Source organism: Podarcis erhardii (genome assembly GCF_964252035.2).
Source record: "Podarcis erhardii genome assembly, chromosome: 3".
Classification (NCBI taxonomy): domain Eukaryota; kingdom Metazoa; phylum Chordata; class Lepidosauria; order Squamata; family Lacertidae; genus Podarcis; species Podarcis erhardii.
This window is the reverse complement of record NC_138507.1, coordinates 28,120,096-28,264,274: the sequence shown is the minus strand read 5'-3', so window position 1 is coordinate 28,264,274 and position 144,179 is coordinate 28,120,096. Positions and strand designations below refer to the sequence as shown.

Here is a 144,179-nt window from a genome sequence, read left to right as displayed (position 1 = left end):
AGCTGCATATTCCTGCATTACAGAGGATTGGACTAGATTATCCTCAGGGATTTTCCAACTGTACAATTCTATGATTCTGTGAATCATAATGTGATACTTTTCAGCAGAACATTTTCTAGAACTGAGCTGAATTTGGGGGTAGAAAGGATCCACATATTGCCATAGTGCCAGGCTGCAGGCACTACAAAGGGGGTTCTCCAGGGGTTGTTGGACTTCCATTCCCATCATCCCTGACCATTGGCCATGCTAGCTGGGGCTGATGGGAACTGGAGTCCCCAGACTCCCCATTCCTGTGCTAAGGGACATGGATTGGCAATGATCACAATGGAGCTCACTTTTTTTGAGCATGTAGGAAGGGGAAGGATTAAAACTGCAATTCATAGTGCGGATGATTACCCACCAAACTATTGGTCTGGGGGCCCAAATTCTAAAGAGAGGTGTTTCTGTATCTTCGTTTTGTAGTTTCTATTACCTGCCAGAGGTGGATTTAGGGGAGTGTGGCTGGTTTGGTCGCACTGGGGGTACAGAGCCTTGAGGGTGCTGCAGGGAGCAACACAACTATGATTTAAAATTGAGTGTGAGAGATGAGGGAGCACCAAATTTTGGCATCACTCAGGGCACTGCTGAAAATTGAGACCCCCCCCCCACAGTCTACCACTGCGCCTGCTGAATATGTACTTCTTTACCTTGGCATTTGACAGCTGAGATTTTTAGGATCTCATCTTTTTTAGGGCCTGCCTCTACTCATCAGACTGTTTGTTTTAAACTGGTTTGAACACTTTGTTTTAAATTGCTGCAACCCTCCACAGGATCTTGTGGTAAGAGATAAAAATATTCATAATGTACTATGAATATTCACTGTACTATGGTACTGTAGTACCTTGGGCTACAGACGCTTCAGGTTACAGATGCTTCAGGTTACAGACTCCACTAATCCAGAAATAGTACCTCGGGTTAAGACCTTTGCTTCAGGATGAGAACAGAAATCGCTCGGCGACGGCGCAGCAGCAGCAGGAGGCCCCAATTAGCTAAAGTGGTACCTCAGGTTAAGAACAGTTTCAGGTTAAGAACGGACCTCCAGAATGAATTAAGTTCTTAACCCGAGTTACCACTGTAATGTGGCACCAAGGAACAGCAACTTTTGTTACAGTAGGCATTAAGGGAGGGATAACACAGATATTTTATGTCAGGCCAATGTGCCTGATTTTGCAAAGTATGGAATGCACAGACAAATGTACCAGGGCTTACTTGTCTGAGCAGAAACAGATGTGCTTGCTAAATTACCAGTCAGATTTGGGTATAACAATAGCTTAAGAAAGATGGACTGCCTTTCTAAAGTTTGGACAGTTTCTCTGAACCTTTTCTGCCATTCATTTTGAAATTATACACCTAACTATGACGACATAAGGTTTGAAGTTGATTTGGTTTGGTCTTTCGCAATACACTCTGCCATACATGGATCCAAGCTCTATGTCAGCTACATCAAGGTTAGAATAGATGATTTTGGAATCTCTTCTTCAGTGACATCTCTGCTTATATCTGACTCTCTTCCCCATCCTTAATCAAAGGGCACACCTGTTAAGGTATCAGCCTTAGCTTCCAGTTTCTCAGCTTTGTGGAGCTTGAGCCAACACGAGAAAGCTTTAACTCTGGCCTTAAACCAGAGTGGCTTTTGCTAAAGGAGCTTCTGCAGCAGCAAAGCCCACTGAAATCAAGAAGAACATTTCCACGTATTCCCCTGATCAAAGGCTCCAAGACCAGATGAATTCTCCAAACACCAATCCTTTAGCTGTGGGTGAGAAGGTCACACACTGTCATGACTAGGTCACAAACAGTCGCATTACATCTTCTGAATTTTGCGACTTTCGCTGGAATGCCATTGCTCAGTGAAAAAGTTTTCAAGTTGCCTTAACGGATGTGCCATTCTGATGGTTATTAACATTTTAGTAGAGAGTTCTTATTAAGAAGAAGGCACCCTGGAGTGCTACTGTAGTGAAAGGACAAAGGATAGTTAATTAAATCATGTTAACGCCTTGCCAGATGGCTTCAGTGTCATGACTATGTCATGCCAAAAGCCAAATTTGTTGTGGTGGTGGATTCTCTCTCTCTCCCCCCCCCCCATTTTCTTTTTCAAATGCTCTTCATACTAGCTTGGATCTAACATGAGTCAAATGCATATGGAGGAAAACAGAGTATTGAACTCCACTCTAATGTCACCTTTCCTGGTTACAAATAAAATACCTGACAAATCAACCCAACATGTTGAGTCCCAAAACTGGGGTGCGCATTTTCCTGACATACTCTCTGTAGACAATGCCAGGATAGGTGGATCAATGGTCTGACTCTGTATAGAACAGATTATTATATTCCTGTCTGGGGCAGTCAATCAAATTAAATCACTTAATCCAATCAAATTAAACTACTTAATCCAGCACAGATGTTTAAAGATGTTTAAATCTACATATTTCATTGGTACTAAACTGGATTAAGTGGAGCTATGCTAATTTGGGGATAGCAGCCTTGATTCATTCAAGGGGGGGGGGAGAGAACTTTCCTCTTCTTATTCTTTTATAATTGTTATTTAATTAGAATCAATAATAATAATTATTTATTATGATTATGCATTCCATTTATTCACCATTTTCCACAAGCATCTCCAACAGATTTACAAATCTCAAGAAAGGAATATGACAAGGCAACATGTGAGGACATTAAAATAAATATAATGAGTCCTCCTTTCTTTTCTACGATTGAAAACTTCTGTCTGCATCACTCCTAGCAAGAATTGGTTCCTGTTGGAAGTATTGATGATGGTAAGAGGTTTTGTTTGTTTGTTTTTGCACCAAAGGAAACAACATTATGGGGAAATATGTGTTTTTATCCTATTAGGTGCAATAGGAATAGTTGTACCAATTAGTGTTAAAATACGTTCTACTGGCAAAATTCCACACAATGTTTTTCATCCTTGAACTGCCCTGGTTTCCAGGTATGCACACTGTGAGGTGCACCCTATTCCAATTGAGTGCCTACGTTCAAAAGGAATTGGGACCATGACCAAGCTGTTTTTGCAAAGAAAAGTGGGCAAAGAACATACAGTAGCTATCCATTATAACAAGCTGCCCATAGTAAGCATAATGCCATATCTGCAAAGTGCCCTCAATTACCGTGTGTTTCCAGGGTGTTGTGCCCCATTTTGAGATGAAACAGGAAGTTCCACCCTGCGCCAGCCGTGCCACACCACCCCTGCTGAAGCATTCCTTACCTGGGTTGTATGGTGGCACAAAGCAGCAGCAGGTTCCAGCAAGATCTTGGGGTTTTTTTGGCAAGAGCTCTCAAGAGTTTGGGACGTGGGTGGCGCTGTGGGTTAAACCACAGAGCCTAGGACTTGCCAATCAGAAGGTCGGTGGTTCAAATCCCCGTGACAGGGTGAGCTCCCGTTGCTCGGTCCCTACTTCTGCCAAGCTAGCAGTTCGAAAGCATGTCAAAGTGCAAGTAGATAAATAGGTACCACTCCGGTGGGAAGGTAAACAGTGTTTCTGTGCGCTGCTCTGGTTTGCCAGATGCATCTTAGTCATGCTGGCCACATGACCCGAAGCGGTATGCCGGCTCCCTTGGCCAGTAAAGCGAGATGAGCACCACAACCCCAGAGTCGTCCGCGACTGGACCTAATGGTCAGGGGTCCCTTTACCTTTACCTCAAGAGCTCACCGGAAATTGGTGCCAATGCTGGCTCTGCCTCTCTGGCAGAGGGTTGCCCAAAGTAGCTGCTTCAACCTGCTTCCTAGGAGGGCTGGCCCTGATGTGTTTATAGCCCAGTAACCCCATATTATTTTCCCATACAGTTCAATGTGTTACATAGCAAAACCTTATTTTCCTATGCAGGAATCTTGCAGAACCAAACACTCTTAGCACCTGACATTAATCTTAAATGGTGGACAACCTTTTCTTGAAAAGGCAGAAGGTTTTCGTTTAAAATTTGACAGAGCGTTAACACATTCTAGGCATCTCATACAGTAAAACACAGACCATCTTTGCATTCAGGTGCTCCAGCAATATTTGATATTCAAAACACATTAAAAAGAGAACAACAGCATGGAAAAGGCAGCTGTCCAAACCGAAGAGGAAGTGAGCAAGTATAACAAAAAATACACAATGCATTTGGTTCAAAGCATGCTAAAGTTAACAGCGGCACAGCTATAATAAAGCTACCAAGGTAAAAGGTAAAGGACCCCTGGACAGTAAATTCCAGTCAAAGGTGACTATGGTGTGCAGCTTTCATCTTGCTTTCAGGCCGAGGGAGCCGGCATTTGTCCACAGACAGCTTTCTGGGTCATGTGGCCAGCATGACTAAACCGCTTCTAGTGCAATGGGACACCATGATGGAAGCCAGAGAGCAAGGAAACGCCGTTTACCTTCACGCCAGAGAGGTACCTATTTATCTACTTGCACTGGCATGCTTTCAAACTGCTAGGCTGACAGGAGCTGGGGCAGAGCTTCGGGAGCTCACCCCATTGCAGAGATTCGAATCGCCGACCTTCTGATCAGCAAGCCCAAGAGGCTCATTGGTTTAGACCACAGCGCCACCTGCTCCTATAAACCCACCAATGCGTTACTGAATCACGTTGCTTTTAGGCAGGAGTTAGCAACTTGGGATCAAGCAAAGTCCAATCCAACAGTCTGCCAGGGCTTGACACCCATCGCCCCCTTAATATTGTAGTACGAGGCAGGGAAGCACAGCCACATTTATGTGCATACTCCGTCTAGCAAGAGACAGGGTCACATTTCAAGGGCAAAAGCACCTGTGCACCAAGCATTGGTGGTAGAGATGGGATCCACTACACATAAATTGGGGAAATGTTTAAATAACTTGAAAAAAACAACAACACCAGAAGCTGTTTTTATTAGGAATTACAGGTACCGACATTCCAAAATAGCAGAAAATACTTTTTATGTATGGAACAACAGCTGTGTGGATGTTATTGGCCCAGAGTTGGAAAGATGACAAAGTCCCTACCAGAGAAGAATGGCAAACCAAGTTGATGGACTATGCCGAGATGGCAAATCTGATGGGAAAACTCAGAAACCAAGAGGATAAAAAGCTTTATAAAAGAATGGGAAAGAATTATAAGTTATCTAGGAGCTCACTGTAAGCAGATGGAAACAAGAGCAGGATTTTGACTCGCTTGAAGTGTAAAAAAAAAACATTATGGACAATATGGTTTGATATAAAAACTGGAGTACAGACTAACATGCAGTTGTAGATGTTTAAAATAAGATTCCATGGACGGGATGGGGGGAAGTTGCAAGATTCGGAGAATCTCCACATACAGTATGACTTTACTGATGTGTGCTTATTTGTACTTTTCATTTGTAAAACTAATAAAATGTCGGGGGGGGGGGATAAAGTATGCCATGCCAACATTCAGCTTCCTTGTAGAAAAGTAAAGACTTCCTAGTATTTGAAAGGTTAGATTTATTCAATCGTGTCAAAAATGAAATGACGGCAATCTGACTCACCGTTTCATGAAAACGTTTGGAAGGGCTTGCGTAAGGGGAGGTGTGCGAGAGAGCAGCCGTTTAAAACAAAAATACCAAAAAATAAATAAATGACCCTGCTGCTTCCCATAGCATGTAAGGAAATTCCGACCTGCTAGTATATATAAAATATGAGCATCCCTAATAAACAGCAGCTGTACAATATGGCAAGCTGGATCCTTGTACGGAATATCTTCTAAGGTGTTTTTGGCACAATGCTTGGGACTGCCTTGACCGACACTTTCCCAGATGTGTTGGATTATAGGCTCTATCTGTTGGAGCCTCTCAAGATAGTGCTTTAGATTCACAACCACACCTGGTTTGAATATTGCAATCAGCTCCGTTTTATTTTTCTCTCGTACCCTTTCCCTACCTCGTTCGTTTTAATTTCTCCATCCGCCCTCAATCCCTCCTATTCTCACCCCTTCCCCAAACACACACACACAGTCCCCGCTTTTATCACTTAATACGTTTTCCTCATTATTGGCATCTGGGCTGCGTGCTCCATCACAAACACCAAAAGACCAAATCAAGATTAAAAACAACAACAAAAAAGAGCAAAAAATATTCCCATTTCAGATGGAAGAGCAGATGGCGTTTTTGGCACTTCGGAGGGTTTAAACTGACCCTCTGCACCAAGCCTGGGAAAGACAGACTGTCACCACTGACTGGGAAACACTAAAGGGACCTTATTTTCCCATGTAATGTACAGTAGCATTTTCTAGCTTCTTCTGTTCTAAATTGTTCGCCGCAATGAAAAATAAGGAGGTGTTTCCTTAAAAAATTGTTATCAAACCACATCTTGCAGTCTTGCAGCTTACCAATATTGCTTTTCTGCCTTCGCTTATTAAATAGGCAAGCGGCATTTTGAATCCTTGGCCTGGCTGCCACCAGAATGCTTTCTCAAAAGCCTTTAAATAAGGATTTGGCACATATATATTGCAATCACCTCCCACCCCCCACCCCCCGCCCCCAGTCCAAGGCATTGTGTTTTTAGCATTAACAACACACAGGACAGAGCTTTACAGCTTTTGCTGTGAAATTCGAAAAGACAGATCCTTGGACAGGAACTCCAGTGGAATTACGCAAAACTTTGTTGGACTCAAGACTGAGTTGGAAGATTTTTAAATCAACCCTAACTCACGTAAAATCTTAGAAACCCAAACAGTCAGTTGAGAAGTTTTCAAAAGCAGTACTGCACTTGCTCTCTGTTGCATTCTAGACATGTTAGTATCTCTGTTACAAATACTTCCTTCGCAGTGTAAGCATTGGCTTGGATCTGGGTTTCGTTGGCCACATGATCCACTAGATTCCCAAGATGGAGTGGTGTTGTATCCACAGAAGCAAAAGTGGATAGAAATTGTTGTTGTTGTTGTTGACCTCTTTTGTACCCTTCTCGCAACATGGCTAACTTTCTTCACTAGTGCAAGGTGTGTTGATGATCTTTACATGCTGCACAAGCAACACAGAAAAGTTTCTTTTTTCCCATTATCAACTTCCCTGTGGTTGGGTAATATTTAATTGACTCAGCTGTGTGGGACGAGAGTGGTTGAGAACTTTACAGAGGGCAGCCCTCTGTTTGCAGTGCCATCTACCAAATACAGCGGTACTTCAGGTTACATACGCTTCAGGTTACATATGCTTCAGGTTACAGACTCCGCTAACCCAGAAATAGTGCTTCAGGTTAAGAACTTTGCTTCAGGATGAGAACAGAAATCGTGCTCCGGTGGCGCGGCGGCAGCAGGAGGCCCCATTAGCTAAAGTGGCGCTTCAGGTTAAGAACAGTTTCAGGTTAAGAACGGACCTCCGGAACGAATAAAGTACTTAACCCGAGGTACCACTGTAAAATCTATTGAAGTCTGGGCATCTAGAAGTTGCCCATTGGCCACAAAGTTTTGGGTCAGCAGAATGAGAAGGCACATAGGTCATCTGCCTCTCTGTTCGCTACTGTGGTGGGATATATTATCTTTCTATTTAAATCACAGTAAGCACTTTTAAATTGTTTATCTATAGGTATGAATGAGCATTGGCAAATCTTTGGCAAATCTGCGTCCTCTTTCTGATGTCCACCCTATGTGGAGTTCTGTTTCTGTGAGTCCCAAACATAGAATCAATACCCTGTCAAGAGTTGGGCTGCTGATTTTGTGGGAATGAACCAACTGACTGGCTCTCATAAGACTGGATCGCTTAAAAGTTACTCACACACCCAGGAGACACTGATAGAGAAGTGGGTACCACACAACTCCGATATGTACATATGAAGGACGCCAAAGACAGGCTTTTCAAAAGAATAGGCTAATTTAAAGAGGATAGACCTTTCAGTAGTTACTAACCATGAGAGATAAGTAGAACCTCCTGCTTTACAGGTCCTACCAGATGCCAGAAACAAATGTTGTTATCTTCATGTCCTCAGAGGCATGTGATTGGCTATTTTTGCAAACAGAATCCCTAATCCTAGTCTGGATTGAATTTTGGTCTGATCCTTCAAGGTGCTTCATACGGTTAAAAAATAGGCTAGTGGGTTTCTGAGGGGGCACTTTTCACGTAATACATAAATCATAACATGCTACACTCATAAGTCTTGGTACTTGCAAAGCAGCCTCAATCAGCTCTGTACAGTATCAGTGTATGTCAATTCCATTCTTATTTTATTCCTTTGCAATCTTCCCATAGTAGGAGGTATGCCAGTGTGTGTGTGTGTGTGTGAGTGAGTGAGTGAGAGAGAGAGAGAGAGAGAGAGAGAGAGAGTATCACCCCTTTTAAGAAAATACAGAAACATTATAAACTCCACTTGCACTCAGGCATATTTTAGCTTTACTTTTATGCCATGTTTTGGCACAGAGATATTTTGGCACTCATAAGGAGTGCTGTTCCCTAAAACGGTAACAAATAAGAATACTTTTTCTGTTTATTTGTGTCTTCTAAGCTCTCCCTGATGGCTGGAATCTTCTTCTTCTTCCTGTTGTTGTTGTTGTTGTTGTTGTTCTTCTTCTTCTTCTTCTTCTTCTTCTTCTTCTTCTTCTTCTTCTTCTTCTTCTTCTTCTTCTTCTTCCTGCTCTTCGTCCTTTCCTCTCCCTCTCCCTCTCCCTCTCCCTCTTTCCCTCCCTTTCTCTCTCTCTGCCTATTGCCAGTCACACCAGCTGCTATAAAGCTGCTATAAAAATACTCCCAGTACAGATCTTGACCGTAGATCACTGCACCTAGACCCAGCTGCAGATGGATGGAGCAGCTGGTCCAAAGAGGTGCTGTTTCTGTCTTCCACACACATGTGCTGGCTTGTGATGCATGAAGCAGCACAGTTGCTCCCCAGCTCCAATTCCTGTTCAGGCTCAGATTTATGAAGTAATGAGCCACCTACCAGAAGGGGAGATGAGAACGACCAAAAGAAAGGGGATGGGTGGCGGAGGGAGTGAAGAGAAGAGAAAACACTCTCTGGCATACTTTCAATAAACATACATGAATATTCCTGTGCAGAACTGTTGTTAAGACTTCAAAAGTGTAGCTAACACCTCTTGCAAAGAATAAAGCTGACCAGCCAGTATTGTTAACTGGCAAGACTGCCCGTGAAAGGGAGGATAATGTGTCCTGTTTTCTTTCTCTCTCTTACACACACATTCACACAGTGAATTATATCGGTTTGGCAGCAGGAATTGGTCAAGCTTGGCAGCACCAGAGACAAGAAGCTCCAAATGCAGCATAGTTGCTAGAGAAAGGACCCAAGAGAGGCCTTGGATATTTTGGCATGTAAGGAAAAAGTGGGTCCTAGTCAGTGCTGTTTTTTCCTAGGAAAAGAGGTACCAGAACTCACTATGAGCATCACCCTCGTCCTCGTTGAATGGCAGTGGCACTCCCTGAGAGGTGCCAGAAATGAGTTCCAGTGAGTTCTGGCTGAAAAAAATAGCTTCCTAGTGTTCTCAGGACCTGCAGCCCTTCTTAAGACCTGAAGAAGAGCCTGCTGGGTCAGGCCAGTAGCTCATCTTGTGTTCAGCATCCTATTCTCAACAACAGCCAACCAGATACCCATGGAAGGCCCACAAGCAGGTTCTGAGCTCTCTCCCTTCCTGCAGTTTCCAGAAACTGGTATTCAGAAACATCCCACCTCTGACTCTGGAGATGTAACGTATCCTTCAGGGTTATCCTTCATTTACTCCTTGCTCTGCTGCCATGTTTTTCACAATGCTTCTGGAAGAGTTTGGATTTGATATCCTGCTTTATCACTACCCGAAGGAGTCTCAAAGTGGCTAACATTCTCCTTTCCCTTCCTCCCCCACAACAAACACTCTGTGCGGTGAGTGGGGCTGAGAGACTTCAAAGAAGTGTGACTAGCCCAAGGTCACCCAGCAGCTGCATGTGGAGAAGCGGAGAAGCAAACCCGGTTCACCATATTACGAGACTACCACTCTTAACCGCTACACCACACTGGCTGTCTTCTGGAAGGCCTCTAAGTCCGTGATGTAGCATCAGCTCAGAGGAGGAGAGGAAGCTGCCTTAGCCAGACCATTGGACCATATAGCCTTATACAAACATGGCATTTGTCAAACACCAACAGTCCCACACTTCCTGCTATTTCTCTGGCTCCATTGCTATGACAATCTGTGCTGATTTGCATTACCATAAATGTTTGTGTATGACATTTATGTCCTACCTTTCCACCAATGAGCTCAGGGCTCCTCCGCCTTCCTCACTCAAACAAGCCAGCGAGGTAGTCATGAGAAGGGGGGAAATGGAAGGTGGCAGAAATGCTTCCAAATGCCAGTTGCTGGAAACTACAGTGGTCCTGTAGTTGGGCTTCCTTCAGGCATCTGGTTGGCCAAAGTGAGAACAGGATGTTGGCCTAGATGGGCTATTGGCCTGATGTAGCAGGTTCTTCTATGTTCTTATAAAGGGTAGTTCACTGTACCTGGTGGTGGTTTTCCACTACATGAACGTTTGCACTCATACAATGTGGGTGACTGGGTCCGAAAACTGAAATCGCTGTGCATAGCTCTAGTTATTTGTTTCTCCTGTCCCTCTCCACTACAGAACCAAGGGTGGTGTCAATAGGTCAGGGAAGTTATGGTTACATTACAACAAACAAACAAATGACCCAGCATTGTCAAAGGTGTGAAGTCCTCTCAACAAGAGAATTTGATTTAGCAAGCAATAGGAAATGGGATCATTTATTTAATTCTGTTGACAGCCTACTCTCCAATCAATTTAAGAGAGAGAGAGAGAGAGAGAGAGCAATAAAAGGAGTACAGTCTGAATGGAGAAAGTCTCAGGGGTCAAAGGCTGTTGAGGTTGGAGCAGTTGGGATGTTTGCCTGCAGCATCTCTTAACCAGCTATTGCAGCATCCTGGAACTTTCTGCAACATGCAGGACTACTAACAACTGCTTAGCAAGGCAAACCTATTTAGTAAAGCAAATCCTTATAAAATCATTAACTAACCAATGGCTACTAAGAAGAAACCTTCACACTCAAACACACATACACACATACACACACACACACACACACACACACACACCTTGGATGTCATTTCAGGGGTGAGGGAACAGAAACAAGAACAGCGGCCATCAGCGAACAGACTGCTGAGGAGGGTAACATCTCAACAAAAAGAAAGTGGGGCAGCTGGGGGGAAAAAGGCAGCCTACCCACAATGCAACAGTGTGATTGTCACCTAAAGGCATGTGAAGAAAAGTGTGCAGCTAGGAAAGCACTTGAAAAGAAAAATGTCACAATTTTAGCAGTTTCGGAGGAAGGCGACAGCAAAGGAGATTCCCCCCCCCTTCGTATTTTTTTAAAAGCGCGAAATAACTATGTGTACATTTATGTTAGAAGCAACTCTTGATCTTACTGTCTGTTCTGATAGGCAGCAGGTCTCCTTGTCTAAGGCAGAGGTCCTTACCTCTCCCCAGCCCAGATACTTGAGATCCTTTACCTGACACTAACTGTTCAATGGACTGGGGGCATTCAATGTGGGAAGTATAAGTTCTATTGCTAAGCTATGAGCCTTCCGCAAGGAGGTGTTTTCAACTTTGGAGTTAATCCCTTCCAGGAGCCCAGGAATGGGGAACTAGGGACCCTCCATCAGCAAGGCTACCCATCCCTGAAATAGTCGGATCAATTAAAAGTCATTCACTGCCATGTTCTTAGAACACAAGGAAACTTGTTCATGCTATTGGTGCATACTCAGCAACAATGCCACCACAATAATACTAATGGGGAAAATGATATCAAGCATATTCCTTCTGTCCAGAGGCAGTCAATGTGCTGCCATCCAGCTGTCTTTGGGGTACAGGTGCCTTCATCCCTGATCACTGACCATGTTGCCTAGGGCTAATGGGAGTTGTAGCCCATCAGAATCCAGAGAGCACCACCACAATGTCTTCCCTTGCTTTGCACATGGCCACTTTGGGTCACATGGAGCTGCCTTGTACTGACTCAAAACCACAGGCCCATTTCTATCTAGCATGGCCTACTCTGACCGGCAGCATCTCACCAAGATTAAGGCAGAGGTCATTTCTAGCTTTGCTGTCTGAGATATTTTTTAAAACTGGAAATAGTGAGGGTTGCACCTGAGCCCACCCACACAAAAAAAGCATGCAACCTGCTACCAGTAAGCTCTGGACTCACTCTAAGTTATGCTGATTATAAGAAAGCATTGGGAAGCTGGAATATTTGCATCCAGTGGTTTCCTTTATCCTTGGCCAAGCTGCAGATCATTTTGCCCAATGTCTCCCTAGGCTGGGCATCATGGATCCTGATCAGGCAACAGATACTGAAGCAGCCATTGGCATAGTGTGGGTTGCCAGAACCCGGGGCCATGCAGAGGGGTGGAGCAGAGCAGGGGCCATGCAGAGGGAGGGAGGGAGGGAAACTGACAGAGTGTGCTTGCACATTCAACTGCTTAATAGTGTCCATGTGACCCAAGACACCACAGCCACAGAGATAAGAAAAGAAGAGTCCTTCTGTTGTCTGGAGTGGTCACTTCCTGGTTTGCATGCAGAAGCCATTTTCAACAGAGCCCAGCAACGGAAGCATGGAGCTATATTTAGGCAGCACCACAGTCAGGGGTACCTTTACCTTTATCCAGGTGTTGAAATTTTATACTCCTTAACAATTTTGCACCTGGGGTAACTGCCCCAGCTCCCCCATGCTATGCCACTGGCAGCAGCTGCCCCACCCTTACCCCTGCTGAAGCCAGAAGGTGTCCTTCTTGAGCAGAAGAATGGCTGGCCCTGTGGCCAATCCCTCAGCACTGTGGTCACAGGTTGATTCCCCTGACAGCTGCTATTAACTTTAAAATATATGGGAAGATCCAGAATGCAGATGTCCTAATTTCTACCCTTCACAGTTTCCCTTACACATCCCTGACCTCTAAATAAATTTAAATTTAAATGTGTGATTACACATCCCTGACCTCTAAATAAATTTAAAAATCATGACCCAAACTTTTCACCCCAAAAAAGGGGTGTCTTTGGGGAACTAATAACAGTGGGTTTTTAGGAACTTGGCAGATGTGAACAGAGTATATAGAAACTAAGAACCTCTCCCACTCACACACAAAAATGTTTCTTGCTGTCTTCTGTTCCCTGTTTACCCATAAGTAAAGCCTGCCCTGCCTACCTGCTGGAGACAACTCAACTATTTTACTTCACAGTTAGGAGTCACATCCCTGGGCCAAGCATGAAAAACACTGGAATACAGAAAATGAGAAGCACTATTTTAGGTAGCGTGGGTGGCGCTGTGGATTAAATCACAGAGCCTAGGGCTTGCTGATCAGAACGTCGGCAGTTCGAATCCCTGCAACAGGGTGAGCTCCCGTTGCTTGGTCCCTGCTCCTGCCAACCTGGCAGTTCAAAAGCACGTCAAAGTGCAAGTAGATAAATAGGTACTGCTCTGGCGGGAAGGTGAACAGCGTTTCTGTGCCCTGCTCTGGTTTGCCAGACGCAGCTTAATCATGCTGGCCACATGACCTGGAAGTTGTACACCGGCTCCCTCAGCCAATAAAGTGAGATGAGCGCCGCAACCCCAGATTTGGCCACGACTGGACCTAATGGTCAGGGGTCCCTTTACCTTCACCTTTTATTCTAGGTAGCATAAAAGATTCCTTTGCAGCCAACTCTCTCTCTTTGCAGCCACTTCAGTGATCCCCTTTTAGCTGGAATGAACCTCTTGGACCTTTAAGGTTGATCTACCTGTGAGCCACCAATTTTAACAACAGTTTAACTCGAAAACAACCAAGGGATGTTTTCCCTGGCATTGTTATCCCCATTATACAGAAAAAGATTATCCTCAGCATATCAAGCTGCTCTTAAAAACAGGGTCAGGGGGCGGAGAGAGAAACAAGCACAGAGCAAAAGTTCAGTCTTCTGAAATCATCCCTTTCCTGCAAGGAAAAATTCTGGACCTCCAAATCCCACTTCGTAGGAACTAGGCAGATTTTCCCTCCCAGTACTGGCTGATTTGATTCCATCAATGGTGTCTCTGAAAAATTATACACATCACTTGGGAAGACAGGCGAACTAATGCAGTGTACTGGAAGAAGCAACGATCACCAGTGTTGAAGCAATGATTCTTCAACATCAGCTTCGTTGGACTGGTCATGTTGTACGGATGCCTGATGATCATCTTCCAAAGCAACTACTCTATTCCGAGCTTAAAAATGGAAAGTGTAATGCTGGTGGTCAACAAAAGAGGTTTAAAGACTCTCTCAAGGCAAATCTTTAAAAAGTAGTATAAACACTGACAATTGGGAAACACTGGCCTGTGAGCGTTCCAATTGGGGAACAGCCTTTACCAAAGGTGTCATGGGCTTTGAAGACGCTCAAACTCAGGACAAAAGGGAGAAACGTGCTAATAGGAAGACACCCTTGGTAAACCCTCACCATGAGCAGTGCCTACCTGGAAGCCTATGTCCCCACTGTGGAAGGATATGTGCATACAGAACTGGCCTCCACAGTCACTTACAGACTCACTGTTAAAACCATGTTTATGGAAGACAATCTTACTCGGCTATGAGTGATCGCCAAAGAAGAAGAAGACGGACTGATTTCACACAGAACACATGACCCATGTTGTCCCTGGAAATCCTTGTTCTTCTTTTTATTAGAACATGTATACCCTACCTTTCCTCCGTGGGGGTAAGGTAGCACCTGTGGTTCTCCCTTTGTCCCTTTCAACTTCACAACAACCCTTTAAAGTCTGTTAGGCTGAGAGATGGTGACAGGCCCACTCAATGAGGCTGAATGGGGAGTTGAGACCTGGTCTCTCACCCCAACACCACACTGGCTGTCACCAGACTTGCATTCAGTACCTTCATTTATCATTGACCTTGAGCTTTGAGGGAGTTGCAGATCATTTCGCTATGTTTACATAGACTTAATTTACTATAACCAAGGCTCAGGGCACCTCTGTGTACATATAAGCATGTGCTCATCACATTATGTTCCCTTTCCTTACACTGGACCAAAATAAAAAAAAATCAGGTGCATTTAAATACTAATTTCTGTTCAGACTAGACTAGTTCTGTTTATCTGAACAGGAAGCATAAAGGGATGTGCTGCAGCAAAAGGTAAATGTAGATCTGATTGGTACACTGATAGTAAATGTTTCATTTACTTGTTTTGTTTATACCTGGTCTTCCTTCCAAGTAGCTCAGATTGGTTAATCCCTCCCCACACTCCAATTTTATCCTCCCAACAACCCTGTGATGTAGGCTAGGCTGAGAGAGAGAATGACTGGCTCAAAGTTACACAGTGAGCTTCAGCTGTGGTGGACTTGGGGCTTTAAAAATTTCAGCAGCACCCTGGGCAATGCCAAAATTCAGCACCTGCTCTCGTCTTCCATTGTTGCTGCCTTATAGTGAGCTAGACCCACTGGCGGAGGAAGAGGAGTGCGGGGGGAGCGCACCACCTCCAGCAGCGCAATCCCGGTGGGGTGCCATTGCGATGTGACACGCCCCCGGGACGCTCACCAGCCCCGCCCCCACCTGCTCTCCACCCCCCCGGTGTCGGAGCATGAAGCTCTGCCACTGGATAGACCATTGTCACTCTATAGTTATGGTTTCCATATTTTAAGAAGTAAAATTCCTGACATCCACAATATGACATCCTGACATCGAAATTGCTGAGCTTTTGGGGGGAAACCTAACCCCAAAATAGTGATTTTCAGCTTTCGGAGCTGTTTCAGCTGCTTTTTTCCATCGTGTTGCCATACATTCGGGTTTTCCCTGACATTTTGCTAATTCGGCAACATTCCCTCCAACGCCATTTTTACACCCGAAAACCAAGACATGTCAGGAATTTCACTGACGTGTGGCAAGCCTACTCTATAGTATAGTGTACACAGTGCTGATTGTTCAGGTTTGCAAAACTCTGTGCTTGGAAGATGGATTTGCACAGGCATGCAACCCCACTTTTGATCCAGCCATGTCTTTCTAAGCTTTACCTGGAGATGTCGATGTTTCAGCCTGAAGACTCTTGCATGCACAGCTTGCATTCTAATGCCGAGTGATGTCCCTTTCTTAAAGGACAGAATTTGTGATCTCTAAATGCTTACCCATTTAAATTTTCTTGATGTCTCTCTCCCTCTCTCTCTCTTTCACACACACACACACTTTCCCAAACTGAATACACAACATGAAACATGAAGCAGATTGTGCAATATATTCAGTTAGGAGACTGTCTGAAGTAGAAAATAGAAATGACAACCTTATTCCGAAGTGGTCCTGTTTCATTTTGAATCTGAAAGTTTGCTATTAGAGGAAATAATTTTGGTCTTTAGGAGTTCTCTTCTCCCTGCACACTTGAATCAAGTAGCCAAGATTTCCAGTCACAGTCAGAAACATTAATCTATGCTTGTAGAATTCAAGCTCAATTTACTCGGCTGTGTGACCTACCCACAATGCATTCACCCACCCATGTATGTAGTGTAGCATTGCTCTGCACTTGCCAGCTTGAGTGCTTAAAAACAAAAACTTTTTTTAAAAAAAATCAAAGTTTAAGGGGAATTCAGAGAATGTACAGGAAAGTAAGCAGCATGGACCATCACTGCAGTCTTAACAGGCTAGTTCCAATTTCCAAGGAAACGCAAGAAAGTGCTGTGACTCCATCTTCTGGCAAATATGCACCATTGCAGGAACACAATTACATCATTGACAAAACCACAAATGTTTGTACTGTATGTAGGTTGCAATTTTAGATGTGGATGCTTCTATTTTAAGATCCAAATTAGAGACGCTTGTCTGAGGCAGTGATCCTTTGTGAGTGCAGAGCTCTGATGCTGTGAAAGTGGAAGGGATTCCCAGTTCACTCCAGTTACAGGTAGGTAGCCGTGTTGGTCTGCCGTAGTTGAAACAACAACAACAAAGAATTCCTTCCAGTAGCACCTTAGAGACCAACTAAGTTTTTTATTGGTATGAGCTTTCGTGTGCATGCATACAGGTATCTGAAGAAGTGTGCATGCACACGAAAGCTCAGACCAATAACAAACTTAGTTGGTCTCCAAGGTGCTACTGGAAGGAATTTTTGTTTGTTTGTTTGTTTGTTTCCAGTTCACTCCAGGTGAAGTTCCCATCACTGATGGGGAAGTTCTGGAAAAAGAGGAGATGCTTCTCCCCTAGAAAGCATAAATCTCCATCAGACAAATTCTACCCTTCTCAAACCCACCTAATTTCTCTAAACACCTTCCTTATCCCATTGCTTGTCCAGCCTCATTGACATGCTGAATATCTACATAATTTTATTACATTTTGCAAGCTCACTAAATAAAAGAACACAAAATACCAACCAACTTGATAGAAATCACATAACACACTGACAAATGTCTTCCTCTCAGCTCCAGAACATCAGTAGCTGAATCCTACTGTGACGTGATTGAATCAGTGCCAAAGCAAGATGAAACCTGATTGACTCTCTAAACCAGAGTTCAGCAAACTTTTTCAGCAGGGGGCCAGTCCACTGTCCCGCAGACCTTGTGGGGGGCCAGACTATATATATATTTTGGGGGGGAATTAACGAATTCCTGTGCCCCACAAATAATCCAGAGATGCATTTTAAATAAAAGCACACATTCCACTCATGTAAAAACACCAGGCAGGCCCCACAAATAACCCAGAGATCCAGACTTCCGGGTTAGCGCGATCGGTTAATGGCGGATTCCCTCCGAGCTCCGGAGGGAATCGGCTCTGCTGAAGACGGGTCTTACCGCGCCGGCGACGCGGGGACCCTTAGAAACCGCAGGCGCGGAAGCCTGCGGACTTGGTGACTCGGCGGGCACCTTTAAGCGCCTTCCCAGACCCACGAAGAGCCTTTTTAAAGGCTACGGAGAGGGTACGGAGAGCGGCGTGGTGCTGTGAGTAGACCGCTACTTCAGTGGAGCGAAGCCGCAAGCCATGGCCGGAGAGCGCTGACTTTTTTCCCAAAATTTGGACTGGAAAACAAACAACCTGTGAGTAGAATGGAATTTGGACTTTAAAATTTTTACCTTTGAATTCGGCACGACCGGGGGATGTGCTAAAGGGAAGTCCACACCCCCCCTACCTACAAACGATCTAAAGCAAGGATTGGAGAACTAAGGTGGAGAGATTACTGTCTTTTTGGTGCTAGATAAAAGATATTTCCATGAATTTGACAGAAGTCTTTGTGCTGGAGAGAAAGGGAGGAATTTTGGAAGTTTTTGTGTAACCCCTCCCCCCGAACCCGGGAGCGTCCTGTGCGTGTGCCGGAGGAAAAAGAATAAGGAGTTTGACAGCTGTCAAAGGAGCTGTCAAACAGGCGGTTAAAGTCAAGAACTTTGCTATTTAATAACTCTCTGAACTAAAGGTGTTACATTTGAATTGAGGTGGTTGGAAACAAAGTAGTAATAAACAACAAAGTAACGGATTGTTGGAAAAGGACTATTAAGCAATTGGAATCCCCCTAGGGGGAACTAGAGACATTACAATGGCTGCAGAGGGAAAATTACTGGCAGAGATAGAAAAAATGTTTTTTCTCGTGGGAATCTTGCAAGAGCAGAGTACGGCTATGAACAAAGAACTTATGACCTTGAATTCTAAAACAAACAACTCTGCTGAATGCATAAAGGATTCGACTGATAAAAAATCTGCAGCTGAACCAGAAGAGACATCTTTGGAATTGGCGGAGAGGAAAGAAGGAGTGGAGAAAGTACAGGTGGAAAATACCAACCAGAAACCTATATCGTCAGAAAATAAAGAAGAAGATCTTTGGATTACAAATCTGCGAAAGATGAGAAAGATGAGGAAGGAAGTCCCTGGAGTACTTGGAATACTGGAATTTAAAAGAATAAAGAAACATGATCGGGACTTCCTCTTTGAGTATGGGAGAGCAGCTGACCTTTTGCAGCAATTGCTTTTAAACATTTTGGCTGGAAGAAAATTTGATGTGACTGTGACAGAACTCCTTCGAGACCTGAGGACCAACAAAAAGGATTACCAACAAAATCGGCAGAGAGAGACTGACAGAGAATTGAAGGCCTTGGATGTGAGGAATCTGGGCTAGGAACTGTTTTTGTGGACATTTGCTTGGGAAGGGATGGAAACCGGGATAGGGAGGGAGGGGAGAATAGAATTTCAAAATTTTATGATTTTTGTATTTGGCCATTGTGACCTATAATTAATATAATAAAGGGAGAAATTCGTGGAAGGGAAGTTAGGTCGACCTTAGAAAAAGGATTTAATGTTTATAAGAGAATTGGATAAATTAAATGTGGACAAGTAAAAAGAGCTAAGTTTTAAAAATAATAATAATATGTTTAAGATTATAGATAAGAACTTGCTGAACTAATTATCGGAATTGGGATGTATGAAGAGGGGGTGGGGGGAAGTCAGGGAAAGAGGGTAAAGAAGGTAAGGGTATGAAATTGTATATGTGTTGTCTTTGTCTTTTTGTGTGTGTGTGTCTTTATAAAATGTAAAAGCCCAATAAAAATTTTATTTAAAAAAAAAAAAAACAGAGATCCATTTTAAACAAAAGGGCACATTCTACTCATGTAAAAACATGCTGATTCCCAGACTGTCCGTAGCCCAGATTTAGAAGGTGATTGTGCTGGATCCGGCCCCTGAGCCTTAGTTTGCCTACTATGCTCTAAACACTCATGAACATTGGCTACATTCAAATTAAGGAAAGCTACTGCATATCAATCTAAGCAAGTTGTGCTTCCTTTTTCTGGTTAGTTGGCTATAAGCTTTGATAGAATACAGATAACTGAGCAAACTTTGTTGCATTACATTCTTCATTAAATTATCTTTCCATTGATATATAATTTTATGGTATTACTCCAAAAGAAAAGTAGTGTTATGAGCCACCTCGGAAATACACTTTCCCCAAAAGGTTTCCACAATTTTGGCCACTAGTGTAGGTTTTCAATTGAGTTGTGGAGTGGGGAATCTAGCTGGAATATGTATTGTTGATGAGGGGAAAGGTGGTTTCTCCCTCCATCCCAGCCATTTCTTTAAGCTGCATATCTAGGCCAGTAATGGGGAACCTGCAGGACACATGGGAACTAAAATTAATGCAGCCCACAACAGGGAGTAAAAAATGAAAGAGAGACTGAATTTCCAGACTGCCCTTCATCACACATAACAATCTCAATTTTCTAACATATTATTTAAAAAATCTTAAAACACATTTAGCATTTGTAATAAATAAAAATATTTTTTTAGTAAACATTTTTTTTTTTTAATCAGCAGCACCTAGGGCCCTCACCACCAAATCCATTTCCTCCAAAGGAAGAAAATATGCAAGTTTTAACTGGGAACAGAACCTCCAAGCTGTAATTGTCATCTCTTCCTATGGGGGGGGGGAGAATTCCACAGACCGGGAGCCACTACAGAGAAGGCCCTGCCTTGTGTTACCAAACCCATCGCTGGGACAACAAAGAGCCCCACCTCTCAACAATCCCAAGAACAAGACTAGGGAAGAAGCACTCTGACAAACATTTCTCTGAAAGGTCTCATTTTAAGTGGCTCTCTTAATCCTACGCAAAACAAACGAAAGCCTTCCCTTCTAAATATATATTCTTGCAAAAGAAATGAACTCAAAGAATATTTCACATGCACAAGGAGATTCCATATTGCTAGCCTGTAAATAATGTCATGAGAAGCCAGAAAACACCTGGGAAGGAGAACAAAGCCTCACCGTGCTGAAATTGCAACATAACCATGACTAATTGCAATGCACATGTCTGTACAGTTGTAGATTGTGCTTTAGATGATTCTCTGTCAAATTCCAGTGCAAGGAATTTTTGAACCTCTGCACGTTTTATATATCAAAACCACCTGGATAGATGTTCCTTTAACTGTTGCCATTACCTCATGACAACCGAAATTGCATCCTGTAAATCTCTCTAATACCCATCATGAAGGTAATGAATTATTGTCTGAATGCACATAGTACTGAAGTGCAAGATACAGAAGGTAGAAAGTGTCCTTTTGGATTTACAGTTGCATGGCACTTAGCCACATAACTCCCCGTCTTTCGAGGTAGAGGCCTGGGTTTCGCAATGATTTGTAGTTTACATGCCTGGCTGTTTTAATAATTCAATCTTAAAATTATTATGCTTCATCTGTCGCTCATACCTCTGTTTTCACAGCTTTAATACCTTGCAAAAACTATATGAATATGGACGGCTGCCCGTGCACAACGGATTATCTGTATGCATAGTTTGCCACCAGAGAAATGCGCGTGGATAAGGACCAAGCACATTTGCAAAGGCCGGATCATCCTGACCGAAGCGTGAGCCAAACAAGAAATTGCTATGAGATTTGACATCTATGCAGGACTGGTGCCATTTTGCAGCCGCTTCTTATTACGTCATGCATCCCTGAAAATATCTTGGGAGTCTTCTCCAACATACTTTGGAAGACTCTGTAATAAGTTCCAATGTTAATTGTAATATATGGTTCTTGGGCCATCTTACAAGCAATTATAAGCTAGGAAATGGAGCCATTAGCACATGCATCGCTGTGGACTAAGGATGTCAGCAAATTCCAGTGGAAATGAAAAGGAGGGTGGAAATAGCCAATGTTTGCTTATTTGTACCATGTCTGAACTGGAAATCCACCCAGTGAATATGATCAATAGACATGGTTGCTGTTGTTCTCAGTCTGCAAATATATGACTTTCCCTGCATTTTCAATGTGTTTCATTTGCATTGAAATCTATGATGTTGAATACTGTCAGGGAACTGCCATCGGAAAGACAGGTGGTGGAGAGGCTCTCAGAAGCTAGGAGAGACTCAGCAGCGGGGGAAGGCACCAGTAGGGGGAGTGTGGGAGATCAGAGAGAGAGTGAGGCACCAGACTGGCTCAAGGAATCTTCCAGCGAAAACAGTGGAGAAGTCTCAGGACCTCCTATAGGTACACCCACTCCTCGCCGGAAACTGTCGCGCCGAGAGTCCAGACGACGCGTTTCCGTTAAGGAGCTTCTATGCTGGAGTCATTTCCGTAAACGCCCACTGTCGGATTCTGCCAGCGATTAAGGGAGTCATGCTTAAGGGGCTCCACTGTACACAGAGTCTTGAGAAACATGCCCAAGATCTGAGGGACTGAACTTTTACGCACAAGTAGCTCATAATCCCATCACAAATACCTTACAAGCTTACACATTATATGTCATTTCCTTCGATACCTGAGAGTGGGGTTTTGTTTTATTTTAGGATTCACTCAGTTCTTTTTATTTTAAATTATAGAATCATAGAATTGTAAAGTTGGAAGGGACCATGAGGGCTATCTAGTCCAACCCCCTGAAATGCAGGAATCTTTGCCCAACATGTGACTCGAACCAAAACCCTCTGATTAAGAGTCTCATGCTCTACCAACTGAGCTATATACCCACAATAATGTAATTAGTTACACAACTGATTCTGTAAAAATTCTGCCACAGTGGACATCAAGATGAAAAACATAGGTTTTTGTTCTCATTTTGGGGGAAACTGAACTGCAGCAAAAGCACTGGATGCAATGGACATAGGAATTGGTGCCTTCTTAGATCCATGCTATGGTCACAGGAGAAGGCAAAATATCAAGGGGTGGAATACTTAATTTGCATTTCTTAGTGCAGAAAGTATTGATCTGATGTGTAGAGATCTTTCCTATTCTATTTAATTCAAGAGGGTTCTGGAAGCTTCTCTGTGTGAAAGAAACAAGCAGGAGGTTCATGAAGTTTGGGTTATTCCTTCAGAGAAGCTGAGTACAGCTGGCTTAAGCTGGTTTTCTTATCTCTTTCTGTAGGACCAGAAGGAGCCTAGCTTTCACTTTCTCTTTCTATCTCTCTTTCTTCCTGGTGTGGTGTTCTGTAGGTTTAGACTTATATATAAGTTATTGTAAGTTTAAGTTAAGTCCGCTGCAACTGGATTTCTTATGGACGGTGCCAATCCAGAATGTATTGAATTTGTGACCATTATGCTCATTTGCCTTCAGTAGCGGTGAGTAAAGGTCTGCTGGATGAAATATTAATTGCCTCTGGTCTATTTTTGGGGAATCCTGCAACACATTTAAGTTTTTACTCTGCTAAGTATACGTTGGGATTCTACTCTGGATCAATACTGAGTAAAATTCCATGACATACTTGTAGCAGGGCATTCTGGGACTTGAACCAAAGAAACCCAGGTGAATATTCCACACTCAGAAAGCTCACCGAGTAATGTTGAGTTAGTCGTTATCTCCTATTAATTTTTCTGCTGTTGATGGCATGGAAACTTTTTGTCAGGGAAAGCGGTGGAATGAGAATTGGGCGAATCATGTGCATCATCTTGAGAATCTTGGAGAAAGAGTAGAATAAAAATGCAGTACAGTGGTACCTCAGGTTACATACGCTTCAGGTTACAGAACCTGAGGTACCACTGTATTTGTTGACAGCAAAAAGTGGGAAGGCTTCATGCAAGCTGGCCCATTCCTATTGGAACCCTATGTGCATTATCAAGCAACAAAGTCCAGGAGGAGAGCAACGCTTTGCACCAGAAGATCCCAGGTTCAGACCCTAGCATCTCCAGGTAGAGCTAGGAGAGAACCTTCTTTGAAGCCCTGAAGACTGGTAGCCAATCAGTGGGGACAATACTGAGCTAGCTGGACCAATGGTGTGACTCAGTATAAGGCAGCTTCCTTTGTTCCTATAAAAGTGAGCTCTGCTTCGCAAGGATAGTTCTATACACATGTGGGTCAGGCTTCCTACCACCCGACCCCCAGCACATGTGAAACTGTGGGACCACATGGGAACCAGACTTCAGTATCTCAAACATCTAACATTTCAAGAATTTTGCCTATTGTACAGTTTTCTGTGTAATGCAGAAAACCACCACTGCAACCCCGTTTTCTGCTGGGAATGGAATCTTTGCCTGTGTCTCTAACTACAATAAAGAAAAGAAAAGCGATGAATTATGCAGACATCAGATTTATTATTTAACATAAGCCGTATTCACTCGAGATCATAATAAATTCAGTTTATGGGTTCTTTAGTCCAGAAAAATCTTCTCTTTCTCCCAGTCATGTGCTGTTGTAGAACAGACAATGGCAATTTAGCGATCACTCGAATGCTGATAGGCAAGCTGCGTCCAACAGATATCTGACTCCCTTGAGGATTCACCAGCCTGTTGCTTTTCCGTGGCCTTATTTTAATGAGGAAAGCCTTCGTAATGGTATTTGAAGTAACAGGTGCTTGCAGTTTACATGACATTATAGGGGCGGGTGGGTTCAAATCATTAAATGTAGTCTCCTTCCTGTAGATAACTGGGATGGAGGGAGGGAATGCATTCCTACAAAATTGCAGCCATTCCAAAAAAAGAAGAAAAGAAAAAAGCTCAGCATGATAATAACCAGCAGATATTACAGCTGTTTTGCAGTTTCCATGGAAAATCCACCGCTCAACTCCATGGAAATAAAGTTCCATGTGTGTTCCAATAATTCACTTCTCAGTGCTATCTATCAGCTTGCCCCAGATGGTATCACACAAGTTTGTTTTCCTGTCAGTTGCAAAGCATAATGGATTTTATAGTCTTCATCAATACCATTTTCTTCTGATGTGTAATATTGCATCTTTAAACTGTGCAACTTTCATTTATTCGCCAATGTATCTGGCCTTGGCTTGAAAGAGTTTTGCATGAGCCCTAATGGGAGAGATACATAGTTTGAAAGGAAAGAGTGGGCATTTGAGCAAACAGAAAAATTAAAGTTCTCCTTGTCTGGGATGAACATATAAGAGATTCGCTGAGGACAAGGTGGATATTAGTATGACCTACCCAAATGTTGAGAGTGGAACCTGACTTGAAAGGCAATTTTTTTCTTGAATTCTGATTTTATATTTGCCATAAATGTTGGTGCCAGGTCTGTACTAGAGTTATCTGCGAGAACTTATTTGAAGCAGTTGTTCAGTTTCTCAGGATGAAAGTGACTCACAATGATCAGAGTAATGGGATTATTTGAAAAGATGAATCTTTATTCTAAATAGCCGACTCTTGAAGTTTTAAAAACACCAGTTCTGGGCAAGCAGTCCTTGACAGTGAAACGGCAAGAAAGGAACAACGCTTGTACAATATACTTATTCACAAGCCTCTGACATCTGGATATATAGGTTCAAATCAGGTCACAGATGGACTGAATGAATAGGAAGTATTCAGGGTCTGTTTTCTGCTCTCATATACTTTCAGGATAGCACTAGTGATCTAAAAGGATTTGCATTTCCGACTCATTCACATCCTTCATTTTAAGGGGTACCTAACAGTTACTAGCTCTTTGTCTGCAGAAAGCGTGGTCACAAGCAAAGCTAAAATTTATATATATATATATATATATATATATATATATATATATATATATATATATATTTGCACCCTGATTTAAGCTTTTAACAGTGATTTAATTCCCACAGTCACATTTGAAATTATGATTTTGATATAAAAGTGGCATTTTAACACAAATTGTGCTTCTTTTGGTAAATAAGCAGAAGGGGCAACATGAAACTAACAAATAGGAGAGAGAGAATTACAATTGCAGATTCAACACAATGAAAAAAATGCAAGTGTTAAAAACTGTTTATTTATTCAAAATGTTCATAAATCCCATTGTGTTTCAAAGAGGGCCATCTCAGCAGTGGTACCCACCCTGTGGAACGCCCTCCCATCAGATGTCAAGGAGATAAATAACTATACCACTTTCAGAAGACATCTGAAGGCAGCCCTGTATTGGGAGGTTTTTTAATGTTTGATGTTTCGTTATGTTTTTTATATGTGTTGGAACCCGCCCAGAGTTGGAACCCAGCCAGAAGTGCAGGGAATAAATAATAAAATTATTATAAAATTATTATAAGTTCACAAATGAATGTATAGAATAACTCTTATAACATTACAAAACTGCCTATAGTTTAATACAATTAAGATAAATATCACAGCATGATAAATGATATACCATTTAACTATAGAATCTTTAAAAAATACACTAGGAATGTGTATTTCAAACTATATCCACAAACTCTGTATAGTCACAAATACAAAACGACACATATGTCTTACAACTGTGAAATTTTAAAAGTTTCACCATCCAAGTTGGGTTTGATATAGGGATAAGTCACATCAGCTTCCAATACAGAGGTACCTTGGTACTTGAATGACTGGGCTCCCAAACAAATAGGCTTCCGAACACCGCAAACCTGGAAGTAAGTGTTCCGGTTTCTGAACATTTTTTGGAAGCCGAACATCCAACACGGCTTCCGCTTGAGTGCAGGAAGCTCCTGCAGCCAATCGGAAGCTGCGCCTTGGTTTTCGAATGGTTTCGGGAGTCAAACGGGCTTCCGGAACAGATTAAGTTTGAGGACCAAGGTACCACAGTAGTTGTTGTTGTTTAGTCGTTTAGTCGTGTCCGACTTTTCGTGACCCCATGGACCAGAGCATGCCAGGCACTCCTGTCTTCCACTGCCTCCCGCAGTTTGGTCAAACTCATGCTGGTAGCTTCGAGAACACTGTCCAACCATCTCGTCCTCTGTCGTCCCCTTCTCCTTGTGCCCTCTATCTTTCCCAACACCAGGGTCTTTTCCAGGGAGTCTTCTCTTCTCATGAGGTGGCCAAAGTATTGGAGCCTCAGCTTCAGGATCTGTCCTTCCAGTGAGCACTCAGGGCTGATTTCCTTCAGAATGGATAGGTTTGATCTACTTGCAGTCCATGGGACCCTCAAGAGTCTCCTCCAGCACCATAATTGAAAAGCATCAATTCTTCGGCGATCAGCCTTCTTTATGGTCCAGCTCTCACTTCCATACATCACTACTGGGAAAACCATAGTAGTTAGGATTGCTCTATTAGGCAGCTGTCATTGGTCCTCCTAGATCAGCATTACATACACAAGGAGTAGGGGACCTTTTCCAGGCAGTAGGCTGGATTCTGTTGGCTTTCCTACCCCCATGGGCCACTTGGACACTTTGAATTCAAGCAGGGTTGGTGGTTCCTCATACCTGATCTACACTGATGGGTAGCACTTCTCCATAGATTCAGCCGAGGATCCTTCTCCAAGGATTTCCTAGCCCTACCTGGAGATGCCAAAAAATTGAACGTGGAGCTTTGTGTGTGCAAAACTCTGCTTGCAGACCCTCCAGTGCCCCTATTTGCCATATACAGTCCTGGATTTAAAGAAGCCGTTTCTGATTTGATCCCGAAATGTCCCACTTTTCCTCAGAATGTCCTTATTTTCATCGGAGAAATGTTGGAGGGTGTGGAGTTATGCGACCCACCCCCTAGCTAAGGAGATAAGTAACTATAGAAGTTTTAGAAGACACCTGAAGACAGCCTTGTACAGGGATTTTAAAAAAATATTTAATGTTTTAGTATGTTTTTATATATGTTGGAAGCTGCCCAGAGTGGCTGGGGCAACCAAGTCAGACAGTCGGGGTATAATTGATAAAATTAGTATTTTTATTTTTTTTTTTATTTAAATAGAACGTGCCTATTTTCTTCAGATAAATGTTGGAGGGTATGTACTTGCAGCCATTTCCTAGCACTGAATCTGAGAAGGAACCATTGCCACTGAGTTATACAGATTTCTGCCATATAGATTTCCAATGGATGAGCGTATATCACTGTCCCTATCAAGAAAAACTTAAGAAGCATAGCAGCTACCATCCATGACGTAAGATGCCACAAATAGGAAATCAGTCTGTAATGATGCAGAAGCATCGTGAAGAGAATGAAGCACAGATAACCCGCACAGAACCACCTTACGGAAGGAAAGAAATTGAAGAAATTATCTGGAGCAAAAGGCTTGGCAAAATCACATTTTTATGCACTCAACAGAAAAAACATTGCAATACGTTCCAATGCCTGGGCGAGGAAGGGAGCGGGGGGGAGCGACTGGAGGGGTTGAGGGAGAGAAGATAGATAATGTTCTCATGAACGACACTTTCCGTGTTTGTTGTGCAGCTGGACAGCACCTGCCTAACATTTACACCGGATAGCTTTTATTCATTTCATGGGATAGTCATCAAAAACATGGTTGAGAGATGGAGAAAATTCCAAGTATGTGTCATCACTTTCCTGGCTTGTGCAGCTGTTTCCTAAGGCACACAATGATGTTGTGTCATTAAGGAAATACACTGTTACTGTGCTGGACAAATAACACATTTGGTTTTATTGAGCCGCTCAACAATAATGAAGGGAAATAATAGGCCTAAATATACTGTTTATTCAGTGGCAATGAGCTCTAACTTCAGCATCTCAAAAAGCAAACAACAAAAGGTAATAATCCCAAATCACTTTCCTACTGTTAGTCTCTTCTGTGCAGCCTGTTGGCTAAGGCTGTTCTCAAATATTTGAGGATGATTATTCCAAGATCTGCAGCTGACTCCGGCAGCAGAATTCCACAAAGGTGCCAGTGTCTCTCTTAATAGATTCGGATGTGGGGCTGAGGCTGGGCCTGCTGCTAGAACTGTAATCGTTGCATTTAGACTGTGATCCAGACTTGCTGGTTTATGTGGGAATCGGTAGGTCTTCTCCAAAGTCCTGTTAATTTCAGTGGGGCTTATTCCCAGATAGGTTCATATAGGATTAAACCCACCTGATTAGCCTGTCATACAACCAGCTCGGCAGTAACTGCATAACTGCAAGCTGTGATATCTTGCTTACGATTTTCAGTAACTTTGCAGTAATTTCCTTTATCAAGATATATGTCTGTAATAGTCCAGAATAAGCATGGCTATTAAGCATGTGCACCACTGTGCTCTTCACACACAGTTTCCCACAGCTCTTGAAGACTGTTGCCATCCATAATGTCATCCAACTGCACCCATGAAAGACATCCTGGCTGTAGACTCCAAAATCACGATTCTAGGTGCTACAGAACCCATGAAATGGTCACATTCCATTTTCATAGAATGGTCACCACTTTTCCAAAATGGCGGCAGTTGCTAAAGTGGGATTTCTTGGGATTTTTAGTATGTTGTTCAGGAAGTCAAACTGCAGTAATGTACTTCAGCTTTTTTGGAATTCCTTCTATATCTACTACATTTTGTGGGGTTATTGTTCCTGGACTACGGTGGTGTCGGCTTTGTTTAATTTGTTGTTGTTGTTGTTGTTGTTGTTGTTGTTGTTGTTGTTGTTGTTGTTGTTTTAATGTTTAAAATTTTTATTTTGTACCAACAATCAAAACACAAACAGTGAACCCCCCCAGACGGCTGATACATTGGGTATACATAATCAATAATAACATATTCAAATCAACCATATGTACAATTTTATCGATGTTAACACTCCTCCATCCACAAGGTTTATTTAACTTTTAACATTTTAATTGCCCCAAATTGTTCAAACCTACCCAAATAATTCAATATCCTCTCATTGTTTAATTTAACTAAGCACGAGGATGTTTTGTTTCTTCCTGCTGTCCACTGGACAGTGGTGTGATAGGTACCCCAACATTGAAGGCAGTGCTATTTTTCTAGAAAAAGAGGTGCCAGAACTCACCATGAACATCTCGCTCGCTCTCTTAGAATGGCAATGGCTCCCACCTGAGAGGCGCCGGAACGGAGTTCAGTTGAGTTCTGGCTGAAAAAAAAAGATTCAGAGATAACCTTGCCTTTTCCAACAGGAGTGTGAGCCATCCTGAAAGCTGGGTTGCTGACTCTTAAAACTAAAATTAAATTAAATTTAAAAATGCTGGTACCTGGGCAACATGTAGGGACCAATTCTACTGTAGGTAAGTTACCCAGGAGGAGCTGGCAACAACTTCTAGCAATTTCTGCTCAGTCTGGAAGTGAAAGGCCCCTTCAGACCTGAGTTTTAGCGCCAGCTTTTTCTGCAATGTGTTCTTGACACAATAATAGTGCATGAGTGGTGGATTTCTTCTGCTTTATCAGTTGTTCTGCGATGCTTCCCAATGATACTACATTACTGTAGTAAGGAGGGGCTATCATGCAACAAAAGAAGGGCAAAAAATAAACCAGGTAGCTGCCATTTTGTACCACACAATGCAGTGCCAGAAGCTGGGGGAAATGGTGTAAGTACCACAAGGGGGAGACGTGGCAAGAGATAGTTCATATGGAGAGGGAACATTGAAAACACTATGCCAAACACTTGTCCAGGTCTGGAGCCAGCCCTGGACTCTTCTTCTTCTTTGGCCATCACTCATAGCCAAGTAAAATTGTCTTCCATAAACACGGTTTTAACAATGAGTCCGTAAATGACTATGGAGGCCAATTCTGGATCCACACGTCCTTCCACAGTGGGGACATTGGTTCCTGGCTGGGAGTTGATCACGGTGTGGATTTGCCAAGTGTGCCTTCCTCTTAGCACGTTTCTCCTTTGTGTTCTGAGTTCGAGTGTCTTCAAAGACCATGACACCTTTGGTAAAGACTGTTCTCCAACTGGAGCACTCGCAGGCCAGTGTTTCCCAATGTTTATACTACACTTTTTAAAGATTTGCCTTGAGACAGTCTTTAAACCTCTTTTGTTAGGAAAGAAGGAGTTGGCAACAGCAAACAGAATGGAGCCCTGGACTAACACCCAGGTAAGTGAGGAAAGGTGAGGCAACACAGTCCAAAGGGAGGTTTGCTAGCGATACTTCTTGCAACTAGCTGGGACTGATCCCTCACTCCCACAACTCCTCTGAAATTGTGTTAGCATTCCTGCTTGTTACATTTCTCATTAGGATTCCCCATTAGAAGAGATTGCTTTAAAGGCAAGTACCCTCGTCTCGCCTTCCCTCCCTCCCACACACTCGCTGCCATTCCACAAAACACGTTTTCTTTTTAATATTGAAAATGGTTTGCAATTGTCTGTTCTGAAACAAATCCCTGTTAGAAAAAAAGCGGGGGCACCTCAACTTCTGTGGGAAATGGAGACATATAAAGAAGAGGCTGTGCTCATCACAGACCATAATGGACCTTTGTGGCAAAGCGGGGAAGGAAAGCCAGATGTCCATAGTCTTGGATTTCCTGTACATCAACGAACACACTGAGGTTTAAAAATAAGGCGAAAGCTGCCATCTCTGGCTCCTTAGGGGAACAGTGAAGTAGGCTTTAATATATTGGATGTTTATGGACAGAAGAGCTATCCCTGTTGTAAACCTGCCTGTCATACATATTGTATGTGGATCATTTCAGGGGAATGAGGGAAGGAGCAGGGGCACACAACAATAAATAAAAATCACTTAAATTCACTTCAGTTTACAGGAGAATTCTGGACACCACAATTACAAGCTGCATACAGTGGTACCTCGGGTTACATACGCTTCAGGTTACAGACTCCACTAACCCAGAAATATTACCTCGGGTTAAGAACTTTGCTTCAGGATGAGAACAGAAACTGTGCTCTGGCAGCACGGCGGCAGCAGGAGGCCCCATTAGCTAAAGTGGTGCTTCAGGTTAAGAACAGTTTCAGGTTAAGTACGGACCTCCGGAACGAATTAAGTACTTAACCTGAGGTACTGTAATCCCATATCTATATCTATATCTACATCTACATCTACATCTACATCTACATCTACATCTACATCTACATCTACATCTACATCTACATCTACATCTACATCTACATCTCTATCTCTATCTCTATCTCTATCTCTATCTCTATCTCTATCTCTATCTCTATCTCTATCTCTATCTCTATCTCTATCTCTATCTATCATCTATCTATCTATCTATCATCTATCATCTATCTATCATCTATCTATCTATCATCTATCTATCTATCTATCTATCTATCTATCTATCTATCTATCATCTATCATCTATCTATCTATCTATCTATCTATCTATCTATCGTGTGTGGGGGGGAGGATGTTGTTATGGAGACTGCAGGGGCACTTGTCCTTCAGAAAACATTCAGGAGTCACAGTACTGTCACCATAGGAACTTGGAAGCTGCCTTATACTGGGTCAAGTCATTGATCCATCTAGATCAGTATTGTCTACACTTGCAGGCAACAGCTCTCCATAGTTTCAGGTGGAAGTCCTTCTCAGCCCTGCCTGGAGATGACAGAGATTGGTGCATGCTTTTTTAAAACAAATCTGAGCACCAAAGGTGGTACTACATGGAGTCATAGGGTTGGAAGGCACCACAAAAGACATCTAGTCCAGTCTTCTTCAACCTGGCACCCTCCAGTTTTCAACTGCAAATCCCATCACCCCTGACCATTGGCCAGGCTGGCTGGGTCTGATGGGACTCGTAGTCCAAAACATCCAGAGGGCAGCAGATTGGGAAAGGCTGATCTTGTCTAACCCTGATTGTTGCTGGCATCTCGAGACACAATGGAGTGCACCTCTGGGTAGTGAAGTCAAACAACTGTGTTAGCAGACCAAAGGGACCTCCCAGGGGCACAAGCCTGGGCAGAGCATATGGAGGTCCTAGGCTGCACAGACAACAGGACCCCCTCTCAGCCTCGCTGATGTGGTCCAAAGAAAAGCAGCGCAATATTCTTGACACCATCTTGGCAGCAGGAGCTGCTGGAAAGAGGCGTATAAGGCGCCATCCAAGCAGGACTCCACTCCAGATTTGTGTAGCCTTTTGTTTTCCCAAAGATATCCCAGAAAGCAGCAGAAGTTTAGGATCAGAGTTTTCCTTCTTCTAGATGGGCTACCTTCCCAGGATGATGAGCCCCATCAGCCCCTCGCTTCTCTCCACAAAGCATGCAGAACGACCTTCTTGACCATTAGACCCACTATTGGTCTCGTCGGCTCAATTCTCCGGAGCCTGTCTTCACACACAGGGGAAGTCCCTAACTCACCGAGGGTTTGAGAGCTACCCTCACCTGGTTTAGCCAGTCAATCAAAGCTATTTCCTGGGGTATATCTCTGTCACTTACTAACAGCTTCTGTGAGCCACAAGTGAGAGCTGAGTGCAGGATTGGGATCAAAGGTGGACAACCTACCCCAGAAGGACCACAACGTGTCCCCCACCAGAAGTACTACCTCTCCCCCAAAACCCCTAACACGCCAACCCTGGTGATGCAGGAAATTCGATACTATAGCATTCCCGATCATGGCCATCTAGCCTCTACTTAAAAAAAAAAAAACCCGTAACAATGTTTTATTCGTTGTATAATGCAATGAGATGCTGGTGAATGACAGCATGGCTTCACTCTGATCCTCTGTCTTGCTCTACTTTTGCTGAGGAAAATGGAGGGACAGACTTGTAGTAAACACTGAAAAGTGGGGCGCATGTTGCAGGATGAGGTTAAACGTGGGTCTGGTCTGAGATGATGGAAGGCTACTAGTATATGTCATCGACAACAGTCAGAGTTTATCAACAGATGGTTAAGGTACCATTTGTCACGCTGTAGGTCAGGACTGCATTTTTACAGTAGTAGCACCAGTACAAAACTACAATACTTAAATGGATGTTTTAGCCGAAATTTTTTGTTAGCATTACTCTGTGTATATACCCAGAGAGAGGGGGAAAGAGAGATACAGACATCCACTAAAGTTGTTGTTGTTTTGCAAAATATTTAGTTTTCACATTCAGATCATTGAAATGCTATAATTTGGATCAAAATTCTATCTTTCCAAAGTATATATTTTAAAGTATAAATAGTTCAATCCACCTAAAATCCATTACTGTTTCTAATTTTCTTTGGGGCACAATTTAAGAATAATAATTTGCACACCTAAACAAACTTCTTATTACACCTTTTGAAAAATAATGGAAGCTTTATTTAATGAGTGAATGTTATGCTGGTTTTACATATTACATGTCATACTACTGTATTTATGCAAGTTTCGAAGTTGTTTTAAACTGAAGATGTACTGTCATATGCTGATATACAAAAATGTTTTATTTAGAGGCAGGAATTTAAAATAACTTAACAATGCCCACAAACCATTCATTTAAAATTATTGGGTTTGTTTCTTCTGTAAGGTGTCCTTTTGTCTCTCCTCTGTTACGGTAATTCTGCTAGCGACTTTCTCTCCTTCTTTCTTTTTAAAGAAGAGCGCATTGAAAATTAAAACGCAGCTGACACTCCCTTTTGGAACCTCAGATTTAAATTAGCAGGGTCCTGTTTCCTTCCTTTGTAAGGAAAACTTTAGGTCCAGCTGGTTCATGAAGCCAGTGCAGCAGGAGTGTGATCAGAGTGGATAAGATTTGCATAAGCATTGTTGCCCTTGGCTACTGGTCCTCAAGAGTCTTCATTGTTCTGTTGTATAATTATCTAGCTCACAGGCAGCTCCAAGGAACCAGAAGAGAATAGAACACACACCTGGAAAATAGTGGCTTGCCAATATACCCATATGGATGCCATCTTCGCTTTGATCTTGTCCCTACTATAAGCAGGGAACGCAATTCATGCTCAGATGAGATTGTCTCAAAGCATCATAGTGTGGCATGATTTTTGAGACTCAACCCCCACTCGCTTTCCCGAGATGACAAGCAGAATAAAAATCTCCTCCTGCCACAAAATCAGTCAAGTGTTTGACATGCTGATGTTTCCATTCCTGTAACAGAAAAAAATATGCCTTAAATCTGGTATCTCAGAAGGCAGCGATTTTTTATGAGCTTACCAGGTTAATATACCTGTGCTCAATTCAATTCAAATGAGTTTGTGTCAAATCTAGCATGCCATGCTGCCTCTTGCAATATGGCACTGCAAGGGCACAGTTGGTTTGTTTTATTTCAAATACTGCTGCCTTTCAGTGAAAAATCCCAGGATGTCAACTCAATAAAATAATAATCCTTGATTATTGTTGTATGTTGCTTTGGAAAATAGCAGACAGATGGAAATGCGCATATAGATATGTAATATGCATAATGGAAATATGCATATCTTTGGTCAAAGATTATGTACTTTCGTTATGCATGTTACATATCAATATACACATTTCCATTTGTGTGCTATTTTCCAAAGCAACATACAACAATAATCGAGGATTGTTGTTGTTTAGTCGTTTAGTCGTGTCCGACTCTTCGTGACCCCATGGACCAGAGCACACCAGGCACTTCTGTCTTCCACTGCCTCCCGCAGTTTGGTCAGACTGTTTGTAGCTTCGAGAACACTGTCCAACCATCTCGTCCTCTGTCGTCTCCTTCTCCTTGTGCCCTCCATCTTTCCCAACATCAGGGTCTTTTCCAGGGAGTCTTCTCTTCTCATGAGGTGACCAAAGTATTGGAGCCTCAGCTTCACGATCTGTCCTTCCAGTGAGCACTCAGGGCTGATTTCCTTCAGAATGGATTCGTTTGATCTTCTTGCAGTCCATGGGACTCTCAAGAGTCTCCTCCAGCACCATAATTCAAAAGCATCAATTCTTCTGCGATCAGCCTTCTTTATGGTCCAGCTCTCACTTCCATACATCACTACTGGGAAAACCATGGCTTTAACTATATGGACCTTTGTTGGTAAGGTGATGTCTCTGCTTTTTAAGATGCTGTCGAGGTTTGCCATCGCCATTCCCCCAAGGAGCAGGCGTCTTTTAATTTCATGACTGCTGTCACCATCTGCAGTGATCATGGAGCCCAAGAAAATAAAATCTCTGACTGCCTCCATTTCTTCCTCTTCTATATGCCAGGAGGTGATGGGAGCAGTGGCCATGATCTTCGTTTTTTTGATGTTGAGCTTCAGACCATATTTTGCGCTCTCCTCTTTCACCCTCATTAAAAGGTTCTTTAATTCCTCCTCACTTTCTGCCATCAAGGTTGTGTCATCTGCATATCTGAGGTTGTTGATATTTCTTCCGGCAATCTTAATTCCGGCTTGGGATTCATCCAGTCCAGCCTTTCGCATGATGAATTCTGCATATAAGTTAAATAAGCAGGGGGACAATATACAGCCTTGCCATACTCCTTTCCCAATTTTGAACCAATCAGTTGTTCCATATCCAGTTCTAACTGTAGCTTCTTGTCCCACATAGAGATTTCTCAGGAGACAGATGAGGTGATCAGGCACTCCCATTTCTTTAAGAACTTGCCATAGTTTACTGTGGTCGACACAGTCAAAGGCTTTTGCATAGTCAATGAAGCAGAAGTAGATGTCTTTCTGGAACTCTCTAGCTTTCTCCATAATCCAGCGCATGTTTGCAATTTGGTCTCTGGTTCCTCTGCCTCTTCTAAATCCATCTTGCACTTCTGGGAGTTCTCGGTCCACATACTGCTTAAGCCTGCCTTGTAGAATTTCAAGCATAACCTTGCTAGCGTGTGAAATGAGTGAAATTGTGCGGTAGTTGGAGCATTCTTTGGCACTGCCCTTCTTTGGGATTGGGATGTAGACTGATCTTCTCCAATCCTCTGCCCACTGCTGAGTTTTCCAAATCTGCTGGCATATTGAGTGTAGTACCTTAATAGCATCATCTTTTAAAATTTTAAATAGTTCAGCTGGAATATCATCACTTCCACTGGCCTTGTTATTAGCAATGCTCGCTAAGGCCCATTTGACTTCACTCTCCAGGATGTCTGGCTCAAGGTCAGCAACCACACTACTTGGGGTATACAAGACATCCATTTCCTTCTGGTATAGTTCCTCTGTGTATTCTTGCCACCTCTTCTTGATGTCTTCTGCTTCTGTTAGATCCTTTCCACTTTTGTATTTTATTATGGAAATCTTTGTACGAAATGTTCCTTTCATATCTCCAATTTTATTGAACAGATCTCTGGTTTTTCCCATTCTATTGTTTTCCTCTATTTCTTTGCATTGCTCGTTTAAGAAGGCCTTCTTGTCTCTCCTGGCTATTTTTTGGAAATCTGCATTCAATTTCCTGTATCTTTCACTATCTCCCTCGCATTTTGCTTGCCTTCTCTCCCCCGCTATTTGTAAGGCCTCGTTGGACAGCCACTTTGCTTTCTTGCATTTCCTTTTCATTGGGATGGTTTTAGTTGCTGCCTCCTGTATAATGTTACGAGCCTCCATCCATAGTTCTTCAGGCACTCTGTCCACCAAATCTAAATCCTTAAACCTGTTCCTCACTTCCACTGTGTATTCATAAGGAATTTCGTTTAGATTGTATCTTACCGGCCCAGTGGTTTTTCCTACTTTCTTCAGTCTAAGCTTGAATTTTGCTATAAGAAGCTGATGATCTGAGCCACAGTCAGCTCCAGGTCTTGTTTTTGCTGACTGTATAGAGCTTCTCCATCTTTGGCTGCAGAGAATATAATCAATCTGATTTCAATGCTGCCCATCTGGTGATGACCAGCCCATCTGGTGATGACCAGAGTGTTTGTGATGACCAGCTTGTTCTCTTGGCGGAACTCTATTAGCCTTTGCCCTGCTTCATTTTGAACTCCAAGGCCAAACTTGCCAGTTGTTCCTTTTACCTCTTGACTCTCTACTTTAGCATTCCAATCCCCTATAATTAGAAGAACATCCTTCTTTGGTGTCATTTCTATAAGGTGTTGTAAGTCTTCATAGAATTGGTCAATTTCAGTTACTTCAGCACCAGTGGTTGGTGTATGAACTTGGATTACTGTGATGTTAAAAGGTCTGCCTTGGATTCATATCGAGATCATTCTATCATTTTTGAGATTACATCCCAGTACAGCTTTTGCCACTCTTTTGTTGACTATGAGGGCCACTCCATTTCTTTTACGGGGTTCTTGCCCACAGTAGTAGATATGTTGGTCATCCGAACTGAATTCGCCCATTCCTGTCCATTTCAGTTCACTGATGCCAGGATGTCAATATTTATTCTTGCCATCTCATTTTTGACCACATCCAACTTACCAAGGTTCATGGTTCGTACATTCCAGGTTCCTATGCAATATTTTTCTTTACAGCATTGGACTTTCCTTTCACTTTCAGGCATATCCGCAACTGAGCGTCCTTTTGGCTTTGGCCCAGCCACTTCATCAGCTCTGAATCTACTTGTGCTTGTCCTCCGCTCTTCCTCAGTAGCATGTTGGACGCCTTCCGACCTGAGGGGCTCATCTTCCAGCGTCATAACTTTTATATGCCTGTTGTCTTTGTCCATGGAGTTTTCTTGGCAGGGATACTGGAGTGGCTTGCCGGTTCCTGCTCCAGGTGGATCACGTTTGGTCAAAACTCTCCACTATGACCTGTCCATCTTGGGTGGCCCTGCACGGCATAGCTCATAGCTTCTCTGAGTTATTCAAGCCCCTTCGCCACGGCAAGGCAGTGATCCATGAAGGGGAATCGAGGATTGCTATCCATAAAACAATGAAAAGGGCAGCAATAAAACATGCAAAGACACCAGGAGATACTTAAAAGCCTGCCAAGAAAAATTTCTTTTAAAAAAGCAAAAATCTTCCCTTCCAAAATATTCAAGCTATATGAACAAGGCGTCAAATTAAAGTATCGGAAATGTATATTTCCTGAAAACTAGTAGCAATTTACCAAAAAATGTCACAGGGACTGTTGAAAACTATGACAAATGTGAGGTAAACTCAGCTTGCAGTTGCCTCTCAGCTGCAAACTTGAAAGTCAAGAGGTGCCAGAGAGCTCTACCTTCAAGTTTATTGAAATGAGCACCAATCCTCAGCCACTGGCTACCTGCTGTGTTGTCACAGAATGTTCATTAATATTTGAGTTAGCCTGGGATATACTTCCAGCACAACATAGCTAGGCACAGGGCTTTATTATGTTGATGGAAAAGGATAGGGGCAAGATGAGGAGAGATTAATGCAAAACCAGCCAATTAGAAGAACCTTTCCAGCAAATTTGTCTTTTTCCAGAGGTCAGTTTGCATCGTTACATTTTGTGCTTCACCACACACCTTCTCACTTGCTGCTGAAGACGAAGGATGACTTCAACAATACAGTGGTACCTCGGGTTAAGAACTTAATTCGTTCTGGAGGTCTGTTCTTAACCTGAAACTGTTCTTAACCTGAGGCACCACTTTAGCTAATGGGGCCTCCCACTGCCACTGTGCCTCCGGAGCACGATTTCTGTTCTCATCCTGAAGCAAAGTTCTTAACCCGAGGTACTATTTCTGGGTTAGCAGAGTCTGTAACCTGAAGTGTCTGTAACCTGAAGCGTCTGTAACCTGAGGTACCACTGTACATATTTTCACTAGAGGAATTGGGTGAAAAGCAGCCAACACAACTCTTTCCTCACGAGAGAAGCATCAGAGAGGAGTTTGAGGCGCAATTCTGTGGGGCTTCTAAAGCAGCCTAGAAGATTCATATGTAATACTTGTTGTCTAACTTTTCTCGAGTTAAGGAGTTTAGCTATTTGCATCCAGTTCTGCAGCTGCACCAGGACAGAAGGCAAATCAAACCAACCTAGTTACAACTGGAGTTAACACAGAAATAGGAAACAGCACATCATCTCAAAAGACAATTACGGCGAATCGGAACCTGTGATGTGTACAAAGGCATTCTCGTGTGAATACTGTGTTCTATGTGCGTAGGCAATATTTTATTTTATTGGGATGAACACTTACAGCCCACTCTCCCTGCGCTTATGCACAACCTCAGAGCGGCGAGCAGCCATAAATATCAACTATAAAATACAATAACTGTCTATAAATGCAATATAAAATCCGAGAGGCAATATGTTGTGGGAATGTTGTGGATAGTAGGAGAGGATATATTGATTAAATATTATCCTTCCTCACTTACTGTAGTGAGCTAATAGCAGAGCACATTCCCTTGTACATAGCAGAAAGCTAGTTGATAGATTCGTTAGAACCATTCGAGTTAAGCAATCCAGACTGGCTTGTCCAGCTTGGATTGTTCCTGGTAAATCCCCTTTAAAAAGGTAAAGGGACCACTGACCATTAGGTCCAGTCATGGCCGACTCTGGGGTTGCTGCGCTCATCTGCTTTATTGACCGAGGGAGCCGGCATACAGCTTCTGGGTCATGTGGCCAGCATGACTAAGCCGCTTGTGGCGCACCAGAGCAGCGCACAGAAAAGCCGTTTACCTTCCCGCCGGAGTGGTACCTATTTATCTACTTGACGTGCTTTTGAATTGCTAGGTTGGCAGGAGCTGGGACCAAGCAATGGGAGCTCACCCCATCGTGGGGATTCGAACCGCTGACCTTCTGATCAGCAGGTCCTAGGCTCTGTGGTTCTAACCCACAGTGCCACCCGTGTCCCTTAAAATCCCCTTTAGTTCCCTCTTAAAAATAACAATGACATAACAGTCTTCTTTGGAAAGTAATGATAAGGTTTACTTACATCCAGTTCACAGTATGATCCTGAAGGCAGGCTTTAGCTTGTAGTTACAGAGGAAAGTGTGAGTTCATCCTTTGTGAGGGATACACCCATGTGCTGCTGGCTGAGTGTCAGCACACAGCAAAAGGCATCAAGATGGTATAAGGCAGAAAAGGGAAAAGGGGGAAGATGGCTGTGTAACCAGCCCTTTTATAGGGTCTGCCAGGGTCATGTCCATCTACCTGGTCACACGCAGGGGGAGGATGCTCCAGACCAGGTGTGACAGGAGGTCCTCCTGGCTGGAGCAACATTCTCCTGTGTGTCCACTCTGGGCAAACAGGAAATGTTGTATTTGACTGCTTATGTTACATCCCACATATGTAACCTGAGCATTTCATATGCCACCGCTAACATTAATTTTCTGGACACTAGGTGAGGTTGTTCAAGTGCATTTCGGATGAAGGAATTGACTGCATGAGGACCCATAAACTGTGGCTGTGTAGGGCCATAGCAACCCCCCCCCCCAAAGGCCTTTCTTAGAGAGGAGAGATCCATCAGGAGAACAAGGCCGGCATTGATGGAACAGGCTCAAATGTTTATTATTCAAGGTTGTAAAGAGATAAGCAGACTCAGGAATGCACATTGCCGTGGTGTGGTGAGGCTGGTGAGGCCATTGCAGGAAGGAAGGGGGGGCAAGCCCATGTAAGGACATAGGAAGTTGCTATAACTTTCGATTTCCCAGACATCGGGTGGTTTACAAGAAATCAGGTGGTATTGTATTCTGCAAATGTATAAAAAGCTGGCTCGCTCAGAATTTGGGGGCAGACATCGGGCAAACACGTGTCTGTACCATTTTTTGTCATGACAAAATAAAGGGATTTTTCCTGCTGTCATTTTGACTCTTTCAAGCGTCTCTATTGCTCATCAGATAAGGACGTCATAAATCATGTCCTACAGCTGGATCCTGTCAAGATAGAGGGCCTGTGGGTGGGTGGTTCTTGGATCCAGGAACTGGTTAGGCAGCCAGTTCTGGAAGGGGTTTCACTCCCATGGTCTTTGGGTAGACCGGGACCCATCACTGTCATACGAGGTGACAGCTGACCTACCTTTTCTCAGCTCTGGCTGGTTTTCCCATTCCAGCTGTTCCTTGTGATAGCCTGATCACAACATCCCATGCTCTGGCAACTTCCACCTTGATTATGTTATGTGCTTTGTGGGGTGGCAGCTTTCCAATTTGCTTCCTAATTGGAATTAGCTACAATTAGCTTCCAAGGAAGTTGCTAGTGTATTGCCTGGGGCCGCAAGTAGAGATCATGTAACCCCACCTTCTTGGTTGTCTGGAGCAGGGGTAGGCAACCTAAGGACCAGGGGCTGGATCCAGCCCAATCGCCTTCTTAATCCAGCCCACAAACGGTCCGGGAATCAGTGTGTTTTTACATGAGTAGAAGGTGTGTTGTTATTTAAAATGCATCTCTGGGTTATTTGTGGGGCCTGACTGGTGTTTTTACATGAGTAGAAGGTGTGCTGTTATTTAAAATGCATCTCTGGGTTATTTGTGGGGCACAGGAATTCATTCATTTTTTTCCTTTCCAAAGTATAGTCCAGCCCACCACATGGTCTGTGGGACGGTGGACCGGCCCATGGCTGAAAAAGGTTGCTGACCCCTGGTCTGGAGTCTCCAGAGCCAAGTTTAAGTTGCTGGCATTGATCTATAAAGCCCTAGGATTGTGCCCCACCATAGTAAAACACATCACAGGTCAACACAAGATAGGGGCCTTTTTGGCAGTGGCACCCTGATTTTGGAGTGCCTTTCCCCTGAAATCATGACTGGCTTTGATGCTGTTTGCCTGGGCATTTGTGGGATGATGAGATTAGTCTGTGGCTGGCACCAAGAGCTTAATGGATTAATGGATAATTTATTTTAGGGATATGACATTTTACCTGCTCTTTATCATTAGAATGGCTTTATTATTAGCAGCATTTGAACCTGCCCTGGACTCATATGATCCATGGTGGGTTAAACACGTAGTTAACAATATAAAAATAAATAAATAAGTTCAATGTTAATGGCTGAGTTTCTTCAAATCCATGGAATCACAATGACAACTTGTATCATTTGAAAGCTTCTTAAAACCTTAAAAGCCACCCTAGCCAGATAACTACAAATCTTGATAACTAGATTTCAAGGCCCAGGTCAATACTCATAATTGCTGTGTGAACTATCCATCACATCCATAGGACCAGGGCTCCTCCCCCCCCAGCCAGAACTCATTGGTGCTCAGCTCTGGCACCTCTCAGGTGGGTGTCATTGCCATTCTAAGAGAACAAAGTTCTCTTAGAAATTCATGGTGAGCTCAGGCACCTCTTTCTCTGGAAAATTGCACTGCATAGGACTTATACCTTCATGTCTGCCAGTGTTGTGTACTTAATTACATGCATTAAATGTGCACCAGCAATTGACATTGGGCAAGTGGGCCTAACCTGAAGGCAAAGACTCAAGAACCAAAGTCAGATATAAATACAGAGGACACTCAAAACAAAACGAAACCAAAACACAGTGTTGCTGTTATGTACTGAAGTTCTCACCCTGGGCCAGCAGGGGGATACTGTAGATAGTTATGCAAATAAGGGATCGAAAGTGACGTTCAGTGGTTGGATTGGATTGGCATGTAATTAGAAAGTTGTTACAATTATGTTGTACAGGAGCTCTATATAAGCAGGCTGACTGAACCCTTCAGTTCAGTTCTGTCCTGGCCTGTGAATAAAAAAGAGCTGTTTGAAGAATCGCTGTGTCGTCTGATATGTTCACCCACAACTTAACAGTTGCAGATTTCAGAGCTACTCTTAGGAAGGCAAAGACCATGTGGGCACATGAAATGCAAAAATATGTGGACAGGAGTTCATCCAGAAATGAAACTATATTAATCTGTTGGGTTTAACAGAAGTTATGGTTTCTTTCCACACTATAAAGACGCGGCATAATTTGCACTACTGTACAGTGGTACCTCTGGTTACGAACTTAATTCATTCCGGAGGTCCGTTCTTAACCTGAAACTGATCTTAACCTGAGGTACCACTTTAGGGTTAGCGTAGTCTGTAACCCGAAGTGTTTGTAACCCGAGGTACCACTGTATTTAGTATTGTCCCTTTAAGAACTATTGAATGCTTTATCTGGATCTGTTTCTAACTGGCTTTTTTTTTTTTTTTTTTTTACTTCCCCCATTTCCAATTCAGCATCTGAAGAAGCAGGTGGTTGCCTGTCATGCCAATTTGTAATAGAAGCATATTAAAAATCGGTCTCAAGGTGCCATCAAACACATTTCTCTTTAAGAGACAATATACTATTAAAGAGTCTTGCGCACATGTCTGTACAGAGATTTCACATTGCATTATAAAGTATTGCTCACCGCAGATGCAAACAGGCACTTCCTATATAGGAGGAATCCCATGTTTGCGTCTGAGCCTGCAGAGTTTGGATTATGCCCAATTTATGTATTTTTTAAAAAACCCTATCTATGTTCCTTTCCTTCTGGCTTTTCCTCGATCTCACAACTCTCGCTCTTGAAGAGTTTCTCTATTTAGCAGTCTGCATTTCAGACAAAAAGCAGAAACTTAAATACAAGAATAAACTGAGGTTTTTATCTTGAAATACCTTGGAGAGCAAGTGCTTTACCAAAAATGTGTTAATGCTGACAGCGTGATCATCCCCTCCCTGTACGCTAATAAAATACCAGCTCAGTCTGTGGAAATGTTCAGGAAGAGATAAGTGCCAGCAATAATTCTTACACAGAGACAGCTGAGAGAAAATTATTAGCAGGCACAACTTGAGTACAAGGCCATCTTCAAAGCACTCATCCTGATGCTCAAATCGAAGGCATTACTTTACATTTAACGTGATTAATTGCTCTTAAAATAATAAAGATCACCCAGAACCGTAAGAACAAAGGGGTGATTGAGCACTTATAAATATTCAAAGTGCAGACATATGGCTTCTTTTTATGTCTCTGCTACAGGTTGGAAGCCTGGCTTTAACCCACGGACATGAAATATTAGGCGGAATATGTATAAAATGTTATTGATTTGAGTGTCCATGTGCACATTTGGATCTCATCTGTAAATTCTGAGCCTAGGGGAAGAAATGTAGCAAATGTATACCTGATGGGCAATGAGCAAAGAATGAAAGGTGCTTCACTGTGTTTTGGTAGGAGAAGGCTGGAATTATTCCATTACCACTCCCAATTTTAAAGCAGGCATATTGTTTCTACCATGTTTGTCTTTTCAATTCTGTGCCCAGTTAGTAACTTGTTTGGTTCTTGAAGCATACCCAGCCATTTCTTCTTTTCCATTTCAGGAGAGCAACAAAAACCTCTTAGCATAGACTATGTTTTGAGAACCTGTAGCCCTTCAAATGTTGCTGGACTACAACTCCCATCCCTCCTGACCATTCTGGCTGAAGCTGTCGGGAGTTGGAGTCCCACAACATCAGGAGGGCCACAAGTCTCCATCCCTTCAGGGCCGGCCTGACCATTTGTCTCGCTGAGGCAGTTGCCTCAAACAGCAGGCTTGGGAGGGCTGGGAGAGGCGGCAGATATGGAAAGAGATGGGTGTCCTTGTGCATCTCCTTTGGCTGTGGATGCAGCACCACAAAGTCAAATTAATGGATTACTGGGGTTTGGGAATTTGTTACCTGGTGGAAAGTAGTACTAAAAAAAGGTTTCACTGTGGTAACTCCCATTATTGTCATGCTTCATGGTCCAATATTTCACCTCAGAAGGTTGCCATTCTTTACATACTAAAAGTCAAATGTTTTACCTCAGAAAGAAACACACACACACACACACACACACACACACACACACACATTTTTTTGTCCCCTGAATCTGCTTCTGCTGTGGCTGCACATTCCATTTTAAATCTTGTTGCTCCATTATAGTTGTGTTTGTAAAAACCCTGCTCCCAATTTTCCCCACAATGAATCTATTTTAGACCATCACCACCCAGCCTTATAATAATTAATATTAATTTTATTATTTGTACCCCACTCATCTGACTGGGTTGGCCCTGCCATTCTGGGCAGCTTCCAATATACAGTAAAACATTAAATATTTTTTTAAAACACCCTTCCCTGCTGCCTTCAGATGTCTTCTAAAGGGTATACTTATCGCCTTCTATTCCAAAAAATATTTTCTCATCTTGGGACACTTTCAGCTTAAGCAAAAAGTGCTTGTGTGCTTGACCTCAGTTAAAGTAATATCCCACTCGCTTTCATTTGTGTATTTTTCCTAAAACAGAGCATTCTAATATGCAATAAAAGACGGGTTAACAATGTTCTGCAGCAGCCTAAACATGTGCCTGCCTCATTGTCAGCAAGGATTAAGTGATCACTGATAATGTTTATCACACAAAATAATGTTTAGTGGATCTGCACTACAATAAATTTATTTCTTATGTGATGCATGCTAAATATTTGATCAAGGAAGCTGTTTGACATACTTTAATGTGTGTAAAGACTGCGCCCTGCTGGTTTCCTAGCAAAATAAGTGAAAATATGAGATGCTTAAAAACCCACTTGCTTGTAAAAGAAACGGGCAGAATTGCATTATTAAAGTAACAATTGTGGGGCCTTTAGCCATTCAGTTTTCAGGATGAACAACCAACATTTACTGAAGCATAAAATGTATGCATGGTGGTCTTTGCCTGGAAATCTTTATGTTGGTAGCTCACATTTCTAGCATGGCTAGACAAAGTATTTATTATAATGACAAAAATGACACTCTCATGGTAATAACTGCACATTTTTTGATTTTTTTTTACACTTTACTTGCCAAATATTCATTTAAAAAATCCCCTCATTGTGTATCTATTGGGTTTGATTTAACTGAGACCTGTTCAACAGTTGCCCAACCAGGCTGAATACAACTCATATCAAAACTGGGGGCTATTAGCGGTTCAATAAACTTGCTTTTAGTGGCTTGCATGAGATTGCAAAGCAGATTTTTAAAAAAATGTTTACTGTGTGAATATATGGCTGATAGGCTGCATTCTGTTTAGAGAGGTGAAAACTAGGCAGGCCTTATTTATCCATAGCTTGAAAACAAAAAGGCTGTTCTTTTCGCACCCTTCTTTATTCTTCTTATTTTAAATTAAACTTGATATAGCACTAGAGTGGTCAATTCATCTTCACAAATAAGTGTACACAAATAACAGACTGAATCACTTCTCAAAGGTGCTGTTGTGGAAATGATGAATTTTCCTGGGGAAACAAGGAAATCTAATAATTTTTCTAAGCCAATATAGGGGTTTGGAAATCTACCCTTGCCCATACCAAAAAAAGTCTCTGCCAGTGCCTTCACCCGCAATCCTCCAAAACAAAAGTCCAACTTCTTCTCCTTTCCTCCATAAGTGACAGGGACAAGGGATCACTAGAGGTGAGGTTCCCATTAAAGCCTTGTTCTTCTTTTCCCTCCCTTTCTCGCACCTCAGTATACTTAGCAATGACACTCACCTAGCCCTCCTGGGTAAATTTCTGACAGCCACTTCGGCTTTAGATGCTGGCACACTGCTACCAAGTAGGTCAGGGTGATGGATGAGGGAGGGGAAAACCTTGTGTGCCTGGCCACTATCATTCCAGCTTACCAGATATATGAATGCATGGGGCGAAACTTGTTTTGGGAGAGAGGGCTGGAGTGACAGGCAAGGGAAGCTAGGAATTCTTCTTCGGGTTAGATATCACCCGAAGCATTTTCCAGAGAGATGTCTGCAAATCTTATGGCTGTCTTGAGCATGCTGGCATTTTGACCTCGTTTCTGTTTACATCTCCAAAGGTACAGGTTGAACTCTCAATTTACTATACAAAAGTCGTTACATGATCCTAAGGGTTCTTCCTTTTAAGTTGCTTTGCGGTGCCTCTTGTGCAGAGATTCGTTAATGGGGAAAAAGCAGTAATGATTGCGTTTTGGGGGGAAAGCAGTAATGATTGCGTTTTGATTCCAGGAAGGAGAAAATAAAGGACTGAGTGAGTTCCGATGATGATTTCATCTCGATTTGGCAGATCAAAGTTAAGGCACACTTGTCGTCACTGTGCCCATGCTCACCTTCCTGTCCAAATGCAAGCTTCAAAGATACAGCTTATTCCCCAATGGAAAATCAACTGAGTGACTGAGGATTAAACATAGGGATGACCAGTTTTTTTTTTGTTTTTTTTCAGCCGGAACGCAGTTCTGGCTCCTCTCAGGTGGGCACCATTGCCATTATAAGAGAACAAGGGAGGCATTCACGGTGAGTTCTGGCACCTCCTTTTCTAAAAATAAATATAGCAGTGGGGATGACACATACAAAATCAGCCTGTATAGAAGTGCAGGGAGAAAACATGCAAGGTTGGGGAAGGGGCAACCAGGCCCTGCTTACAGGCAGGGGGTTAGTTTGGGACAAAATATCATTGGAAACACCCCAGGCTTTTAAGTTTAAACTGGGCCTTTTGACAGCCGCAGGACTGTGGACAGATTTGACATTGAAATATTATTATTTCTTCACCAATTTGAGGTGGTTAGGTTATGTGGAGCAGAAGTAGCAAGTAGGATGTTAGTGAAACATTGGGCAAGATCGAAATCTTGTCACTCTGATATGGGTTGACTGGGAACAACAGAAAGGGTTGGAGCCACCAGAATCTCTATCAGCTAAAGCTGCTGATAGAGATTCTGGTGGCTGAATCTCTATCATTGCTCAGTTCCATGGTGGATGGTTCTTTGTATTGTTCTTGCAAGCAGCCAGACAGATGAAGCACATATTGCATGTGATGGAAGAAAATAGTTTAGCTGAAATAAACCAGTAGCCCCCGTGGCTTATTGCTGACCAGGATGCAAATCTTAAATGTGTTTTTCTTTTTGCAGTTGAAAACATCCAATGCATAGCCCTGAAAAAATAATCACTTTGTGTTGACTTCTCATTGAGAACAAGCCCATGAGAAGGCTATTATGCTGAGAGGGAAGGGGGGAATAAACAAACTTCTGACAGGAGACAGGTTCATTTAAAATATCTATTGAAATTACAAATAAAACTCTTCAATATGATTCGAAGTACAAAACAACATTCAAAGGCATTCAACAGCTCTTTTATACATCACAGTGTTAGTGGCACGAAATGTAGTTACATTTCAAATACAGAAAACAAAAATTAAATTCTTTTTACACTAGTCAAATACATCATTTATACATATGCATGACTCCTCCGTGCTTCTCTATACAAGGTTAAAAATACATCCATGGTAAAATGAGTAAGGGAGGGATTTGTTTATAGGGCACATACCTATACCTGTACCAAAGGTTCCTCATCTTTGTTAAGAAAGATACACACATTAACAAAGCCAGAACCATCATGGGGCTTTAAACACAAATGACAGGCGTTTACTTTATGGAAGAGTATTAGTAAGTAAGCATGATTACAAGCTGTTTGGAAATCCCTAATGCCATCACCATCAACTAAATCCATTATTGTCCATCTTCAGTAGAGTCCCTGGGAGAAATCTCTTTGTGAAGCTAACCAGGCCAAAGAGCTTTGATACACACACACAAAACCAGAGATGAGTTCCATGGGTTGGCTCTGTCCTGCATTCCCTCACCCTTTTTTCTTGTTCAACTTAAGACTTTTTTCAACATTATTTTTGGAATTTACTGCAGTTTTCAGTTCACTTTTTTTGTACCACCCTCTCTCCTACAGGTTACTGGTGTGCAGGAACTTAAATTGAAGTATGGATAAAAAAAGGCCTTCAAAGGATCTTGGTGCAATCATAGCATTGCCTCAGGTGGACTTAAAAAAAAAGAGAGACATCAACAAGCATGTATATGCACTGATGTTCGTTAAAAACAAATGAGAAGGAACTGAAAACTGTGACACATTGTGTGCACGCATAGCAGCATGAACAGTCTGAAAATCAAAAATGGAACCATGATGGATTCCTAATGCATTGGTGCGATATTGAAAGAAGATCAAGTAATTCAGAAACCCAAACCCATAGAGGAAGCAGCTCTAGGAAATAAACTATTACTTTCTCTCCCAGCCAAATATTTACAATTGCAAACAAGTATTTGTATGTATATATTTCTTAACATGGTTCATATGTCCAAAATTTCTGTCGCTCTGCTTCAGACAAAAAGATATTGTGCTAACTACACTAGACCATTCGTTGCATACGAAGAATTGGTCTAAATAGTTCTGATTTATTTATTTTTTTTGCAGCCCAAAGGTATACAGAATAAAACATTATCTAAAACACTGCCATGCCCAACATTAGAAAAATGGTGACTTTGTATAGTATAAGGGTTGAAGGTGAAGACAACTAGAATTGTACCCCAAGCGCTTCCCAGAGAAGCTTGAAAGACACAAGACTCCTGCAAAATGAGGTTTGTTTATAGGTGGGCAAGGAAAGATGCAGTCAAAATGACTTGCCCCACATGGGTGAAGCTCAATTTGGCATACACTGGAGTTTGGTCTAAAGTTTAGGGACCAGGTGTGGCAGAACATTTTGCTAGTTGCTGCTCTCATTTTAGCATGTGTAGAAGTATAACCCAGGTCAGCTGGTAGGGGTTGGAACGTCCTAGGCCATGGAATGAGCTTTACATCAGTATTGTCCAAAAGAAAACACATTATGTCCATTTAAAAGGGATTTAAGGCAATGCACTAAAAGCAGCAACAGTACAGAAATAAAATACAAGTGATACCAGTAGATGAGGTCCACCCTTCATTAGAATGACAATAAAAATGCTAATATCTGATGTTCCTCTACAGAGGCTTGAAATTTAAAGTTTAAATAAGTTCATGTTATATCACGCCCCGCCCCCCCCGCCCATTTCAAAGAAATACTGATAGTCAAAATATGTGATTCCCAACAAATGGCAACTACTTGATTCAAAGCAAGGACCCAAACTTAAAATATAGTGTGATGTGTCTGATATGCAGGATGCAAAAGCGATTTCAGTGTCTGGTTTAATATTAAAGGAGGTTTTTCCCCCCTCATTGAAGTATTCTTTGAGGACGTGATATGTTCGGAAGAGCATGGCTTCCAAAGATAAGACGGAGTCCGCAACCCAAAGGCAAGAAAAGAAGTGTGCCTCTAACGCCATTTTGCTTCTAGTGTGATGCAACTTTGGATTTTTTTGTCGTCTGACGGCGTCACATGGACAGAACTCCTCTGGAGGTTCTGTACCACCCACAAGCAAGCACACACAAAACAAAGTCGCAGTCAGCAACCTGAGGTAACCAGAGAGAACGAAAGCGAGTGCCCACCTTAGCGGGTCTCTTCCACTTTTCACCGATGCTCGCTGCCTCAGCTCCATCTTTATTTGAAAGGGTGAGAAATGGGAGAGCCAGGCAGTGAATTTGTTAACTTCGTAAGCGGAATAGCTGAAAACACAGCAGAGGACTACGTGTTTCCATACAAGACGGCCTGTGCAACTTGACAGAAGCAGGCAAACCATCCTCACTTTGATGTCTGAGGGGATACCTCCACAGCAACATATGTTGCTGTTGATTGGGCGAATTAGTATATAAAACAAGGTCCAAAGATAGACAGAACAGGTTCCTTTCCCTCCTGCAATCAATGGATCGATTATTTGGAATGTGGGGAACAGCATGAACCAGATGTACATTAGATTCACAAGATACCTGCCCAATCCCCACTGCTGTGTACTTAATGCCTGGAAATTTTTGGTTGTCACCTACCTGAGATGTAGGCCTAGCTCCTGTTCACTGTCATTGCACAGGCATCAAAAGATTTCCCATTGTCTTCATTCTTCGGGATCACGTTTCATTTTGATTATATACTACATTTTCAACTCATACTTTTTCCTACTATAGAAACCTACGTGCTTTTGAGAGAGTCTGTTTACAGTTCTCACCCAAAGCAGCATGAAAGACTCACATAGAGTAGCCTATCGATATAGTAAGTTGATGTCCACATCATTCTCCTTCAGGATAATGGCAGCACCTCAATTTAGGCAAGACCCAGGACAACAAACAGAGCAGCAAAATGATAAACAAAGAAAAACGAAGGTGAGGGGAGGGCTGCTTAAAAACAAACAGAACAAAATGTTTGTTGTCACAGTATCATACAGCACGAGATATAACCATTTTAAAAATGGACTGAAAAACCTATCAATCTCAACGGACTCTTTATATTACAACAACTGTGGGTGCTTGCATTAATCAAAGAAAAGTGAAAACAAAGCAAACTCAAGAGAGCCTAAAAATCTGCATACTCTATAGGGTGGAGATGATTGTACAAATAAATTTACATCTCATGCACTGAGGTGGATGTAAGGCCCAATACAACACTCTTTCCTTCTTCCCTCTTCATTCTATTCAGGAGAAGATCTATTTGGCTTAAAATGACATTTAGGTACATAAAAAGATACCTGACCAGAGGTAGCCCTATTTATGCAATACGTAGCCACGTAATGGGTGAGAGAGATGTAGAAAAGTATGTCGGACAGACTTTCAAAGAAAAGGAATACCAACATCTTTTTTTTAAAAAAAAAAAACGAGCCTTGATAATAATAGCAGGTCTGGGTTGTGTATCTCAGCCTCAATGGTTTGCAATTTCTTTTTCTGTTCCAAAGAACAAATGTGCATCCACACAAATAGTTCACGTTCCCAAAATGTTAGGAGGCATCCTATTGAAAAGATATAGGCATAGGATGCCCTATGTCAGGGGTGGCTAACCTTTTTTAATAGATGCATTCACACTTTGCTAACCCTCCATGCCAGCGGTGGGTGCAGCTTGCTTCCCCATACTCTCACATGCTCACAGACAACACACATACGCATGCAGATCAGCTGAGAAGCGGGGGCTACAGCCCAATCATATCCAATTCCCCATTATGGGGAAAAGGGGATCCCTAGCTGGTGCTAGGGTGGGCAGAAAGGTTTCAATCCCTCCCCCCAGGCTGTGTCTACTTTTTTAGTGTCACTACCAAATTTGGTGGCATGAGGGATGCAGAAACATTTGCTTGGAGGGCTGCATCAGCCCCCACCCTCAAACATTCCTGGCCTATACGTACGTGACCAGATTGTTCTTATAATGTTGCATGGGAAACAGCTTCAGGGATGTGTGGATGCTCAATATTTTCCCAGGGCAAATATTAACAGAGACTTCAGTTTCATTAGACAAGATATTTAAAGTCACACTTTAAAATGGGCTGATTTTCCTTTTTTTTTAATGGTAAGCGATTCTTAAAACACACATGTCTAACACCTCAATTTGATGCAAATAGATATGCTGAACGGGCTTTGTTTCGACACCGTAGCGTCTCAGTTCCAAATCGGCCAACGTAGCCTTGTGTTACAACATAGCCTTGTGTTACAACGTCCCAGGTTGATTCACGCTGGCCCCCCTGAAATACACCAGGATATGCCTTGCACTCTGTAAACCGACTTGCGGGCAAGGTCGCTGGGAATCGTAGCGTCTCCTGCAACGTCGGGAATCAGGGTGAGTAAGGCCAACGCAATGTCAAGTGCAAGAAGTGCAACTTGCGGGTGGGTGAGTAGGAAATGCACTGCGATGATGAGCCAGTCCCACTTTCACTCCACCTTAAGTCGGGAGGGGGTCGTCGTCTCCTTTACTACACTTGCACTTGCAGCAAAGCACGAATGGGGTAGCAAGCAGAAGGAAAGGGGAGGCCACTAACAGTAACAGACCAAACCCTGCAAAGATCCCCACGACCTGGATAAAAAAGAAAAAGAAAGAAGATCACGTATGCCAGCGGTTGTTCTCAAATAATCTGCTTGAAGGGGGACTGGGGGAGAGTTCTCCCCACCCCCTTCCAAACTGTTCAGTGGCAAGGGGTTGCACACTGTTGCAACACACACACAGAGAGACACAGAATAAAGGGCTGGCAACTGCAGTTTCAACTGTTTTGCACTCCTGTCACCTGTCTCATGAAAGGCCCTGAGCTTATCCATGGAATTACGCACTCCCCAGGGTAGCCAATGAGGAGGTATGGGATTCAGAAGGGTATTGTTCAATATGCATATAAGGATTCAGTTTCATGGAGGATCAAAATCTCCAAATTGCTGGCCTACTTGAAAAGTATGGTTCCAATGATTTATAAAATTGTCCAGCTAAAGGAAAGTACAACAGGTGCAGCCTTTAGCGTTTGACGTAATACATCCACTAACATAACTGTCTTAAAGTTAAACAGGGATGATTTGGGTGGAGGGTTTTTCTTCTTTTTAAAAAAGCCACTTTATAATTTTCTTTCTTTCCTTTTGCTTCAGATTCAGATTACTTAACTTTCTCTTTATTGGTCTTGAAAAAGTCAATTTGTTTTTGGCCAGCAGGTGGTACTGTTGAACAAAATTCAAAATAAGGAATGGCATGCATTACTTACTGTATTATATAATAGTATATTTGGAGGTTTTCATTTCATTTCCCTTCCCACCCCCCAATAATTCCTCAAATATTTATATTTTTGTGGAGCGGCGAATTTATTATTGTGCTTAACATGGGCTTCCCCCGAATCCCCTGAAAAATATGTCTGCTTCCCTCTCTGCAATCTCCTGCTATACATCATCTCTGAAGTGTAATTTTGGCATGAGCAACACATTGCCTGCTGTAGTAATAAAAGCTCAGTTGCTCTTTTAATATTATTCTTCCAAGGTTCTTCTATGTCAAAATAAACATGGTAGGTTTTAACGGCTATCAATCTGTCTTGTGGGCCACCTCGATCAAATTATGTCATTTTGGGTTTGTGGACTAATGTCCGTAAATCCTGCAACACCTCTCAGGGGTGTTTTGTTTCTGCCCAGCAGAAATCTAGCAGCTACAGACCCACAGAAACTACAGAGAATAACTGACTGAGACCCCAATTTTACCTTACTCTCCACCTCATTGCAAGTTGGGTAACTGCCTCTATTTTCCTGGAACGTGACTCTGTAGTCTCTCCACCTTGAAGAGGAACTATTGTTTCTGCACCTCAGATCAGCTTTCATCAGCAATACTTGTATGCGAGGCAAGCCAGCTAACATTGCTTTTTAAAAACTTCCCATTTTCCTCATGCCATTTCCCCTCCTCTAACTCACAATTCCCCACATTCACTTTTTTCATGAATAAGACGAAAATTGGGGGAGGGAGGACCAGCAGATATGCAAAGTCAGATCGACACCTACCTGCGTTCTGTGCCAAATAACTGATGCCCTGGAATGACCGAGCTTATTTCGGCAAGGTCCCTTGTCATAATGTATAAGAAGGAAGTCATCCTGTAAAGTGTCAATAAAAGGAGAGGGGGAAATATGCATATATATTATTTCAGCCGTGGTTGAGAACTTGACTCTTGACAAGCAGTCAAAAGGTTACCAAACCTTTTGGTTACAAAACCTTTTCACTTAGCAGGTATGGTTGCAATTTCAGCTGAATTTTCGGAAACTACTTGAAGCACCCGTTGGGTTGAGCTATTTCAATTGCTTCTTGTTTTCAGCTAACAGCTGAAAGTCTGCAAATTTTGATAATAAACCTGATTTGCGATGAGGGCTGAATAATTTCGATTGGGAGTCCAATTGCATACTCAGAAATAAGTCCTACTGGGTTTAGCAAGCAGAGCTTACTCCCAAGTAAATGTGCAGAGGACTGCAGTTCTAGGATCCTGCCACAGGCTAGAGAGAGAGAGAGAGGAGTGAATGGTACTTCTCCCTGTTTTTCCGCCCCCACCCCCAAAGGTCAATTTTCATTTTTTCCCTATCTACTTTTGGCACATCAGTCACATTTCACAATGCAATGGCAACGTCACAAGCTATGGATTCTGCTGCTGTGCCAAGTGGAATGACATCACTGAGTTGGCTCCTTTGGAACAGAGAGCAGCTAACAGCCAGCATAAATGAGTCAGACCACTCACCTCTATGGCACGGAGCGCAAAGTCAATATTAACTGCAGAAAGGGCCCCGTGGAACCCAATAACGCATATTTCACAGGTTTAGGCCGAAGTGGGCCACTGTGCAATCTACAAAATTGGCAGCAGCCCTTTCAGCGCTGTGAGTTAATGCCAGGAGGAGTGTAAAAGACAAAAACAAAAAAACTTAAAGACAAAAGAAGGAAAAGGTAATACAGTGGTACCTCGAGCTACAAACACCTCAGGTTACAAATGCTCCAGGTTACAAACTCCGCTAACCTGGAAGAGTTACCTCGAGTTGAGAACTTTGACCCAGGATGAGAACGGAAATTGTGTGCTGGCAGCACAGCAGCAAGAGGCCCCATTAGCAAAAGCATGCCTCTAGTTAAGAACAGTTTCAGGTTAAGAATGGACCTCCGGAACGAATTAAGTTCGTAACTAGAGGTACCACTGTATGCCTGACCTGAGATAGTACAAATAAGACCCCTTCCCCAGTTCATCCCATTTCAGGGTTTGTTCTTGTGCTCTTTTTCTGCAGTTAAACCATGCCCAAGGTGCCATCATCGGTATAACAGTAAAACAACATTATGTAACAAAAAATGTAACCCTAACTTTTCAAAACAGTTCATTGCTTAAAAACACAAAAACCATACCAACAAGTTTACAGCAGCAGAGAATCAACATTTAACAGGCCAATTCAAACACATCCCGCATCGAAACATTCAGTACCAAAACTTAAAGATTAAACAGCCCATCATATTCAGAAGAATTCACAAAACCACCACCACCCAGAAACAGCCCTAAATTTAGCAACAAAAAATGTATCTCTAAAACAAAGCTACATTTGCTTTCAACAGCAGCTAAGCCAAAGCCTAAACCCTGATATGGCCAAAGTAACTCCAACCTAAATTTTCACTTCTGTCCCAGATGATGGCGCTTTTTATGCCATAAATATGTATGAACTCTAACTTTTTGTAACAATGTTAGTTCTTGTAATGGTATACACAGTCTGTATTTATGTCTGCAGAGGCAACCTAATTTTCTGGGACTTTTAACATTTCAATGCTTCCCTTTACAGTTTTTGAATATTATATCAATGGACATTTTGAATGCCTTATTAACAGGAATTTATTACAGGGATAGCATCAAGGAATTTCATCTTCCAATCTTAAACTCAACTACGTATACTTACGTCAAGTGATTCCAAACAGTACCAGCAAAAGGCATGTTTACAGTTTTTGCACATCATTTGGGCACAGCCTTCATCCCGTTCAATGTAAACTTTGCATTTTGGGCAGCGTTTGATGGGTGCATCATCTTCTTCCATTTTATAAGCAGAGCTGGAAGAGATGTTTTGGAAATTTTATGGGAGAAATGTGTCGTGAGTCCAGGTTCCCGGCTTGGTAACACGGTAAGCGTTGTTAATTAAAAAGGAGGATTTATTGCAAAAACAAACAGATAGCTCTGGACGGCTCTAACAAAGCATCATCAATCAAGATGACGCTTCTGAAGACTCCTTCCGGTTTATACAGAAGATATTGAACTTTCATACCTTGTCTCATCTTGTTTCCTGTCTAGCAGCCCTCCCATCTGACGACTCTTAGGAGATATTGGATCAGCTCCAACCTCTTCCCGTTCTGACAGACTGTTTGCGGCTGTTTGAGCTTTCTGAGAGCTTTGACTGTGTTCCAGCCCGCTCTGTTGTTCCCTTGGCAACCGACATTCCAATGTCCGGAAGAGTTACCCTTGTCTGCTGTGGTCTTTGCCCAGCCTAAGTACAATCGAAGCCAGTGGTGGCCAAACTCGGTCCCTCCAGCTGTTGGGCTACAACTCCCATCACCCCTTGCTAATAGGACCAGCGGTCAGGGATGATAGGAACTGTATCCCACAAACAGCTGGAGAGCCATATTTGGCCACCACTGATCTAAGCCTCTCTGTTCCTGGCTGCTTTCTGCAGTTGGCTGCAAACCTTCGCTTGGAACTGGCTCATTCTTGACAAAATGCTCTTGGTTTTTAAAAGGTGCATTTCTTAAAACACTATGACCCTTTCGCAGACTGAAGCTATTCCTATGTCTGCATGGATTTGTCACACAGCCACAAGATCAAAGGTGGGTTTTCATTTCCACTGAAACTACACATCCTTCATCTTTATCATTCAGTTTTAATAGCTTCTACAAACCTCAAATAAGTCAGGTTGACTAGCAATATGTCTGCCCATCAATACCAGATCTGATTTGTATAAACCCAGGAATTGGGGGCGGGGAGCTAAGTTGTGCACAAAATTATGGGCTCCTTCCAACGTTACTTGCGATGGAGGACTGCTCCATGACTTTTTTTCATGCTGATCAGCAGCATTAGAATTCCATAGGGAAAATGAGTAACACAGGTGTGCCATGGTGTGGAATATTTCCATCAGAACATGGACTTCTTACCAAACAGCAGGGCAAAGAGCCGCAGTCCAAAAGGTAACCCACATTGACAAGGTGACTTCCTATAACTTCCAGAACCTTGAGGAATTCCTAGCATATACCTGGTTTCAGAAGTAGGGCAATCTATCTGCCAGAGTTGGCTTTTTCTGCTTCAGTCTTGTGATGGGAGGGAGAAACGGCCTCAAATAACAGGTGAATAAGGAGACACCTGAGGCTATCACAATGAAAATCAGTCTTTTTAAAAACAAAACAACTGCTGAGCGAAGCTGTTATGTGTTAAGAACTATGCCAACATCAATTGGTAATGTACAGTTCTATACCTTGTTTCCCCTGGAAGGTAGCTGATTGGCATATTTTCTTGACAGCCTTGTCCTGGATGCCAATTCGATTTGCACGCCGAGCAAAATTCTATGTCGCAAGATTTGCATTGTACCAGCTGGGGGTTCTGGGGGCCTGATTCCTGAAGCTGACAAACCGCTTGGCAGGAAGAGGATGGGCACCAAGTCCGACAAGGATCCAAAAGCACTTCTGTAGGGGAAACAAACTACAATTGGGAAAAGGCAACAGCTCAGTGAAGGAGCATGTATATATTGAACCCTTTTGCATGGGTTCAATTCCACAGCATCTCAAGGTAGGGCTGGAAAATCCCTGTCCTTGGAAGATAATGGTCTGACTCAAGCATAAGGCAAACGTTTTTAAGATGCAGAATTGATCTTGAATCAAGCCACACACAGTGGAATGCCAATTCCTGATCATATCCAATATCTTATTCTTTCGTATGGCTGTGGAATATCAACGGGAAGCAGGAAGTTTAATAAATAAATAAATTTAAATACCATTTGTTTATAAAATGTTCCAAGTGATGTACAACCGTATAACGAAGACGTAAGAAAAATAAATAAGAACCTTGTTAAATAGTATCTGTAGCCTCATTAAAACAGAGTCTACAATAGGTGGTAATACATGTAATCAAAATCAATAAATGCCTGGATGAACAGGTAAGTTTTTAACATCTGTTGGAAATACAATATTGACAGCGCATTTTGAATTTCCGTGGGGAGACTATCCCACATGGTTAAAAAAAATAAAAATAAAGCGCCTTTTCCTCGTGGTTTGGAAATGTATTTTCCACGCACGAGATTGAATCCAATGTTAGTCATGCTCAGAGATGACCCTTTGAAGTTAATGAACATGGGCACATTAATTTCAGTGGGTCTACTGTGAGTGGAATTTAGTTGGCTACAACCCCCAGTTTGGGGCCACCTGGGATGTCTGCTGTATACCTCTTTCAAACTGTAGCTTCTTATACTTCTGCATGATTTCTGATGCAACCATACACTCAATCTGTTTTAAAGAGAGAGAGGGAACGAGAGAGAGAGAGATACAAGCATCCGATTAATGATAGCGATAACTAAAGGGATAACAGGCAAAGATAGACAATGAGCTTGGAGCAGAAGTTACATAACGGCAACACACACAAATATCTGCAATAACAACTGAGCTGAACTTTTACGTAAGACAAATTCGTGTCAGGAAACGTACTTCATTTTCTTGAAGATGACCTCGCTTCGGGCAGGAGGCATCAGGGCAGCTAATGGCTGTTTCTAAGCCTTCCTTGATCAAAATCTCCACATACTGTTTCAGGCACTGTAAGAAAGTCAGACCCAGTGGCTGTCAATATTATTCACCATTGAAATATATGCTTCAACAATAACAGTTGTTCTGTCATCCAAAAGGTACAAATCCCGATGGGTCTACTCATGTGAGCAGCGTTATTTCAGATCTTCCTCAAGCATTTTCCACGCTATTAATCTTCCTTCTCCAATACCTGGCTGCTCCCCAAAGAAGACCCCTGCCTCTGCTCCCCAGTTTGAATGTCTATTTGCACTCATCGGACGGCTCCTACAAAATCTGACCTGCCCATGGCCCAGTTGAGATGTTATGGCTGACCCACAGTTTTGATACCAAGCATGCAGTGGGGAAATCATGCGCCTTTCCTCTGCACATGTCCATTCCTTTTTTAACCAGGCTGGTAATATATTGGATGTAAACAGTCATGTGGTTGGTTAGACTCCCAACTTCCTGGACACCAGCTGGGAAACTATGAATAGTTTTGTTAGAGCTTGGTTTGCCATGTGAGGATTGGTGAACCCTTCATCTTAAAAGGAAAGCCAACCTTCATTTCGTGAACAAGTCACTAGCCTACTAGAGTAAGCATCATTCTGTAATAATGCCCTCCTGCACATCCTTGGTTCAGGGTAAACCACAGTTTGCTGTTACCTTCATGACAGACCAGTAACTATGGTTGTAACTGGCTATAGTTGGCTTCCAAACCAGGATCAGAACCATGGTTTGAAGTGCTTTCCATTTCTGGTTTGGGGGAAAACAATGGTGATTGGTTACCCGATTCAGACCTCATGTCAAACTATATTCATTTATGAAGCAGAAAGTGCAAGTCTATACAACACGTTCCTGATGACCAAGCTATAGTTTGACAGGAATGAATGAACCAGACTCAGACTTGACCAGACTCAAGAGAAGGTTGATGAGTTACAGAATCAGACACCAGGGATCCAAAGGGCTATTTTGGGATAGCCTAAGGGCTACAGCTCAGCTGGCCCAGTGGGATGTGTTGAACTCTTTCCCTTTCAACAGCAGCCTGTCACATGACTAGAATCAACTGTGGCATGGGGGCTGCTATGGACTAAGTTCATTCATACAATCCTTGGAACTCTTTGTACACTTCTATGGTCCCTTCCCAGCACACAGGGCCTATTGACAGTTACATTTAAAACCAAGTTTGCGGCAGCTTCATTTTCTAAGACCAGTAACATGTTTTCATCCTTCGTGGTGTGAACTGTGGATTCCCACAGCTCTTTCCACAATGCTCTTAGCAACTACCAAGCCGTTCCCATCTTCAAGGATACAATACTAGAGCATTTTGCTATAATCGTTTTCTTTATATAGCTGTTTCCACCCACGGTGCTTTACATAAACGAACCCATGCTTTTAAAAACACACACACATATATGCATGCTCAGGCAGCCTCCATTCACACCAGCAGATACCCGCCCATCCCCCAGTTGCCATAGCTTTCTTTCATATGACGTTTAATAGGTTTTAAGTGAGAATCCAGGTTTTGGGAGATTAACGGTTGCAGAAAAAATGGAAAGCATATAGGTTTGTGTTCTGCTCACACTCAGCCTCTCTCGATGGGAAGGAATGGGTGTGCTGAATGGGACTGTAAGCAAAACTTGTACACATATGTACACATGTGGCAAACTGGTGCTATGCTCTCTTTTTCCTTTTTATAGTACCTCTGAGGCCAACTTCCTTCCCTTTCTCCCATGTTCCCAATGGCTAAGAACTGCAGACTCTAAAGAGAATGGAGTGGTGGGAATAAGAGGCACAGCTAGGCAGGAGACGAACAGGTGGTCATTTCAATTACACTTTGGCTTCAGGGGAGGGAACTAAGGCAGTGTCTCCCAAACTTGCGCCTCTAAGTGTTTCTGGACTACAGTTCCCAACTTCCCTGACCACGGGTTCTGTTAGATAGGGATGATGGAAGTTGTACAGTGGTGCCTCGCAAGACGAAATTAATCCGTTCCGTGAGGCTCTTCGTATAGCGGTTTTTTCGTCTTGCGAAGCAAGCCCATTGACAGCTTAGCGGATTAGTGCTATTAGTGGTTTATTGGCTTTTAGCGGATCAGCTGATAAGCAGCTTATCAGCGGATCAGCTGATAAGCGGCTTAGGGCTTAGGAAAAAGGGGGGGAGGGAAAAACCCCCGCAGGAACTCGCAAGACATTTTCATCTTGCGAAGCAAGCCCATAGGGAAATTTGTTTTGCGAAGCGCCTCCAAAACGGAAAACCCTTTCGTCTAGCGGGTTTTCAGTCTTGCAAGGCGTTCGTCTTGCGGGGCACCACTGTAGATATCTTTCCTTCCCAAGACACTCTAAAGCAGAACGGGCCTATTTCATGGTCTGTTCAGGTGACTGGATCTGCTCTGAGGGATTCCAGTCCTATTACAAATAACTCAAATGAGACTAGGCTCTCCCATCCGCTTTCACAGAAAGCGCTGCTCATTTGATGGTCTCTCTTCTTCCTCCAATGAGACAGTGACAAGGGAAAAGGTATTCTCAGGCACCTCAACTTCCCTCTTAAACCCAAACAATGCCAACTCTTAAGTTGCTGGCATCAATTAAACACTTATTTATTTGCACAGCCCTGTGGGTGATTTATTGGCCTCTATACCTGCTGCTGTGTAATTTATTTATCTTGCTGCCATTTTATATTTTTAGAGTTTGTTGATGTGTTCCCTGCGGGTTGGGTTGTTGGGTTAGGTATTTTACTGGCAACCCACTGTGGGATCATCTTGCATGCTGAACAGCGGGATATAAATATTCGGAACGAACAAAGAAATATATATACACACAAATTGCCTTGTGTAAGCAGAGCAGCCTTCTGAAGGAAAGTAATATGGGCAGGGGACTTTTGTGCACATCACAGCTCTGTGCGCTCACAGATCACAGAAAGAAGCACATCTTTCTCCAACAGGAGCATCATTAATGATCATCAGCCACATATCACACAGTACTGGGACCCGGCTGGGCAGGGACAGTGAGATTTCCGACAGGGCGCTGTGAGAGCGATCAAGAATATTACCCCACTTGCACATAAGAAATGTGCATTAAAATGAGACTGCGTGCATATCTGATGGCAACATTTAGCCCTCAGAGAGCCACATCTATAGATGAGTATACTTTGTGAATGATTCATTTAAAACAAAAGGGCTTCTTCCCACCAAGGTTGGCTGGAATTTTATTTTTCCAACATCTTCCAAACAAAAGAGGATACAGAATATCCCCCTGCGATACATGGCAGGCAGTCCAGTTGTGTTAATACAGGTCTACCCATGCATAACCCTGAGATCTACACGTACAGGTAGGTATACAAATTTAACAAATAAATAACAACAACAGCTCAGGTTCATTCCCACTATTACCAGGTTGTTGTTTTTAGTGCAGAGGTAAACTGCTAGATGGGCAAGGATGGCAGCTGTGTCACAACGCATAACACAATGAGCTGTTGCTACACATAAATAGCCAGAGGTAGCATGCTTGTACGGCGGCGTACGACATATCCATGCATCAAAGCTAGCAATATATAGTACAAGAAAGGCAAAACCCATGCTTTGCACTGATGAAACACACCGCTCATGAGCTCTCATAATCAGAATAATTACTTGATAACTCATTCGGGCTAAAGCATTTTTATATAAAGATGATAGATGTCGCTGAGGGCTGTTTTATCTCTGTCACAAATAAGATCTCTTTTAGTGTTGTTGCACGGAATATTGCACAGCAGATGTTCACATTGCTTAGCACTCCTTTACACTTTTTTTTGGGGGGGGGTGTCCATTTAGTGCCAATGTTTTTCCAATCCCCTCTGCTTGGGGCAGGGAAAGAGGGCACCCTTGTTTCTATTGCCAAAGTAACTAGGACATCATTTGAGCATGTAACTCCAATCCTGGTGCAACTGCTGATTAGTTTCCAGGCCCACTTCAAAGTGCTGGTACAAACCCAGCCAAGGCCCTGTGCTTGTCACCTTCTCTATGTCCCCCATTCCAGAGAGGTTCAGAGGGTGGCAACAAGAGAGTGGGCCTTTTCTGTGGTGGCTCCACGATTGTGGAATGCTCTCTCAAGAGAGGCTCGCCTGGCTGGCCATCATTACATGTCTTTAGGTGCCAGGCAAAAACATTCCTCTTTACCCAGGCCTATGGCTATTAAATAATCTATGGCCTGTGAAAGTAGGGGGGTGAGGGGAGACGGCTGTTATTATGATGATTATTTTATTATTAGGCTGTCTGAAAGTATGCTTTCTATTATGATTTTATCATCGATGTTCTGTAATGTGTTTTTAATGCTGTACACTGCCAGGGATCTTTTGATAAAGGGTGGTGTATAAACTGCAGCAGCAGCAGTAACAACGATAATAATTCCCTTGCATGAGGATGTGTATACAACTGAGTACAGAGGGACAACATCCATACATGGGTGTCACTGCTCATTCCACTTCCAAATGCAAGGGAGCAGGGGACCAGTTCATTCAAGGAGCCAGTGTGGTGTAGTGGTTAAGATCGGTGGACTCATAATCTGGTGAACCGGGTTCGCTTCCCCGCTCCTCCACATGTAGCTGCTGGGTGACCTTGGGCTAGTCACACTTCTCTGAAGTCTCTCAGCCTCACTCACCTCACAGAGTGTTTGTTGTGGGGGAGAAAGGGAAAGGAGATTGTGAGTGGCTTTGAGACTCCTTAGGGTAGTGATAAAACTGGATATCAAATCCAAATCTCTTCTTCTTCTTCTTCATGGGAAGCTGCCTTGTACTAGAGAGACAAATGTCTCTCTAGCTCCATATTATCTACAATGGTCTCTCTAGCTCCATATTGTCTACAATGACCAGCAGTGGTTCTCTAGCCCTTCCTGGAGATGCCAGGGATTGAATCTAGGGTCTTCTGCATGCAAAGCAGGTGTTCTACTGCTGAGCTACAGCCCTTCTGTGAACAGGAGCTCCTGCCCTCTTCTACCTGCCTCTTTGCAAACTCGTTTCAACTGCATTTCTTCTACAAGCAAGGCTGCCCAACTAAGCCAGGGCCAGCACTATGTGTGTGGGTTTTTTTCCTCTGCACCAGAAGATAACAGGCAGCTTGACAACCTTGGAAAGCTCTTCCCGCCCACACAGCGGTGAAACGTGGGCTGAGGAAACGGGTCCTTTTCTGCAACCTTCGTACCGCGCTAATCCTGCTCGGCTGGCAAGTAATTCCCCTGCAAAGCATCAGTGCATTTTTAATCACGGCTGTGGCTTATACAAGGCCTCGGATGGAGCTGAGAGGGATGCTGCCTTTAAAAAGGACACAGGGCTACATGTTTGCTGGAGAACATGTCAAAGGGCACTGGCAGCAGATGCTCTCGCAAAGCTGCCCCGAGAGAGACCACAGCGCTGGCTACCCGTTAAAAGAAGCTGGGATAAGCATGACTAGGGGAAGTGACTGGCTGTAGATGGTGAGATTAATAGCCGAGAAACTGGAATATATTCTAGGAAAGCAGTTTCAGAAATTGTTGCCGAAAGGATTCTCAGCTCGTGAACTGTGTTTTAATTTAAAGATTGTTTGATTCCCCAACAGCCGCTCACCCTCACATAATTAGCAATCAGGGAAAGGCATGGGTGCAGGACACAACAAGGAAACACAAACCCTGGTTAAGTACTCAAACACACACACACACACACACACACACACACACACACACACACACCGGGAATCTCTTGCTATTGCTTAGCGGCGATTGGGGTGGTTTGTAATAGAAACTGTTCCAAAACATAACATAGTGAATTAAGCTGACCAATCTATTTCCTCCCCACACCACCAAAAAACGATAACATTATGCTAATGTGTCAAGGAGATTATTATCCTTTATGAGCTCCTTTCCAGCAACACTTCAGGGGTTGCCAATGTAGTGAGGGCTATTCAGTGATATAATGATCCTTTACTAGTAGGATGTGTACTTCGTTCCGACTATGTAGTTCTGAAAGATCTCTGTGTGGCTCTTTTTCCATTCATTTTTCCACCCACAAAAATGAAAGAGATCTTCCAGCAGTTCCTACCAACGTACTGAACTGTAATAAATGGCAGATCTCTTAACAGCTGCATTTTTAGTCCTCCCCAGTTTAAGGGAGCTGCTCAGAGCTGCAATTCTATAAAAAAAGTTTGAAGTAAAGCCAAACCCAGTGATTTCAACAACAACAACAACAACAAAGAGTCTAGAACAGTCAGGTTTGTACCTAGGCTCAATCGCTCCTAGAAACCCTGCCTTAAAGGGCCCTTGCCATCATTCCCTTTATTTACAACATTCAGGCTTTCAGTACCATTGTTTATGTAGCCAAAATGCTCCCATGCACACACAAAAGGGAGATGCCAGCCAGCTTGGGGCAACCCAGAGGTTTATGGAAGTACAATGCAAGCTTCAGAGAAAGTGGGAGGGAAGAGAACCTCAAGAACAGCCAAATGTGGAATGAGTGTAGCCGCAGAATTGTTGACTATCCGGATAGTTAAAAATCAGGCAATGGGAAACCTGAGCAGGGCAGTGCTCCAGGCCTCTCTGACTGGCTTTCAGAACTCTCCGCAGCCACCTCTTGTCTCCAGGCCACACCACTCAACAACCCTGCTTCGCCTCCTCCTGGAGCTAGAATGTGTCCGTGAACTGAGAAAAGGCCTTGCTTGCTAAGGGAGCACTGCCTGAGTCAATTAAGAGTTGCTGCTCTGCTCTCGTTTGCTCCCTCCCCTGCCCCTTGGAAGGTTACTCAGAATGGAACATGGCACCGAAAAAGATCCCCCAAAGGGATCTGTGTGGACAGTCGTGGATTTGAAAAGCTTGGAACAGGTACCTCGAGCAGCCACAACCAAGTGGGTAAGAAGGGAAAGGCGCACCGCGGGGAGGTCCAGAAAATAGTTAAACTTTTCCAGTTACCTGCTCTATAAGGGATGATTGCTGCTTGTCACCAGCAATTTGTATGCGTGCACAAATTCCTGCTGCAACTAGCAGTAGAGAGCACAAAACTGCAAGCTAAGGATTTTGTTGCTGTTGTGAAACTGCATAATTGAGCTAGATGCTCTGGTGCTAAAATGTTGCTTTTTGGTGAATGAAATACTGGACAGTGGTACCTTGGATTACAGATGCTTCAGGTTACAGACTCTGCTAACCCAGAAATAGTACCTTGGGTTAAGAACTTTGCTTCAGGATGAGAACAGAAATCTCATGGCAGCAGCGGGAGGCCCCATTAGCTAAAGTGGTACTTCAGGTTAAGAACAGTTTCAGGTTAAGAACGGACCTCCAGAACAAATTAACTTCTTAACCTGAGGTACCACTGTATATGCAAGTGTGGGGGAACTACCTCACTGCCCAGGGAACATGGAGTTGCCCTTAAGCCTTCCTGTGCTGCAAAATGCAGCACCTGAGGAAATAGAGTCCCCATCACCTGGGCAAGAAGAATGAAGCTGAAAGTCATTTAGGGTTGCATTTTTTGTTTAAGCCAAGGGAGGAGTTTTGCACCCTCTAACCACCCCCAGAATCTCCAAAGAATTTTCTGCTTGGCTGTTGCTTAGACTCAGTCCTATTAATTTCTTTTTTAAGGGGGAAAAAACCTGTAGAAGTGGGTGGTGTTCTTTGACTGAAACTAGTCTTCTTCCTTACTACCCTTCTAGACCCAACCCAGCCAAGTTCTCCTTGTGTAAATACATACTGAAGCTACTTTAGGCTTTTGTTTTTAACTGGAGATGGATGAAGCTCGACGCCCACTCACTTCCCGCCCATGCCATTCTCAATACACTTATGACCTTAACCAGATGGCTCTTTCTTTTCTGTGGCACGCTGCTTTTCAAAACCCAGACGTCAAAAGCTCCACACAGCCGTTTAGGAGATTGCTCTTTGGCTTCTCTGTTTGAAATGTCGCTGATGTAGCACAAAGACACCCTCCTCACACACACACACAAACACACACATTCCGTTCCCCTCTTTCTTTCAGATGTGCTTTTTTATGAAGTAAGGCACACAACTTAATAAACACAACCTCACAATCCGGTAACAGATCATAACAATATGAGTCTGAATAAGCCCCAGGTGCCCGCTCATCCATAAATGGGCACATAATTATCATTATAATATTTTCATCCCTCTGCAAAAGCGGCACCTATAAGGATTACCTCCATTTTATCCTCTCACAGGCACTGCAAGTGAGATTAGGCCAAACGCCAGCGACTGAACCAGCAAGGTGCATCTTGGGAGCTTCTGTCCAATAAACCTCACCACTCCCATCTTCCCTGAAGCAGCCCAGAATTTTCCCACAGGTCTGTATGTGTGGTATTAAGTACCAGGGTAATACAACAGGAGATGTAAAAGCACCACAACAACCCTGGGACTATGCCCGCAAGCCTGCATTAACTATGTACAACCCACAAATCCTCAAGCATAACTTTCGTTGGCTTTGCACAGATCTTGGCGGGTGTGGTGTGGACAACAGAACCGATTCCAGCCGAGGCGCATACATTGTTTGAAGCTTACTAACCAAAGTACAGAAGATGCACTGGCATTGTGCGATTGTTGTCATCTGCTCCACTGGAAATTCTCCAAGGCAGAGTTTGCATGACACAAGAGGATCGAGCACCAAGTCCCAAGTAGGTCTGTATCTTGCTGTAGTCATTGCAGAATAACCTGAAATGAGAGAGAAGAGATGCATAAGTGAAAGAAAGAAAGAGAACTTTATCAGACACCTGGTCCATCTTCTGCTGCCTGGCCTCGATGCAAAGCTGAGTGTCAGGGAACTGCCATCGGCTCAGGGGCGAGAGGGAAAAAGCCGGATGGATTACAGAGAGCCCCCAAAGAGCGTGGGAAGCAGCTCCTCCTGCACGGAGGAGAGTGACCACACCTCCAGTGGAGAGGAGCTTCAGGGCTCGGAGGAGGCGAGGCAGTGCCAAGACACCTTGCCTGGGCAAAGCGGGGAGGAGAGAGGTCCTCCGTTACCCACGCCCTCCCTGCACAGTAGGCTTCCATGCCGAGAGGGGAGGCGCAGATTGGGCATCAAGAAACTACTCTGCTGGGGAAGGTTTAAGGACCGCCCACTCACAGATTCTGCCAGTGAATGAGCCAGCCACGGGAGAGTGGCGCTCTGCACAGAGAAAGTTTATTTTGGCATCAAAAGCAAGGCTTCACAGCCAAGCAGGGAGGCATTTACCTACTTGCTCTCGAGCAACCCCTTGGTACCCTAACACTGAGCAGAGCCTTATTTTCCCCTCCCAAATGGGAAATGTGCATAGAAAGGGGACAGGCATGGCCACCCTACTTGACTGGGTGTTCTGCCCACAGTGTTCGTGCCACAGGTCAGTTTATCGCATCAGGCTATTCGTCACTTCCATCACAGTGCTAATGGGCTCAATCACTAGTCCCGTTTCAAACTGCAGAATGTAATGATGCATAGAGTGGACACTTAAGACGTAATCTTGTTGAGGAGAAATGGTTTTATGTTATCACATAACTCATATGCACAGGCCAAAGAGGATGTTTATATTCAGCAATGGCCAGCCTTGCTGGCAAATATACTGTAAGCTGAGTCCAAGCTTCAGACTGTGCCATGCTAGTGAATCCTGAGCCTTGGTGTGTTTTTAGTTCTGTTCTACTGAGGTGGGGAGTAGAGCAACAGAGCATGAGCTTTCTGCCACAGGCTACATAATCCATAACATACAGCTCCCCCATTCTTTTAAATGCCCAAACACACACCTGCACCTTAATACTAAAAGGGATAAAAGCCCATGCACTCCCACCAGTCTAACGAACAATGTAATTATATGATTCATCCCTATATCGAGCTACAGTTTTAGCTTTTTTCGTAATTCATATCTCAGCTCAAAAGGCTGCATTTTCCTGTAACTATCGATTTGCGGACTTGAAGCCCTCCAACAGTTACGAAAAATCGCTTTACAGTTTGGCCTTCAGGTCTCCAAGGAAACAAACAAACAAAATATTTCAGTTCTTCGCCACAAAGCAGTATCAGGCAAAGCTAACACTGAACTGGCAAGAATTGGATGAGAGAGAGAAAAGCAAGAAAAGATCAAGCAATCATATATTGGGGTGGGCGTCCCAGATCATTTCTTCTGAAAATCCACGGCATGAACTTTGCTCGCGGCGAGGGGATAGAAAAAGGTACTGAACCGGATATTAGCTCTAAATCATGTTGTTACAGAGATACAGTGGACCTCAGAACAAACTATTTTCCTTGTGTGAAGTTCTACGGGTGTGCAAGAGTGTGTGAACCAGGCAGAAGGAGGAGGGTAAAGATATTTGTGTGTATATTAAACCACACTTTTTGTTGGTTTTGGTTTACTGGGGTTCACTCCCCTCCCCCCCCCCCCACCAATCAACCCAGTGCTGGTTTTGAAAAACGTTCATACAAATGTGTCTCTACAGATTTCCTGGAATATGTAGAAACCACTTTATTTTTAGATGGTTCCATGTTTTCCTTCCAAACTGAGAGACATTGAACTACCTGAGTTTATGCGGGAATGAAATTTGCTTACCAATACATTTTTAAGCATTGTGATGCATTGGGTATACCACTTACTGCTGCATTACAAAAACAAAAACAATACTGAAAGTGGGAACATCAAGAGATGCCATTTCATCTATGACTACTCAAGGCGCTGCTCTGTTTTCAATATGCCAGGGTGGCTTAACTGTACTATTTTCCTCTCAAGATACACACAAGTAGCAGAGAAGAGCCTTCCCCAGTTGCCAAGCCTGTGGATTTTAAAGGAGAAAGTGTTTGTTTATACATATGTGCACTCTCACAAGTGATGTGGAGGCAAGTGTGTTTTCTACTTGCTGTGCTCCCTATCCAATTACAAAACACAACACAACAAGCTGCCCTTAGAGAGGAAGTCTGTTGTCTGTGGGTGAGAAAAACGCAGGCACTTGGTTGGTGCGAAGCAGAGAACAAAGAGGCCTGTTTACTTGTCGGGAGCCAAGTGGGAGTAGAACACTTAATATTTTGAAATCCAGGGTTGTGTTATTTCCTGTTGGGAAGTGCTATAGGGCCAGGCTGTGTGCAGGCCACAGAACCGTTAAAGGCGCAGAGTCCGTCCAGGGAAGAAAAGGGTGTCCATCTCTTCTGTTATTGTCAGGGATGGTACACAGGAGAGATATCATCTCCGAGAGAAGCTTTCGAAGAGGCTGGGCCTCATGCAGAAGCAAGCAAGACAACATTGATTTGTACCGTTAACTAATTGTATTTTTTTTAAAAAAAGATCCCATCAGTATAATATCCACCATCCCATAAAATCTCTTCTGTCTCTGCTGACCTCATCCCTCTTGCAGCCTCATCCTCCAACTCTGCCCTTGCTAACTGCCCTCTTGGTACACCAGAAGATCTACTCTGATGTCACCTGCGGCTGCAAAGCAGCATGACATCACAGGCACTCTGGCTGCCATTAGCTCAGCTGCAAATAACTCACACGCTGAGCAAAACTACACATCATGAGTAATGCCAGTCCAGTAAATGTTTCTCCCTTGTAAAGGAACCCTCGTTAAATATGAGTCGGAAACCCTGCAGCTTAGGACAGTGTCAAGAGAAAATAGTCCACTAATGAAAGACCCTAGCCTCTTCCCATTCTGCCCCCTTTTTTGCTACAAGCTTCCCCTTCCCAAATATGTTTCAAAAGGGGCAAGCAGCATAGCTCCATTGTAATTATTTTTTTAACTGGACCCTCCAGAACAGCCCTCCTCAATCTGGTGCCCTCCAGATGTTTTGGACTATACAACTATGAAGTCTCACTGGATAGCTCAGTTAGCTTAATCTCAGGGTTGTGGGTACGAGGCCCACATGGGGCAAAAGATTCCTACATTGCACGGTGTTGGACCAGATGACCCAAGTCCAACTAGGGTCCAGTTCTATTCTTCTAACTCCCATTGGCTAAGCCAATAGGAGTTGGAGTTGAAAACATCTGGAGGGGCACCGGATTGCCTTTGAGCGAGTGTGGGGAAGCGCTAGCCCTTCAGATGTGGTTGTAATAACACTCCCAACATCCCTGGTCACTGGCTACGTCTGCTGTGGCTGATGGGAGCTGTAGTTCAGTAACATCTGGAAGGCCAAAGGGTTCTTGGGCCTGCCTTAAAGTGTCTTAGGTCCAAAAGCAATGGACTACCCTTACCCAGACATGATGCTGTTTGGCCGAGTAGTTTCAGAGCCTTATGCTGTTGAAGAGTCCCATCATATGCAGCTGCCGCTTGTAGTAAGTAATTAATCCCCAAGCCAGGTGATCAACAGAGGCCTGCATATATATTATTTGGGAGGCTGAATGAGGAAACGTTGTTCCTAAGGGGAAAGATTATGAAGTGTGTGTGTATGTGTTGAATCAAGTCAACCTAGGCTGCTCCAATGAGGGTGCACGTGGGAGAGCTGGACAAACTTAACTGGGAGCGAGCCCCATTCAGCAAAGTGTTAACCTGTGTTAAGAACAGGAGCACCATCCCAGAGAAACGATGAAAATAATATCATGGGGCACAGCTTACAAAAGATGGAAGCAACATAAACATCCCACAGGCTTCCTGAGGGCTATTTCACTGTGGTAAATTATTGTTCCCAGTATGCACAAGTCCACCCATAATAGCAATGAATCATGGTAGAGCCTTAGATGCTACATTTTACAGTGTGACAGACAATGTGAGGGAGCCACTGAAAAAAAATATACCGTATTTTTCACTCTATAAGATGCACTTTTTCCCCTCCAAAAATTAAGGGGAAATGTGTGCGTCTTATGGAGCGATTGCAGGCTCCACGGCTTCAGCGATAGCAACACGAAGCCTCCACAGCGTAGTGGGAGCGCTCCCGTCACGCTCTGGAGGCTTCGAATTGCTTTCGCTAAGCCTGGAGAGCAAGAGGGGTTGGTGCGCACCGATCCCTCTTGCTCTCCTGGCTTTGCTTTGCTGGAGAGGCGCTGCGCAGCTTTCCCTCTCTGTGCAGTGCCCCTTCAGCAAAGCGGGAGGAGAAATGGAAGGGGCTCCATTTCTCCTGCCGCTTCGCTGAAGGGGCGCTGTGCAGAGAGGGAGATAATTTTTTTTTTGTTCTCCCCTTCTAAAACAAGGTGTGTCCTATGGTCAGGTGCGCCCTATAGAGCGAAAAATACGGTACTCCCAGCGTAAGAGTCTTCCTTCTTCGGGACAAAAGGCATGTGCGTTGGACCTTCCTTCCAGGTGGAAGGTTGCTGGTACCACAGGTGTGAATTGCAAGGCAAACCCTAATTCTGGTCAGGCAATTTCTGCCCCCTTTGGCAATTACTTGAAAAATATGAAAATGCATCTGTTACTAATATACTAATGAAAATTACAACGTACTTTGTAATTGAGGAAGCATTTTGTGAATTTTTTATGGTCCGCTTATTTAAAATTAAATGTTAAAAAACGGGGGGGGGGGTGAAGGAAGCATCTTAACTAGAAGATAGTTATTGTTGCCATGTCCGTCTCAAGCAGAAACCGAAAATTAACTTCTGAGTTAGTAAACTGATTAATTCCCTCCATGTTTCAGCTGCTTCTCTGAAAGTGGTTTAGCAATTCTAGCGAGCTAAGCAAATTAAGGAAGAGGAATGCCAGATTTAGAAATTAACTTTCCGTTTCAGTTGGAGCTAAAACAAACTTGTGTTCCCCTTACAGATGGTTCTGCGCTTCTTAAGCAAGCATCAATACTTAAAAGTTTCTCTCTGGTCACCATCCACCCACCTTCAGAGGGCAACAGGATACAGAACAGGGCCTCTGATGAGGATTGTACCGCCTGGGAACAGTTCTCTAAGTACCAGGGTCCAAAGCCATTAAGAGTTTTCAAAGGTAATTAGTGGCACTTGGACCAAGAGTGGGCGGACAGCAAGCAAGAAATACACAAAAAGACACCAAACATTTGTACTTTTACATAAATCAGATCCTCCAAGTGTCCCTATTTTCCAGAGACAGTCCCAGATTTCCAGAAGCTGTCCTGATTTCTGATTTGATCCCAGAATGTCCCGCTTTTCCTATTTTCATCGCAGAAATGTTCGAGGGCGTGGTAGGATGTCCCTATATTCATCAGAGAAGTGTTGGCAGGTATGGAATAGGACACCCCTATTTTGATCAGAGAAATGTTGGGTGGTGTGCATAAACATGTACTATAACTCATAACCTTGATAGCTTGAACATAAAAACTGAATGAAGAATTGAATGTATCTCAAGATACTAGAGCCAGCAATACTTTCCACACTTCCCATCATAAGCCACTGCTCCCAATGAAATTGCACTAATTGAAGAGGGGTGATTTATGCGCAGCCTGCTTGTCTATGCAACCGTGTACCATATGGCCATTGCATAAACCAACTAAGTAGATACTACAATGCCACCATCAAGCTGGGCACGCAGGGATCCATAATGGTCTGGGTCTCCCAACTTGTCAAGTACCTGATGGCTGGCATGGACAGCAATGAGGCCACAAATAACTTGTGTGGCGGAACACAGCACAGAGAAGCAAAGAAGCTAAGTGGACTGCAGGGGTCAGGACAAGCTTCCTTCGTCCTATCAGATTTCAGAAAGAGAAATAATAATAATATACTTCTCTTATACTATGCTAAACATTCTTCTGAAAACACCAGTCCTATTGATTTCGATGGAATTGATTTTCAAGTAAGCATGCTCAGAACTGTTAGTTTTATTTTTAACTTCCAGATTGCGACTAAGCTATAATGTGCATTGGGGGGAGGGGATTGGGTTGTCTCCAACAGACATCCAACCATAGGAGGTTGAGGGGGAAGAGGGGGCACCTCTCCCTTGGTGGGGAAGAGTTAAACAAGTGGTGCTTATTGTTAGAGCCTGTGGTCTAAACCACTGAGCCTCTTGGGCTTGCCGATCAGAAGGTCGGTGGTTCGAATCCCCGCAACCGAGTGAGCTGCCGTTGCTCTGTCCCAGCTCCTGCCAACCTAGCAGTCTGAAAGCATACCAGTGCAAGTAGATAAACAGGTACTGCTGTGGCAGGAAGGTAAACAGTGTTTCCGTGCGCTTTGGTTTCTGTCACAGTGTTCTGTTGCGCCAGAAGCGGTTTAGTCATGCTGGCCACATGACCCAGAAAGCTGTTTGTGGACAAACACCGGCTCCCTTGACCTGAAAGTGAGATGAGCGCCACAACCCCATAGTTGCCTTTGACTGGACTTAACCGTCCAGGTGTCCTTTACCTTTTACCTTACCTACAGGTGAATGGGCAGAAGCTATGAAAATGCTATTACAGACTTTCACTTCACCCAGAAATAATGCCTGCCATCTTTTTGCCCGCCGTGGAATCTTGTACAGCTTCCATTCACTACAATGGGGGTTTTGCTGGAAAACCTCACAATGGATTGTGTGCCCGCTGGCATCTGTGACTGTATGCACCAGGCAGTAGACAACACACGCCATATTGTGCTGATCATACTCCACGCAGGAGTACGGGTTGTCCTGCCAGGAAACTATTCTGGGAGGAATTTTCCTTTTGGGCTATTTTACCTTTGCGAGCCTACCTATGTCGGTGTTAATAATATCCAGGGCTCCGTGAAGGGCTCAAACATAGAGACGTCTTGAATAAATCCTAAGGCTCATTACAAAGCATTTGCTTGTGCGTCTCAGAACTGCACATTCCAAGCAGTGAAGTGGTTTTGGTAGAACATCAAACAAAATCCTCCTTCAGCCATGTCCTGATGTGACACCCAACATGTCCCTGCTTGAGGAGAAGCTGCTAGCCATGAGCGGTTATCAGAAGAGAGAAACTGCTTTATTCCTTTTACCTTGTGAGGATTCCATCATGCAAGAAAGAAACAGGGAATTAAGGGCTGTAAAAAAAAAAAAAAAACCACAGAAAAAAAACCTTTCGAAGCTGAGGATTTCAATGCTTTTTCCTGCTCTGTAAAAAGCTTAGGGCCTACAAATTCCAGCCAATTCTGTCCACATTTACATAGCAGGGACGCAGGTGGCGCTGTGGGTTAAACCACAGAGCCTAGGACTTGCCAATCAGAAGGTCGGCGGTTCGAATCCCCGCAACCGGGTGAGCTCCTGTTGCTCGGTCCCTGCTCCTGCCAACCTAGCAGTTCAAATGCATGTCAAAGTGCAAGTAGATAAATAGGTACTGCTCTGGCAGGAAGGTAAACGGCGTTTCCGTGCGCTGCTCTGGTTCGCCAGAAGCGGCTTAGTCATGCTGGCCACATGACCCGGAAGCTGTACGCCGGCTCCCTCGGCCAATAAAGAGAGATGAGCGCCGCAACCCCAGAGTCGGTCATGACTGGGACCTAATGGTCAGGGGTCCCTTTACCGTACCTTTTTAAGTCCCGTTCAGCTCAACAGGGGGGCTTATCCACACTTAGCTTTCCTCTGCTCTTTCCTGGGATGCTTCGTGATTTAAAGCTCTCGTGTCTGAGTGCCTGGGGTTGTTGTTTTGCGTTTCCTGCAAAAACCTGCTCTTTAAAACTCAACTGGAGCAAACGTCAATCCACGGAGAAACTCGAGCTGACATTTGCACCGATTCAGCTTTAAAGAGCAGGTTTTTGCGAGGAAAGCTAGGGGCAAAAAAAAAGAGCGGGGCGGGGCAAAAAGTAAGTGTGGATAAGCTTTACCTGTGAGTAACCATGCATGGGACTCCTCCATAAGGCTGCAATCCTCCTAAACACACTTATCAAGGTGCAAGCTGCACTAAAGACTTATTTAAAGCTTTTTAAAAGAAATCTCAACCTTCAGCTAAAGAGGGCTTCTGGAGCAGCTCACAAACGTAGTTCCTGCCCTTAGGCTTACAATCTAAAAGACACGACACAAAAAGGATTGTGGGGGAGGAGGTACAGTACTTCAGAGTCGACCTGCGCAGAACCACACAATGCAACTGGGAAGGAAAGGCTTTAGCTTTAGCTTCCTCGTAGGATTAAGGGACCCATTCTAACAAATCCATCTGTGCTCAACAGCTGTGCTGTTCATTCTGCTTGGATTGGCTTTGCCTGCACGGAGAAGGGTTGTGTGAATATGTGCACACTGCAGCAAACCCTTTAGAAGCTTCTGTTGTGGGAGGGTCCTAAAAGTCTAGCTGTGCAACTTCAGTGTGTGGCAGTTACGTGACCCTTCTGGCATAGAGCAGTGTGGATTGAAATTAGCTTGAATTGGCCAAAAGGAAGGAAGGAAGGAAATGACAACCACCAGCACATGCCATGTGCACAAAGGCTCATGTGATTTGGCTCTGAAACTGGCAAGGAGAAGAAAGTAAGAGAAAGGCACAACACTGCTACTGAAGTACAGTGGTACCTCGGGTTACATACGCTTCACATTACATACGCTTCAGGTTACACACTCCGCTAACCCAGAAATAGTGCTTCAGGTTAAGAACTTTGCTTCAGGATAAGAACAGAAATCGTGCTCCGGCAGTGCGGCAGCAGCAGGAGGCCCCATTAGCTAAAGTGGTACCTCAGGTTAAGAACAGTTTCAGGTTAAGAACAGACCTCCAGAACGAATTAAGTACTTAACCCGAGGTACCACTGTATACCCAAAGCAGGACTTGGGTAAAATTTGGGGGATTTGCCAATTCAGAATACTGCCCTGCAGAATACTAAACAAATCTAATGCATACTCATTTATCAATTGAAAAACTGCCTTGTGTACAGTGATGGTGAAAAACGTATATAAATTTAAAATTAAATGAAAAGTGCAGACACCCCCTTTCCCTTGACACCATTTTTATAAATAAGCATTTTGTATTCTTGCAGTAATCTTTATCCTTGCAGTAATATGATCCATTTAACTATGGTGGTTAAAAACAGCAAAAGGAATGCTTGAATCGGGCTTTGCTCTGCAAACCATTCTCTCAAAGAATTCTTGGGATACGCTTAGAAGACCTGCTTTTTCCTCATGCCCAAAAAGTAAACACTTCAAATAAATTCTTATAAAAAGCTTCGCTGGAAAAATCAAGTTATTATTAAAGGGATTGTGACTAAAGAGGGAGAAGCCTGTTCTAAACTTTCCAAAAGAGACTGTTTGCTGAACATTTTAGAAGGTAGGAATCTCAAAACTGAACTTCTGCTGACAGAGATCAAACCAGTCCAAAACCCACAGGGCCCTGCCCTCTGTTCAATCTTCTGGCACGATCATAGATGAAGATCCCTCCACAGTAGCCCAGTTGAGTCATGTGGTAAAAGAAAATCAGCTCCTGGGACATACATGTCTATTTAAAGCAATACCACTGTTCCAACAGTGAATCTTTTTCTGGGTCAGTCTCTTTCATTATTGTCCTTTCCTATTTACTTTAATGACCGCTCTTTCCTTAAGGGCAGCCTTATAGTCCAGAATTACCATCTCAGATACAAAAATAGGATCTGAGTTCTAAGAGGGCACTACCTCGGGTTTTCCTATTTTAAAACTGAACACCCTAAATTACATTGGAATGCTTAAATTAGGACTTCCAAGCTGTTTTCGGACATTTCCAGTAACAGATTAAATCTTAATAAGTCATAAACTTTTTTCAGGGGAGGTTGTTTTTGTTGTTGTTTCACATGCTACTGCAAATGCGTACCAAAGAGGTCTGCGCTTGAGCAGAATGTATATTTCCAGAGCTTGGATAGCTCAGTTGGTAAGAGCTCGGTGCCGATAACACCAAGGTTGCAGGTTCAATCCCCTACATTGCAAGAGGTTGGACTGGTTAGTTGATCCTCCCAACTCTACAGTCCTATGATTCTATGACAACACTTGTACTAACCAAACGCAGTCCTCAGATGGTAAGAAAATGAAAGCAGAAAATACTTAAGAGGGCAATCCATGCCTTTGGTGGAGGTTGAGGTGGGGAGAATACAGTGGTACCCTGGGTTACATACGCTTCAGGTTACATATGCTTCAGGTTACAGACTCTGCTAACCCAGAAATATTACCTCGGGTTAAGAACTTTGCTTCAGGATGAGAACAGAAATCATGCTCCGGCGACGCAGCGGCAGCAGGAGGCCCCATTAGCTAAAGTAGTGCTTCAGGTTAAGAACAGTTTCAGGTTAAGTACGGACCTCCGGAACGAATTAAGTACTTAACCCGAGGTACCACTGTAACTGCAAATAGTGAACTGAAATGTAGGCCTCCGAAGGAACAGCCCCACACCCTTGGTCTGTTATACCAGGGGTAGGCAACCTAAGGCCCGTGGGCCAGATGCGGCCCAATTGCCTTCTAAATCCGGCCCACAAATGGTCTGGGAATCAGCATGTTTTTACATTAGTAGAATGTGTCCGTTTATTTAAAATGCATCTCTGGGTTATTTGTGGGGCATAGGAATTCGTTCATTTCTCTCTCTCTTCAAAATATAGTCTGGCCTACCACATGGTCTGAGGGACCGGCCCATGGCTGAAAAAGGTTGCTGACCCCTGTGTTATACTATCTAGCTGGGCTGGCCTGGTTGCTCGCTGGGATCAAACATTTTGGAATAGCACATCTCAGCCTTGAAGAGGAGCCTTGTGGAAAAATGCTCTTAAAAGTGGTTCTGGGTGGAATTCAACATTGCGTTTTTCCGACGGTTCTACTTGGGCAAGCATTCCAGCTTGTCAGATGTAAAAAATAAAATAAAAAATACCCCCTCCCCCTGCTGTTCTGGGGTTCTCCTGACAGCCCCTTGAGCCAATATGGGGGAGGGGTCCTTGCTGTGCAAGCAGAAGTACTTGCACAGGGTTTCTTGAGGCAAAAACGTGAGTGTGAGTCACCAACACATCAAAAGTCATCAGTCATGACTAAGGCTGCAGTTCTAACCCTACTGACCTGGGAGTAAGTCCAACTGAATTCAATAGGACTTATGTCCACTGTGCAAACATGGCTGGCACTGAGCTATAAAGTCTCACCAAAATCAATGGAACCAATCTCAGTTGCAGGTTGGCTTAAGTCCCAATGGTGAGATTCAGATGTCCTGGTTTGGGCGATCTGGAACAAGCCCTGCATCTGCACATTCCCTCTCTGCTTTCAGCTTCGCATATTATGCATTGTAAGTATTTCTGTTACCATCCTTCAGTTGTATTCCCAGGACAGTTTACACAAAGAATAAAACAACGGAAACGCCTTTACGTCTAAACCTGTGAGCCGTGACTTGACGAAACCTTCCAAATGAGGATCAAATCAGCAATGTGATCCATTCTTCTCAATGCAACGTTTAGGGTTTTACAGGTCAGGACTTTCAAAGCCATGAGTAGCAACGTCCCACATTAGTATTTGCTTGACACCCAAACAGAATTAATTACTAGAAATTAAGTCCATACTACTCCTGCCAACCTAGCAGTTCGAAAGCACGTCAAAGTGCAAGTAGATAAATAGGTACCGCTCCGGCGGGAAGGTAAACGGTGTTTCTGTGCGCTGCTCTGGTTCGCCAGAAGTAGCTTAGTAATGGTTCGCCAGAAGTGGCCGGCTCCCTCGGCCAATAAAGCGAGATGAGCGCCGCAACCCCAGAGTCGGTCACGACTGGACCTAATGGTCAGGAGTCCCTTTACCTTTACTTTTAAGTCCATACTATTTCAATACAACTTCCAGGAAGTTGCTTCGCCTGAGGCACCATGCCACCATGATTAGTCAAGCTTCCTAACAAAGAAAACCAAAGGACTGATGGTTCTCAAAAGACCTTGCATAATTGGAAATGAAGTTAGCTGTGCATTGTTCCGATACCACCCATCCAAGTCCCGGGGTTTTTTATCAGTGGGAGACCTACTGCGTACAGTTCTAAATTTGCCCATTCCTGACCACAGAACACAATTAAAATGTACTTTAGCCTTCACCACATTCCTATGATAGAGCTCTTCCTTCCCTTTAGAGGCAGTTTAAAGAAAACAAACAACCACTTGACCTGTGTAGGCAAGGTTACGCTTGCCCTCATAGAAAACTATTGTTATAGCGGCCTTCTCTGCGTTAAAAGAAATGGCTCCGTCTAACTACCACAGAGTAGCAACAAGTGGCACATTCATCACAACTGCACCAGAAATGTGAGCAGAAAAGGGAGAGCACGTGAAACGGCCAGGATCCAAGAAGCTACTGTTCAGTTGTCAGTCATACTTAGAGCAACCTCCGTCTGGGCTATATCATAAATTGCTTTTGAAGCTTTGCTCATTTTTAAAAGCCATTTGGCACAGTCATGGGATGGCGGGGAAGGCTGCGGTTTTGGAAGCGCAAGTCCATTTGGGTGGAAGGAATGAGTTATGCGGTTGCTTCCGACACTGGCCAAATCTAACTATGAAGGAAAACTCAAAAGGGGAAACAAGAGGGAGTTGTGGCCAATTCATGTGACCCTAAGTGGGGTTGGTCACAAGTGTTTAGGTCAAGGGCATCTGAGTTTTGGCACCGGGTGATTTGATTAGGTCTCTACAGGCGTTACAGTCCGCTACACAAGTACCATCTTGAGAGGGAGAAAGTTCCCCTCTGTCACCACCCTGCTCCGCAAACTGGGTAGTGAACTTCTGAAGTCAGGAGCACCCTGTACTCACACAGTCTCCTTTTGTGATTCAGAATCCAGGAAATTAGCTTTCTAAGCTGCTCTAAGGGATTGTAACACTTGGCTACTGATTTAGCACATGCCCCTTAATAACTCAACCCGTGTTTATCTGTCCATGTTCAATGTACTTGCAGCCATTTTGTGTGGTGCAGTGCTTTTGAGAGTACTCTGCAATACCATCTTTTGAACTCAATTGATCTACTGAACTTAACACACAAATCTGCTCAGGGGACTCAATAGGGTCAGAAAAGGTAGGCAGCAATTGGGCACCTGTAATCTGGCCATGGGCAAATTCAGACAAGAACAGACCCTAGGCTTGATGTTAGAACCCTAGTCTACACAATATACGATATGATAATCTTTATGGTCATTGTCCCATACAGAACAACGAAACTGAAAAAAATCTACATCAGACATTCAAAAACCAACAAGCCTGCTATCCCAGCCTGGTTAACCCCCTAAAAACTCTGATACCCCATAATTAAATACCATATACTCCCATAGCAACTACCTTACACTGCGTTTAAAACCAGAACTGCATTTGGATAGAAACTGTTTCTCAGGCGGCTAGTCCTAGTCTTTATAACCCTGTACCTTCTTCCAGAAGGCAGAAATGGAAAGAGATCATTTCCAGGGTGCGCACTATCCTGCGCTATCTCTGCAGCTTTCTTATGGCACCTGGAAGCATAGATTTGATCCAAGGTGGGAAGAGTGCACCCAATTATTCTCTCCACAGTCTTTACAACCCTGGACAGCATTGTTTCTTCCCTTAACAGACCTAAAACATACTGTGGCTAAATATGAAGCTCCCAGAAAGGACATCTACTTTGTATGTAGAACGAAGGAGCATACTAGTTGACCCTACAGATTTATTCTCTTGCTCAAAGTATACAGTACAGCTGAACTGGAGTGCTGAAGGAGTTGAGTTTTAATCTGGAAGCGGTTTAAGACTCATCCCAAGTGGTGGCCGTACCGCCAGAAAAAAATAGCAGTTCACAAAAGCCATGTTGCTCTAAGTCATAAACATACCAGCAGTGGTTCCCAACTGGTGGTCCACAGACCCCAGAAGATCCAAGTATCTCTTTTAATGATACAATGCACAGAGCTTCTCCAGTATGAAAGGAAATTTGGCATTTTGCTTCACTAATTCATTATTTGGATAGCAGCCATTCTAGCTGTATTTAAAACTGACAATGCATTTCTCATGCAACACTAAAATAATATATTAAACTGATAAAGTACATCAAGCTAAGTATTTTACACAGGGGAGGGGGGAATTCCAGCTAAAATGACAAAAAGCCACCCAAAATCACTTTAAAAAGCAATTTACCCTGGGCCTGTTTAGCACACTGCCAAAAATCTTGTCAACTCTGTCCTTTCTTTTGTGCTGAAATTTGTAGCCAAGAGTTTAGTAATGAGCACTCATTTTATCATATATATCTTTCCGGTTCTTTTTTTTAAAAAAGCAATTGAATTATTTTCATGGTTGGTATGGGGGGGGATATATAAATAGAAAGTTGCACTGTATCTCAGATTCGTTCAAAGGAACTTGCCATGATATTTTTTTATTTTTAAGCAAAGTAAAATCCATGTTCTTCTTGGCACCGGACGACAATAAAAGGATAAAAAGCGAAAACTGTGTGCAGAGGCCAACTGTTGTCAAGACAGCTAATGCAAAGTCCAGCACAACAATGTCTCTTTTGTCTGCACTGCCTATCCCACGAGAAGGGCAGCAGGGGGAACGTTAGAATACTGTGAGCCAAATATCTAACAGAAGAACTAGTTGGAGGACCAAACCTTATCTAGATTACTAAACGAAAACAGAGGCACAAAAAGCGCCGAGTCATGGAACCACCATTATTCGTGTCTGAAGGGTCACTCTTTTATACCTTGGGCTTTATGAGGCTGGTAACTGAAGAGCTAAATGAGCTGTCGCAGGTTTTCTGAATAGCGAGCCTCTTTTGAATGGGAAGAAAGGGCAACTGTCTGCTGCCACTGAATACATTAGGTGGAAATGGAACTAGGCTGTGCACGCTGCTTTCAGGAAAGACCCAAATTTAACTCTTAACGCTTGAAACCTCAAGGCTCTGGATCTGTCCCCCCGGGCATAATCTGAACTTCAGAAGCAATCGCTGTTCTCTGCCCACCTCAGCCCTCAATTCATACCTTTGAGGATTGAGGAAATAGCTCAGCTGGTTAGAGTGTGGTACTCATAATGCAAAGATTGCAGGTTCGATCCCTGTATGGGACAGCTGCATGTTCTTGCACTGAAGGGTTGGACTAAATCAGGGCTTCCAAAAATTGGTCCTCCAGCTGTTTTTGGACTACAACTCCCATCATCCCTAGCCAGCAAGACTAGTGATGGTTAAGGGTGATGGGAATTGGACCAGATGATCCTCAGGGTCTATGATTCAATGACTTGTTTCCTATTGCTGGTGATGGCAAACGGTGTAACATTTTTCCGTGTTGCTGGTTACGTACACCGTCTCTGTTGCCATAGGTCATAGGTAGGCAAACTAAGGCCTGGAGGCTGGATCCGGCCCAATCGCCTTCTAAATCCAGCCCGTGGACGGTCCGGGAATCAGCATGTTTTTACATGAGTAGAATGTGTCTTTTTCTTGAACATGCATCTCTGGGTTATTTGTGGGGCCTGCCTTGTGTTTTTACATGAGTAGAATGTGTGTTTTTATTTAAAATGCATATCTGGGTTAGTTGTGGGGCATAGGAATTCATTCATTTTTTTCCTTCAAAATATAGTCCGCCCCCCCCCCCCACAAGGTCTGAGGCACAGTGGACCGGCCCCCTGCTGAAAAGGCTTGCTGACCCCTGCTTTCTTGCTGCTCCCCACTGCTGTTCTTTGCCTAAGAGCTTTCTGTTGCGCAGCTCAAGTAAAGGAGGGGGGGAAACTGAGTCTGGGTAAATGAACTGCCACCTTCAGCGGCCTCTGCCTACATAACACTTTTGCTTTTAAAAACCATATTCCCTCCACCCCTTTGTATGCAGTTTGGGCAAATCCAGGCTTTAAAACATCTGGATATGCTGCAGCTACATCTCGGTTTGGCCCTAACTGGCGAATACAGTGCTGATGACAGGTCACGTGGGCAAAGAGCAAATCACATGGACGGCACCTTCTTCACAGATAACAGAATCATAAGAGTTGGAAGGGACCACAAGGGTCCTTTTGTCCAACCCCAGCAATGCAGGAATCTTTTGCCCAATGCGGGACTTGAACACACAACTCTGAGATGAAGAATCTCACGCTCTACCGACAGAGCTATCGAAAGACTGCAGGAGGGAGCAGCAGCATGACTGAATCTTCCTGTATTTAAAGAAACTCTCTACTCATAAAGAACTGGAGGTTGAAGAACAGGGTTCCAGCCTAGCATTCACTGACATGCTATTTCTCTCTCCCCCCCCAAAAAAACATTCAAACATGCAAATCCTCTGCTGCTAGTCCAAATAACAGAGCCAGGAGCAGCTTTTATCACATGACCTGAGGCTTGTCGAAACCAGGCCGAAGTTATCAGATGCCCCTGTGGACAAAATGTGGCTTACTGTGTTGTTATCTCCATTTTCTTAATGTACCACCACTTTTTTCCCATTGGGAGAAAAGCTTCATTTCTTAAAGAGCTGAATTTTTACATCACTTTGCAAGTATACAGTGGTACCTCAGGTTACATATGCTTCAGGTTACAGACTCCGCTAACCCATAAATAGTGCTTCAGGTTAAGAACTTTGCTTCAGGATGAGAACAGAAATTGTGCTCCTGTGGCATGGCGGCAGCAGGAGGCCCCATTAGCTAAAGTGGTGCTTCAGGTTAAGAACAGTTTCAGGTTAAGAATGGACCTCCGGAACGAATTAAGTACTTAACCTGAGGTACCACTGCACTTGGAAAAAGAGACACACACACTTCCCTTCTTCCCATAACGGAGCAACGTACCACCATTTAACTATTAGTGAATATACTTTTAATATTTCAATTTTTAAAAGCGCAGGTATTTTGTATTACCGAAGAAATTCAAGAAATACATGCCTTCACCAGGAATGCTAGTAGTGCCCTTTCAAGCTGATGTGGTTGAACACATTGATGTCTTCATAATTCTCTCTTCTTCCACATACCTCCTGGATTTGCCAAAGCAGGTTATGCTGAGTTCTAGCATATAAACAAAGCATCTAAAAGCAATTTTGTAGGAATCGGCTCTCACCACAAGCAATGCTAGAAGCCCTCTGGTGCCATGCATTGAGAGAGAGAAAGATTACCTATCAAAAGTCACAGCCTGCCTGTCATTCAGCATTTTTTGCTTTCCGAAGCCCCTTTTTTTTTTAAAGGGGGTTTCTATTTATATGTCTGTCAAATCCTTGTGACTTTGATAAGGAACATGGGTTCTCTGCATGCATGGCTTGCCATCATTCCTCTGTGCCTTGAGAGAGATTACCCTGAAGCCGTTCCTTTTTGCATTTATGCCCCCTGCATATGTGATGCATTTTCAGAAAAGACAAACTCTGCTACATCACAAGTTCAGGCTGAGCTGACCTAAGCCTGGCAAAGGGGAGGAAAGCCTTTAAAATAGAGTTTGGCTTGGCCCATTACCACTAAATATGAGTCTATTTGGCAACATTCATGAATATTTGGTACAAATATAAACTGTGTACAGTGGTACCTCAGGTTACATGCGCTTCAGGTTACATATGCTTCAGGTTACAGACTCCGCTAACCCATAAATAGTGCCTCAGGTTAAGAACTTTGCTTCAGGATGAGAACAGAAATCATGCTCCGGCAACGCGGCAGCAGCAGGAGGCCCCATTAACTAAAATGGTGCTTCAGGTTAATAACGGTTTCAGGTTAAGAACGAACCTCCGGAACGAATTAAGTACTTAACCTGAGGTACCACTGTATTTCAATATGGAATATATTTTACGCCACTCATTCTTTTTAAAACTTTCTATGATTATTCATTTATTATCTTGTAATTGTATTCTTCCTTTGGAATTTGCTGGATACAGAGGTTAGAAGGATCTCAAATACATCTTGCTTCCTCCCCACTCTCAAACTCATAACAATCCTTCGGGTTATCTCTCAGCAATAATAGGAGCTAAAACATATTGGAACACTTTGCAAAATCGAAGTGAATTGTTCAGCACAAACAGCCTTAGCAAAGAACAGGGCAGATGAATGAAAGGAAGAGCAGCCTGCGCTATTTCAAAAGAGCAACTGTCTGGTAGTTAGAGAGACAGGCAATTAAAAAACAGCAGCAACACCGGGTGAAAACTTTGCGTGACAATACAACCAGGGCTAATACATGATCAAAAGTAAGGAACAAGAGGGAAGTGTTAGGCTTTATGTACAACTGTGAACTGGAGCTGTTTGATGATTTAAATGAAATGTGAAATGGCTGGTGAAAATATTTTAGCACCAGCTGACAGTCTGCAAAGAGACATCCAAGTGCTTTGATTCTGCAAGTCTTTGAGGTATTTTGTCAAAGCCTCGTTTCAAGATAAACCTCTAACACAAACTGCAGTTAAAATTAATTTTCCTCTTCCCTTTGAAATCTGTCTTCCACATTGGGAGTTCTAAAATGGAGCTCCCATCTTGAAGCAAAAGACGGAGGTTAAACGGGAAGAAACTGCACCAAGCAGCCTGATTTTGCTGACAGACTTTGAGTACTAGTAGGTATTGCGCTGCCTCCCTTTTTTCCATAGAGGCAATGACAGATTTATGCACGTCCAAGTGACGCCCCCAAAGGCGTTGTGGTGACTCGGAAGTGGCCTTCACACACGATGACCAGGCTCGTGACCCCCACACAAATCAGGGGTTGCCTGTACACACAGATGAGGCAATGGAAACATAATTTGTGTGGAACTGCAATTTATTTACTTATTTATTTACAAATAAGGCATTAAATGTAAGTGCATATATATATATATATATAGGGAGGCGGGATGTTACACATTTCTGTATTAGATATGTTACAACACAGGTAGAGAAAACCCGTAACAACATATAGGACAGGAATCCCCAACCTTCGGCCCTCCAGATGTTTCAGACTACAATTTCCACCATCCCTGACCACTGGTCCTCTTAGCTAGGGATCATGGGAGTTGTAGGCCAAAACATCTGGAGGACCACAGGTTGGGGATGCCTGGTATAGGATATGGAGACAAGCAAACTGCAAGTGCTCCCACCAATCAATGCAACAAGGGCCCTTCTTGCAACCATGTTTTCTGAAAGGACTCCAATGCCTGCAGCCGCATGGTCGGCATGTGTGCAGGAAGCAAAGCTTTCTGCTATCGCTGCTCCTCTAATCTGGAAAAGCTGCATTAGCTGAAACCTTGCTTGCCATGCATTTCTCAAGGCACCTGACAGCTGCAAGGAAAACAACAAATATAATTTTTTTTGGTATCTTACAAAAGCAAAGAAAGAAATACAGTAACTTGGAACTGTGTGTGAAAAAACTGTAGAAATAATAATACAATGAGTCTAATCAGAAGCCAAATGTGTTTGTTTTGCTTTGTTTTCTCTCCCCCCCTCCCTTCACTCCTCCCCTCCTTCTTCTTTCTCCTCTCTTTTCCTTTTTGTGTTTCCTTTCTTGGTCTTTCTCCTTTTGATATGTTAAGAAAAAGATAAAGAGATAAAAGTGTAATAGGAAAACCTCAGTAAGTTAAAAGTGATGTTGTGTAATTTCTTTATTATTATTTATATATTGTTAAAATTGGTTAATTGTAATGATTTGATGTGCTGTATTTTTTGCTCCATAAGACACACCAGACCATAAGGCACACTTAGTTTTGGGAGGAGGAAAACAAGAAAAATTTATTCTGACTCCCAGAAGCCAGAACAGCAAGAGGGATCTGGCTTCTGGGATACCGTGTGGCTGTTCTGGCTTCTAGGATAACCGCGCCAAGCCTCTTCAGGGCAGTGAGAGGGAGAACTGCGCAGCGCCCCTTCAGCGAAGCTGGAGAAGGAACAGAAGGGGCGCCGTTCCTCCTCCCGCTTCGCTGAAGGGGCGCTGCACAGCTCTACCTCTCTGTGCAGCGCCATTCGCTCCATAAGACACACTCACATTTCCCCTTTTTAGGAAATGTGACACACTCACATTTCCCCTTTTTAGGAGGAAAAAAGTCCGTCTTATGGAGCGAAAAATACGGTAACAACTACTGTGGTTTTTTTTCCTTTGTTATTGTTGAATTCTAAATAAAGTATTGTTCTGTTTTTTTGTGTTTGTTTTTTTTTTTAAAAAAGACACCTGCAAGGAAAAGAAGGCAATTGTAGGAATAAATCTATGGCATTTGTTTGGGCAGGAAAGAGGGAGGGAGCACCGAGTTCTACATGGGTGCAGTGGCGTAGCGTGGGGGGTGCAGGGGGGGCCGGCCGCACCGGGCGCAACATCTGGGGGTTAGGGTTAGGGGGCGCAAATACACGGGTTAGGGGGCGCAAATCCACGGGTTAGGGGGTGCAAATTACTTACCTTGCCCCGGGTGCTGACAACCCACGCTACGCCACTTCATGGGTGGCAGTGATCCTCTGCCTTTAAGGGAGAACTGCCTGATGTGCAGCATTTCCGCAGAGGAAACTTTTCTAGGCCTGGAGAAGAAGTCACGGGGAAAAGCTTCCCCTGCTTAATTTCTAAAAGCCAAAGAGCTATTTAAAGGCATGGAATGTCTGCCAGGGAAAGGACTGGCAACTCTCACAGAGGAGTGTGTCTGTGTGTGGGTATGTAAAAACAGCGAAGATTCCTTGGTTTTAAGGAACAATTAGCAGTGAATGAAAATAACCAACAAAAATGACAAACAACACTGTTTGGGCAACCTGGTGCATGTAGTTAAAAATTAGATCAAACAAGTTGAAGTAACATAAAGGCAAGAGAGGGAACACCTAACACAGCAAGTCAGCCTCTTCTCCTCTGTCCTTCCCTGCCCAACATCCATGTTCTAGATCTCTGGAATAATAATAATAATAATAATAACCTCTGCAAACCTCAGTATCCTGCTTCTCAATGGCAAAAAAATAAATAAAATCCTAACCCAGCAAAGGGCAGCAATTATGAGCCCGTTATAAACCTGGATAAATAAAAAGCCTCAATTTTTATAAAGTGGCTGCAAATCATCACTTACAGTCATGAAACCCAGCTGTAGGGTTGCCAGACCCTGTCTGTCTAAGGGCTGCCAACTTTGCAACTAGCACCTGTAACCATGTCTTTAAAAAATAAAGCACCAGCAGTGTGATCTACTGTAATTTGCGTGTGATAATGTTCATCTCTGTACAGGAGAAAAGTTTTGCTGGCTAATTCTTGCCTTTTGTGCAGCTATTAAAAGGCATAGCTGCAGGGGCAGTCTGAAAAGCTGGTTCTCGATGACAGTCCCCTCTTGCTTGTTGAAGCAGGCAGGACTCTGGGTTTTACCCCATAGCAGCCAACCTCTGAGTAGACACAGTTTAAAAAATCTTTGTCTGTTGTATTTTATCAGCTAGGCAGTCATTTTATTGCACTTGAGATGATAACACAACATAGCAGCCAGGGTATGAGGGACCTGTTGGAGAAAAGTTGGAGGGGGCACAAAAATCTCTGCCAGGAATATAAGCTGCAAATGTATACCTACTGGCCTGAAAGTATGGAGTTGATTTCTGAGTAAGGTAAAGGTAAAGGTATCCCTGACTGTTAGGTCTAGTCGCGGATGACTCTGGGGTTGTGGCGCTCATCTCGCTTTACTGGCCAAGGGAGCCAGTGTACAGCTTCCGGGTCATGTGGCCAGCATGACTAAGCCACTTCTGGTGAACCAGAGCAGCGCACAGAAACACCATTTACCTTCCCACCGGAGCACTACCTATTTATCTACTTGCACTTTGACGTGTTTCTGAACTGCTAGGTTGGCAGGAGCAGGGACCGAGCAACGGGAGCTCACCCCGTCACGGGGATTCGAACCGCCAACCTTTCGATCGGCAAGCCCAAGGCTCAGTGGTTTAGACCACAGGACATCTCTGGGTTAGTTGTGGGGCATAGGACTGGCAATTTGGTCAAACTCAGTTTCTCATTTTTCTAATGTTTAGTTCAGTTCTCCACAATCCCAGATAAGTTTGTGATTATTCTTTTTAAGTCCTTATAAGAATTCATCAGCAAATTTATACTACTACATAGGCTTTTTATGCAGTTTTGCATAATCTACACATTTTTGTAAAGCAATTTTCCCTAATTCAATGCCTTTCCAATGTTGCTTCCACTAATAAATACATTTGTATGAGCACTTGGAGCTAGCATATGTATGTTAGTACACACTGCTTGGCTGGAGAACTGCAAATAAATTCAAACGATGCCTGAATTTCAGTTTGTGCAATGTTTTGTAGTTAGGTAAGGTAAATGTAAAGGTACCCCTGCCTGTACGGGCCAGTCTTGACAGACTCTAGGGTTGTGCGCTCATCTCACTCTATAGGCCAGGAGCCAGCGCTGTCCACAGACACTTCCGGGTCACGTGGCCAGCGTGACAAGCTGCATCTGGCGAGCCAGCGCAGCACACGGAATGCCGTTTACCTTCCCGCTGGTAAGCGGTCCCTATTTATCTACTTGCACCCGAGGGTGCTTTTGAACTGCTAGGTTGGCAGGCGCTGGGACCGAACGACGGGAACGCACCCCGCCGCGGGGATTCGAACCGCCGACCTTTCGATCGGCAAGTCCTAGGCGCTGAGGCTTTAACCCACAGCGCCACCCGCGTCCCTAGGTAGGTTTGCCTTTCAATATGAATTAAATCTAATTTGTCCGCCATCCCTACCTCCGAGTAGACACAGTTTTAAAAATGTTTATCTCTTGTATTTATCAGCTAGGCTGTCGTTTTATTGGACTTGAGATGATAACAACAACATCAATAAACAACAACAGCAACGTTATTATTTGTACCTATTTGTACTTATATTATTTGTAACTCTATTCTCTCAGCCCAGAAGCACTTGTGTGTTGCAGGTGCAAGGTGAAAATAAATGACAAAAATATCAAGCTCTATCTTTACATTACTGCTGAATGAACTTCTGCATATATAGCTTTTCTTTCCAAACTTGGCAAACAGCTGGAGTCAACTTGCCAGCTAGCACTTTTTAAATTGTTAGCAATTTATTTATTTTTAGCCATTTATTTTTCTTAAAGCCATTTGAACTTCAAAAAATACACATCGGAAGAATTTATATGAAATGAAGACTTTTGAGGCATGAGGTCCATCCACTAACAGCACAATCCCATGTCTACTCAGAAGTAAGTCACACTTGAGTTCAAGGTGAATTCCAGGTAAAGGTGTGCAGGATTCAGCCTAAGCCTGTGAGGGAGTGTTGCTAGATCCTGTTCTACAGCCCTTTTATAATATCTATAGTTGTCTTTAAAACTAAAATTAAGTGGGTCCCAGTACCTTTAACAGTTGCATTCTCAAAAAAAACCCCAAAAAACCAACCTCATCGTAATGGGGAGTTTATCACTGTAACGTCGTACCTTGGTTGTCAAACGCCTTGGTACAGTGATCCGTGCAGGATGAATGTTCGCAACCCGCAGCATTTGCAACCCGCATCTGCACACACACAGGTTGCCGGTGCTTCTGCACATGCACAAAGTGCAATTTAGCACTTCTGCGCATACACAGCCGTCGAAACCTGGAAGTAACCCGTTCTGGTACTTCCAGGTTTTGGCAGTCCACAACCCAAAAAAAGGCTGTAACCTGAGGTATGACTGTACTTGGGACGTTTTGGTTCCTGAACGCTGCAAACCCGGAAGTGAATGTTCTGGTTTGCGAAAAGTTTTCGGAAGCCGAATGTCCGACGAGGCTTCTGCAGCTTCCGATTGAGTGCAGGAAGCTCCTGCAGCCAATTGGAAGCGGCACCTTGGTTTTCGAACCGTTTCGGGAGTCGAACGGATTAAGTTCGACAACCAAGGTACAACTGTATGTGTGTCTGTTGGATTTCAGACTGTAACGCCGAAATTAAAAGCACAAGAACCACGCTGGAACAAAACATGGCAGTCCTAAGAGGATCCCCATTGTTACTAGGAGTAAGAAGAACCTTTACAAAAACGTAGCTAGTTGCAATAAAGAATTGTATAAAGTTTATGGAATAAATTAACAAATAAATAACTTCAAAAACAACAAAAATGTAGCTAGTCTAACACGTACAAAGGGCAGGAAGCACAACGTTAACTTTCCAAGGGAGGAACTGCCTTCTGTTTCACCCTAGTCTAGTCAATATGTTTTGGCCATTGCTTCCCCTCTGCAATGGGACGCGGGTGGCGCTGTGGGTTAAACCACAGAGCCTAGGACTTGCTGATCAGAAGGTCGGCGGTTCGAATCCCCACGATGGGGTGAGCTCCCGTTGTCCGGTCCCAGCTTCTGCCAACCTAGCAGTTTGAGAGCACGTCAAAGTGCAAGTAGATAAATAGGTACCACTCCAGTGGGAAGGTAAACGGCATTTCCGTGCGCTGCTCTGGTTCGCCAGAAGTGGCTTAGTCATGCTGGCCACATGACCCGGAAGCTGTCTGCGGACAAACGCTGGCTCCCTCGGCCATGAGCGCCGCAACCCCAGAGTTGGTCACGACTGGACCTAATGGTCAGGGGTCCCTTTACCTTTACCTTCCCCTCTGCTAGAAGGGCTTAATTTGCATTGGGGGGGGAGCAATAAGTGGAAGAAATATTTAACCCTTCTCCTGTTCACTGGTTTTCTTCCATGGGGGCCCCTCCTCCATTTTTCCTTCCAAAATTAAAATTGCCCTGGGGAAGGGGCAGTTTGGAAGTTGGGAAGGGGGGAGGGTCATGAAGGCACATTCATGTCTTCCACACTCAGCTCCCATTCTCATCTGAAAGTAGGAGCGAGGTGCGGGGGAATTCAGAAGGTGTGATAGGTGTGATACGTCTTCCTAGAGGAGGTGGGCAGGCAAGCAATGAGAGTTTAATCCTGCCGCAACCTGCCTCTGACACAGAAACATGGGCCTGTAATCTGGGCTGCAGAAGGAAGCAGCTGGGGGGTGGGTAGGTGAGTTAAGCCCCCTTTGCCCACTTCTCCGCCACCTCAATAAATGTATCAACACCTTCTGGCACCACCACCCCAACTTGCAGAGGAGAAACGGTAGCAGGGTGTTGAAGACATGAGGCTGAGGCAGAACGTGCTATCCGTCCCCAAGATGGCATTTTTAGTTTTGGCAAGAAAGATGTGGTGACTCAGGCAAGTAAACTATATCCCAAGATTATTATTTTTTAAAAAAGAAAATGCAGAATCTCTTGCCAAAACCTATCTACAGAAGGCAGAAACCCTGCTGGTGACTTAATATGGTGAGAAGTTAAAAATGTGGGAGAAAGGCTTTGAACACTGGTAGTTTCCTTATCCAATTGACAGCTACTTCAGGAAAATGCAATACATGCCAGAAAGAAAGATAGAAAGAACGAAAGTCTATTTTAGAGGCTAAGAGGGGAAATGTACCTACTGTGAAAGTTTAAAGCAGATTAGAACTGAGCAGTTTGCAAATGTGTTGTTATTAGGTAGCCCACCAGACTGGTGTCAAGTAAGAAAACACAGATCTTAACCCAAACAGATCACCACCTCGAGATACCACTGTCCTAAACTTGGCCTGGCTGGTTTTAGATTTGTCAGCTTCTGAGATCAGAAACTACCTCATTTTATAGCCACTTGTTATCACAGTAATGGCAAAACAACAACTAAACAACCACCCTGCCAGGAAACATCATCTCCTGGACAAATGGACCCCATTATGGGGTGTCAAGGCTTTAAAATTCCTTGCCTCTTTTCTGCAATAGTAAAAGGTAAAGGGACCCCTGACTGTTAGGTCCAGTTGCGGACGACTCTGGGGTTGCAACACTCATCTCGCTTTACTGGCCGAGGGAGCCGGCGTACAGCTTCTGGGTCATGTGGCCAGCATGACTAAGCTGCTTCTGGAGAACCAGAGCAGTGCACGGAAACACCGTTTACCTTCCTGCCAGAGCGGTACCTATTTATCTACTTGTACTTTGATGAGCTTTCGAACTGCTAGGTTGGCAGGAGTCTGCAATAGTATTCCATATCAAAATCCACTTCTCTCTTCAGGCTTATTAAGAGCTACTATTCTGGTTGTATGTGATGAGTAAAAACAGTTTCCCCTCCCTTTCAATTCATCAATATGCCACAGGTAATTAGCTAACATAAATGGGCGAGGATCTGCTCACTGGGTGACCCTGGGCAAGTCACCATCTCTCAGCCTCATAGGGGCTGCTTTGAACTATGTACCTGACCTTAATCTCCTCAGAGGAAAAGTGAGGTATAACTCTGTTGTAGATGTCTTGTGGGCTAGTAAAAACATACCTGCAAGCCCGTCTCACCTTTAAATGCTGGGAAATTGTCAGGCTGAAGGGAGGGAACATTACAAGATGGAAGGCCTAACACTCCAATGTTCAGCAGTGCAGCATGTTCATTGTTCCTCAGTCAACAAAGATACAAGGACATTCCAGACTAGGTAGCAGACTCGGCCATTCTTCCTACTATCTCTACTGAAAATTAAGCAGATCCTATACCACCATACTATTCTGCTGCACAGCTTTTGTTATAATCAATAAAAGGTTTGCTAGAAACCAGAGAGGGAAGCTGAGGTTCTGTTGTAGCAGGATTAATCTGAGGAAATGCCTTGTGCACTGTTGGTGGGGATGGAGGAATTGTGCCAAATTTAAGCCAGTTGTTTTCCTTAGTAATAAAAAAAATAAAAAAATGATTCCGGGGAACAGCAGGACAGAGAAGATTAGCTGGCTGTAGCAAATGCCGGTTTCCTTGAGCTGTGGAGGCAACAGTTGCATGTATATTATTCTACCCTCAATTCAAGGCTTCAGATTCAAGATCTGATTTAAAGCGCTAGTGACGGATACAAGTCCTAAACAGCTTGGGACCCAAATCTCAGCAACATCAGACAACTAAATCTGCTTGCAGACCCTGCCAAGATTCAGGGTGAGGGGATACACAGGGCAGCCTTCTCTGTGACGTGGCCTTGACTCAGGTGTGTCTGTCTCCCACATGGTTAAGTTTCAGGCACCAATTGAAAACCTTTTTATTTTCCTAGTGTTTTACAGTTTGCCAAATAGCAGCTCCTCTCCTTATCAGCAACATATGTAGTTCTGATTTCATGATTTGCTATTCATTTTTCCGTACATGCATGCTTTTAGCTCTTTTACTAAAATTAGAGGATGAAATCAGGAGAGGATCAACAACCCCTGGAGGAATGATGGACTTCATTTTTCTCAATGGTCTTAAAACAACGCCCAGTTCCACCCATTGTTTTTGATACAGAAAGGTCAACATAAGGCAATTTTACCATATTTGGGGTTATTTTGTTTGTATGCCCTGTTTGTTGGCAAAGGTTGGCACTTACCTATCAGGGCAAATTAATTTTCGTTGCTTCCCCCCATGGTGCAAATATCTGCTCTGAATCATAAACAGGCATATTAAAATGAAATATTCACCCCATGAGAAGTAACTTTGTGATTATTCTTCCAATAACAGGGCAGTTACTATATGCAGAAGTGAGTTGACTTCAACCTGCATTTGAATGACCCCCCCCCCAAAAAAAAATGTTCAGCTATGGGGTGTGGCTCTAACAGTCTGGAATTCCACCTTTCTTTGTCTTGGATTAGATTTATTTCGAAATCCGCTATGTGTTGTCTAAGTGGGGCTGGCCACACTGATTCCCAGAAGCCACCAGCATATGTGTAAAAGTTAGTGTGTACGCGTGGGGCAAGGAACCTGTGGCCCTTTTATGTTAATGTATTCCAGCTCCCATCAGCCTCAAGCAGCATGGTCAATGGTCAGAGTTGATGATGAGTTGTTCATCAAAATCCGGAGGGCCACAGAGTCTCCGTTCATGATGTAGGTGCTCAAACCGTTGAGATTTTATCAATTCACTGAAGCCAAATCACTTTTAAAACCCTGTGTAGAGCAGTTTGGCACTGAATCATTTGTACTGGAAAGCTACACACACACACACACACACACCCCAACTTTGGTCTGCATCCATCCAAGGCTACAGAAAGTATCTGGCAGTGACAGTTCAGAAATAATGTTCCAAGGCGCATTAAAACAGTATCCCATTCATCTCATCTTGAGCATAATGAAAACCACAAGAAGTACACTACTAGATAAAACGAGACCACACCTGTCAAAACGCCCTTTACTTCAAATTCCCCCTTTGTTTCAAAACACTACGTATGTAACACTTAGTGGACCAAGCAGATGTCCCGGGGCCATAAAAGTTTGTTAACGCAAAACTAAAAGGGAGATGTAAGAAAGAAAAACACAACAGAAGTTTCTCAGAAGTTACAAAACACGGCCATTCTGTTGTATACCCAGCTGAACCATAAGATCTTCAGAGGGGGCATTGCTAACCATACCATTATTGGCAAACTGTTGTTTAACAGTTTCTCAGATGTGGGTCTCTTCTGTGGCATTACCCACCCTCTGAAATGCTCTTCCTTGTCCAGTACACGAGGCACCACACATAATGAGCTTCAGACTTCTTCAGATGGGAAGGCTCATCTGTTCCAACAGGATATCACTGACAGCAAGTATTAGTGCTTCACCCATTCTCTCACAGACTATATGTATCCATCAGATTTCCATGGTTCTGTGCAAGTTGAAAGGAGATCTGTGTGCCTTGCCAGGGATGACAACCTTTGGAGCTCCAGATGTTGCTGTACTACAGCTTCCATCAGCCCCAGAAAGCATGGCCAATGGCCACGGATGAGTCAAGTTGTAGTTAGGAACATCTGGAAGCTAACAAAGGTTCTTCATGAAATCTGGGTGTCCAACCATTTGGAGAAGCCAATGTATGTACAGCTGTATACACTTAGAAAAACCCCTTTCCATGTCTGCACTGAACACAAAAAGTTTGGAAGACAGAGCTATTGGGCACGATCCGTCCTCCTCAAATGTATCCAGCATACATGGAAATGGGGAGAGAAATCAAATGACTGATTCGGGCTATGGATTTCAAACAGAATGAAATGAGACAAAAACTGAAATTATACTGGAATGAAGTAAATAATTATATACATAAGTCAGATGAAGAATCAGAAGTTATTTAGCTTCTTTACTTCTCTCTCTGAAATCTTTTTCTATTCCTTTTTCTCTATCTCTTCCTCTTTCTTTCTTTTTTCCTTTACCCTCTTTCCTTTCTTTCTCCCCCCCCCCCACTTTAGATTATTGTTTTAGTTTGGGGGGGGAGTTATTTGATAATAATCTTTGTATTTTTCTTTATAAATCCTAATTTAAAAAAATATTTAAAGAAATCACCTTTAGATAACACAAAGATTCAGGATGATCAATCTCCCCACAGAATAGAAAGGCATCTTATTGAGCATCTTAGTGTGGGGAAGGATGCAAAAGTTCCAGTTTGGATGCAGTGAGGAAATGCAGGAACAGAAAGTGCAAATCACTTTTGTACCATTTCTCAGCATCTTCAAACATCTCAACTCCCTCCAAATAATAAGCGATGCTTTCTTTTTCAATGCTGATGTGTTTGTTTCCTTTGCCTCCCGCTCCCTCCTCTACCGAATCACCGGAGGAGACAGTGACTAGTTCACACCATCCCAACGGGATTGTTGTTTTGCTCTCAGCTTGAAGAACATTCAGTTGTCAGCAGCACTGGGAATACCCAAAGTGGGCCCTTATGGCTAGGATTAGGTACCCATGAACAAAGGTTTAGAGATCCAGGGTAAAGATCACCCTGCCATCACATCTCATGGTGCCTCGGAGGGCACAGATGCAGTCTAGTAGCAGCTCCCAGCAGCCACAGTTCTCTCCAGACGGGAAGAAGATTTTGGTGGTACTTCACCTCTGCTTCTTCCAAGGCAGCTACTTTGGCTTAGATGTACCTCTCACAAGTGCTTCTTGGGTAAGGAGTTCCATGGCTTTGCTGGGAGGCTGGCACCTCAAATGGGCTACAAATAACTTCATGCCTGTCCAGCCCAGGGAAGAAGAAGAGTTTGGATCTGATATCCCACTTTATCACTACCCGAAGGAGTCTCAAAGCGGCTAACATTCTCCTTTCCCTTCCTCCCCCACAACAAACACTCTGTGAGGTGAGTGGGGCTGAGAGACTTCAAAGAAGTGGGACAAGCCCAAGGTCACCCAGCAGCTGCATGTGGAGGAGCGGAGACACGAACCCGGTTGACCAGATTACGAGTCCACCGCTCTTAACCACTACACCACACTGGCTCTCCACACTGGAAAGCCTTTAATGGTAGGAAAAGCACATGCCAGGACACCTGCAAATCACTTGCAAGCTGCTCTACACAGCTTGCCCAAGAGCCCCTTGCTATGTGGTACCCAATTCAATGTTCATTTGTGCTGCCAGCTTATCCAAGGTCAAGTATGGCTCTGGAAATACTCAGTTCTCAGTGTGTGTGTTAAGAACCACCACACTGTACCCAGCTCTGTATCAGAGCTAAGCCACAACCAGCTGTCAGAGGGAAATCAGGAGATGGGAACCAGAGGTCAGTAGTTGGGTTATGGAATGAGACAGTGGTCAGCTGTGGGAGGTGTTTTTTAGTGGGGCGAGGGAGACACTTTAGCCAGAAGTCAAAGCTTGGAGTCCGAGCAAACAAAAATGTGCTAGAGCAGTACAACCACGGCTGTGGAAAGATACTCCAAGCCACGGTTCGAGTTGCTCCTGACACAACGTCACTGAGCACAGAGAACCAGATTGAGTCTAACCCAGTGTTTCCCAACCGGTGTTCCGCGGCACACTAGTGTGCCGCGAGACGTTGCCTGGTGTGCCGTGGGAGGGCACACTCATTGAAATTAGAATTAGACTTTTGCCCCCCGCCCGCCTTCAGAAGAGGTCCAGGACCTCTTTGCTCCCCCCTGCCTGCCTTCCCGGACAGCTTTTGAAGGCAGGCAGAGGGGAGCAAAGACTTTCGCCCCCCGCCCGCCTTCAGAAGAGGTCCAGGGCCTCTTCTGAAGGCGGGCGGGGGGCAAAGGTCTTTGCTCCCCCGTGCCTGCCTTCCCGGGAGAGCGGAAAGTCTTTGCTCCCCCCCTTCAAAAGCCGTCCGGGACAGAGGAGAAACGTGCTGCGTTTCTACGCTCTCCCGGGAAGGCAGGCAGGGGGGAGCAAAGACTTTTGCCCCCCGCCAGCCTTCAGAAGAGGTCCTGGACCTCTTCTGAAGGCGGGCGGGGGGCGAAAGTCTTTACTCCCCCCGCCTGCCTTCAAAAGCCGTCCAGGACAGCGGAGAAACACGCTGCTTTTCTCCGCTCTCCCGGGAAGGCAGGCAGGGGGGGAGCAAGGACTTTTGCCCCCCGCCCGCCTTCAGAAGAGGTCCTGGACCTCTTCTGAAGGCGGGCGGGGGGCAAAAGTCTTTGCTCCCCTCTGCCTGCCTTCAAAAGCTGTCCGGGACAGCGGAGAAACACGCTGCTTTTCTCCGCTCTCCCGGGAAGGCAGGCAGGGGGGAGCAAAGACTTTCACCCCCCGCCCGCCTTCAGAAGAGGTCCTGGACCTCTTCTGAAGGCGGGCGGGGGAACAAAAGTCTTTGCTCCCCCCGCCTGCCTTCAAAAGCCGTCCAGGACAGCGGAGAAACACGCTGCTTTTCTCCGCTCTCCCGGGAAGGCAGGCAGGGGGCAGCAAAGACTTTCACCCCCCGCCAGCCTTCAGAAGAGGTCCTGGACCTCTTCTGAAGGCGGGCGGGGGAACAAAAGTCTTTGCTCCCCCGCCTGCCTTCAAAAGCCGTCGAGGACAGCGGAGAAACACGCTGCTTTTCTCCGCTCTCCCGGGAAGGCAGGCAGGGGGGGAGCAAGGACTTTTGCCCCCCGCCAGCCTTCAGAAGAGGTCCTGGACCTCTTCTGAAGGCGGGCGGGGGGCGAAAGTCTTTGCTCCCCCCGCCTGCCTTCAAAAGCCGTCCAGGACAGCGTAGAAACACGCTGCTTTTCTCCGCTCTCCCGGGAAGGCAGGCAGGGGGGGAGCAAGGACTTTTGCCCCCCGCCAGCCTTCAGAAGAGGTCCTGGACCTCTTCTGAAGGCGGGCGGGGGGCAAAAGTCTTTGCTCCCCCCGCCTGCCTTCAAAAGCCGTCCAGGATAGCGGGAAGCGCTTCCCTGCTATCCCGGACTGCTTTTAAAATGCTGGCGGTGGGGAGCAAAGCCTTTCGGCCCCCGCCGGCCTTCCTGGACCTCTTCTGAAGGCCGGAGGGGGGGGAAGGCTTTGCTCCCCACCGCCAGCATTTAAAAGAGGTCCCTGGAGATTTCCCTATAGGCTTTCTTCTAGCGAAGCAAGCCCATAGGGAAATTCATCTTGCGAAGTGCCTCAAAAAACGGAAAACCCTTTCGTCTTGCGGGTTTTCAGTCTTGCGAGGCATTCGTCTTGCGGGGCACCACTGTATATATAGTCAATATAGGCACAGAGTTAATTTTTTAAACATTTTCTAATGGTGGTGTGCCTCGAGATTTTTTTCATGAAACAAGTGTGCCTTTGCCCAAAAAAGGTTGGGAAACACTGGTCTAACCCATAGACATATGTGACAGGCAGGAGCTAAGTAGCTGAGACGGAAGTATTTTCTAAAAGTTGGATATCTAGCTGGAGTCACAGCTATCTCCAGGCTGATCCATCCCTACTTCATGACTGTCAGACTTCATAATGGACCATCACCACAGGCAGCAAAGAGTTGCCATCACAAACAGAGGGCTTTTTAGTAGCTGACACATTTAACAGTCAATCAAATGAGAGCTGACAGAAAGATCAAGGGATGCATGTGACTCATGCGTGAAACACACCTCAGATGAGAGTTTTGCACCTCAGGTTCAAATAATTCCCACATGAGCGGCGGAAAGCTATCTAGAAATTGGAGCAGAATTTAAAGGATATTATTTTGAGTGCAGTTTTCTGTTGAAAGCTCATACCTCCAAAAGCTACCCTTTCAAAATATTAGCTAAATGTCTACCTGGGCTGGAGTTCCTATTTCTCAAAAGTCTGAACCCAAAAAGACTTAGTGTTCTGCTTTAGTGTACTGGAGTTTGGAAGTGGCAGAAAGATATATCCAGATTTGTCTGGCAGGGCAAAAAGCCCAGAATTAAGTTTAAGATATTAACAGATGCGAAAGAAAGAGGGGGCTTTGCCCTGCCAGACTTAAAGTTGTACTATGAAGCCGCAGCTTTTTGCTGGCTAAAAGACTGGCTACTTCTCGAAGACACTGACGTGTTGGATTTGGAAGGTTTTAACAATGCTTTTGGTTGGCATGCATACTTATGGTATGATAAAGTTAAGATCAATAAGGCCTTTAAGAACCATATTGTCAGGAAAGCAGTGTTTAATGTCTGGACAAAATACAAAGACTTACTGGAAAATAAAACTCCAAGGTGGCTCTCACCTCTGGAGGCTAAGGCCCTAAAAAGACCCAATATGGAGGCCAAATATGGAGGCCAAATGGCCAAAATATTGGGAAATATTAGAAATATTAGAAAAAGATGGAGACAATTGGAAATTGCAGAGTTTAGAGAAAATGAAGGATAAGGTGCGAGACTGGTTACATTATGCTCAGATTAAAGAAGTTTTTAAAAATGATAAAAAGTTAGGGTTCCAGGTGGAGAAATCGAAGTTAGAAACTGAATTGTTAGAACCAAAGACTAAGGTATTATCTAGAATGTATAACTTGCTGTTAAAATGGAATACACAAGACGAAATGGTTAAATCGGCTATGATAAAATGGGCACAGGACATTGGGCATAACATTATGTTTGAGGACTGGGAAAGGTTGTGGACCACTGGGCTGAACTTCACCGCATCTAATGCTCTGAAGGAAAATGTAATGAAAATGATATATAGATGGTACATGACCCCAGTTAAACTTGCCAAAATATACCATTCGTCTGATAATAAATGTTGGAAATGTAAAGAAAACGAAGGAACATTCTTTCACCTCTGGTGGACATGCCCTAAGGTGAAGGTCTTCTGGGAAATGATATATAATGAGCTGAAAAAGGTATTTAAGTATACCTTCACTAAGAAACCAGAGGCCTTCCTTCTGGGTATTGTCGGCCAGAAGGTGTTAAAGAAGGACCGAACATTCTTTATGTATGCAACAACGGCAGCAAGGATACTCATCGCAAAAAAATGGAAAACTCAAGATCTACCCACACTGGAAGAGTGGCAGATGCAACTGATGGACTATATGCAACTGGCCGAGATGACTGGCAGAATCCGTGACCTGGGAGAAGAGAAGATGGAGGAAGACTGGGAGAAATTCAAGAAGTATCTACAAAAACATTGTAATTTGGTTGAATGTTAAGAAGGATGCTAGATTATAAAAAATGGGCCACCACTAAATTAGATTTGAAATTTGATGATAAGTGAGACTAAAGAAAACATAAAACTTTTTGGAAGAAGTGCTAGATTATATTTGAATGTGTGGACATGAGATTGTTAACAAGTTGATAATTTGTTTGGAAAAAACTTTTAACGATGTAAATGGGAGCGGGAGACGCGAGGGAGTCCAAAGAAGTCATGAAATTATGTCTGTGATAGAAGTAAGATTGTTTATTATTTGTGCATTTATATTTAAAAACTTTAATAAATATTTATAAAAAAAAAAAAGGAGATATCCTGCTAATATGCTGCTTTACGTATTTCTTCCTCTTTCACATCCTTCTGGAGAAGACAGCAAGAGTGGATTACATGGGCAGCTCCTGAATGAGACATTATCTAGAGGCTTTCGAGGGAGCAACTAAGCCATTTATGGTTGCAATTGTTTTTTAAATGTCTGGAACATAATGCGCCGAAAGACCTGAATAGATAAAAAGAACTCTGACTGCGGCTTCCTTTTACCTCCCTATAAAAATCTAGGAATGATACTGTACTGTAAGTTCTAGTAAACAGATAGAATTTTCAAACCAGTTAATTTTGGAAAATCCAAGAATAGTCCTATTTAATTGGTGGCACTTGAACATTTCCCCCTAAAGTACTGCAAAGCAAAAATGCCACATACCTTCCATAAAAAGCAGTTTACTTCAGCTCAGGGGCCATGCTAATCTTCTCTGTATCGTTCCAATTTTAGTATATGTGCTGCCAAAGCAATAAAGCAGCATTTCTGAAACACTACTCAGGTGTTCTCAGAGGTGTAGGTCAGTCTTTTTCCTGAACCAAACTATGCTGGAGAAGCTGGCCTCTGCATTTAACGGGCAGTCCAGAAGTACGAGCAGCCAAAACAAAGATGGATGGATGTTCTATATTACACAGGATGGCAATCTGCTCGTAAAATAACCTGAGGCGTGTCGGCGAGTGACGGCATCGAAGTTAGGCTGAAACAACTTTCCACCTTCCTTAAATTGAGGGTGGGGGCACAGGCCATTGGTGCTGAGTGGAACTCTGAACAAACAGCCCTTTAAACGCACTGCCGAAACATTTCCACAAACTATGCCTCAGAGCTATGCGGAGGAAAAATGAATTGCACTGAGAGTTCAACACATTCTGCAACACCAACAGACACCAACAGCAAGAAGTCATCATCTGCACCAACTGGGGAAATGTGTCAGATGACAGTCCCCTAGAACATTTCCTTAAAATATTTGGAGGGATAGCCACACGACCGATATCATCCGCTGACACCTCTGCTGTTGGAGTTACCCTGGACAGAAACATGTGGCCAAGCATTCTCAAAACATTTAACTTCCAGGCATTTTTAAGAATGGATAGATCCCTGAGGCCCAGATCTCCTGAGTTCAAAAGCTTACAAATTTAGTGCCAAGCAACCTAGAAAATCTAAGATTATTTAGTTTTCACTAGCTACTGTTGTTGTGAATCCCTCCCTTAACTTACTCTACATAATTAAATTGCTTTCACTATCCATTCCGCTGCCATCTGACCCCCACTATTTCTTCCACCCATGTATAAATGCGCCTCTTAAGATAACCCTTTCACCTATCTGATGAAGTAGACTTCAGTCCATGAAAGCTAATGACACAGTAAACTTGCTATTTGTTAAAATGTCACATAGATTCTTTGCTTTCTTTAATCGATTCCTGAACCACACGAGAATCCACCCTCCCACCCACCCCCTCCCCGGCTGCTAAATTTACCCAAGAGCTAAAGAAGAGAAATGTTGAAACCTTTTTGGAAGTCCAATGGGTGACTTCCTCCATGTGTTCTGACAGTGTCAAAGAATTCTGAAAAATTGTTGAGGCAGAGATACCAGCAGCCTTTTCTACAAAGCCATGCCCATGCTGTGCTTTATGCTAGCTACTTATCTGCATGGCGGGTGGTGTTAGATAACGTAGTCCTTAAAAGAGAACAAAGTAACTTCTGCTCAACAGATGCACACTTGGGTGTTGGAGGGCCTTCCCAACCAGTGTTCAAAATCAGCCAGGTGCCAGGCGCTTTTTGCACCTGGCTATTGGCCACTTAAGGGACGCGGGTGGCGCTGTGGGTTAAAACATGGAGCCTAGGACTTGCCAATCAGAAGGTTGGTGGTTCGAATCCCCGCGACGAGGTGAGCTCCCGTTGCTCAGTCCCAGCTCCTGCCAACCTAGCAGTTCGAAAGCATGACAAAGTGCAAGTAGATAAATAGGTACCACTCTGACAGGAAGGTAAACAGCGTTTCCATGTGCTGCTCTGGTTCACCAGAAGCAGCTTAGTCATGCTGGCCACATGACCCGGAAGCTGTACGCCTGCTCCCTTGGCCAATAAAGCGAGATGAGCACCACAACCCCAGAGTCGGCGACGACTAGACCTAATGGTCAGGGGTACCTTTACCTTTATTGGCCACTTGCGACCAAGTGAAGATTCCGGGGTGCCAAGATGGCGCCTGACATCTACACCATCTGGAGGTGCATGCCTGGGGATCATTGGATCTTGACTGTTTCCACACACTAATTTCACATCCTGCAGAATTCTATCAGTTATATTTTACCTTCAGAATCGGAACGAATTTCAGGAACCAGACTTGGCTTTCTCTGTGCAGGGAACAACGTTATGGCTAATTGTTGTAGCTTGTCTCCACTTACCCTACCCCACTGCCCTGCTCACAGTTGTGCAGAATATTCTTATGTTATGAATGGTCCGTGTCACCATGAAGAAAAAGAGGCAGGAATAGGCCAATATCTATGTGGACTGTCCCTGGATCAAGTGACTTTTCTTCTCAAAGTTCGTAACCAAGCTCAAGGTTGTCTTCTGCACTAGCCACATGTTTAACTGATAATCAGAGTCAGTACATCATTTGAAAAATAAGACTTTAGAGCTGTCTTGCCCCAAAATGGCAAATGGACATTCCGTTTTGGCGACTACAACCCTGGTTTAAGGAGCCATTTGGCGCCTAGGAGTTTCTAACACTATTCCCAACCCCCTCAAAATAGCCAGTTTCTCCTTTGTGATTCAGAAGTACAGTGTGAAGTTGAGGGCTGCTGATGAAATGGACACTATACCTAAGGCATGGGTATGCAAACTAAGGCCCAGGGGCCAGATCCGGCCGAATCGCCTTCTAAATCTGGCCCATGGACGGTCCAGGAATCAGCGTGATTTTACATGAGTAGAATGTGTGCTTTTATTTAAAATGCATCTCTGGGTTATTTGTGGGGCATAGGAATTCATTCCCCCCCCCAAATATAGTCTGGCCCCCCACAAGGTCCGAGGGACATTGGACTGGCCCCCTGCTGAAAAAGTTTGCTGACCCCTGACCTAAGGGTACAATTAACCAAACACTGGTGCCCCATTAAAAGAAAGGAAAAAAGACATTGAGATCACACCAGCATAAGCAATTAGCGAGTAAGCAGCACAACTAGTACTATTCCCACCCCCACCCCAGCTAAGGTTGCCAAATGTTTCCTGGCAGGACTCCTGGGTCTTTAACACCTACCTGGCATGTAGAAATGTAGCAGGTGCAGCTTTAGCCATCCATTCGTCTTCATGGCAGGAAAAGCTTCATCTGCTATATTTCTGCCTGTCGGGCAGCTGTAAATAGGCAAAGGAACTTGCCAGGGCAAAAGAAGAAGAGTAAGTTGTTAGCCTTTATTTTCAGTCAGCTTACACTACAGGATGCTGATGCGCTCTCTCTCTCTCTCTCTCTCTCTCTCTCTCTCTCATTATTTTTCCTCTCTATAAAAAGAGCTGTTTCAACCCCTGTGCTGGAAGGTATAGCTATTCCACCGTTGTGCTGAGAAACTGCAGATAATTTTGCACAACAGGCCAAGAGCAAGCCTTTGTAAGGGCTCAATCTTTTGTAGATTTAACTCCATGGTGCTGTAAATATTTACAGCAATGTTCCTTCCATCTCACTCAACTCCCCCCCCCCTTCTGTTTCTGGGGAAACCCAGCCAGATTATTATTATTATTATTACTATTATTATTTCCCCTCTTATAGATAATAAGGAAACCCTCAGTAGATATTCATGTTTAAACTGGCAAGCAAAAAGGGTAAGAGGATGGAGAGATCTCTTGAAGAGAAACCATAGGATGCTCATAACTCCCCATAAAGGCTTGGTGTGCTGCTACAGAGAAGAAATGGCCGGGGAGCAGAAGAGAACAAGAATTCTGAAGGATGTGAAGAGGTCAAAGGTCAGCGAGGGAGGCTCATATAATTAGACCGGAAGATCTGCTGGAATAAAATAAGATTCCTATGATGTAACTAGATTTGAAATAGCCTGGGGTGACTCATGACATTAATGAAATCTGCCCCAAAATATAAGCCAAGATGGGAAGGACGCAGAGAACTCCAATGAATTATGGAAAATGCAGGCGAAACAGCAACAACTGAGAAGTTTTCATGCTGTCAGTGTTTAGTTAGCAAAGGATGGACTCCCTCATGATAAGCCACCCAGTTAATTCATCCATTACAGTTACTCAAAAATTAAAATTCCAGATTTCATCCCCAACAGCAGATGGCTTCAACTTTGCAAATTTTAAAATCTACAGGCTTAAAAAAACACACACCAGTTTTTAAATCTAGGCCTTAATTTTAGAAGCTAAAATTAAATAGCTGTTTTGGAATGCATAGCTTTTTTAGCTTCTGGAATTCATGCTGCTGTTCCATTTATTTTTAACTGGGCTATGTTTCGGGTAATTTTGTGCTGCTAGCATTTAAAACGGTCTAGTTTGGCTTTAAATGGTATTGTGTTTTTATGATAGGTAAGCCGCCTTGTAAGGACTATGCCCATAAAGACAGCTTATAAATATGTTTATAAGTAAATAAGTACAGCCCAGACACGATGCAACACATACACATATATTCCTAAATTTTGATTTACACAGGGATGAAACCTGCGTCACCTGAAAGCTTGCATACAGCAATTCTGAACGACGACTCGGCCAAACAATACTTATTGCCTTTCTTTCTCCGTGTTCTATTTCTTACACTTCGATCTCACTCTGAGCCTCTTTATTGTGAAGCAAGGTTATGGATAAATGCCCAGCTACGCTGCGTTGACAGCATACTTGAGGGTGCTATTCCCCCTCCCTGCCCCCATCTATCTCCTTTATGTTTCCCTGCAGCAAATGATGAGTATCCTGAGTCAATTTGTGTGGGTTTCCTGCCAGCGGCTTTAGCAAGGCTTGCTTTAAAAAACATACCAAGAATAGCACACGAGCCTCTCCAGGCAGCAGAGTTGGAGGGAGTGGAATATTCGCCAAGCCAGCCTATGGATGAGATGACCGGAGCTCCTTTAGAAAATATGTAAGGAGGCCTCTGTGCAGTTCTGCAGTCTCGAAGTGGCAGGATGCAACATATAGTTCCTCCTATACTTGGTATTTTTAAGATTAAGATTGCCGGAAGAAATATCAACAACCTCAGATATGCAGATGACACAACATTGATGGCAGAAAGTGAGGAGGAATTAAAGAACCTTTTAATGAGGGTGAAAGAGAAGAGCGCAGAATATGGTTTGAAGCTCAACATCAAAAAAACGAAGATCATGGCCACTGGGCCCATCACCTCCTGGCAAATAGAAGGGGAAGAAATGGAGGCAGTGAGAGATTTTACTTTCTTGGGCTCCATGATCACTGCAGATGGTGACAGCAGCCACGTAATTAAAAGACGCCTGCTCCTTGGGAGAAAAGCAATGACAAACCTAGACAGCATCTTAAAAAGCAGAGACATCACCTTGCCGACAAAGGTCCGTATAGTTAAAGCTATGGTTTTCCCAGTAGTGATGTATGGAAGTGAGAGCTGGACCATAAAGAAGGCTGATTGCCAAAGAATTGATGCTTTTGAATTATGGTGCTGGAGGAGACTCTTGAGAGTCCCATGGACTGCAAGAAGATCAAACCTCTCCATTCTTAAGGAAATCAGCCCTGAGTGCTCACTGGAAGGACAGATCCTGAAAATGAGACTCCAATACTTTGGCCACCTCATGAGAAGAGAAGACTCCCTGGAAAGGACCCTCATGTTGGGAAAGATGGAGGGCACAAGGAGAAGGGGGCGACAGAAGACGAGATGGTTGGACAGTGTTCTCAAAGCTACCAGCATGAGTTTGACCAAACTGCAGGAGGCAGTGGAAGACAGGAGTGCCTGGCATGCTCTGGTCCATGGAGTCATGAAGAGTTGGACATGACTAAACGACTAAACAACAACAACAACACTTGGTATTTGCACAATTCTGCTGCTTCTTCTGAGGTTAATTTTAGGGAACTCACCATCTTTCAGCCATTTTAGCAGATCTGAACTTCCAAGAGCAAGGCATCTGCCAGTAGCAACACAAGAGAGAGAGACAGACTTGACATTCATGCAACTCTGGCTCCTCCAGCGGACAGAGGGAATGGGAGAAAGGCGCTTGCACTCTAAGGCTCAGCACTTCCACACTTGCATTTTGAAAAACCCACTTGTGAAGTGCCCAAAGAATGTGTTGCAAAAGAATTATTATTATTATTATTATCATCAGGACGTTTGCTAAACATGTGAACAGGAGGTACAAAGCGTTCCCGGATTGTGAACCAGGTACTCCATAAACCAGATTGCCCCCTTATGTAGTCCATGAATTGGTCCAGGCAAGCTCCACCATCTGGTTCCTTATGATCACAAGGAACCGGTTCACACATGCGAGCCGGCCACTTTCTCTCCCCCACCCATCTCTCAAGCAACCTTGCCCAAGGCCTTCCTGGTTATAGGGTTGCACAGACAACCACAATGACTTCAGGTGGCAATAGCCAGCAGCAATGCCAGTGCTTTTCTAGCTGGAGTGATTGCAGTGATTTCACACAGAAGATCTCCATAACAAGAAGTGGTGAGCCCAATGGGTTCAGGAAACAGGTATATGCAAACCAGTGCTTCCCAAACTTGGGTGTCTCCAGCTGCTTTTGGACTACCACTCCCATCATCCCTAGCTAAGCAGGACCACTGGTCAGGTATAATGGGAAGTGTAGTCCAAAAGAAGGTGGAGAGCCAAGTATGGGAAACCCTGCTCTAATGGAAGCCTCCACTGGATGAAATGGCTTTCCAACAGGGGGTGGACATGGCTGGATAGCACTCTTGCAACACAAGGCAGAACCAATAAGCGTGAGATGGATGAAGTGACTACAGGTGCAGCTGCTCCCAACAATGTATCCTGAAGAGACAGCTCATCTGAAAATGTCCACAGGTATAAGAATAAAGTCAATTACCCAACAGCAGGGATGGAGAACCTACCACCTTCCAGATGCTGTTGGAATTCAACTCCCATCAGCCCCAGGCAGAATGGCCAATGCTCTCGAATGATGGGAATTAGGAGTCCTAAAAAACCCATCTGGGGGACCCACAGGTTCCCCATCGCAGCCTTACAGCCTTGACCTTGCCAGGGGACATAATAGGTAAAGGTAAAGGGACCCCGACCATTAGGTCCAGTCGTGACCGACTTTGGGGTTGCGGCGCACAATCTCGCTTTATTGGCCGAGGGAGCCAGCATACAGCTTCTGGGTCATGTTGCCAGCATGACTAAGCCGCTTCTGGCAAACCAGAGCAGCACATGCAAACGCCGTTTACCTTCCCACCGGAGCAGTGCCTATTTATCTACTTGCACGTTGATGTGCTTTCGAACTGCTAGGTTGGCAGGAGCAGGGACCGAGCAACGGGAGCTCACCCCATTGCAGGGATTCGAACCGCTGACCTTCTGATCGGCAAGTCCTAGGCTCTGTGGTTTAACCCACAGCGCTACCCGTGTGCCTTTGGGGGATATACCGGTAATATGTCTCAACAAATCAGAGAACCAGCAAAGGGGAATCTGGGCGTTATAATCACATCCATCCATCCATACACACATAGCACCATCCCAGGCCTAAATCCTCTGAAAGCTTCTTAAATACTCTTCCAACGCTTTCCCCTCTGTTCTGGCAGCCCTCCCCACATACTCAGACCTTCAAGTGCGGCCAAAGGTTGTCAGATCTCACCCGTTTTCCCCCTGCAGAAAATCTGCCAGTGGAAAGGATTAAGTTGGGAGATTGCTCTCCCTGCTGCTGCTTCTCCATGCGAAGGGATTCCAAGGCTGCCTGAGTATTAATGTCAGTGGAGACTGTGGATGCTGGCTGCATCTCTCTGCCTTTTTGTACTGTCTCTACAAACCTGCTTCTACCCTGGCTCGGGCAGGGTGGGGGAAACTAAACAAAAAAACAAAAAGTGTCCCATGGGCGCAGAGGGCTTTATAAATTGAGAGTCACGTCAGGATGTATGCCAAATGCGGCAGGAGAGAAGCCCATGATTATATTAAATTGTGTGCGTACAAAGAATCGTAGAGTCGGAAGGGACCCCAAGGGTCATCTAGTCCAACCCCTTGCAATCCTGCCCACAGCTGTGCCTTGGTGGGCTCAGACCACCAGGCTTTGGGGTCAACAGCCAGATGCAATGACCCATTGTGCCACAAGATGCCCCATAGCTATGCAATAAAGTACTTCCACAGCCATCTGTACCTGCCACGGGTGCCAATCAAGCAGGTCTTCCCCCATACACCCTCATTTATTGGCCAGCGTGCAGGCCAGCTAAGGGAAATAAATAACCGACGTGAAAACTAATTCCAAGAGAGATAAATAACCAACACAAAATCAATTTGCACGTCTTGGCGAACAACGACTTGCGTGGATTTTTTTGTTTTGTTTCAGGGAGATGCTACCTATATAGCACTTTATAAATCAAGAAGCGTTAAGAGGTGCCCGATCCAACTTCCTACGCTCATTTGCCTGGTGGAGAAGAATGAGGAGAATAGCCAAGGATGCCCCCCACCCAAGAGGCACGCCCACCGACCCAGCCAGAGGGACAGGCGAGAACCTGGAATCCGCATTCCCAGCCGCCCTGGGGGGCAAAGTGAACTTCTCCAAGGCGCCACCGCCTCAGCCTCTTGGGGGGGGGGAGTGGGGCTAAAACCTAACCCTGCACAGGGGTACCAACTTGAACAAAATATTGGGGATGGGGGACCAGGTAAGCTCCGCCCCGCGTCATCCATCACAAGATGTGGCGGTGCGCACAAGCCATTTGAACGGCAATGTCCATAAACTGGGGGGGGGAGCCCCCTCCAATATTTTATTTGGGGGAGGGGGGCGAAGGGAGACCTCGGCCCTAAGAAGGGGCTCCTATGCCCGCATCTTCGTCACCGGGAAGGAAGCACAAAGGCGCGTGTCGGTGCGGACGCCTTGGAGAAGGAGCCGCCTCGCCAATCCCCGAGCGAGCGGCCTAGCGAGCGCGCCATCCCCGTCGGATGCAAGCAGACACAAAGCCGAGCGCGCCGCGCCGCCTTACCCTCCTGCCGCCGCGAGGGAAGAAGGGGGGACCGGGGCCGCCGCCGCTGCCTCTTCCCTCCTGCTCTGCTGCTGCTGCTGCTTCTCCTCCTCCTCCTCCTCCCGCTCGCCTGGACCGCCGCGCCTCAGTCTCCCGCGCTGCCTTGCCCGGGTGTTGCCTCTTGGCGCATTGTGCGCGGCTGCTGCTGCCTTCCCGGCGAAGTCTTGCCCGCGCGCCTGGGCGCTTCTGCCTCTCCCTCTCCCGCCGCTCCTTTTCTTCTTCTCCTCCTGCCCGCTGCCCGCCTCCCCGAAGGAAGGGGAGGAGGGAGGAAGGAAGGAAAAGGGAGCAGCTAAGCTGAGCGCAAGGACGCCATTAAGCTCCGGCGGCTTTGCAGCCGCGGCGGCTGGGCTTTGAAGCGCGCCGCTCAAGTCGGGGCGCGGCGCGCGCGCGGGGAGGACGCGCCCCCTGCCGGACTCCCCAGTTCGCGCCTCGCTCAGACGGGGCGGAGGCTTGGCGTGGTGGGGGTCTCCTTGCTCCGGCTTGGGAAGGAGAAGCGCCCCCCGGAGAAGAGGGCTGGCTAGGGGGTAGCTGCCCCTCACAGCGCCCCGTGGTCGGGATGCGCCTGCGGATGGCGCTCCAGGAGCTAGAGGGCGGCTTCTTCACCCGTTGCGAAAAAGCGCCTCTGGGTGGGTTGTGCGGCAGTGCGAATGCCTGCCGTCGACCCGTGACAGAAAGCGAGGAGGGAATTGTGTCCTCCCTGGCCAATATAGGTAGGATGAGTGTGAGTAGAAACTAGCCTGCTGTAAGTGCACAGATGGGGTTGGACTACAACCCCCGTCAGGGTGCTGGTCCCTGCTGCCTAGGGATGGTTGGGGTTTGTAGTACAACAACACCTGGAAACCCGAGATGGAGAAAGGTAATACAGTGGTACCTCGGGTTACATACGCTTCAGGTTACAGACACTGCTAACCCAGAAATAGTGCTTCAGGTTAAGAACTTTGCTTCAGGATGAGAACATAAATCGTGCTATGGCGGCGCGGCGGCAGCAGGAGGCCCCATTAGCTAAAGTGGTGCTTCAGGTTAAGAACAGTTACAGGTTAAGTACGGACCTCCAGAACGAATTAAGTACTTAACCCAAGGTACCACTGTAGGCACATTCATTGTTTCCCCTGGGCAGTGTGTATGGAGTGCCTGGGCTGCCCATATGACAAGCCTCGCTGATGTGGTCCGAAGGAAACCAGAGCAATATGTTTGGCACCAGTTTGGCTGCAGGAGTTGCTGGAAGGTGCCATCCAACCGCCTTAGGGACTCCACTCTAGATTTGTGTAGCCTTTTCTTCTCCTGGAGATATCCCACAAGGCAGTTCAGGTTTACAGTCATTTCTCCTAGATGGGCTACCTTCCCGAGTTGATGACCCATATCTGCTCCTCGCTACCTTCTACAGCAGGCATCCCCAACCTTCGGGCCGCCAGATGTTTTGAACTACAATTCCCATCACCCCAATCTGTTAGCTAGGAATCATGGGAGTTGTAGACCAAAACATCTGGAGGGCTGCAGGTTGGGGATGCCAGCTCTACAGCATGTGCAGAAACTGCCTTCTCGGCTGTTAGACCCACTATTGTTCTGTCTGCTCAATCCTCCAGAGCCTGCCTTCACTCATTAAGGTTTTGATACCTATTGGCTGCCCTTGCTTGGTTTAGCCAGCCAGTTGAAGCCATTCCCCGGGTATGGCTGCTGTCACATTCTGACAGCTTATAGGAGCCACAGGTCAGAGCTGAGTGCAAGGGGGGGGGGGAGGAGGGACCAAAAGTGAGCAAACTACTCCAGGAGGACCACAACGTGCCCCCCCCCACCAGGAGGTACTAACTCTCCCCTCACACTCCCATCAAGCACAATCAAGTGGGCAGCATTTTTTAACTGTCTGGTGATGACCTGAATGGGTTATCTGTTCATAACAATGAATGCCAGTTGCAAATGGAAGCCTGGCAATTTCAAAGCGTATAGCATTTTTTTTTAAAAAAAAAATTACTAATTATGAGCAAGATCAACACGCTAATTAGATCGTTCTCTGGGGCATCAGGAATAATCTCCGTGCAGAATTGCCCAGGAAAACTACATTGCTGGCTAACTGAACTAGGAGATTCGGTTCTGCAGGCTGTAATACATTCAGCTGTGGTACCTCGGGTTACAGATGCTTCAGGTTACAGACTCCGCTAACCCAGAAATAGTACCTCGGGTTAAGAACTTTGCTTCAGGATGAGAACAGAAATCGTGCTCCGGCAGCATGGCAGCAGCAGGAGGCCCCATTAGCTAAAGTGGTACCTCAGGTTAAGAACAGTTTCAGGTTAAGAACAGACCTCCGGAATGAATTAAGTTCTTAACCCGAGGTACCACTGTATTCTGGATGAACAGCAGGCAGCGGTTGTAATGGTAGAGTAGCACTGCTAGTAGGGCTGGAACAGACGCCATCACGCTTCTTGCAACATGTGTGCTGGTGGCTTTGAGGTTTAAAGGCTCGATGCAATCCATAATGAAATATATGTGGTTTGGGTATAGACTTGCAAACTTTATTTAGGCAAGATTCCATCTGAAGAGAGGGCGGATTTGGCTAAACTACTGTGGAATCAAGCCCCATAATTTCTTCTTACATATTTTGAAGGCGGGGAGGGGGAAAACTAATGTCAAAGGCTTACATAAAAGAAATAATAAGGATGGGAGAATTTCTGGACACACTTTGTTGTATATGATTATGGTTATGGCAATAAAAATAGTGATTCAGAGAATTGCCATTCAAGAAGTTCTTTTTTACATATTTATTTTGTCCCGGCAGCAAATGATACATCTTTATATAGAGCCTGTGGTTTGGTCTAAATTGGTGTCTTGCCAATGTAATGCGGGTCATCGTAACCAGCTTAAAATTCATCTTTCGAAATATTACTAGGCTGTGTGGTGAAAGGGACAAAATAAAATCCCTCTCAAATGGAAGGGGTTGTAGCATTACAGCACCTGCCCAGGTTCATTGTCATTCAGAAAATTTATTATTTCTTCATTTATTTTGAGGATTTTAGGCCTGTCTTTGAAATGCACTTATTCGCACGGCAGCCTACAAGTTGTTGACAGCAGCAAAAAGAAGCTCAAAACTCACATGCAGGCCAACAGCCCTGTTGATGGTCAGAGCATGCTCCATGCTTGGGGCCTGCAATCTCACGGTCTCTGGCAGTTGCTATCCATAGAATCATAGACTTGTAGACTGGGAAGGGACCTCTGAGGGTCATCTAGCCCAGCCCCCTGCAATGCAGGAATCTCCAGGAAGGAGAGTCCAATGTTCTTTCTGGTGGTGGGAGAAGAGGGGAGCAAGCTCCTTACAACGGCTCCTTCACTGATTAATGGATGAGGGCCAAGCTGGTCTCCCCCATGTCATGATGTTGGTCCTGGATAGGACTGGGCGCTCTATCAATATATCGTTCAAAATAATCAATTTGAAGCCCATATTGTGATATCCGTTTCATTGTTTTTGACCTGGCCATATATCGTGAATCAGGATATGTTTTAGGGCTGGGCAATATATAATCCAAAACTGGTTTGAAGTCCATACCATGATGTTGCTTTCATAATTTTTGATGTGGCAATATATTACATTCATTGTGTGTGTGTATGTGTGTGCTATGCAAAAATAACAATGTGGGGAAAACTGTGAAGCCAGCAGATGCCGTTCCATAGCTCCATCCTTGTTTCAGACATTGTGTATCAGTACATTGTGATGTTTGGCTGGCGATACACAACAATGTTGAAAATCAGCTCCATTCTTATTTTGGACATTGTGTTATTTCGGGTATATTGCAATGTTTAACTGGTGATACATATTGCGATGTTGAAAACCAGATATCTCCCAGCCCTAGTTCTTAGGTAGAAATAGTGCAGGGGAGCATCAGCCTCCCAATGTCCCTCGAGTCCCTGGTCTTGTAGGCATCCAGTTTTCCCACCCAGATGAATTGGGGCTACCATCTGCTTCATCATTTTGGCAAAGTCCTGTTTCCAAACTAGTTTGCCAAGGGTTATGGAAGTAGAGAGACATGGGGCATTGGCGGGGAGGAGACAATGGCTGTAGCTCAATGGTACAACATCAGCTTTGCATGCAGAAGGTCCCAGGTTCAGTCCGCCCGACATCTCCAGGTAGGGATGGGAGATGTCCCTACCTGGAACCCTGGACAGCCACTGCTATCCAATGTAAGGAATACTGAACTAAGTGGACCAATGGTTTGTCTCGGTATAAGGAACCTTCTTGCACCCCATGTTTCTAAGCATGAGAGTGGAGGTACTTGGCATCTGTTCTGTGGTGGACTCTCCTTCCTTGGTTTAGGGGCGTTGGGGTGAGAGGGAGATAATATTATGTTGCGCAAGGCACATGGCGCCACATTCTCTTCTAACAGCCATTTTTATTTATTGCTTTTACTTCCATCCCTCACACAAACACACAAGCGCATGTAATCCCCCATCTTATTAAAAAACCAAAACATTACTGTTTGTTTGTTTTTTATTTATTAAATTTGTATACTTCCCTATACCCACAGTTCTCAGGGTGGTTTCAACCTAAAATCACAATATAAAAACACAAAAAATACATAATCACTAGAAACAAGCAACGGTTTTTCCAGTTTTATGACCGTTCGCCTGTATTAGTTTACAAAAGTATTTATATGTCACATCAAAAACATCAAGTTGGTGTACAGCAATATATACAGAATGAAACAAAACAAAACAATCTTCAAGATGCCTGCGTAATCTTAATAAAACTTAAACCAAATAGGTACGTCTTTTCCATAGCATTTATTCTTGTTATTTATTGAATCTATATACTGCCCTATACCCGGGGGTCTCAGGGCGGTACACAGAATAAAATCAAGATATAAAACCACAAAATACATAATAAAAATAAAAACAACCCAATAGCCCCCCCCCAAAAAAAACCCCACACACATTTAGCATCGCTAAACACCTGACTTCTAGCCGAGGCCAGTTGGACCTCTGAAACACGGGGGACAAATCCTGCTCCTCCACATGATCTCATTGATGGAGCTGGGATATAAGGACTCAGGCAGCCTTTAAGGTATCCTGGGCACAAATAGTTCAAAGGCTTTGTATATTAATACAAGACACTTGAACCTAGGCAGCCAGTGCAGGTGATCTAGCAGAGTGGTCACACACTGCCAGCCCTCTCTGCCCCCATCAGTATTCTAGCTGCTGCATTCTCAATAGCTGAAGCTTCAGGTGTGACACAGCACATAATCTGGAAGTTACCATATAGCTCAGTACTGCGGTGATAACACCAACGTGGCAGGTTCGATCCCTGCATGGGACAGCTGCCTATTCCTGCATTTGCAGGGGGTTGAACGAGACAATCCTCAGGCTCCTTTCCAACTCTACAATTCTATGAATTGTAGTTTCCTTTTACAAAATAATAATGCTACGTGTGTCCAGCCAGAGTTAACAGATCATTGCTGGTGTATGGAATAAATGGCGATCACACCTATATATATATTTTTTAAAAGCTTGTGCCATTTTATTTGTTCTGCTGTGTTCCAATAGCACATTAGCCACTGCTGGGCCATTAGTCTGTTTGAGAGTTCCCCCATTTTTTGGCGGTAGCACATTTAGTTTCCTATGTATTGCTAAAGTCTTCGCCAAAGACAATATTTTCACTCTTGGTAATTTAGTAATGCTCCAGTAATGTCTGTGTCTGCTTGATGCCCGGCTATATCTTCGACTTAACAGCATTTATCTGAAAGTGTTGATGACAGCTGCCTCCGTGCAGGTAAATAAGTATCTGAGCGCTTGTGTCCTTGACACCGTGGGCCTTCCTCTTTATACATTTAAGCCTCACTGACGTTAGGTATTGCTGGTTAATATGTAGTCGTCCTCTACAAACCCAAAGACTTAGGAAGACTTGGTGTGGCAGTTCAAATCTTCTTCTGTGTTTGAGTCTTTGGGGAGATGTTTTATCCAAGCCAATGTATAAACCGTGCTGCTTTTGTTGCTGGTGCAAGCCATTATTTAAATACACAGTGACTGAAAGCTAATTCCCACTTGTGGGGAAATGTACACCTATTTTGCTTGCAGCAGTCCACAGTCATGAAAATCCTACCGCACACCCAAAGAAGCTAAAATACATATCGTTCTCTCTCGAGGGTGGAAGAAATGGATACTGTTCATGGTTTCAGTGCACATGTGGTAAACAGACAGGTTTGGTCACCATTCCAGTGCCATATCTGCTTTGCTCCAGACGTATTTTCCTCCTCGCTTGAAAAACATATTTTCATCAAATCCACTGAATTTTATTGCGTCTTCTACACCTACATCCAGGATAGATCGGGAAGGCTCTTTCCGGCCATTTGCACAGTTTAGAAAACGCATCTGGGTGGAGGGGGGCGGACAGAGAGGAGAATTAAGAACATATATAGCAGATCCCACAAAACAAATACCCACATCCCAGTCACTTGAGATTAAAGTTGCTGGGACACCCCTGGTGCTTTACTCCAAATGTATGTAAAGAAGTATGCAGTGAAGATCCACAGAGGAACATTTTAAATAAATGCATTTCTGACCCTTAAACCACAGAGCCTAGGACTTGCCAATCAGAAGGTTGGCGGTTCGAATCCCCATGACGGGATGAGCTCCCGTTGCTCAGTCCCTGCTCCTGCCAACCTAGCAGTTCGAAAGCACGTCAAAGTGCAAGTAGATAAATAGGTACCGCTCCAGCGGGAAAGTAAACGGCATTTCCGTGCGCTGCTCTGATTTGCCAGAAGTGGCTTAGTCATGCTGGCCACATGACCCGGAAGCTGTACGCCGGCTCCCTCGGCCAATAAAGCGAGATGAGTGCCGCAACCCCAGAGTCGGCCACGACTGGACCTAATGGTCAGGGGTCCCTTTACCCTTTACCCTGCCACACTGTATTTTTACACAACCCTTTGAAACCGCCTTGCAGTACTTGTGTATGCAGGTGAAATAGAACAGGTACTAGAAATGTACATTCCAGCCAATAACAGAATTTGCTGTCACATTACAACCATGCACTTTTAATGAGATGTGCAACTGTCCCCCCCCCAAAAAAAAAACCACTTTCAGAAAGCATTTATGGTTGAGCAGTTTGGGCTGTAGGTTTCCTAGGTAGGGTAAATAATAATAATAATAATAATGATGATGATGATGATGAAGAATTGATACATTCGTGTGGTCAGGAATTAAAACCTCAGGATGCTGACAGCACAAATCTTAAGCACTAGACTAAGGTTACCAGATGTCCCTGTTTTCCGGGGACAATCCCTGGATTTACAAATCAGTCCCCGTACAAAAACCATTGAAGTTGAAAAGTGTCCCTGGATTCACTGAAAAAAAATCTGGCAACCTTACACTAGACACACACCGGGAAATGTTCAGGGACAGGGGCTCTACCCATCGTCTCAGGTATAGGTGCTGTATTCCATCAAAATACAGGAAGGCTCAAACTGAATCTGTTTATATTCCAGAGCTGCACAGCCAAGCACAGTCATCTATTCACGAACCCCATCTAAAAGCTGGTGGTGCAGTGGTTAGAATGTTGGACTAGGAGCTGGGAGACTCCAGGGTTTGATTCCCAACCATGAAGCTCGCTGGGTGACCTTGGGCCAGTCATTCCCTCCAAGCCTAACCTACCTCACAGGGTTCTTGTGGGGATTAAATGAGGCGTGGGGGAACTATATAAGCCATCTTGAACTCCACGGAGATAAAGGTGGAATATAAATTCAGTAAATGAATAAATACTTCCGGTATCCAAGTGTGAAAAAAACATGGCGGGTATCTGTGCAGTATCCCAATTGTTTTGTTTTGTTGCAATTCCTTGGGTTCCTCCACAGGATGTACCATTCCCTCTTTTTTACTTTAATTTTATCATAATGAAATATAAACTAGAATTGTAAATACTTGCATCAGTGCCATTCACACATTACAGGGAAAAGCTTCATTAAGCCTGCCTTTCCTCTCCACCAGCACAGTCACAAGAAGATCAAAAACTATCACTTCTGTTTTGGATTAACCACAGTTTACTGTGGGTTACCAGATATTTTTTCAATGAATCCGGGGACATACCCCCCCTTTTTTTTGAAGCTGAGTAGGGAGTAGGGAGTCAGTAGTGGGAATGCTGAGGCAAAAGACCCAAGATCCAAGCATACATGCATATTGTATAAAGGTGCAAAGCCCTTCTTTTGCACCCTATGAAACATAAATGCAGTGAGGTTTTTTTAAAAAAACTGGGCAACAGCCACCTGCCCGCGACTCCCGAGCTTCCCCTGATCAGTCAAAACAAAGGGGGAAGGGGGCAGGAGATTGCACAAGACACATCACATGGGGACTTCCGGTGAGGAAAAATGGCGGGCACCATGGCAGCGAGAAGCTCCTGAAGCCAGCCAGAGCCAACTGTGCTACCAGGCTGGCTCTGGGCTGCTGAGGCTGCCGCTGCCACGTTTCCCAGGGACAGATTTGCAAATCTGGGGACATTCTAGGGACAGAATTTGTCCGGGGACAGATTTGCAAATCCAGGGACTGTCCCCGGAAACCGGGGACATCTGGTAACCCTAGTTCAAACCCGAAAATGTGGTTAATCTTGAACAGTGGCAAGGTAGGTCTCCTAATTTGGCCTGTGAGGCATTCCCCCAGACCACACCGCAGATTTCATATGTGACATCAGATGTAGGATAGGTAAAGATGGAACTGTGGAAGAAGAAGAAGAAGAAGAAGAAGAAGAAGAAGAAGAAGAAGAAGAAGTGTAGTAGTAGTAGTTTGGATTTGATATCCCACTTTATCACTACCCGAAGGAGTCTCACATTGGCTAACATTCTCCTTTCCCTTCCTCCCCCACAACAAACACTCTGTGAGGTGAGTGGGGCTGAGAGACTTCAGAGAAGTGTGACTGGCCCAAGGTCACCCAGCAGCTGCAGGTGGAGGAGCAGAGACGCGGACCCAGTTTCCCAGATCAAGTCTACCGCTCTTAACCACTACACCACACTGGTTTAAGTAAGACTCGTCCAACCAAGTAAGTGTAGGGCAAAGGCTGATATTTTGCCCCATAGATGGAATGAACATTTCAAGTTGTGGTTGTGTGGGGCGGGGTAAATAAAAGAACAAAAGAAAACAACTTACATATTCATCCAGAATTAGGTATGAATCTCTCATCTGTTAATTAAAAGGGGGATGGAGAAAAAAAATAATATTAAAATATATCTGTAGGTTTGAAGATTGGTGAACAGTAATAATGACAGATTTTACCTAAGCTTTAGGATTGTTGTTTTTCTAATAACTTAAACCTGTATATACATTACATGGAACTGATCTATGCTTTAAGACAAAAACAACTTCAATGGGTATAAGAGGACCGCTCTCTGTCTTAAAGTGCTTTCAATCTAAAATTCAACAGAGAGGAAACATAAAGGGGATGTTTTATCTTCAAACATTAAGTGTGTGGGGGGGGGACCCTCTAAGATTTTCAGAATGCTGAATTCTATACCCAATCCCAGTTTCTTTTCTTACACCTCACATTTATAAAATAATACATGGCCCTGATGAAAGCATTCATCAGCAACAGCTCTATTACTACTGCAATTTTGTCCTCTTAACTATTTTGAAAAAAATGAGCTAATGTTTAAGAAGTGAGTAAACCAACAAAGCTACCCTCTCTGCCAACCCAGCAATTCGAAAGCACACCAGCGCAAGTAGATAAATAGGTACCGCTGCAGCAGGAAGTTAAATGGTGTTTCCATGTGCTCTGGCACTCGTCACAGGGCTCCGTGCGCCAGAAGCGGTTTAGTCATGTGGGCCACATGACCTGGAAAAGCTATCTGTGGACAAATGCCGGCTCCCTGAAAGCCCAGATGAGCACCGCACCCCATAGTTGAATTCAACTGGACTTAACCGTCCAGGGTTCCTTTAGCTTCTACCCTCTCTGATGAAACACACTGCATCAGAAGCTGCTTTAACACTGCTGCAATGCCCGCATATTGTTAAGGCTTAATGTTTTCCACTGATAGATCTATCCGTCCAAGCCCTACCCATCTGGAGTGCTTATCATACAGCGCTGCAAGCTTACAAGAATTCTAGCCGACGTGGCCCCCATTTCTAACCGGGGAAAGCAAGAAACTTTGTGCCTGCGTTTTTCTGGTAGCAAGCTCCTTTCAAAATACAAAACCAAACCATTAGCATTTCTAGTTTTCAAGATAAAAAGGTATTTTCTCAGAGATGATGAATAGTCCGCATTAGAAGAACTTTACCTTTTGATTAGATTCGGGCACCAAGCACGAGACATCTTTATGGCGATGCAGGAATCGTTCAAAATCTTCGCCGCTGATGACAAATCTCTCTGCTTCTCTCAGAGCCTCTTCCCCTGTATTTTCTCCTTCGATGAGCAGGCACTGAAAGACCTGTGAGACAACAGAGTATGATTAAGAGAGGATGTTTGTCGGTCACACACACCGTGGCAAAATAATGATCTGATGGAGAGACTCTCGGTAGTCTCTTTTTACCCAGTAATAGACCACGGGTAAACTATACGATAAGGGACGCGGGTGGTGCTGTGGGTTAAACCACAGAGCCTAGGGCTTGCTGATCAGAAGGTCGGTGGTTTGAATCCCCGTGACGGGGTGGGCTCCCGTTGCTCGGTCCCTGCTCCTGCCAACCTAGCAGTTCGAAAGCACGTCAAAGTGCAAGTAGATAAATAGGTACCACTCCGGCGGAAAGGTAAATGGCATTTCCATGCACTGCTCTGGTTCACCAGAAGCAGCTTGGTCATGCTGGCCACATGACCTGGAAGCTGTCTGTGGACAAACGCCAGCTCCCTCGGCCAGTAAAGCGAGATGAGCGCCGCAACCCCAGAGTCGGTCACAACTGGACCTAATGGTCAGCGGTCCCTTTACCTTTACCTTTAAACTATACGATAGTGACTAGAGGCTCACTTACTGTCACCTATGAGAAAACACAGCCACAGCATTTTGCCACCCACACCAGCCAGTAGGTCCATGAACCTCCTAGAGCAGCAACAGAATCACTAGTCTCTTCAGGGGTTATGCGTGTGAAGAGGATGAATGTGGCGAAAGCGGCTGTGCAGCTGTATGTCCAGCCTCATCATCACCACTGTGTTGGGCGTAAATTCTGAAGCAATGAGTCTGCTTTATCAATGGAAGCTCCTGGCCCAACTGAGAACTGGGAGGAGCCACACAACCAGTGCTCTTTTCTAGGGCCAGACTTTCATTTAGTCCAGAACTCTGTTCTCAGTCGTCAACCAGATGCTCATAGGAAGCTTGTAAGCAGAACCTGAGTGCATTGCAGCAATCCTCTGTCAGGGATGGAGTTTTATTGGATTCCTGGATTCACGAGAAAATTATTGTACTTTCTAGTCAAACATGACCGCAGCTGGTGTTTTTCTCCTGTGAGCCACGTGAAAACTCAAGATCGGTGCTCAGAGACAGGGAGATGTAAACCTGCCGCTGAGCACATTATCCTTTCTTCTTACTTTACTTTTGGTCTACTTTTGGTCTGTATATACCATGTATTTTTTTTGCTTCTGCTGGATTCACAGCAGCTGGTATTTAGGGATATGCCGCCTCACACAGCCGTTATGTTCTAATGTGCCCTGGGACCTCATGGTGAAGGGCGAGTAAGAAATCTTATAACGAAATGAAAGCATTTTGCTGAAAAGAAGAGGTTCTTACCTTCCAACGGACAGGGTTTAGAGCTTTAATGTGCTCGTTCATATCCTCTTCCATGTTGAATCTGTTAATCACAGAATTTATTTTGAAAGCCACACCGTAATCTTGGCACCACTTCTTCAGTTTTTGGAGATTCTCAACATGGCTTTTCCTCCCTTGCCCACGGCCAATCAAAACATTGACTTCCTCGCAGAAGCTGTCACATGACACTGCAAGTATGTCTAGGTATTTCCCTGAAAGAGACAATGTTCACCCATGAACACCATGAGGCAAGAGCCCCGGGGGCAGCAGATCCCAATGCAGATCTTTCTTCAGGGCCGGCCCACCCATGAGGCAAGGTGAGGTGACTGCCTCAGGCAGCAGGATCCACCAGGGCAGCAGTTCCTGATGTTGATCTTTCTTCCCTCCTTGTTCATGACATAGATCTTTCCCTCACCCCTTGTTTCCTGGGGCTACTTTGGGGTATGCCTCAGGTGGCAAAATGTCTTGGGGCAGCCCTGATCCACACTATGGGCCAATGACTCACATCCTATTCAATCCCAAGTACTGTACAGGGTTATTTTCACAGGCCGGACCAGAAAATAGCACACAATGTGCTTTTGGATTGTAATTAACTGTTCTTCCATTTACCTATAAATTCCTTAATAAAGCGTCAATCGAGCTCAACATTATTTTGACAACCATGAATTAATTCATTCAACAAATCTAATGCATTACAGTGGTGCCTTGCAAGACGAACGCCTCGCAAGACGAAAAACTCGCAAGACGAAAGAGTTTTCCGTTTTTTGAGTCGTTCCACAAGACGAATTTCCCTATGGGCTTGCTTCGCAAGACAAAACGTCTTGCGAGTTCTTGCAAGTTTTTTTCCTTTTTTTAAAGCCGCTAAGCCGCTAATAGCCGTGCTTCGCAAGACAAAAAACCGCAAGACAAAGAGACTCGCGGAACGGATTAATTTCGTCTTGCAAGGCACCACTGTACTGCCCCTCTTGCTGGTTGCCCTGGAAGAGGCAAACTTATGGGAGTTTAACTAAAATACTAATAAACCTAGATGCTTTTAATTAATTAATTGAACAGGTATCCAATCGCCCAAACAGAGCAACTTATAACTGAGGCCATAAACAAGCAGATATAAATTAGGGCTCATCCATACTGCTGGGTAACACAGACAACAAGCTTTGGTGCCTCCATTAATTCTGTTCTCACATCCTCCTCATACTTCCCCGTCCCTCAGTTCAGATTTTCCTCATCCCTTCCCCTTTTCAGAGCATCCCTGGTGTGAGAGAAAACCTGGGAAATCTCACCAGAGCAGAAAAACACTCCCCAAATCAACAATGTGATTGATTTTTTTTTTTGCCCCCATCCCAGCAAAAGAAGGTTGAAGGTTAAGCAGGATAAAGGACTAATAACACATTTTCAAACAGATGAAAAAGAATGGGCCTTGAAACAAAACGTCATGTATCTCTGCTCCCTAGAGAAAGATTCTTGTTCAAGGTTTCAGAATGTCTGGAGCAGCAGCCTTGAGCTGTTCGCGCCTCTTGAGGAACGGCTGTCCTGATCCACCAGCTCATTGGAGTGGTTTGGTGCAGGGATACCAAAGGTGGATGTCAAAAACGCCAGTGTGGTCAATTCTAGTGCTCTATTATAGGAAAGAGTGAACTTACAGCCCAACCTTTGGAGCTCTACTGCCTTTGGAGAAACTGGACAAACACCACAAATATGGGAGCTCACCGTGACTTGTCCGTACCCAAGCAAACTTTTACACATTCCTTATACACAAAGCAGCATGCCAGACCCTCCCACCCATTCACCTGCCTAGTGAGGCCATAGGTGGCAACTATCCAGAGCTTACAGATATGTTTCTCTCTCTGGGCCAAGAGCCCAGCAACCCAAGGTCCGCAGATAAGCACAGCATCAAAGCAAGTGAATAAACGGGCTCATTCTTCCAGCAACTACCAATTAATGTCTTGATTACCAAAATGCACACAAAAAAACCAAAACGCACACGAAAAGGCTGCACTAAAAATTCAATTTATGTGAGTAGTCATGCATTCAGCATGAAATGCTATTGAGCAAAAGCAGACAAGAGTAAAAGGTAAAGGGACCCCTGACCATTAGGTCCAGTCGTGGCCGACTCTGGGGTTGCGTCGCTCATCTTGCTTTATTGGCCGAGGGAGCTGGCGTACAGCTTCCAGGTCATGTGGCCAGCATGACTAAGCCTCTCTTGGCAAACCAGAGCAGTGCACGGAAATGCTGTTTACCTTCCCGCTGGAGCGGTACCTATCTATCTACTTGCACTTTGACGTGCTTTCGAACTGCTAGGTTGGCAGAAACAGGGACCGAGCAACGGGAGCTCACCCCGTCGTAGGGATTCGAACCACCAACCTTCTGATCAGCAAGTCCTAGGCTCTGTGGTTTAACCCACAGCGCCACCCGCGTCCCAAAGCTGTTGTAGGGATATAGTCATTGTCCTGTTGTGCATGGATAGACTGTCTCCGTTGGCTCCATTTACATTCAGTGAACAGGGTCCCTATTAGTACAGTGGTACCTCGGGTTAAGAACTTAATTCGTTCCAGAGGTCCGTTCTTAACCTGAAACTGTTCTTAACCTGAGGTACCACTTTAGCTAATGGGGCTCCTGCTGCCGCCGTGTGATTTCTGTTCTCATCCTGAGGCAAAGTTCTTAACCCGAGGTACCATTTCTGGGTTAGCGGAGTCTGTAACCTGAAGCGTCTGTAACCTGAGGTACCACTGTATTAGTGTTTATCATTTTGTGGTAAATGGGAGATTATTTATTTTACTTGTAAAGTAAAGCACCTATGCCCAACTAGCTCAGTAAGTACAGCACAAGACTCTTGATCTCAGGGTCGTGGGTTTGAGCCCTACATTAGGAGGAAGATTCCTGCCCAGAAGGGAGGGTTGGTCTAGATGACCCTCACAGCCCCTTCCAACTCTATGATTCTCCTGCGCTCTCTCTTACCATAGCATCTGAACCATCTTTCCTTGATCATACTTCCGTTGCTCACGATGCTAACGCTCGGCAGCTGAAGGTCTTCCTTGCAGAACTGGACCAGCTTCCCAACAAATTCTCCTCTCTCGTGCAGAAACGGCTCCCCTCCTGAAAAGTTTATTTTCTCCATGCCTAGGATGCAGAAGTAGGTGGGGGGGGGAGTAAGTTGAAAGCGTGTTTGTGTGTATTGTCACGAGGGCTGACAGGAAAGTGCTGGGCCCCTGCAGGTCAAGAAGAGGCCAGAGTCGTGCTTATGCACAACTCACAGACTTAACATATAGAATAAGAGAACAAGAAGAACATATGTTTAAAGTTTATTGAATATATGGAAAATAATTGTGTACAGCTGAACATGCCGGCAGCATTAAGACAAATTCATCAGTATAAAATGGTTTTGATGGATGCAATAATGGAAGACTGTACTCAATGGTAAAGTTTTTTTGGGGGGGGGTAAAATATGCAGGGATTTATGATATGTAAAATGAACCACGGAAAGAGAAGAATGGAAGTCAGTGATATCTTAAGGATGTAAAATGAGTATTTTAAATTGTAAAACAGAAAGCTTAATAAAATTATATACAAAAGAAGAGTTTGGAGTCTTGGAATGCAATTGTTTTGTCTTGATTATTGCAAACGAAAGGCCGTGTGCAATTAATCTAGGCTGCAATCTTATACATATTCACACCGGGATAAATCCACTTGAACTTGCGAGGGAGACAAACATCAAGAGGTCCCATCACCGCTGCCCCTTTGCACGGTTGAACTACTGTGTGCCTAAACAACAAACAGCAGGACTCCCTCCTGGAGGAAAAGCACCAGCTATCTAGCTAGTACAGGAGCCAACTCCTAAGGGCCGAGGGCCCTTCCAGTCCCCCATAAAATATTTGAGATGTTGGCTCACCCATCCACCCTGCCCAAAGTTGATGGGCATTGCTATTCAAATAGCATCTTGTGATCGATTACTTGGGTGCCCCCAATGTTTTATTCAGGTGGGCAGCCCTGCTAGCTAGCCAGACAGCCCCGGGTCACCCACCCACTCACTCACCCGCCTGCTTGAGCAAGCTGAGCCCTCTCTTGGCTTCCTGCAGAGGCAACACGAAGGAGGTCTTGGCTGTGTGGAAGCAGAAGCCGCACTTGTAGTTGCACTGCCGGGTGAAGTGGTAGTTGACGCTGAGCGGCACCGGCGTCCCGGAGGGGCTCCCTTTCTCCGGGGCGGGCAGGCGGCGCCCGGGAGCCCCCCAGAGCCAGAGGGGCGCCAGGCTGCTCCAGAGCGCGGCCAGAGCGCGGAGCAGGAGGCCGGTCAGGTGGCGGGGAGGCGAGAGCATCAGCCTCGTTACGCACACAGGTGCTCCTCTCCGAGGCTTCAGTGCGCGACGGGGAGCGAGCCGGCGGCTTTTTAGCTAGCAGATAACGGGACGGCGGGGCTGCGAGGAGGAGAGTTTCGGTTTCCATTTCCCGAGAAACTAAAATTGGCTCGGGGTTGCCAAGGGCACGAGGACTCGCTCGGCTGCCTATGCAAAGGCGCACCCACTAGCAGCCCCCACGCGCACACAACACACACAGAGAACACACCTAGCAGGAGTCTTTCCTTTTTAGTTCGTATACAGCCGTGATTCATTCATGACTCTACTTCTGTGCAAAAGGGAGCCTAACTTTTCATGCGGAATCTTACCTGTCCCGACTGCGCAAGTGAAGCTGGCGTTTAATATGATTTGGAAGTCTAGAAATGGAGCACATTCCACCCTCAAATAATTTGTGCCCCTGCTGATACTGTCTGTCATTTGAATGCTCAATCCCCCCCCCCCATTTTTAAAACTGCCCATTACAGTATGCTCTTTTCAAGCGCACATTCCCCCACACCAAGTCCATGTTTTGTCACCAACTGCACGCTTAAAAAAACCACAACTTGGATCATAGAATCATAGAGTTGGAAGAGACCACAAGGGCCATCAAGTCCAACCCCCTGCCAAGCAGGAAACACCATCAGAGCACTCCTGACATATGGTTGTCAAGCCTCTGCTTAAAGACCTCCAAAGAAGGAGACTCCACCACACTCCTTGGCAGCAAATTCCACTGTCCAACAGCTCTTACTGTCAGGAAGTTCTTCCTAATGTTTAGGTGGAATCTGTTTTCTTGTAGTTTGGAACCATTGCTCCGTGTCCGCTTCTCTGGAGCAGCAGAAAACAACCTTTCTCCCTCCTCTATGTGACATCCTTTTATATATTTGAACATGGCTATCATAACTCCCCTTAACCTCCTCTTCTCCAGGCTAAACATGCCCAGCTCCCTTAGCCGTTCTTCATAAGGCATCGTTTCCAGGCCTTTGACCATTTTGGTTGCCCTCCTCTGGACACGTTCCAGTTTGTCAGTGTCCTTCTTGAACTGTGGTGCCCAGAACTGGACACAGTACTCCAGGTGAGGTCTGACCAGAGCAGAATACAGTGGCACTATTACTTCCCTTGATCTAGATGCTTTACTCCTATTGATGCAGCCCAGAATTGCATTGGCTTTTTTAGCTGCCGTGTCACACTGTTGGCTCATGTCAAGCTTGTGGTCAACCAAGACTCCTAGATCCTTTTCACATGTACTGCTCTCAAGCCAGGTGTCACCCATCTTGTATTTGTGCCTCTCATTATTATTTTTTTGCCCAAGTGCAATACTTTACATTTCTCCCTGTTAAAATTCATCTTGTTTGTTTTGGCCCAGTTCTCTAATCTGTCAAGGTCGTTTTGAAGTGTGATCCTGTCCTCTGGGGTGTTAGCCACCCCTCCCAGTTTGGTGTCATCTGCAAATTTGATCAGGATGCCCTTGAGTCCATCATCCAAGTCGTTGATAAAGATGTTGAATAAGACCGGGCCCAAGACAGAACCCTGTGGCACCCCACTAGTCACTCTTCTCCAGGATGAAGAGGAACCATTGATGAGCACCCTTTGGGTTCGGTCAGTCAGCCAGTTACAAATCCACTGAGTGGTAGCTTAGTCAAGACCGCATTTTACCAGCTTCTTTACAAGAATATCATGGGGCACCTTGTCAAATGCCTTGCTGAAATCAAGGTAGGCTACATCCACTGCGTTCCCTTCATCTACCAGGGTTGTAATTCTGTCAAAAACGAGATCAGGTTAGTCTGACATGACTTATTTTTCAGAAATCCATGCTGACTATTGGTGATCACAGTATTCCTTTCTAGGTGCTCACAGACTGTTTGCTTAATGATCTGCTCCAGAATCTTCCCTGGTATTGATGTCAGACTGACTAGTCATGATATTAGGAAGTTGGTAAAGAAGTGATTACAGAAATGTGATAAATACGTTAAAATAGTAGGAAAGTCAGAAAGAGTGATGGAAGGAAGTCGTTACTCGTTTGGAGTAGTGATGTAAGCTCGAGATATGTATGATAAAATGAAATGAAATATGGAAAACTCAATAAAAATCATGATTAAAACTAAAATAAACATCATTAACCAACGCAGGGAACGGCCGCTCCGTTCATAGTGTGCACGTTTGAGCTCTGTATTAGAAACGTCCCAGGCTTCTCTCCTAGCTTTTGGGGGTCTTTGTGGGGACCTCGTTTCCGTTTCCCTATACCCGCGAATGTGAGCTGATGAAAGCTTATTCCAAAACATATCTGCGAAAGCGCCGTGGTTTTCGTTACGAGACCAATGCGGCTGTCCTTTCATTATTATTATTATTATTAGCCCTCTGGCTGCGTCGCCCCAGCAGTCGAGAATGCCCAGGGGAAGGGTCGGCTTCACTTTCCCTTCGCGTCAGTTTCCATTTCGTTTTCTGGATCCGATTCTTGCTCCGCTTGGCAAGAACCCGCCCCCTTTCCTCAGCTCCCGCCTAATCAGGACATGCAAAACGCTCCCTGCCAAAGTCCAGGTTCGTTTCTCCCTCTGCAGGAGCGGCTGGTGATGAAGCGAACCTGCTTTTAAAAAGAAGCCCAATGAAAAGTTGCAGAAAGCAGCTCTTCCCCCCGGAGCAAAGGCACTATAGAGAGAGAGCGCACGCGCCGCCTGGCGGAAACCGCCCCCACTCCTCCTCGGTCACTTTCGCGTCCCTGCCTGTTGCGCGCCCCGCTCGGTAAGTTTCGATTCTCTGCGGCGAAGCGATGCTGCGACGGGGCGCACTCGCTCTGCTGGTGCCGCTCAGACGCCGCTCCGCCATGGCGACGCCTCCCGATCGCCGCTTCGTGGTGGAACTCGCGAGCTCGGAGCTGGTCCATTTCTACCTAAGCAACGACGACGACAACAAGCACCGTGCGCCTCCCCGGTGCTTCCTGCCCCGTCCGGGAAGATGCTACGCCTTCTGCCTCCCGGCGGCGGGGAGCCCCCGGGAGCGAGTCCGGGCTGCCCGGCTGCACCGGCTTCTGCAGCGGAGGCTGAGCCAGGAGCAGCCCTTCGGGCCCGGGAGCGCAGCGCTGGCGCTCCTCTCCTACAGCCCCAGCCGCGAGGCTGCGCTGGAAAGAGGCTTCCTGGTGCAGGATGAGCGGCGGGCGCCCGAGACCGAGCGCTCCCTCGAAGAGCTGCTTCGTCACCTGCTGCCGGCGCCCGTCCACCTCGCGGTATACGAGGTGGCGGAAGGCGGCGAGGTGCGCTGCGCACTGTGGCGCCTTGACGGGGCGGCGCAGGACAGGCAGCTGGTGCGCAGGGCGCGCGTGGTCGCCGAGGAGGAGCCGGCGCTGCATTCCGCCTGCGCGCACCTCCTGGAAAACGCCGTGTTCCGCTCTCGGGGAGCTGCCCGGAGGGTCCTGGAGGAGGTGAGTGTTGCTTCTCATGTGCATCTCTTGTTGTTGTTGCTGTTTAGTCGTGTCCGACTCTTCGTGACCCCATGGACCAGAGCACGCCAGGCACACCTGTCTTCCACTGCCTCCGACAGTTTGGTCAGACTCATGTTTGTAGCTTCGAGAACACTGTCCAACCATCTCGTCCTCTTTCGTCCCCTTCTCCTTGTGCCCTCCATCTTTCCCAACATCAGGGTCTTCTCTTCTCATGAGGTGGCCAAAGTATTGGAGCCTCAGCTTCAGGATCTGCCCTTCCAATGAGCACTCAGGGCTGATTTCCTTCAGAATGGGTAGGTTTGATCTTCTTGCAGTCCATGGGACACTCAAGAGTCTCCTCCAGCACCATAATTCAAAAGCATCAATTCTTCGGTGATCAGCCTTCTTTATGGTCTCTTGCTTAGGCAAATGAAGTAACTCCCAGGATTGGCAGAATGGGCAGCCTTCAGGTGCCGGTACTCACCATCAAGCTGTTACAATAAATGCCACAATTTTTAACAACAAAAAAGAGGTTCCTGTTATTTTCCCCCATGAAAGGGGGAAAGCAGCTTACAGCTAAAAACAGCTGAAAAGCGAAAAAGAAACCAATCATTTTTTAAAAAAAAATTATTTAATAAAATTGAACCCCCCCTCTCTTTCTCTATTGAAAACGTACAATCACAACAAAAGCAGCATGACACCACCTCCCTTGTTAAAAGCAGTCAGTTCCAAAATGCCTGTTGGAACAAGGTCTTCTTCAACCGCTGGAAAAGTATAGAATCAAAGAGGCACCCCGAGGGTCATCTAGTCCAATCCCCTGCAATGGAGGAATACTTTTGCCCAACATGAGGCTCGAACCCACAACCCTGAGATTATTAAGAGTCTCATGCTTTACTGAGGGAGCCATCCAGCAGCTGCTATAGTAGCATTTTTTCTTCCCTATCTGTTACCTTGAATGCCCAAATGAATCTTTCTCTGCCGTGTCCCTGTTTCAGGGAATTCAAACATATCTTGGCCTCCCAGCAAGGGGACTGGGCAGGCTGTCATTGGGACATTTCAAAGAACCCCAGTAAACAAAGGCTACCTCAGAGTTCTTCAAGGCTTTTGTGACAACCCTTTAAATGTTCCCCCATAGGCATTGCTGAGGCTTCAGTCCCTGAGTTATTGATAAGCAACTGCTTCTTTAGTAAATACATGATTTCCTTTTTTAAAAAATAGTATTTATTCAAATTTTAAAGATTACAAAGAGAAAAAAGAAAAAAGAAAAAAATAAATAAAAAAGAAAAGACATAGGAAATACAAACAATTAAAAAAAACCAAGTCAAACCTTTACATAGTTTTCTTTCCTTTGCTTATTTCCTTGACCTCCTCACACCTCCCTTTTTTGTATTCTAGTTCAGTTAGATGTTTCAGCAAATCCTTTCCAGCTTTGTTTTTATCCTAATAATTTATCTTAATATACTGTAATTCTCGTCTTTCACCAATTAAAAAATCAATTTTAACCTAATCCTTTATATCATTTGTGCTAAAACCACATTACTTCATTCCAACAACCTTCTAACATTCTAACATAATTTTGCAATGTTTCTGTAGATAAACTTTAAATTTTTTCCAATCTTCTTCCACCAACTCTTCACCTTGGTCTCGGATTCTGCCAGTCATTTCCGCCAGTTCCATATAGTCCATCACTTTCATCTGCCATTCTTCCCGGGTGGGTAAATCTTGTGTCTAATACATGCTTTCCTTACAGTGCACTTCTCTCATTCCTGAGGCCAAAGCAGTCCTTGATCTGGTGGATCAGTGCCCTCAGCATCCAAAGAAGGGTGATTTTCCGGTGATAGTTATCGAGGGTCTGGATGCAACAGGTAAGAGTTTAAGGCAAAACTCAAAAGGCGTGAATAAACCTGTGAGCTCTGCAACAGAATGTTGCAGAGAGGGGGGATTCAGGGCTTCAGCTGCTCCACCCAGGTCTCTGTCCATCCCCAGTAGTCAACTTTCAGTGGCCAATGAGCACATTTGGTCTTCATTGGACGGTTCTTGGGGCTCCCCCTTGATAGGGCTGCTCCAAGAAGGTTGGGTCTCTCTGGTGATGATGCTAAACCTGCAATCCTATTCGCACACTCAGCCTGACCCTAACTCGTCAGGCGTGGGAGAAAAGCAGCAGGAGCACAGGCCACAAAACATGTCTCGAGGGTGAAGGAATGAATCAGAGTAGGGTGGAAGACAACTGGTGTCTCCATATCACCAAAAGAACCATCAGTGTCAGGAAGGAGGGAAAAACAGGCTGTTAAATTCACTCAGGCACATTTACATTTACATTGTGTGCCTCCGGTACAAGAAGTTCTGGAGGGTGGCAACACAAGAATGGGCCTTTTCTGCAGTGGTTCCCCATCTGTAGAGGCAAAAAGGTCAAGGTCAAGGGCCTTGGACAGTTAAGTCCAGTCAAAGGCAAGTGTGGGGTTGCGGCACTCATCTCGCTTTCAGGCTGAGAGAGCCGGTGTTTGTCCACAGATAGCTTTCTGGGCCAGCATGACTAAACTGCTTCTGGCACAACAGAACATTGTGACAAGTGCCAGAGTGCATGGAAACACAGTTTACCTTCCCGCTGCAGTGGCACCTATTTATCTACTTGAACTGGCATGCTTTCAAACTGCTAGGTTGACAGGAGCTGGGACAGAGCAACGGGGAGCTCACTCCGTCGCAGGGATTCGAACCGCCAACCTTTTGATTGGCAAGCCCAAGAGGCTCAGTGGTTTACGCCACAGCGCCACCCACGTCCCTTTACCACCTGTGGAATGCTTTCCCCAGGGAAGCTCACCTGGCATCTTCTTTACATATTCTTAGGCACCACGCAAAAACGTTTCTCTCCAACCAGGCATTCTGTGGGTTTTTAAATGTATCTGTGGGAGGGGACTTATCGGTTGGTTTTGTTTTATTATGTATTTTGTGTCCCCATTTTGTATTTTTCTGTTGTGAACCACCCTGGAATCTTTGGATAAAGGGTGGTATACAAATTTAATCAATCAATCAATCAAATAAATAAAACATTACATCCTGCAATTTCTGACTTAACAGTATGCATTTTTAAAAAGTACTTATGCAGATACTACAACATTCAAAAGGCTTTCAGAGGATGCTTTTGTCTCTCTTGAACTTCTTAGATCAACTCTTGCACTGTGCCGTGAATAAAGGACATGCTCTTCCTTGTGTCATATATAGGCAAAACAACATTGACGCAAGCTGTGAAGGATTCGCTGAATGCTGTTCTCTTGAGATCTCCTCCGCCTAGTGTCAGCCAGTGGAGAAAGATATTTGATGATGAACCAACGCTCATACGGAGGGCATTTTATGCTCTGACCAACTACATCCTTGCTTCCGAAATAGCGAAAGCATCGTCTAAGTCACCAGTGATCGTAGACAGGTTGGTTAAAAACATTGCACATTATCAAAAAGAACTTGGGAGCCCTTTTCCTGTCTGTATATACTGTATTTTTCACTCTATAAGATGGACCAGACGTCTTATGGAGTGAAAAATACAGTAATTACATTACCTGTTTCCTGTATGGGGCCACTATTGGCATTACTTTTGCCCTACTTGCCATTGTTCTGCTTTAGAGTCTTAGAAAGCAAAAGCATGTATAATATAACCAGCCATTCACCCCTTGTTTTGATTGGCTGGATCTTACTCTTACCTGAAGTTAACAGGCCTGAATCCAGAGAACTTGTTGCTTGTACTTAAGGAAGATTGAACGTGTGTTTGTCCAACAGCAGCTACTCTTTCCAGGATTCTCTGGAGGAAGCCATGACTGTCAAAGTGATACAGACGTATTTTAAATGCACATAGCATGGATGTGACCAGTGTCACCATCCCTTAAACCAGGGGTGGCCAACTTCTGAGAGACTGCAATCTACTTTCAAAATTAAAATCTGACAATGATCTACCCCTGCTTTTTGGGGTTCAGGGCAAAGTTGTTGACCTTTTTTTAAGGGAGGATGAAAACCCCATTTCTTAGGACAGAAGTTCCATTTTTTGTGGGGTGGGTTAAAGGCAAGGGTCTAAGGGGAAAAGCCGCTCACAGTAATATCACTTTTAATGAAAACAGCCACAGGGAGAAAGCTCCGTCTTCCCTTCCACTGATCAGACAACAATGGAGGGCAGGGCGAGGAGGCGGGGCAGGAGTCAGTTTCAACGCCGCTGAGGAAAGGGAGCCACAGATCGACCCGCAATCTACCCAAACCTCGCAGGGATCTACCAGTAGATCACAATCGACCTGTTGGACATCCCTTCAGGCTTAAACTAACCTACCTCACACATGGTTCTTGTGAGGCTAGCCCTTCATATAGACTGCTTTAAATGCCTCTTGAGAAGAGATGGGGTCCAAAATGAGCATGAAGGCCACATAACGGATTTTAGTTAGATGCAGCGTTGCCTATTTGCACAGCTCATTCTATGCACCTAGTGTTGAATTTTCTTGAAACCTTCAAATGCCTCGAGTTTCGCTCACACCCGTGATTTGATAGGTATTGGCACAGCACTGCCGCGTATGCAGTTGCCACCGAAATAAGCGGGAAAGTGCAGAATCTCCCTCCTCTGCATCACGAAGTATACCACTGGCCCGAAGACCTCCTAAAACCAGATGTTGTTCTGCTGCTAACTGTTAGTCCTGAGGAAAGAATCCGGAGACTGAAGGGACGAGGGATGGAGAAAACAGAGGAGGAGACTGAGCTAGAAGCTAATATTTGTTTCCGTCAAAAGTATGTATTAAACCCATAATATTGTTGTAAGCTTGGGCAGGGAATTGGAGCGGATGAACTCAAGGGCCCCTTTCAACTCTTGATTCTATGATTGTAAGGTACTGCTAAAATGGACAAACCATTCGGTCAGCTCTATCCCGGCATATTGCTTTGTTAGGTCAACAAACTGATGATGTGTTGCCTGGGAACCAAGATGGCTGAAGAAGGTTTAGGTGTTGGTTGAGGAGGAATGCCTGTATAGAGAAAGCAGAGCTGTCAGAGGGGAGCCACACCCTGTGCAGAGAAGGCAAAAGAGAAGAATTGAGCTGGACATTTTTTTAAAGAGTTCTTTTAACTGTGGCTCTCCAGAAGTTGTTGGGCTGCAATTCCCTTCAGCCCCAGCCAGTGCAGCAAATATTCAGGGATGATGAGAGTTGTAGTCCAACAACATCTGGAGGTCATAGGTTCCCACTTCATGGCTTACACCAGAGGTCAGCAAGCTTTTTCAGTAGGGGGCCGATCCACTGTCCCTCAGACCTTGTGGGGGGGCAGACTATATTTGGGGGGGGGGATGAATGAATTCCTATGCCCCACAAATAACCCAGAGATGCATTCTAAATAAAAGCACACATTCTACTCATGTAAAAACACCAGGCAGGCCCCACAAATAACCCAGAAATGCATTCTAAATAAAAAGACACATTCTTCTCATGTAAAAACACGTTGATTCCCGGACCATCCACCGGCTGGATTTAGAAGGCGATTGGGCCGGATCTGGCGCCCAGGCATTAGGTTGCCTACCCATAGCTTACACTATGTGGCATTTTTAAAGACTTGGATAAGGCCACCTGCTCCAGGCGAGATAGCCTGGAGAAGGAGGCAGGCAGGCAAAGATCCTGCTACCCACTTGCTCCTGAACCAGATCACTTGACCCCTTCACCAACACAGCAGTGACACCCCCTGCCCATTTTCTGAGCTGTTTTTCATCCTGCTCCCCTCTTCTCTCCACCCTGCCGCGCTGTCCCTTAGTTCTCCTTAGGAATCCATTTCTTTCAATGTTTTAATTATGGCTGTACTTCAGATGTGTCGTGAAGTCTTTTGACTCCAGCTGGAAAGTGGGATATACATCTAAAACAGCTCAATTAAGGCTACAATCCTAAACAAACTTTCTAGTGTGAAAGGCCTGTTCAGCTTGGTGTGATTCATGTTGGGTAAACACAGGTGGGGTGGTTCCATGGAGCCACCCATTTGATATCAACACTGTTGCTGGGATGGTGTGAGAGTGGCACGGTGAGGTTGGAGCTGAAGAAGCACACCGGCAGAGCCAATCAGGCATTTCTGCTGGTGCACTTACATGGTTCCGACAGTGCCACCACCCTGGGAGGATAGTACTATAAACAAATCAGTGGATAGCTGAAATCTGTTACAGGAGCAAATCCTAAATACATTGTCTTGGGAGTAAGTTCCTAAGGAGTGAACTGAGTAGCATTGCAATGGAAACATTGTGACTGACTTCTATGTGTGGGTTAAATTTATACTCTTCCTTACCCTTTTCTGACAGAGTTGAAGAATCTTACAGAAGGATGGAGAATCCGACGTGTCAACCAGTTGACGCCAGTCCCTCTAGAGAAGAGGTTCTCAAAGCTGTTCTGCACCTGGTTAAAAACCAGTGTCATTTACCATAATTGGTTGAGAATTTAGTAGTGCCAGGCTGCTTTGGCATAAAAGGGGTTGCCCCCAAACTTCCCAGCAGATAAGTGTTGAATTGGAGTGTTAACAACTTCGTTTTCTCAAAGAGTGAGAAGCATATTGGATTATATGGGATGGATGCCACATTGTCGTGGGTTAGCAAAAAATCCTGTCAATTATAGTTTTCTGATGAGCACCAAGGATTTGTAACAGAAATCTCAGTAGAACCAGAGGCAAATCAGGGGTATCTGTTTTTTGGGGAGGGATTTGTTGCCCTCCCTCTCGTTTTCACCTGTATTTTAAATTGGTTTCTTTTCTTTTCTTTTCTTTCTCCCTATTATGTTTTTACTGTGATATTATTGGTGTTAGCCACCCTGAGCCCGGCTCTGGCTGGGGAGGGTGGGATATAAATAAAAATTATTATTATTATTATTGTTGTTGTTGTTGTTGTTGTTGTTGTTGTTGTTGTTGTTGTTGTTGTTATTGTTGTTGTTGTTGTTGTTGTTGTTGTTGTTATTATTATTATTATTATTATTATTATTATTTCCCCAGTTTTTCAGGGGACTACAAGGTAAGAGTGAGGGCACTGCTTCTTGCTCTTGCTCTGACTTGGCTTTGTGACAATATCACATGCCCAAACCTGATGGGTTACTTAATTTAGCAAACTCATTATGCTGCCTACATGATTCTGCTTTTGCTAGCCCATTTAATAAAAAAAATATGGAGCTGGAACTGTGGGTTAGGGAAGACAGTAGTTCTGAAAAGTAGCAAGCCGGTGCACCAAAAAGGTAAAAAGGTGGGGATCATGAATTCCACACACACACACCCTTCCGCTTGGAAAATGTTCACAGGCAGCAATTTGGCACGATCCTAATTCCCAACTTTCACCAAACTTCAGTGACAATTCTTTGCAGGGAGGCTATGACAATTAAGCCATTATAACACTAATGCGCTTTTGTAGAGTCAATCTGCCCAGTGAGTCATAGTCCATAAAAATGTAAAATGATGTCCTGAGAGCTGATTACTCTAATAATTAGAGATATAATTCTGCACTGGGGGGCAGCACGGAATGGTGGATGTGCAAGTCCTTTCGTACCACACTGCTGCTTTTCTGTACTCACACCGCTCAACTTCATTTTTCCTTCCTTCCCTTTTTTTTTGGCACACTCAAGTGGCAGCAAAGAGAGGTGCAGCTCACTGTTTTAAAAAAAGAAATTGGGGAAACGGGAGTTTTTATGCGTAGCCTGCTGGGCTGGATTTTGGCTTCAGCAAAAGATCGTAAGGGATATTGTTTAGATCTAAACTTTTAGTTTTGACCTATATTACCAGAGATCCTTGGGAGTGGCTGATATCTGAACTATTGCAGAAGAAGAAGATTCATGTCTCTTCAAGCAAGCTCTATGTAGGAAAGTAATCCAAAACTTTGACTTGTAGTGGGTAGAGCCGAAGGGTCTCTAGTTTTCACTTAAATGAGCCAGTTTACTCTCCCACTTCTTGTGTTTTAATCAGCTGAATTTGTCACTGTCCTGCATTTTAACAGGAGAAGTAATGTATCTTGCACGGATTAAAAATGTCATTTCTCTTGCAAAACTTTGGCTGTGCACCTGTTGTCTGTGTGGTTATGCGTGTGCATATGAAATAAGCCAGATTACTCATTCAGGGCAACAACATGATAACCTAAAAAGAACTCTGTGTAGTTGCCATCATGACTTTTAGTAGTCATTAATAGATGCTTGAAGATGCATTTCCACGAAGAGGGATGTTCATATTTCAAATTGCTTGGTGCTATAAATTGAAAGATAGCCTCAAAATGTTAACCAGCGGATTTTTGTGATTTTAATGCATATTTCAATTCACTAAAATTGAAGAGAAAAAAATAAGATTAATACTCTAAGGAGTTTTTTCCCCACTTATCACTTCCCTCTGTGGCCGCCTATCCTTGTGCTGTGGCCCCCCATTTATGCATTTTCACCTGTGGCCCCTTGGAATATCCTGGGGCCCACCAGGGGGCCTTTTGGCTAAAGCATCACTAACTTGTGCACCTAGAGCAGGGGTCAGCAAGCCTTTTTAGCAGGGGGCCGGTTCACTGTCCCTCAGACCTTGCGGGGGACCAGACTATATTTTGGAAAAAAAATAATGAACGAATTCCTATGCCCCACAAACAACCCAGAGATGCATTTTAAATAAAAGCACACATTCTACTCATGTAAAAACACCAGGCAGGCCCCCCAAATAACCCAGAGATGCATTTTAAATAAAAAGACACATTCTTCTCATGTAAAAGCACGCTGATTCCCGGACCACCCACCGGCTGGATTTAGAAGGTGATTGGGCCGGATCCGGCCCCCAGGCCTTAGTTTGCCTACCCATGATCTAGAGCTAACATGATATTTTACTTGACCAAAATCCCATTAACATAGTTCTGCGTCGCCTTCTCAACCAATATTTACAATGGCTCTTTTTAATCCAAAGGACTTGGTTGTGGTCTATGGAAATTACAGTGGTACCTTGGGTTACATACTCTTCAGGTTACAGACACTTCAGGTTACAGACTCCGCTAACCCAGAAATAGTACCTTGGGTTAAGAATTTTGCTTCAGGATGAGAACAGAAATTGCAGAGCGGCGGCAGCGGTAGGCCCCATTAGCTAAAGTGGTTAAGAACAGTTTCAGGTTAAGAACTGTGCTCCAGAACGAATTAAGTTCTTAACCTGAGGTACCACTGTAGTTTCTTTGCTGTGTACCGTACTTGCCTTTTAAAATTGGCAAACAGTTTTGTTAGGGAGGGAATTTCATTTTGTTGTTGTTTTTAACTAGATGAGCAGATATTGCCACTAGAGGGCAGAAAAGAGCTAGGCACAGCATGTCTCAAAAGTCAGGCAACAACAAATACCTTCTGTCAAGGCAATCATTTCCAGCTTTGCAGGGATAGCAAGCAGAGATAAAGAGTGCTGAAACAGCAGAACGCATTACACTCAGTCTAGAGCTTCGGGCCATGCCGGAGCTCTCTGGTGGAGCTGCTGTTGATAGATCGTGGTCTGGCAGGATTTTGTGAATAAGGGGTGGGGTGGGGGGCTTCCCTGGGCGAAATGCTGTGAGACAGCCTTCGGCAACCTGGTGCCCTCAGGATTTTGCTAGCACCCATCGTTCCTGGCTGATGGGTGCTGGAATGACTTCATCTGAATGGCACCAGGATGATGAGAAAGGCTGTTTTGGCTTAAAAACACTTTGGCATTCCCGTTGAAAAGGTGCCTGCTGCAAGTGATTATTATCCCCAACATGGAAACCTTTCTTTAGCATCTCAGCTTTGCTGCGGTTTCCATGTTCTGAAATGAAAACGTTTCACACGCGTTTCCAAAGCTGGCAAAAAAAATTGTTAAATTGTGTGAAAACTAGAAAGTAGCGCTTTTGGAAGGCCAACATATCTCTTGACCCCCTGCTAGGAGCTCATCTCTTTTGCTCTTGTTCAAAGGCATTTTGCTAATTAGGAGTTGCTGAAATGGATGAGCCATCCAAGAAAACCGGTATCGGCAACATAAAACACAGACTATTGTTGTAAACAAAATCTGCCCTTCTTCCCTTATGGGGTATCCAAGAGCCCGTATAGAGTCCTTAAGTGGGTTCCCTATAGGTAGGAGAAAATAACAGAGGCCAACCAGAGAATATTGAGAAGCAAAGCAGCTAGTAAGCCTGATCTTTATTAAAGCTGTTGCAACAGGATACTTCCCTCACACACAGGAGGACGGAGGAGGACCCAGAAAAAGGTGTGCCTGCCCATATATAGACATTTTAAGTTCCCTGCCCTGGAGCTCAAGACCACCCCTCCATACATCAAACATACATCACAGAAGGGGTGTAACCCAAGACCACCCCCCACAAACATCATACCTACTTCACAGAAAAGGCGGTCTACAACAGAAATTTGAATGTTGTTGTTTTTCCTGTCTGCCAGGTTATCTGATAATGCCTTATCTGATTGCCTTTCCTGGTAGTCTGCCCATTCCTTTGAGATGTTGATTATCCAATGCCCATAGCTGTCAATTTTTCCCCTTTTTAAAGGGAAATTCCCTTATTCCAAATAAGATTCCTTGCAAGAAAAGGGAAAAGTTGACAGCTATGCCAATTCCTGAGACAATGGGAAGGTTCCCTCACCCTCTCCCTCCTTGCAGAGAAAACATTTGGTCAGTTTGGGAGTCAAAATGGTTTCAGGGAGGTCTTCCTGTGCTGCTCCAGACATGTGGTCCACATATCTATGTACATGCTTGGTTGGTACATTTATGAACATATATTATATATATAAGACCTTATTTTTTTATTGCACTATAAAGGAAGGCAGCAAAACTGTTGTCTACTGATATTGACCTTAATGGAGGTGACTTTAACAGGACTAGGTAAAGGTAAAGGTACCCCTGCCCGTACGGGCCAGTCTTGCCAGACTCTAGGGTTGTGCGCTCATCTCACTCTATAGGCCGGGAGCCAGCGCTGTCCGCAGACTTCCGGGTCACGTGGCCAGTGTGACAAGCTGCATCTGGCGAGCCAGCGCAGCACACGGAATGCTGTTTACCTTCCCGCTAGTAAGTGGTCCCTGTTTATCTACTTGCACCCGAGGGTGCTTTCGAACTGCTAGGTTGGCAGGCGCTGGGACCGAGCGACGGGAGTGCACCCCGTCGCGGGGATTCGAACCGCCGACTTTTCAATCGGCAAGTCCTAGGCGCTGAGGCTTTAACCCACAGCGCCACCCGCGTCCCTTTAACAGGACTACTCTAAAGTAAATGGGATAAAGAGTACAAGCAGTGAGGTGATGGTAGTAAGTATTCAGGGTTGCTCACATGGGCGTAGTTGGGATTTATTTTAGCGGTGCAGGCTTTATGTTAGGGGAGGCAGAACCGAGTTGTCTGCGATGCAATTGGTCAGTTAGTTAAGTATTTTTATTTATTTACTTGTTGGGGGGGGGGGGAGGCAGCTGGCTACACCCATGGTTGCATTTTCTTCGGCACTTTGATTCAACAGCAGTTCTTCTCATTTTACCAGACTTGTGTGTTTGCATATATCAGGGGTGTACATTGGCTGTGAATGGGATGTCAAGGAACAAAGCAAATAGAGGTGCTTTGAGGGTACCCTTCCCCTAAGTTGAAGGGAGACATCAGTAGCTCCTCTCTCCTGAGTTAGATTTTTAAGAGTTGTTTTTAAAATCCTGTGTTGATCTGCTTTACCACACATGCATATGCGTGCGCGCACACACACCACAGCTTTTCAGAACTCTGCAGGCGGTGATCTGATCGAGAAAGCCTTACATAATAAGACTTATTAGAGATCCCTGCCATAAGGGATGCGGAAGACAGTGAATCCATTTTACTTCCCTCACAAAAAGCCCCTGGACCTATTTGTCTGCAATTTCCCAAGCTTCATCCATTCTAGTGCAGGGGTCAGCAGACTTTTTCAGCAGGGGGCTGGTTCACTGTCCCTCAGACCTTGGGGGGGGGGCAGACAATATTTTGAAGAAGAAAAAAAAGAACGAATTCCTATGCCCCACAAATAACCCAGAGATGCATTTTAAATAAAAGCACACATTCTACTCATGTAAAAACATGCTGATTCTGATTTAGGAGGCGATTGGGCTGGATCCAGCCCCCGGGCCTTAGTTTGCCTACCCATGTTCTAGAGGCTTAATCCACACACCCATGCATCTATTTTGGCAAAAAGAAAGAGAGAAAGCATTCCAACGTTTTATTTTATTTTTAGATTCCCCATTGTAGTGAATCAGGGGACCCAGAGCTTCATTTTCTACACAGAGCATCTTGGGAGCTGATTACAGAGCAAAGCAGAGAGTGCACAGAACACCTCGGAAACAGGCTGGGATGTTTTTAAAGCGCCAAAATGCAAGGTGAAACTTGAACCCTGCACGTACCCCTGGTATGTACGTATAGCCTTTAAATTGCTGCGGAACGTGATGGTGCACTGATCATTATAGAGTTGCCCATCTCATTAGCTCCTATGAGCAAAACCTCCACTTTCAGCTGCATTGCTCTTTAATTTTCAGAGTCTTCCTTACGGACCTGCTCTGCAACGTTGCCGTTCTCAACCAGCCCTATTTCCGTTATCATTGCATCATTCAGCCTGGGGGAAATGTTGGTTCCTGGAACTCCGAAACCACGTACCAATTGCATTGATCTGACACCACATTGTAGAGAGCCCTTCTGCACCTCTGATGTATTATATTTTAATAGGTTCGCTCATGCTGTTATAATTAAGGGTGGGTCAGACTTTCCATAATAGGGATCTGATTTTTTCAGGGGGTCTATAAAATTTCACTCTTGGCTGCATCTTGGGATATATACAAGAGGTCCCGCTGCTTTTAAAGTTTTTCTGGATGCCTTAAAACATTCTTTTTTACCAAATTGGCTCATTAAGAAAAGGAAAGGGGAGTGGACACAATAATACATTAGCTCCTGAAGTCTCCCTTCTCCTCCAACTGGGTTACGCAGCACCCCCACCTCCAATTTTGTTCTGGTGCAAAGAAATATAGCCGTAATGTGAATTTGCTATTAAAAGAAATCACGAAAAAATAATTACGAAAAAATGCGCTGAAACACCTTCTTGCAGTTGGCAGTTATGGGAATGTGGTTCAAGTGGGGAGATGAAGTTTTATGTGTGTTTTGTGCCTCTCTTAATCAGTCCAACCCTTGACATGAACAAGTTGCAATCCACAAGCTTCGCGATTCCTTTATGTTGGGCAAACACAATAGTTTAGGTAGCTAAATTCACTAAATTAAGTAAAGAACTATTAACAAAGAGCTTAGTTAATTAATCTTCGGATCACATTGTTTTATAATACAGCTTTAATTTAAGTCTTCTCAGGTCCAAACTCACTTAGATAAAGGAGATCTTTGATGAGGATGTCTCAAGCATCTTTGGGCGATCAAAACTAAAGGAAGCGAGTGCGATTTACGCAAGGGTAAATTATGCTGGTGTAACTTGCTTATCCACAGTTCCTCTTGTCTCGCGGCTTTCCCCCAGGGAAAACCACTCTTTTTTGGCTTAATCAGAGCAAACGGCAATTTGGGTTTCCCCCCGGATTGCCACTTGCTCCAATCTATTGCCAAAGAGCTTGGCAAGGAGCATGGCAAGAGGAAAACAGCTTGGACTCCTTGGATTCCTGCATTGCAGGGGCTTGGACAAGATGACCTTGGTGTCCTTTACAACTCTACAGTTCTATGATTCTATGGTCTTGTGCCTTC

At 44.4% G+C, this 144,179-nt stretch overlaps 3 protein-coding genes across 4 annotated transcripts; 1 reads left to right on the top strand and 2 right to left on the bottom strand.

Moving 5' to 3' along the window:
* Positions 1 to 48,060: 48,060 nt before the first annotated feature.
* On the bottom strand, positions 48,061 to 111,459 carry RNF144A (ring finger protein 144A). Of its 2 annotated transcripts, none has more exons than XM_081857415.1 (8): positions 111,052 to 111,459; positions 67,462 to 67,607; positions 58,887 to 58,991; positions 58,628 to 58,688; positions 57,665 to 57,872; positions 56,108 to 56,255; positions 54,200 to 54,289; positions 48,061 to 52,754 (listed from the first exon to the last, which is right to left on the bottom strand). In XM_081857415.1, exons 2-8 carry the CDS (start codon positions 67,594 to 67,596, stop codon positions 52,623 to 52,625), a joined length of 879 nt encoding a protein of 292 aa, XP_081713541.1. In that variant the 5' UTR covers positions 67,597 to 67,607; positions 111,052 to 111,459; the 3' UTR covers positions 48,061 to 52,622. The 2 variants fall into 2 exon arrangements, with proteins under 2 accessions (XP_081713541.1, XP_081713542.1); XM_081857416.1 differs by lacking the exon at positions 111,052 to 111,459 and adding an exon at positions 93,727 to 93,748.
* A 4,396-nt stretch (positions 111,460 to 115,855) lies between these two features.
* Positions 115,856 to 127,550, bottom strand: RSAD2 (radical S-adenosyl methionine domain containing 2). Its single transcript, XM_081857372.1, has 6 exons — positions 126,811 to 127,550; positions 125,736 to 125,897; positions 122,763 to 122,992; positions 121,326 to 121,475; positions 120,202 to 120,234; positions 115,856 to 117,441 (listed from the first exon to the last, which is right to left on the bottom strand). The coding sequence occupies exons 1-6, from the start codon at positions 127,088 to 127,090 to the stop codon at positions 117,277 to 117,279; spliced, it is 1,020 nt and encodes a 339-aa protein (XP_081713498.1). The 5' UTR covers positions 127,091 to 127,550; the 3' UTR covers positions 115,856 to 117,276.
* Positions 127,551 to 129,319: 1,769 nt separating this feature from the next.
* Positions 129,320 to 137,338, top strand: CMPK2 (cytidine/uridine monophosphate kinase 2). The gene is made up of 5 exons (XM_081857259.1): positions 129,320 to 130,520; positions 132,271 to 132,385; positions 133,740 to 133,941; positions 135,042 to 135,275; positions 136,816 to 137,338. The coding sequence occupies exons 1-5, from the start codon at positions 129,873 to 129,875 to the stop codon at positions 136,937 to 136,939; spliced, it is 1,323 nt and encodes a 440-aa protein (XP_081713385.1). The 5' UTR covers positions 129,320 to 129,872; the 3' UTR covers positions 136,940 to 137,338.
* Positions 137,339 to 144,179: the final 6,841 nt, after the last annotated feature.

Bases quoted from the DNA above. Each gene is read 5' to 3' on its own strand.
- RNF144A (XM_081857415.1), bottom strand. From the start codon at position 67,596: ATGACTACAGCAAGATACAGACCTACTTGGGACTTGGTGCTCGATCCT. The intron at 58,689-58,886 runs GTACGTTTCCTG...TCTTTAAAACAG, and splicing joins GTCATCTTCAAGAAAATGAA to ATTGAGTGTATGGTTGCATC. The intron at 52,755-54,199 runs GTAGGTGTCGAT...TTTTTTATCCAG, and splicing joins TTATTTGGCACAGAACGCAG to GTCGTGGGGATCTTTGCAGG.
- CMPK2 (XM_081857259.1), top strand. From the start codon at position 129,873: ATGCTGCGACGGGGCGCACTCGCTCTGCTGGTGCCGCTCAGACGCCGC. The intron at 132,386-133,739 runs GTAAGAGTTTAA...TGTCATATATAG, and splicing joins CGAGGGTCTGGATGCAACAG to GCAAAACAACATTGACGCAA. The intron at 135,276-136,815 runs GTATGTATTAAA...CTTTTCTGACAG, and splicing joins AATATTTGTTTCCGTCAAAA to AGTTGAAGAATCTTACAGAA.
- RSAD2 (XM_081857372.1), bottom strand. From the start codon at position 127,090: ATGCTCTCGCCTCCCCGCCACCTGACCGGCCTCCTGCTCCGCGCTCTG. The intron at 120,235-121,325 runs GTAAAGTTCTTC...TTTAATTAACAG, and splicing joins TGCCCGAATCTAATCAAAAG to ATGAGAGATTCATACCTAAT. The intron at 117,442-120,201 runs GTAAGTTGTTTT...CCCTCCACCCAG, and splicing joins ACCTAATTCTGGATGAATAT to ATGCGTTTTCTAAACTGTGC.